We start from the raw sequence: 144,179 nt of genomic DNA, 5'->3' as shown, positions 1-144,179 counted from the left end.
CCGGTAATTGCCACTTGGGCTATCTAAGCCTGTGTATTGTGTATATCCTTTAGAATACCCCCCAGACTTGCTTAGTAAATACCTATGAACCAACTCCTGTCTTCAGTGTCTTTATCTACACACGGACACTACAGGGTATGTGTGTGTGGGGTGTGTGTCATAGAGTCATAGAGTCATAGAGTTATACAGCACAGAAGAGGCCCTTCGGCCCATCGTGTCCGCGCCGGCCATCAAGCCCTGTCTAATCTAATCCAATTTTCCAGCATTTGGTCCGTAGCCTTGTATGCAATGGCATTTCAAGTGCTCATCCAAATGCTTCTTGAATTTTGTGAGGGTTCCTTCCTCTACCACCCTTTCAAGCAGTGAGTTCCAGATTCCAACCACCTTCTGGGTGAAAAAGTTATTCCTCAAACCCCCTCTAAACCTCCTGCCTCTTACCTTGAAACTATGCCCCCTTGTTATTGACCCCTCTAGTAAGGGGAAAAGTTCCTTTCTATCCACACTATCTATGCCCCTCATAATTTTGTATACCTCAATCTGGTCCCCCCTCAGCCTTCTCTGCTCCAAGGAAAACAACCCCAGCCTGTCCAGTCTTTCTTCATAGCTGAAGCACTCCAGCCCAGGTAACATCCTGCTAAATCTCCTCTGCACCCGTGCCAAAGCAATCACATCCTTCCTATAGTGCGGAGACCAGAACTGCACACAGTACTCCAGCTGTGGCCTTACCAGCATTTTGTACAGCTCCATCATAACCTCCCTGCTCTTATATTCAATGCCTCGGCTAATGAAGGCAAGTATCCCATATGCCTTTTTAACCACCTGTTCTGCTGCCTTCAGGGATCTATGTACATGCACACCAAGGTCCCTCTGATCCTCTGTCTTTCCTAGGGTCTTACCATTCATTGTGTATTCCCTTGCGTTGATAGTCCGTCCAAAATGCATTACCTCACACTTTTCAGGGTTAAATTCCATTTGCCACTGTTCCGCTCATCTGACCAACCCATCTATATCGTCCTGTAGCCTGAGGCTTCCCGCCTCGCTATTTACCACCCCACCAATTTTCGTGTCATCTACGGACTTACTGATCATACCTTTTACATTCACATCCAAATCATTAATGTGGACCACAAACAGCAAGGGACCCAGCACCGATCCCTGCGGTACCCCACTGGACACAGGCTTCCAGTCACAAAAAAAACCTTCCACCATCACCCTCTGCCTTCTGCCACTAAGCCAGTTTTGGATCCAATGTGCCAAGGCACCAGGGATTCCATGGGCTCTTACCTTCCTGACCAGTCTCCTATGCGGGACTTTATCAAAAGCCTTACTGAAATCCATGTAAACCACATCAACTGCACTACCCTCATCCACACACCTAGTCACCCCCTCAAAAAATTCAATCAAATTGGTCAGACATGATCTTCCCTTGACAAAGCCATGCTGGCTATCCCTAATTAATCCCTGCCTCTCCAAGTGGAGACTAATTTTGTCCCTCAGAATTTTTTCCAATAATTTCCCTACCACTGATGTTAGGCTCACTGGCCTGTAATTCCTTGGTTTATCCCTACTACCCTTCCTGAATAATGGTACTACGTTAGCTGTTCTCCAGTCCTCTGGCACATCCCCTGTGGCCAGAGAGGATCTAAAAATTAGTGTCAGAGCCCCTGCAATCTCCTCCTTTGCCTCACATAGTAGCCTGGGATATATCTCGTCCGGGCCTGGGGATTTATCCACTTTTAAGCCTGCGAAAACCGCCAATACCTCCTCCCTCTCGATGCTAATGTGTTCAAGTATATCACAGTCCCCCTGCCCGATTTCTATGTCCACATCGTCCTTCTCCATAGTGAACATAGATGCAAAAAATTCATTTAAAACCCCACCGACATCCTCTGGCTCTACACACAGATTGCCACTTTGGTCCCTAATGGGCCCCACTCTTTCCCTAGTTATCCTCTTGCCCTAAATATACTTATAAAACACCTTAGGATTTTCCTTTATTTTGCTCGCCAGTGTTATTTCATGGCCCCTCCTCGCTCTCCTAATTTCTTTTTTAAGTATCCCCCTGCACTTTTTATACTCCTCTAGGGCTTCCTCTGTCTTTAGTCCTTTGTATCTGCCAAAAGCCCCCCTTTTTTTCCTAATCCATTCTCGTATATCCCTTGACATCCAAGGTTCCCTGGGCTTGTTGGTCCCACCCTTGACCTTTACGGGAACATGTTGCCATTGTACTCTCTCAATTTCCTTTCTGAAAGACTCCCATTGCTCCGATGTGGATTTTCCTTCAAGTATCTGATCCCAGTCCACATTGGCCAGATCATATTAAAATCGGCCTTCCCCCAATTTAGAACCTTTATTTCCAGTCCATCCTTGTCCTTTTCCATGACTACCTTAATTCTCACTGAATTTTGGTCACTGTCACCAAAGTGCTCACCTATTAACACTTCTACCACTTACCCGGCCACATTCCCTAGAATTAGGTCCAGTACCGCCCCCTCTCTTGTAGGACTTTCTACATGCTGGCTCAAAAAGCTCTCCTGGATGCACTTTAAGAATTCTGCACCCTCTAAGCCTTTCACACTCTGACTATCCCAGTTAATATTGGGGAAGTTGAAATCCCCCACTATTATTACCCTATTATTTTTGCACTTCTCTGAGATTTGCCTACATATCTGTTCCTCTATCTCCCCCTGGCTGTTTGGGGGCCTATAGTACACTCCCAGCAAAGTGCTAGCCCCCTTTTTGTTTTTAAGTTCAACCCATATGGCCTCATTAGAGGAACCTGTTAATATATCATCCCTCCTTACAGCAGTAATTGTCTCCTTAATTAATATCAAATCAAATCAAATCAACTTTTATTGTCTTTGTTAGTGCACAAGTGCAGTACAACGAAATGTAGGCTTGCAGCTCCCGAGAGTGTACATTTAGATTAAGACATTTAAACATTCAACATACATTTGGCTTGTAGTAAATTAACATAAACATAACCATAATAAAGTGCATTGGCAGATGTGCAGGCTTTAGAGTTTATTTGTAGAGTTCAGTAGGATGACAGCCCTGGGAAAGAAGCTGTTCCTAAATCTGGTCGTACGGGTGCGAATGCATCTGTAGCATCTCCCAGATGGCAGGAGGGCGAACAGACTGTGGCTGGGGTGGGTAGGGTCTTTGATGATGGTCCGTGCCTTCCGTAAACAGCGTTTCTGGTATATGTGCTCTATGGTCGGTAGCCAGGTGCCGGTAATGCGTTGGGCAGTTTTGACTACCCGCTGCAGGGCTTTCCGGTCGTAGTAGCTACAGCTGCCATACCATACTGTGGTACAGTTTGTCAGGATGCTCTCTATTGTGCAGCGGTAAAAGTTAGAGAGGATCTGGGGTGACAGGTTACATCCCTTCAGCCTCCTTAGGAAATATAGGCGCTGCTGGGCCGCCTTCACCAGAGAGGAGGTATTGAGGGACCAGGAGAGGTCCTCCGTGATGTGGACTCCGAGGAACTTAAAGCTGTCCACCCTTTCCACCACAGCCCCATTGATGTGGATGGGGGTGTGACTTCCGCCTTTAGACTTCCTGAAGTACACAATGATTTCTTTGGTTTTCTTGATGTTAAGGGCCAGGTTGCTATCGGCGCACCACTTCATGAGATGCTGGACCTCCTCCCTGTAGGCTGACTCATCGTTGTTGGTGATCTGGCCTACTACCGTGGTATCATCCGCAAACTTGATGATGGTGTTGGAACCATGAACAGCCACACAGTCGTGGGTGAAGAGGGAGTAGAGGAGGGGGCTCAGCACACATCCTTGTGGGGCCCCCGTGTTCAGGGTCAGGGGGAGGGGAGGTGTGGTTACCTAATTTGACAGACTGGGGTCTGTTTGTTAGGAAGTCCAGGTTCCAGTTGCAGAGGGAAGTGTTCAGGCCAAGAGTTTGGAGTTTGGTGGCCAGCTTGTTGGGGATGATAGTGTTGAATGCTGAGCTGTAGTCTATGAACAGCACTCTGATGTAGGTCTCCTTACCATCTAAGTGATTCAGTGCCGAGTGTAGAGCAGTTGTGATTGCATCCTCCGTTGATCTGTTTGCAAAATAGGCAAACTGGTGTTGGTCAAGAGAGGCGGGAACACTGGCTTTGATGTGAGCCAGGACCAGTCTCTCGAAACACTTCATTATGATGGGTGTGAGTGCGACAGGTCGATAGTCGTTCAGGCACATCACAGCCGTTTGTTTTGGCACAGGAATAATGGTAGCGGTCTTGAAGCATGTAGGGACTACTGCCTGGGCCAATGACAGATTGAAGATGGTGGTGAAGACATCAGCCAGCTGATCAGCACATTCCTTGAGTACCCGTCCAGGGATGCTATCCGGTCCAGCAGCCTTTCGTGTGTTCACTCCGCGTAGAACACCCCTTACGTCGGAGGTCGACAGAGTGAGCACCTGGTCTTCTGAGGGTGGCAAGGCTTTGGTAGCCGGCTCCCCGTTGTCCCTGTCAAAGCGAGCGTAGAAGTTGTTAAGCACCTCCGGAAGGGAGGCATCGCTAACCGGGGGGCTGGCGTTTTTGCCCTTGTAGTCAGTGATGGACTGGATGCCTTGCCACATGCGCCGGGGGTCCGAGTTGTTGTGGAAATGATCCTCTATCCGCAGTGTCTGTTTCCTTTTGGCAGTCCTGATACCCTTTTTTAGGTTGGTCCTAGCTGCACTGTAAGCCGCCGCGTCGCCAGATTTAAATGCTGCGTCGCGTGCTTTCAACAGTGAGCGGACCTCTCCGTTCATCCAAGGTTTCTGGTTGGGGTATGTCCTGATATTTTTATGGGTCGTGACGACCTCGACGCAGCTGTTAATGTAGAATAGCACTGTGGATGCGTATTCCTCGATGTCATTATGGGCAAACATGCCCCAATCAGTGCTTTCGAAGCAATCCTGAAGCTCCGATACTGCCCCCTCTGGCCATACTTTCACTGCTCTCACTGATGTTCTCCCTCTTTTGATGAGCGGTTTGTATGCCGGAGCTAGAAACAGGGAGAGGTGGCCAGACTTCCCAAGGTGGGGGCAGGGAATGGCCTTATAAGTGTCTACAATGCTCGTGTAGACTTGATCCAGTGTGTTCTCCCCTCTTATTGCGACACCCCCTCCTCTTTTACCCCTGCTCTGTCTCACCTGAAGATTCTATACCCCGGAATATTGAGCTGCCAGTCTTGCCCCTCCCTCAACCATGTCTCCGTGATAGCAACAATATCATACTCCCATGTGTTCATCAACAACTTCAGTTCATCCACCTTATTCGTAAGACTCCTTGCATTAAAATAAATGCCATTTAGCCTTGCCCTACTCCCTTGTGCCGTTACATATTTGCTCTGCCTTCCAGTCTGACTTATTTTTTCCTCTATATTTGGCTGTACATCACCCCCTATTATAGCTCCACTCTGTATCCCATCCCCCTGCCAAGTTAGTTTAAACCCCCCCGTGTTTGGTGTGTGTGTGGTGTTTGAGTGTGGTGTGTGTGTGGGGTATTTGTGTGAGTTGTGTGTGGGGTGAGTGTGTGGAAGTGTGTGTGGAAGTGTGTGTGGGGTGTGTGAGGGGTGTGTATGTGGGGTGTGAGTGTGGTGTGTGTATGCGAGGTGCATGTGGGAGGTGTGTGGGAGGTGTTTCTGGGGTGTGTGTGTGGGATGTGTGGCTGTGTGTGTGGGGTGTGGGTTTGGGGTGTGTGTGGCATGTGTGTGTGGGGTGTGTCTGGTGTGTGTTTGTGGGGTGTGTGTGTGGGGTGTGTGTGTGGGGTGTGTGTGTGGGGGGTGTGGGGTGTGTGTGCTTGGGGTGTGCGTGTGTGGGGTGTGTGTGGTCTGTGTGTGTGGGGTGTGTGGGGGCTGTGTGTGGGGATGTGTATGGGGTGTGGGGGAAGTTTGTGAGGTGTGTGTGGTGTGTGTGTGTGGGGGGTGGGTGGATGTGTGTTGGATGTGTGTGGGGTGTGTGGTGTGTGTGTGTGGTATGTGTGTCGGAGGTGTGTGGGTTGTGTTTGTGGGATGTGTGTGGGGTGTGTGTGTAGGGTATGTGTGGGGTGTGTGTGTGGGGTGTGTGTGGTGTGTGTGTGCGGTGTGTGTATGTGTGTGGGGTGTGTGTGGGGTGTGTGTGTGGTGTGTGTGCTGTGTTTGTGGGGTGTGTGTGTATGGTGTGTGTGGGGTTTGTGTGTGTGTGTTGTTTGTGTGGGGTGTGTGTGGGCTGTGTATGTGGTGTGTGTGTGTGGGGTGTGTGTGGGAGGTGTGTGTGGGGTGTGTGGGTTGTGTGTGTGGGGTGCGTGTTTGTGGAGTGTGTGTGTGTGGGGTGTGTGTGGGGTGTGCGTGGGAGAGGTGTGTGTGAGGTGTGTGTGGGGTGTGTGGGTTGTGTGTGTGGGGTGCGTGTTTGTGGAGTGTGTGTGTGTGGGGTGTGTGTGGGGTGTGCGTGGGAGAGGTGTGTGTGAGGTGTGTGTTGGGGTGTGTGTGGGGTGTGTGCGTGGCGTGTGTGAGGGTGGTGTGTGTGTATGGTGTGTGTGGGCTTGCGTGGGATGTGTGTGCGGTGTGTGTGTGTTTGGGGTGTGTGTATGGGGTGTGTGTGGGGTGTGTGTGGGGGGTGTTTGTGGGGTGTGGTGTGTGCGTGTGTAGGTTGTGTGTGGTTGTGTGATTGGGTTGTGTGTGAGGGGTGTGTGTGGGAGGTGTGTGGTTGGGGTGTGTGAGTGTGGGGTGTGTGTGTGTGTGGTGTGTGTGTGTGTGGGATGTGTGTGTGTGGGGTGTGTGTGGGGTGGGCATGTGTGGGTTGTGTGTGGGTGTGTGTGTGGGTTGTGTGTGTGGGGTGTGTGTATGTGGGTTGTGCGTGTGGTGTGTATGTGTGAAGTGTGTGGGGTGTTTGTGTGGGGTGTGTGTGTGTGGGGTGTGTGTGTGGTGTGTGTGGTGTGTGTGGGGACATGTGTGTGGGGAGTGTGTATGTTGTGTGTGAGTTGTGTGTGGGGTGCGTGTGTGTGTGTGTTGTCTCTGTGGGGTATGTGTGGGATGTGAGTGGGGTGTGTGTGTGGGGTGTGTGTGGGGTGTGCGTGTGTGGGTTGTGTGTGGGTGTGTGTGGGTAGTGTGTGAGTGATGTGTGTGTATGTTGTGTGTGAGTTGTGTGTGGGTGTGTGTTGTCTCTGTGGGGTAGGTGTGGGATGTGTGTGGGGTGTGTGTGTGGGAGGTGTGTGTGTGGGGTGTGTGTGTGTGTGTGGTGTGTGTGTGGGAGGTGTGTGTGTGGGGTGTGTGTGTGTGTGTGGTGTGTGTGTGGGAGGTGTGTGTGTGGGGTGTGTGTGTGTGGTGTGTGTGTGTGGAGTGCATGTGTGTGGGGTGTGTGTGGGGGGTGCGTCGGGTGTGTGTGTGCGGCGTGTGTGGTGTGTGTTTGTGGGGTGTGTGTGGGGTGTGTGTGTGTGGGGTCTGTGTGTGGGCTTTGTGTGTGTGGTGCTTGTGTGTGGGGTGTGTGTGGGGTGTGTAGGGTGTGTGTTGGATTTGTGTGGGTGGTGTGTGTGGGGTATGTGTGGCGTGCTTGTGTGGGGTGTGTGTGTGTGGGGTGTGTGTGGGGTGTGTGTGTGGGGTGTGTGTGGGGTGTGTGTGGGGGGTGTGTGGGGTGTGTGTGACTGTGTGTGTGTGTGTGTGTGTGGGTGTGTGTGTGTGACTGTGTGTGTGTGTGTGTGTGGGGTGTGTGTTTGGGGTGTGTGTGTGGGGTGTGTGTGTGGGGTGTGTGTGGGGTGTGTGTGTGTGTGGGGTGTGTGTGTGGGGTGTGTGTGACGGTGTGTGTGTGTGGTGGGTCTGTGTGTGTGTGGGGTGTGGGGAGTGTGTTTTGGATTTGTGGGGGGGTGTGTGTGGGGTATGTGTGGCGTGTTTGTGTGGGGTGTATGTGAGGTGTGTGTGGTGTGTGTGTGTGTGGGGTGAGTGTGTGGTGTGTGTGTGTGGGTTGTGTGTGTGTGGGGTGTGTGTGGTGTGTGTGTGTGAGGTGTTTGTGGTGTGTGTGTGTGGGGGGAGTGTGTGTGGGGTGTGTATGGTGTGTCTGGGGTGTGTGTGGGAGGTGTGTGTGTGGGTTGTGTGTGGGGTGTGTGTGTGGTATGTGTCATAGAGTCATAGAGTCATAGAGTTATACAGCACAGAAAGAGGCCCTTCGGCCCATCGTGTCTGCGCCGTCCATCAATCCCTGTCCAGTCTAATCCCATTTTCAAGCATTTGGTCCATAGCCTTGTATGCAATGGCATTTCAAGTGCTCATCCAAATGCTTCTTGAATGTTATGAGGGTTCCTGCCTCTACCACCCTTTCAGGCAGTGAGTTCCAGATTCCAACCACCCTCTGGGTGTAAAAGTTCCTCCTCAAATCCCCTCTAAACCTCCTGCCCCTTACCTTGAATCTATGCCCCCTTGTTATTGACCCCCTGTGGTGATTATTTCCTATGTTTAATAAGAAGTATTGTGATTGGTGACTGGGGTGGTTGTTCTCTGTGTTAGTAAGAAGTATTGTAATTGGTTGTTTGTTTCTACCTTGAGATATATGTTGTAAACTCATTGGTAGTGGATGTCAGGTGATTTGTGGTGGCCATCTTAAATTCAGTTCTCTCCAGTCATGGTTGGAGACTCGTGTTGAAAGATGTGCTACTGGATTTTTAAAGTTAATAAAGCCTAGATTAGAAAGGCAAATCTATTCTTTATTTCAATTTATTAACTTTTTATCAGAATGGAGCGATATCTTCAACCAGAATGATTCAATGCTGACCCTAATTCTGCAGGAGTGGATGATAAATGGAAACATTGGTACTGTACATTTACAAACTTTTTGGGTGTGTTGGAACAAGAGTCTCTGAATAAGCTGAACATGCTGATCAACTACATTGCTCCGGATGTGTATAAGTATATTTTGGACTGTAAAACTTACGAATTGGCTATTTCTACATTGGAGAAGATTTTTGTTAAACCAAAGAATGAGGTATTTGCATGTTATCTTCTATCTGCCCGTAGGCAGCAGGTGGGAGAATCTTTGGATACTTATTTACAAGCACTTCGGCACCTTAGTGCTAACTGTAATTATAAAGCCGTGACGGCCGAAGAATATAAGGAAGAATCGGTACGGGATGCTTTTATCAATGGACTACTGTCTAGATCAATTCGTCAGCGGTTGTTAGAAAATAAGACTTTGGGGCCTAGAAATTCAGTGCCCTTAGCACCGATTTTGCGGCGCTAGAGGGCCTAGCGCTGCAATTGGCGCCGGTTCCTAAATTGCCTGGGGCCCTTCCGCGGCGGTAGACCGGTAGCGCTGCGCCGGCACCGATGACGTCATCGGTGTGCGCAGCGTCCCGGTTGCCGTGGTAACCCGGCCCCAAGCCGAAATTCAGTTACGGCCGCCTCGCCAGTGGCAGCCGCAACTAAGACTCCGGCAAACGAGTGTTGCCGGAGTCTGCGCCGGCGCTTTAAGGAGGCGCGGCGGCCGGCCGCTTTCCCGCCGGCCGCCTGCCCGCAGCTCCCTCCCCGGACTTCTCCCCCCCCCCCCGGAACAGATGCAAGCCCGGCACTTGTCCGAGGTGCCGGGCTCATTTTTGCAGAGATTTGCGCGGGCCGCGGCCGGGTGCAGGCAGCTCCTCCTTAACGGAAGGAGGAGGCCTGCACTTCCCGAGCCTGCCGCACCGCAGCGGGCGCTGCAGCACCGGAATAGCGCTGCAATGCGGCACGTTGCGCCAGTTTTCAGGCGCTAAAACACTTCAGTAGCGCCGGCAGCCGTTTGGGCGCGGCGCTACTGAATTTTTGGCGCGCGCAAAGGGACTTAGTGCCGGCGCTAACTTCCGGCGCTAAAGCCCTGGTGCAGCGCAAACTCAATTTCTAGGCCCGGATCTCAAGGGTGCTTTTGAGCAAGCTTCTACATTGGATATGGCTCAGAGAAGTTTGGATTCTTATGCTCTTTCTAATCGACCTGCGACTGTGGTTTCGGCAGTTCCGGACGAAAAAGAATTAGGTGGACTTAATGGGAGTGGTTTACTAGATTCTGAAACAGTTTCTACTTCGGCGGCTGTTGCCTCTAGGATTCAGAAGTGTTATTTTTGTGAGAACGTCCGGCATCCTCGTTTGAAGTGTCCTGCCTGGGAGGCTGTGTGTAGTAAATGTGGAAAGAGAGGTCATTATGCACGTGTTTGTAAATCATTAGGTTCAATTACCTCCTCTTCTGCGACTATTCAACCTGTAGAGAGGGCGTTTATTGCATCAATTTCTGCTGCATTTGCTCATGGCCTAAACAAAGCTATAGTTATGGCCCAAGTTAATGGGTTAGAAGTGAAGGCTCTCATAGATACGGGCAGTACCGAGAGTTTTATAAGTCTTCAGTTTGCGAAGGAAAAGTGTTTGAAAATCTTGCCTGTTACTTATCAGGTGTGTATGGCTCAGACGACCCTTACTTCACAAGTAGCTGGTTGTTGCCTTGTGAAAATGATTCTTCTAGGTAATACGTATACTGATATACGCCTATCTGTTTTGCCTAATCTTTGTGCGGATATTTTGATTGGTCATGATGTGCTTAAATTACACGAGTCTCTCAGTCTTTCGTTTGGAGGGACTAAGCCACCCTTATCCATTTGTGGATTAACTTCTTTATCCATTTCTCCATTATCACTTTTTTCCAATTTGATGCCGGATTGTAAGCCAATTGCTACCAAGTCAAGAAGGTATAGCAGTCAGGATAGGGAATTTATTAATTCTGAAGTCCAACGTCTTTTATTCGAAGGAATCATTGAACCTAGTTGTTCGCCTTGGCGGGCTCAGGTAGTTGTCACCACTAACGAGAGACATAAGAAACGAATGGTGATAGACTACTCTCAAACTATTAATAGGTATACTCAATTAGATGCGTACCCTTTGCCAAGATTGATGAGCTTATCAACAAAGTATCTCAGTATAAGTTTTTTAGCACTATTGATTTAAAGAGTGCTTATCATCAGATTCCTATTGTTAAGAGGGATCAACCATATACAGCCTTTGAGGCTGGTGGAAAGCTGTATCATTTTTGCCGAACACCATTTGGTGTTACTAATGGTGTTGCTTGTTTTCAGCGGGCAATGGATGCTTTTATAAGTGATAACTCTCTCTCTGACACCTTTTCATATTTAGATGATATCACGGTGTGTGGTAAATCAAGGGTGGAGCATGATTCTAATTTAGAAAGATTCCTTCAAGCTGCGGAAAAAGTTGGTTTAACTTTTAATAAAGAGAAGTGTATCTTTTCGACTACTGAGGTAAATCTACTGGGGTATATTATCTCGGGAAATAAGATTAAACCAGATCCAGAACGTTTGTGACCATTGATCGGTTTACCTTATCCTACTAATTCTAAGGCTTTGCAACGAGTTGTTGGACTGTTTTCTTACTATTCTAATTGGATTGCAAACTTTTCGCAGAAGATCCGGCCCCTTATTTGGGTTACGACATATCCTCTATCATGGGAGGCCAGGACATATTTTGATAATTTTAAAAAGGATATCTTAGGAGCAGTTGTGCATTCTATTGATGAGCAGGTTCCCTTTGTGATTGAGACGGATGCTTCTGATTTTGCAATTGGGGCTACTCTGAACCAGAATGGAAGACCTGTGGCCTTTTTCTCACGTACCTTGAACAATAGTAAAAAAAGACATTCTTCAATAGAAAAAGAGGCATATGCAATAGTAGAAGCACTGCGTAAATGGAGACATTATTTATCGGGGCGACATTTCACGTTGGTAACCGATCAAAAATCTGTGTCCTTTATGTTTGATGTTAAACATTTTGGAAAGATCAAAAGTGATAAAATAATGAGGTGGAGGATTGAGTTGGCATGTTACCATTTTGATATAGTTTATCGTCCGGGGAAGGATAATGTTGCTGCTGATGCACTGTCGAGGGCTTATTGTTCTGTGATTCACGGAGATACGCTTATTAATCTTCACAATGCCTTATGTCATCCTGGGGTTACGAGGATGATACACTTCGTACGCAGTAAGAATTTGCCCTTTTCAGTTGAAGACGTCAAGCGGATGACTTCATGACGTTCTATCTGTGCTCGGTGTAAACCAAATTTCTTTAAGCCTCAACGAGCTCATCTTATAAAGGCTACTTCTCCTTTTGAACGTTTGAGCATTGATTTTAAGGGGCCTCTTCCTTCAACGACTTAAAATCGATACATATTTACTGTTGTGGATGAGTTTTCAAGGTTTCCTTTTGCTTTTCCTTGCGCAGATGTATCAGCTGCTACAGTTATCAAATGTCTGACTCAACTTTTTGTCATCTTTGGGATGCCTGCGTGTATCCATTCGGATCAGGGAAGTTCTTTTATGTCTTCCCAGTTGAAGGAATACCTCCAGAGTCGGGGAATTTCTACTAGTAGAACTACCCCGTATAACCCCCAGGGTAATGGACAGTGCGAATGATACAATGGGGTGATCTGGAAGGCAGTTATGTTGGCTTTGACATCCCGGAACCTTAAGAATACACAGTGGGAAATGGTACTGCCTGATGCCCTGCATTCCATTAGATCATTGCTTTCAACGGCTACTAATGTGACCCCCCATGAAAGGTGTAAAGTCTGTGGGTTGTGCAGTTAATAAATACACAGACTTCAGAAGTAACAAACAAAACAGGTCTTTACTATTCGAAGGTCCGGGCGAATCTGCCCCAGCAATCCTGCCACAACACTTATATACTGGTGTGGTCACTATCGGTATTACAGTATACAGAAGCCAAATAAATAGTGCCACACCTAAAGTAGTTCTCTTAAAGGTGAACGGTTACATTCAATAGTTCCCTTAAAGGTAGACGGGTACATACACTACAATCCTCCCTTTTTAGCTTATTACTTACAGAGTCTCCGTTAAACATACATATCTTCAACTTCCTATAAACAAATTACAGATATAATCTCGGTGGAGTCAATGTCATATAAAACAATTTACAGATATAATCTCGGTGGGAACAGTTCACAGGTTCAGTCTCTGCGGAAACAGTTCATAGATTCAGTCTCTGATCTTGACTCGTTCCGAACAACATTTCTTTGGTGTAGCCGGTTCACCTGGCTAGCGTGACTCCTCCATAGCCTTTTTCTTGACGTAACAGCTTGAACTTTCGTCCTGTTGAACCAGCAGTGCGGACTTTTACAACCAACTGGCTGTCTTGACATTTTCCAGTTTTTCAACTAATTTAGCTCCTTTCATAGTGTTCCGCCTGAGATGGTAGAAGTGCTAATATTTTAGACAGTTATTATCTTCTGCTTCTTCTTTTTCTTTTCTGCCTTTTTGAAACTCTCGGAGCTCCTTTCTCGGCTGCCAGCTGTAGCGCCACCAACTCTCTATGTTCCTTAGACCTTAAGTGCTTCCTCCGGATTTCAGCACTTTGGGAGTTTTCATCACAAGCTGGGCAGACCACATCCTCGTAATATTCAGTGTCACTCAACAGGTCATGGTAATATTCGGGTTCGTCCTGAGTTAGGCCAGCGAGAGAGCCTTCTTCTTCCTCCTCACCCGTCTGGACGTTAGCTGACGGTGGTTCCTTCCCTAGACATCTTTCTTGAAAAGACTTCTTCATGCATTCATATTCATCCCGCTCTTCCTGGGTTGTCTGCCATTCCTTCACTACTGACCTCATTTGTGAGTTCAATACCTTCTCTTCCACCGGGGATTGCGGTATCAGGCTATTTAATCCTTCTACTGAAGCAGCTGTTTCAACATTCTTCTGTTCACATTGACGTGATTCAACGAACTCTTCATAGAGTAAACTGTAACACAAAATCTGTGTTGCCACCTCAGTTATTTCTGTAACTTTTGGGAGCTCCGAATTACTTCCCTTTGCAGATTGAAGCTCGTGTTCCCATTGTGGAGTCTTGTCTCTCAGCATGTGAAGGAGTTGGCTGACCGTTAACTCTTCCGCGGGGACTCTGTGGATCAGAGTCTTCACCATTTCATCCACCTTTCCCTCCAATGCTTTCACCTTCCTTTCCTCTTGTACTTTGGTTTCAAGCGCTCGAAGAAGTTGCGCCTTGATGCTCCCAAGCTCATGTTCAGAGCCCATTCTTACAGTCTCTGTGTTTCTTACAGTTTCCTTCCCTTCCACTGAAAGGATTCCCAGTTGACTCTGCTCTTCAAGTCGTTGAACCTCGATCATTGCCGCCTCATATTTGTCTTGGGTTTCCTCCAGTATTTTTATGAGTTCTTGGACATCTTGTCTTTCATGTTCTGCCATGTCTTTCACCGCTAAATTCTCATCTATGGATGGAACTTCTACCGATGAGTCTGTCTTGGCCTTGAGCTCATCAAGAATTTCCTGCAGCCTTTGGACTTCTTGCTCATGTTCAACCTTTAGTTGTTCATACGCTTCTACTGAAACTAGCTTTTCGGAGGTTGCCGAGTTAATCCCCTCCAGAATTGTAGCCTGGGCCTGTTCATACTGTTCTTTCCACTTCTCACACTCTGCTTGTAAGGAGTCGTAGAGAAGAACTGGAATAAAATCCTGGCTTCCTGAAGATTCCTCTTCATTTGCTTCTTTCGCAATTTCCTGTTGGAGTTCAGCCAAGGCTGCTATGCTATCTGCCTCTTGAAGTCTCACTGCCATCAAATCTTCTTTATTCTTGCAGTCTATCTCAGTCATTTTCCCTTTATTTTCATTTAACTGAGTGATAAGCTCCTCTTGCAACATGGCCACATTATTCACATCAGGTAAAGAAGCGTTTCTCTTTTCCATGTCCAAGATTTTTTTCTGCATCTCTTTAAGTGCACACTGCGATTCAGCTTCTCTTAACCTTGCCTGCACTAGCTCCATCTCCAATTGCAGAACAAAATCCTCAGTGTAGCGTGGTTTGCCTTTATGCTGTATCTCTAGATCATGCAAATATTCTAACTCCTGAACATCATAAGGGAGGTGTGATCGGTAATTGGTCACGATGGCTCTATGGTCGCTCTCTGCTTGAGCCAACAGGTTCTGTTGTCTTTCCAGACTCTCCCATTCAGTGTCATAGAACTTTTTCATTGTTTTCATCTCCTGTATGAGACGGTAACTTAATTGTTCGAATTGTTGTCGTACTTTGAAATAACGTTGAGTTCGAGCTCGGTGTTCCTCCGTAATGCCTATGTCTGTGACTTGAACAGACTCAGAATTCTCTGTCTTTATGCACGCCATCGTTTTTCCAACCTTAGTCAGTGAGTTCATGTTAACCTTGTTTTTCATACGTGGGCTGGACTTATCGTCTTCCGGCTCAGAGTCTGAGCTGCTTGTCTGCACCGAGTCCTCACTCGTCATTGCTTGTAGGTAGTGCCATTCCATGTCTATTTTCTTGATCCACTCCCATCCTAGAAGTGGTGGTCCTCCCTCATGTAGTACATACAAGTTCATTCTTGGGTGTTCTTTACCCCTATCTCTCACCTTGACTCTTATTTTTCCCATGGGGTATACTTTATGCCCCGTGTATGTCTGCAATACGAACTTGGTATCTCTTAAGGGTATGTGTGAGAATAGCCGGTGGTAATCCCCTCGATTTATGACTGATACAGCTGATCCAGTGTCCAACTCCATTTTCACTTGGACTCCAGCTATTTTTAGCATGACCCAGATAGTTTGTAGGTCAGCTTCCTTACTCACATGGTGGATACTCAGACTACCCAGCTCCTGGCCGTTTGGATCTGAGTCTGGATTCTGTTCATCTGAACACTTCTCAGCCCCCTTGTATACCTTGTTGTACTTTTCTTGTGATGGCTTCCTTTGGTTGTTGGTCTTCTTCCCTGACCGGCATACCTTAGTGATGTGACCCAGTTTGCCACATTTCCTACATTCTTGGTTCTTAAACCAGCATTGATTCTGGTCGTGTGTTGTCTTCCCACAACGATAGCATTTTGTTGTACTCGAGGTAATTTGGTCCACCCCGAGCGCCGCCGCCTTTATTTGCATTTCCGCCGTTCCTTTCGCTGCGGCTTCGTGTGATGCGGCTATAAGGACAGCCCTGTCAAGTGTAAGGTCGTTCTCTTCTAGTAGGCGCTTTTGCGTCCCTTCCTTGGACAATCCGCCTACGAACTTCTCTCGCAGTGCCTCTGTCAGATTCCCTCCGAACTGGCAGTATTTCGCGAGCCCACGCAGTTCGACCAAGTATTCTGCGTTGTTTTTGTCTTTCCGTTGCGTTCTTGCATAGAATTTGAATCGTTCAGCCAACATCAACGGTGTGGGGTTCAAGTGGTCCTTCAGAACAACCACAATCTCTTCGAAAGACTGATCCGCCGGTTTAGCTGGTGCTAGTAAATCCTTCAAGAGCCCGTATGTCTTTGCGCCCATCGAGTTTAACAATGTTATCGCCTTGTCGTCTTCCTCTATTTTGTTGGCTTCACAATAGATCTCGATGCGTTCCACGTACGTGGCCCAGTCTTCTATTTCAGAATTAAAGTCGTTAATATTCCCTCGCTTAGGCATTTTTCTTCCCTTGGGAGCAGCACCAGTATTTCTTTAAGTATTCTTATTTATTTGTTTGTTTCTAAGATGGCGGTTTTCCCGCGAAAATGGCGGTTTCCCGCTCTTCCTTTCTCGCCCCGCCCACTTCAATGGCGGTTTCCCGCTTCTGGCGCCTTCTCCGCCTAATGGCGGCTTCCCGCGTTTCTTCCCGGTGGAAGGGGTACGCTTCCCCCACAGCGGACAGGTTCAGCCGCTGGCTGGCTTCCGCACAGCTCCCCTTACTCGGCTATGTCTTTTCCTCCCGCCCGCACGGCTCTACCGGCGCTGGGTACACCCCGTTAACGGAGGACAGTTCAGCCGCTGGACTGGCTCTCGCGCAGTCTCTCTCTCCGTCCCCGGCTCTGTTGCTCTCTCACCCGCACGTTCGGTGCTACCGGCCCTGGGTACCCCGTTGGTGGAGAACAGTTCAGCCGCTGGACTGGCTCTCGCGCAGTCTCTCACCCCGTTTTCGGCTGTGTCTCTCACCCACTCCCGCACGTTCAGTTTTGCCGGCTCTGAGTACCCCGTTGGTGGAGAACAGCTCAGCCGCTGGACTGGCTCCTCGCAGTCTCTCTCTCCGTACCCGGCTCTCACCCGCACGGTTCCCGTTCGCCTCCCCAGCCCTCTCGCAGACCGGTGTTTCCCTCCCCGGCTGCGGCTGGGTTTCTCTTCCCGCGCCTACTCGCAGGCTCAGCGCTTCGTGGCTGCGGTCGCTGCCCGGATTTTTCCCGCCGATCACGGTCCGGCTGTCACCCGACGCCGTTGGGCCCAACTTTTGGCCGGCACAGCTCCCCCTCGACCGAGGTTGAGTGCTCTGCCCTTATCCTCCGGATACTTCTACACCTTCCCCTACTCACAGTCTCTTCGGCCGCCTTGTTCCCTGCTGATCGGCTCACTCCGCACCGTGGTAGAAGGGTAGTCAGTGCCTGTTGCTAATGGAAGCTTTTGTTGCTAAAGTCTTCCACCTTTCTCCTGCTGCAGCCTCGTGTTTTCTTCCAGCAGCACGACGAGGGCGGTTGCCTCTCTTCGACGCTCTTCTTGCTTTGGTAATCTTGCCACAGGGTACGATCGGACTCGTCGCCACTGTAAAGTCTGTGGGTTGTGCAGTTAATAAATACGCAGACTTCAGAAGTAACAAACAAAACAGGTCTTTACTATTCGAAGGTCCGGGCGAATCTGCCCCAGCAATCCTGCCACAACACTTATACTGGTGTGGTCACTATCGGTATTACAGTATACAGAAGCCAAACAAATAGTGCCACACCTAAAGTAGCTCTCTTAAAGGTGAACGGTTACATTCAATAGTTCCCTTAAAGGTAGACGGGTACATAGACTACAAAAGGCTCTTTAATTACCCGCGGAGATCTACTACGGGATATTCGGTACCTTCATGGCTTACTATGCAGGGACCTGTGCTGCTTCGACGCCATGTTAGATTGTCAAAATATGATCCTTCAGTGGAGGAGGTGGAGCTGTTGGAGGCAAATTCCCAATATGCTCATATTCGATTCCAAGATGGGAAAGAAAGTACTGTTTCAATTAAAGATTTGGCTCCTTGTGGTGGCCAGCCCTCTTCTGAGGATACTAATAATAGTCATGATTCAGATAATGTGGATGTTGTTATAGATACAACAAATATTTCCAATCCTACTGCAGATAATTATACTTCTATTAGTCAGCCTTTGATGGATGTTCATGACCGTCCTAGTTTACTTCCTGATGGGATTTCCAATCCGGAAACCATTGATAATCGGGATATGGATAGCCTTCCTGCAGAAGATACTTCGGTGTCTCCGGGTGTGGGAGGGCAAGGAATTTCACCAAGGTTAAGAAGGTCGACACGAACAAGATATCCGGTCGACCGATTGAAAATGGACTTTTAAATTGATAGTAATGTTTTGAAATTGTTGAAATATTATATTTGTATTTTAGTTGTAAATAAATTAATTATAATTGTAAAGGTTGTTTTAGGTTGGAGCATGTTTTAAAAGGAGGAGTGAATGTGGTGATTATTTCCTATGTTTAATAAGAAGTATTGTGATTGGTGAATGGGGGTGGTTGTTCTCTGTGTTAGTAAGAAGTATTGTAATTGGTTGTTTGTTTCTACCTTGCGATATATGTTGTAAACTCATTGGTAGTGGATGTCAGGTGATTTGTGGTGGCCATCTTAAATTCAGTTCTCTCCAGTCATGGTTGGAGACTGGTGTTGAAAGATGTGCTACTGGATTTTTAAAGTTAATAAAGCCTAGATTAGAAAGGCAAATCTATTCTTTATATCACCCCCCTACTAAGGGGAAAAGTTCCTCTTTATCTACCCTATCTATGCCCCTCATCATTTTGTACACCTCAATCAGGTCCCCCCTCAGCCTTCTTTGCTCCAAGGAAAATAACCCCAGCCTGTTTAGTCTTTCTTCATAGCTGAGGCGCTCCATCCCAGGTAACATCCTGGTGAATCTTCTCTGCACCCTCTCCAAAGCAATCACATCCTTCCTATAGTGAGGCGACCAGAACTGCACACAGTACTCCAGTTGTGGCCTCGCCAGCGTTTTGTACAGCTCCATCATAACCTCCCTGCTCTTATATTCAATGCCTCGGCTAATGAAGGCAAGTATCCCATATGCCTTTTTAACCACCTTATCTACCTGTTCCGCTGCCTTCAGGGATCTATGTACATGTACACCAAGGTCCCTCTGACCCTCTGTACTTCCTAGGGTCCTACCTCTCATTGTGTAATCCCTTGCCTTATTTGTCCGTCCAAACTGCATCACCTCGCACTTTTCAGGGTTAAATTCCATTTGCCACTTTTCCGCCCATCTGACCAACCCGTTTATATCGTCCTGTAGTCTGAGGCTTTCCTCCTCGCAATTTACCACCCCACCAATTTTTGTGTCATCTGCGAACTTACTGATCATACCTTTTACATTCTCATCCAAATCATTTATGTAGATCACAAACAGCAAGGGACCCAGCACCGATCCCTGAGGTACCCCACTGGACACAGGCTTCCAGTCACAAAAGCAACCTTCGACCATCACCCTCTGCCTCCTGCCACTCAGCCAGTTTAGGATCCAATGCGCCAAGGCACACTGGGTCCCATGGGCTCTTACCTTCTTGACCAGTCTCCTATGCGGGACTTTGTCAAAAGCTTTACTGAAATCCATGTAAACCACATCCACACCATTTCCCTCATCCACACACCTAGTCACCCCCTTGAAAAATTCAATCAGATTGGTCAGACATGATTTACCCTTGACAAAGCCATGCTGACTATCCCCGATTAATCCTTGACTCTCCAAGTGGAGACTAATTTTGTCCCTCAGAATTTTTTCCAATAATTTCCCTACCACAGATGTTAGGCTCACTGGCATGTAATTCCCTGGTTTATCCCAGCTACCCTTCTTGAATAATGGTACTGCGTTAGCTGTTCTCCAGTCCTCTGGTACATCCCCTGCGGCCAGAGAGGTTCTGAAAATTTGTGTCAGAGCCCCTGCAATCTCCTCCTTTGCCTCACACAACAGCCTGGGATACATCTCGTCCGGGCCTGGGGATTTATCCACTTTTTGGCCTGCTAAAACCGTTAGTACCTCCTCCCTCTCGATGCTAATATGTTCAAGTATGTCACAGTCCCCTTGCCCGATTTCTATGTCTACATCGTCTTTCTCCATAGTGAACACAGATACAAAAAATTCATTTAAAACCCCGCCTACATCATCTGGCTCTACACACAGATTGCCACTTTGGTCCCTAATGGGCCCTACCCTTTCCCTGGTTATCCTCTTGCCCTTAATATACTTATAAAACATCTTAGGATTTTCCTTTATTTTGCTCGCCAGTGTTATTTCATGGCCCCTCCTCGCCCTGCTAATTTCTTTTTTAAGTATGCCCCTGCACTTTTTATACTCCTCTAGGGCTTCCTCCGTCTTTAGTCTTTTGTAACTGCCAAAAGCCCCCCTTTTTTTCCTAATGCATTTTTGTATATCCCTTGTCATCCAAGGTTCCCTTTGCTTGTTGGTCCCACCCTTGACCTTTACAGGAACATGTTGGCGTTGTACTCTCTCTATTTCCCTTCTCAAAGTCTCCCAATGCTTTGATGTGGATTTTTCTATAAGTAGCTGCTCCCAGTCCACTTTGGCCAGATCCTGCCTTATCATATTAAAATCGGCCTTCCCCCAATTTAGAACCCTTATTTCCGGGCCGTCTTTTTCTTTTTCCATGACCGCCTTAAATCTCACCGAATTATGGTCACTGTCGCCAAAATGCTCTCCTACTGACACCTCCACCACTTGCCCGGCTACATTCCCTAGAATTAGGTCCAGTACCGCCCCCTCTCTTGTAGGACTTTCTACATGTTGGCTCAAAAAGCTCTCCTGGATGCACTTTAAGAATTCTGCACCCTCTAAGCCTTTCACACTCTGACTATCCCAACTAATATTGGGGAAGTTGATATCCCCCACTATTATTACCCTATTATTTTCGCACTTCTCTGAGATTTGCCTACATATCTGTTCCTCTATCTCCCCCTGACTGTTTGGGGGCCTATAGTACACTCCCAGCAAAGTGCTTGCCCCCTTTTTGTTTTTAAGTTCTACCCATATGGCCTCATTAGAGGAACCCGCTAATATATCATCCCTCCTTACAGCAGTAATTGATTCCTTAATTAATATTGCAACACCCCCTCCCCTTTTACACCCCCCTCTGTCTCGCCTGAAGATTCTATACCCCGGAATTTTGAGCTGCCAGTCCTGACCCTCCCTCAACCATGTCTCCGTGTTAGCAACAATATCGTACTCCCATGTGTTCAACAACAACTTCAGTTCATCCACCTTATTTGCAAGACTCCTTGCATTAAAATAAATGCCTTCCAGCCTTGCCATATTCCCTTTTGTCTTCACATATTTGCTCTGCCTTCCCAGCTGACTTGTTTTTTCCTCCGTATTTGGCTGTAAATCACCCCCTATAGTTCCACTCTGTATCCCATCCCCCTGCCAAGTTAGTTTAAGCCCCCCCCCAGCAGTGCTAGCAAACCTTCCCGCAAGGATATTGGTCCCCCTCTGGTTCAGGTGTAAACCGTCCGACTTGTACAAGTCCCACCTTTCCCAGAAGCAGACCCAGTGATCCAGGAAACTAAAGCCCTCCCTCCTGCACCATCCCTTTAGCCACGCATTCATCTGTTCTATCTTCCTATTCCTATACTCACTAGCACGTGGCACCGGGAGTATCACAGAATCACAGAAACCCCACAGTGCAGATAGAGGCCATTTCGGCCCATCGCGCCTGCACCGACACATATCCCACCCGATCCCCGTAACCCCTACACCAACACATATCCCACCCTATCCCTGTAACCCCACGTATTTAATCCCCCTAACACTAAGGGTCAATTTATCATAGCCAATCAACCTAACCCGCACATCTTTGGACTGTGGGAGGAAACCGGAGCACCCGGAGAAAACCCACGCAAACACGGGGAGAATGTGCAAACTCCACACAGACAGTCGCCCGAGGCTGGATTCGAACCCGGGTCTCTGGTGCTGTGAGGCAACAGTGCTAACCACTATGCCACTGTGCCGCCTCATAGTCCAGAGATTACAGCCTTTGAGGTCCTGCTCTTTAATCTTCCACCTAGCTCCCTAAATTCTTGCTGCAGAACCTCATCCCTCTTTTTACCTATGTCGTTGGTACCAATGTGGACCACGACCTCTGGCTGCTCACCCTCCCCCTCCAGAATGCCCTGCAGCTGCTCAGTGACATCCTTGACCCTGGCACCAGGGAGGCAACAAACCATCCTGGATTCACGTCTACGGCCACAGAAACGCCTATCTGTTCCCCTTACTATAGAATCCCCTACCACTATTGCTCTCCCACTCTTTTTCCTCCCTTCCTGGGCAGCAGGAGCACCCCCAGTGCAAGGAAGTTGGCTGCTGCTGCCTTCCCCTGGTGAGTCATCCCCCTCAACAGTATCCAAATCGGTATACCTGTTTGAGAGGGGAATGGTCACAGGGGTCTCCTGCACTACCTGCCTGCTTCTATTGCTCCACCTGGTGGTCACCCATTTCCTTTCTTCCTGTGCAGCCCTTACCTGTGGTGTGACCAACTCACTAAACGTGTTATCCACGACCCTCTCAGCATCGTGAATGCTCCACAACCCATCCACCCGCAGCTCCAGCACCTCAATGCGGTCTGCTAGTAGCCGCAGCTGGATGCATTTCCGGCACACGTGGTCATCAGGGGCACCGGCAGTGTCCCTGAATTCCCACATAGAGCAAGAGGAGCATAACACGGGGTTGGGCTCTCCTGGCATGACTTACATTTTAATTAATTTAAATTAATTCACTGTCACCAATTAAAGATATCTCTAAGGCGCTTGTATAGTCTACCAACAGTCCCTGCTACACCAGAAAAGACCCTAGTAACTATAAACTACAGAGTTAAAGTTTAAAAAAGAGAAATACTCACCAACCAATCACTTACCTGCTCCCTGGTGACGTCACACTCTGATTACTTTTTACCTCTCTCCCCGCTGCTGAGTTGGTCGGGCCTCGCCTCTCTCCTGCTTTTGTACTGCCGCCTCGGTGCTCTCCTGGTCCGATCTGGTCAGGCCTCGCCTCGCTCCTGCTTTTGTACTGCCGCCTCGGTGCTCTCCTGGTCCGATCTGGTCGGGCCTCGCCTCGCTCCTGCTTTTGTACTGCCGCCTCGGTGCTCTCCTGGTCCGATCTGGTCGGGCCTCGCCTCTCTCCTGCTTTTGTACTGCCGCCTTGGTGCTCTCCTGGTCCGATCTGGTCGGGCCTCGCCTCGCTCCTGCTTTTGTACTGCCACCTCGGTGCTCTCCTGGTCCGATCTGGTCGGGCCTCGGTGCTCTCCTGCTTTTGTACTGCCACCTCGGTGCTCTCCTGGTCCGATCTGGTCGGGTCTCGGTGCTCTCCTGCTTGGGACTGCCGCCTCGGTGCTCTTCTGGTCGGGCCTCGTCTCTCTCCTGCTTTTGTAGTGCCGCCTCGGTGCTCTCCTGGTCCGATCTGGTCGGGCCTTGCCTCTCTCCTGCTTTTGTACTGCCACCTCGGTGCTTTCCTGGTCCGATCTGGTCGGGCCTCGGTGCTCTCCTGCTTTTGTACTGCCACCTCGGTGCTCTCCTGGTCCGATCTGGTCGGGCCTCGGTGCTCTCCTGCTTTTGTACTGCCACCTCGGTGCTCTCCTGGTCCGATCTGGTCGGGCCTCGGTGCTCTCCTGCTTTGGACTGCCGCCTCGGTGCTCTCCTGGTCCGATCTGGTCGGGCCTCGCCTCGCTCCTGCTTTTGTACTGCCGCCTCGGTGCTCTCCTGGTCCGATCTGGTCGGGCCTCGCCTCTCTCCTGCTTTTGTACTGCCGCCTCGGTGCTCTCCGGGTTTGTGTGGGGTGTGTGTGTGAGGTGTGTGTGTGTGTGGGGTGTGTGTGTGGGGTGTGTGTGTGGGGTGTGTGTGTGGAGTGTGTGTGTGGGGAGTGTCTGTGTGGGGAGTGTGTGTGGGGTGAGTGTGTGGGGTGTGTGTGTGGGGTGTGTGTGTGGGGTGTGTGTGGGGTGTGTGTGTGTGGGGTGTGTGTGTGTGTGTGTGGGGGGGGTGTGTGGGGTGTGTGTGTGGGGTGTGTGTGTGTGGGGTGTGTGTGTGTGTGTGTGTGGGGGGGGTGTGTGGGGTGTGTGTGTGTGGGGTGTGTGTGTGTGTGTGTGTGTGTGGGGGGTGTGTGGGGTGTGTGTGTGGGGTGTGTGTGGAGTGTGTGTGTGTGTGCGGGGTGTGTGTGCGGGGTGTGTGTGTGGGGTGTGTGTGTGTGTGGTATGTGTGTGTGGGGTGTGTGTCGGTTGTGTGTGGGGTGTGTGTGGGGGGTGTGTGTGGGGTGTGTGTGGGGTGTGTGTGGGATGTGTGTGTGATGTGTGTGTGTGGGGTATATGTACGGGGTGTGTGTGGGGTATATGTACGGGGTGTGTGTGGGGTGTGTGTGTGGTATGTGTGTGTGTTGTAGGGGTTCGCAAAATCCCCTCAGCCCCCGAAGATCGGGAAATATTAATCCACATCGTGGACGAAGACTCGTGTGATTTAAATTGTCTCTGTGTTGGACAATGCTTTAAAACATACCCAGAACCGCAGAAAAAGGCTGCGTTAAAAGCTCATGGACTGGGCAGCGCTTGGACACTGGAATCAAAGAACTTTGTGAAAATTGCACACTTTAAGATTGTACATTTTATTAAAGGATGTGCTCTTGAGTTTTGAACGGTTTAAATTGCCCAGTGATAAAAATGGCCATCAGAAAGCATGGCCAAGGACAAAGGACTTGGAAGCAGCTCGTGTATGTCTGTGAAAAGGGGAGGATCAAAGATGGCAGTCAAATCTGTCAATCAAAGGGAAGTTCCCTCCCTGCAGAGACAATCGATTTTGTTTACAGAAACCGCTACAAGGATGTTTGCACAAGGGATTAAACCACTTGACTGCGGTTTCAGTGACCACAAGATAATGGGTTTCTGTTTACATAGTAATACAACTCCATTCAAAACCCATCAGGGTGAATGAAGATGGTTCGAGGGCTCAGCACAGACATTTGAAAAGAGACACTCAAACTGAGAAAAGGAACAGTTTAAAATTGAATGAGTTTGAATCACCCATTACTGGACAATGGGGACAGTTGGATCCCTTTTGTTTTAGCCCAGAATCTTCCGGATTTGGGCGGGAACATTTCAGCCCCAAAATTGGGGTATAAGAGATAGCTTCTCAGAGGCATCTCTCTCTCTCTGGCTTGCCTCCATGTGCCCTCTACAGCGTGGCGTCTGTCTGAAGAAGTAAAACACCAGCAGTTTACTTTTAAAACACTGGGGTGTTTCTTTACTTCAGGGCAGTGAAGATCTCGTGGGGCACGGAGCTGGCATTGCAGTGGTGAGCATATATTTTTCTGGCCTTCCACAAGGTGACTTAGGATAGGCTTAGGGGTGGGAGTAAAGTGGGGATTTCGTTAGAATTGTATTTTAGTCGATTTCCCTCATTGTGTCCATTTTTCCTCCCCTATTTAAGCAATTTTATCGTGATTACTTTGATCGTGTGGTGTAGTTTCTTAGTTGTAATAAAATTTGACTTTCTTGCATCCAGACCATTTGTCCGGTTTAATATATCATTAATTATAAGTTCCTCCAGTCAGAACTGGAAGGAGGGGTATAGCGATTCGCAACCGCTGATTGGAACTGGTCACAGTGCAGTGGAAAAGGACTGCCTGACCAGGTAAATGACCATAAACCAGGTAAAGGATGCCCCCCTACAGTGTGTGGGGAGTGTGTGTGTGTGTGGGGCGGGGGTGTGGGGCGGGGGTGTGGGGAGTGTGTGTGGGGTGTGTGTGGGGTGTGTGTGTGGGGTGTGTGTGTGGGGTGTGTGTGTGGGGTGTGTGTGTGGGGTGTGTGTGTGGGGGGTGTGTGTGGGGGGTGTGTGTGGGGGGTGTGTGTGGGGGGTGTGTGTGGGGTGTGTGTGGTGTCTGTGTGGTGTCTGTGTGGGATGTGTGTGTGGGGTGTGTGGGATGTGTGTGTGGGGTGTGTGGGATGTGTGTCTGTGGGGTGTGTGTGGGGTGTGTGTGTGGGGTATGTGTGGTGTCTGTGTGGGATGTGTGTGTGGGGTGTGTGGGATGTGTGTGTGGGATGTGTGTGTGGTGTGTGTGTGGGGTGTGTGTGTGGGGTGTGCGGGGGGTGTGTGTGGGGTGTGTGTGTGGGGTGTGCGGGTTGTGTGGGGTGTGTGTGGGGTGTGTATGGGGTGTGTGTGGGAGGTGTTTGTGGGGTGTATGTGGGAGGTGTGTGTGGGGTGTGTGGGTTCTGTGTGTGGGGTGCGTGTTTGTGGAGTGTGTGTGTGTGGAGTGTGCAGGGTGTGTGTGTGGTGTGTGTGGGGTGTGTGTGTGAGGTGTGTGTGTGGTGTGTATGGGCTTTGCGGGGTTTGTGCGTGGGGTGTGTGGGGTGTGTGCATGGGGTGTGTGGGGTGTGTGTGGGGTGTGTGTGGTGTGTGTGGGGTGTGTGTGGGGTGTGTGCGGGGTGTGTGCGGGGTGTGTGCGGGGTGTGTGCGGGGTGTGTGCGGGGTGTGTGCGGGGTGTGTGCGGGGTGTGTGTATGGTGTGTGTGGGGTGTGCGGGGTTTGTGCGTGGGGTGTGCGTGGGGTGTGTGCGTGGGGTGTGTGTGTGGTGTGTGTGGTGTGTGTGGTGTGCGGGGTGTGTGCGGGGTGTGTGGATGAGTGTGTTTTGTGTGTGTGTGGGGTGTGAGTGTGGGTTGTGTGTGGAGCGTGTCTGTGGGTTGTGTGTGTGGTGTGTGTGTGGTGTGTGTGTGGTGTGTGTGGGGTGTGTGTGGGGTGTGTGTGGGGTGTGTGCGGGGTGTGTGCGGGGTGTGTGCGGGGTGTGTGCGTGGGGTGTGTGGGGTGTGTGCATGGGGTGTGTGTGTGGGGTGTGTGTGTGGGGTGTGTGGGGTGTGCGGGGTGTGTGCGGGGTGTGTGTGTGGTGTGTGTGGGGTGTGTGTGGGGTGTGTGCGGGGTGTGTGCGGGGTGTGTGCGGGGTGTGTGCGGGGTGTGTGCGGGGTGTGTGCGGGGTGTGTGTATGGTGTGTGTGGGGTGTGTGTATGGTGTGTGGGGTGTGTGCGGGGTTTGTGCGTGGGGTGTGTGGGGTGTGTGCGTGGGGTGTGTGTGTGGTGTGTGTGGTGTGTGTGGTGTGCGGGGTGTGTGCGGGGTGTGTGCGGGGTGTGTGGATGAGTGTGTTTTGTGTGTGTGTGGGGTGTGAGTGTGGGTTGTGTGTGGAGCGTGTCTGTGGGTTGTGTGTGGGGCGTGTCTGTGGTGTGTGTGTGGGGGATGGTGGATGTGTGTGTTGGGTGTGTGTGGGCTGTGTGTGGGGGATGTGTGTGGGGTGTGTGTTTGTGGGATGTGTGGGTGGGGTGTATGTGGGGTGTGTGTGGGGTGTGTGTGAGGTCATAGAGTCATAGAGTTATACAGCACAGAAAGAGGCTCTTCGGCCCATCGTGTCCACGCCGGCCATCAAGCCCTGTCTAATCTAATCCCATTTTCCAGCATTTGGTCCGTAGCCTTGTATGCTATGGCATTTCAAGTGCTCATCCAAATGCTTCTTGAATGTTGTGAGGGTTCCTGCCTCTACCACCCTTTCAGGCAGTGAGTTCCAGATTCCAAACACCCTCTGGGTGAAAAAGTTCTTCCTCAAATCGCCTCTAAACCTCCTGCCCCTTACCTTGAATTATTTACCCCTCTACTAAGGGAAAAAGTTCCTTTCTCTCTACCCTATCTTTCCCCCTCATAATTTTGTACACCTTAATCAGGTCCCCCCTCAGCCTTCTCTGCTCCAAGGAAATCAACCCCAGCCTGTCCAGTCTTTCTTCATAGCTGAAGCGCTCCAGCCCAGGTAACATCCTGGTGAATCTCCTCTGCATCCTCTCCAAAGCAATGACATCCTTCCTATAGTGTGACGACCAGAACTGCACACCGTATTCCAGCTGTGGCCTAACCAGCTTTTTGTACAGCCCCATCATAACCTCCCTGCTCTTATATTCTATGCCTCGGCTAATGAAGGCAATTATCCCATATGCCTTTTTAACCACCTTATCTGCCTGTTCTGCTGCCTTCAGGGATCTATGTACATGCACACCAAGGTGCCTCTGACCCTCTGTCTGTCCTAGGGTCTTACCATTCATTGTGTATTCCCTTGCCTTGTTAGTCCCTCCAAAATGCATCACCTCACACTTTTCAGGGTTAAATTCCATTTGCCGCTGTTCCGCCCATCTGACCAACCCATCTATATCATCCTGCAGACTGCGGCTACCCTCCTCGCTATTTACCACCCCACCAATTTTCGTGTCATCTGCGAACTTACTGATCTTCCCTTGGCAAAGCCATGCAGATTATCCCTGATTAATCGTTGCCTCTCCAAGTGGAGACTAATTCTGTCCCTCAGAATTTTTTCCAATAATTTCCCTACCACTGATGTTAGGCTCACTGGCCTGTAATTCCCTGGTTTATCCCTACTACCCTTCTTGAATAATGGTACTACATTAGCTGTTCTCCTGTCCTCTGGCACATCCCCTGTGGCCAGAGAGGTTCTGAAAATTTGTGTCAGAGCCCCTGCAATCTCCTCCTTTGCCTCACACAGCAGCCTGGGATACATCTCGTCCGGGCCTGGGGATTTATCCACTTTTAAGCCTGCTAAAACTGCTACTACCTCCTCCCTCTCGATGCTAATATGTTCAAGTATATCACAGTCCCCCTGCCCAATTTCTATGTCTACATTGTCCTTCTCCACAGTGAACACAGATGCAAAAAATTCATTTAAAACCCCACCTACATCTTCTGGCTCCACACACAGATTGCCACTTTGGTCCCTAATGGGCCCCACTCTTTCCCTAGTTATCCTTTTGCCCTTAATATACTTATAAAACACCTTAGGATTTTCCTTTATTTTGCTCACCAGTGTTGTTTCATGGGCCCTCCTTGCTCTCCTAATTTCTTTTTTAAGTATCCCCCTGCACTTTTTATACTCCTCTAGGGCTTCCTCTGTCTTTAGTCCTTTGTATCTGCCAAAAGCCCCCCTTTTTTTCCTGATCCATTCTCGTATATCCCTTGACATCCAAGGTTCCCTGGGCTTGTTGGTCCCACCCTTGACCTTTACGGGAACATATTGCCATTGTACTCTCTCAATTTCCTTTCTGAATGACTCCCATTGCTTCGATGTGGATTTTCCTACAAGTAGCTGATCCCAGTCCACTTTGGCCAGATCCTGCCTTTTCATATTAAAATCGGCCTTCCCCCAATTTAGAACCTTTATTTCCGGTCCATCTCTGTCCTTTTCCATGACTACCTTAAATCTCACCAAATTATGGTCACTGTCACCAAAGTGCTCACCTACTAACACTTCTACCACTTGCCCGGCCACATTCCCTAGAATTAGGTACAGTACCGCCCCCTCTCCTGAAGGACGTTCTACACGCTGGCTCAAAAAGCTCTCCTGGATGCACTTTAAGAATTCTGCACCCTCTAAGCCTTTCACACTCTGACCATCCCAGTTAATACTGGGGAAGTTGAAATCCCCCACTATTATTACCCTATTATTTTCGCACTTCTCTGAGATTTGCCAACATATCTGTTCCTCTATCTCCCCCTGACTGTTTGGGGGCCTATAGTACACTCCCAGCAAAGTGTTTGCCCCCTTTTCGTTTTTAAGTTCTACCAATATGGCCTCATTAGAGGAACCTGTAAATATATCATCCCTCCTTACAGCAGTAATTGACTCCTTAATTATTATTGCGACACCCCCTCCTCTTTTACGCCCCCCCCCCCCCCACTGTCTCGCCTGAAGATTCTATACTCCGGAATATTGAGCTGCCACTCTTGCCCCTCCCTCAACCATGTCTCCGTGATAGCATCAATATCATACTCCCATGTGTTCATCAACACCTTCAGTTCATCCACCTTATTCGCAAGACTCCTTGCATTAAAATAAATGCCATCCAGTGTGTTGTGGGTGCGTGTGTGGGGTGTGTGTGGTGTGTGTGTGTGTGGGGGGTGGGGGGTGTGTGCGTTGGGTGTGTGTTTGGGGTGTGCGTGTGTGGGGGCTGTGTGTGGGGGCTGTGTGTGGGGGCTGTGTGTGGGGGCTGTGTGTGGGGTGTGGGGGGAGTGTGTGAGGTGTATGTAGTGTGTGTGTGTGTGTGGGGTGGGTGGATGTGTGTTGGATATGTGTGGGGTGTATGGGGTGTGTGTGTGGGGTGTGTGTGGGTTGTGCGGGGTGTGTGTGCGGGGTGTGTAGCCTAGCGATCGAAAAAGGCAGACACAGGCAGACCAGGCTGCCAAGAGAAGACAGGATATGCTCTCACTGCAGTCAGGGAGTAGTTGAGACAGAGATGCACTTCCTCACAGCCTGTGGAAAATATCAGGGCATCAGAGAGAATTTCTATCAAAAATTCTCACAAATATGCCCTGAATTCAGAAATCTGACTGACAACCAAAAACTCCCATTCCTACTGGGGGAGGAGAGAAGCTGTGTAACACTGGCGGCACACTATGTTACAGCTTGCCATGAACAGAGGGACAACCAGTAAACTAAGACAAGAGTATATATAAACAAGGCGAAAATATATTTATAAACTCAGGGATATACCTGTTTATACACTGTATGAATGGAACCGCGTTTATGTGTTCAACCATAAATGTATTTTGATGCTTTGGCAACATAAGATGTACCTTATCATGCCAATAAAGCGATTTGCATTGTATTGTATTGTATTGTGTGTGGGATGTGTGTGTGGGGTGTGTGTGGGGGGTGTGTGTACGGGGTGTGTTTGGGGTGTGTGTGGGGTGTGTGTATGGGGTATGTGTGGGGTGTGTGTGTGGTATGTGTGTGTGTGGGTTGTGTGTGGGGTGCGTGTGTAGTATGTGTGTGTGTGTGGGGTGTGTGTGGGGTGTATGTGTGGTGGGTGTGTGGTGTATGTGTGGGATGTGTGTATGGGGTGTGTGTGGGATGTGTGTTGGGGGTGTGTGTGTGGGGTGTGTGTCTGGCGTGTGTGTGTGGGAAGTGTATGTGGTGTGTGTGTGGGGTGTGTGTGTGGGTGTATTACCAAGTGTAACCCAAGGCAGAGACTCCGGAGGCATACTGATCTGGTTTAAAACAGAACTTAAGAATTACATCAAATTTATAAAAAAGGGCGAAAACCATATGTGGCTCAAACTTGAGAGGGAGATTATCTCAAACACCCAAGATGTTTACATTTGCGCACTTTATATCCCTCCAATCGATTCCCCGTACTTTAAAGAGGACACCTTCTCCAACATGGAGGGGGAAATTATCCAATACCAGGCCCAGGGGAACGTGTTGATCTGTGGGGACCTCAATTCAAGAACGGGCGAAGAACCAGACTTCACCAATAATCAGGGAAACAATTACGTTTTCGGGAATAACCACTTTGACATCCCTTCCCTTCCATACAGGCATAACTGCGACAAGCAGTCAAATACCAACGGAAAACAGCTACTACAGCTCTGTCGAAACCTGGGTCTGTACATTGTCAATGGTAGGTTCATAGGAGACCTCCTAGGAAGATCGACCTATTGCTCACCTCTTGGCTGCAGCGCAGTAGACTATATGATTACAGACTTAGACCCATCCTCTTTCAGAGCATTCACAGTCAAACCACAAACAACACTGTCAGATCACAATCAAATTACTATGTTCCTCAAAAAGACAGAAACAAACAACATAGAAACACAACCCAGTAAACTGTACAACACCAAAAAATCGTACAGATGGGCCAAAAACGACACGGAAAAATACCAGAAAACAATTAGCAATGCATCAACTCAAGCTCTCTTAGACACCTTTCTGGATAACATATACACTCACAATAAAGAAGGCGTAAACCGGGCAGTTAGTAAACTAAACAATATTTTTGATAATTTGGCAACAAATGCAAACTTGAAAGCTCGCAAGAACAAACCCAAAACAAAAAACTATGAAAAATGGTTTGACCGAGATTGCCATAACATGAGGAAAAAACTTAGAAAAATATCAAACCAAAAACACAGACATCCAGAAAACGAGGAACTACGCCTTACTTATTGTCAGACACTAACACAATACAGAAACACACTCAGAACCAAAAAAGAGCAATATATTAAGAATACACTCAGCTCCATGGAGGAATCCATTGATTCCAATTGTTTCTGGGAAAACTTGAAAACACTACACAAAAAACAACACGACGATTTGGCCATTCAAAATGGGGACACATGGGTAAACCACTTCGAAAAATTATACCAGAAAAACACACTAAGACCAGAGCAACACCAAATATGCAAAAAACTGGAAAAGCTAGAAATGGCCATAAAAGATAACCAAAACCCGCTGGACGCCATAATAACAGAAAAAGAACTTCTTGAAAAACTCAAGGACCTGCGACCAGGAAAAGCCTGCGGGACAGACGGCATACTAAACGAGATGATTAAACACACAGACAACAAAATGAAACTGGCTATCCTAAAACTCTTCAACTTGGTTCTGAGTGTCGGTTATTTCCCTGATATCTGGAACAAAGGACTCATAACGCCCATATACAAAAGTGGGGACAAAATTGACCCAAACAACTATCGAGGCATCTGTGTAAACAGTAACCTGGGGAAGGTATTCTGTAGCATCATAAACAAAAGACTTATAAACTTCCTTGAGGAGCACAATGTCTTGAGTAAAAGCCAAATTGGATTCCTGCCAAACTATAGAACATCCGATCATATCTTCACCCTACAGACCCTAATTGACAAACACGTTCACCATAACAAAAGCAAAATCTACGCATGCTTTGTAGATTTCCAGAAGGCTTTCGACTCCATCTGGCATGACGGTTTATTCCTGAAACTTATCGAAAGTGGGGTAGGAGGGAAAACATATGATGTAATTAAATCAATGTATACAAACAACAAATGTGCAGTTAAAATTGGAGACAAACAAACAAAATACTTCCCACAGGGGCGGGGGGTGACGCAGGGCTCGCCAATCTCACCGACACTCTTTAATATTTACATAAATGGATTGGCAAAACTACTTGAACAATCTACAGCACCCGGCCTCACCCTATATGAATCCAAGGTTAAATTCCTCCTCTATGCAGACGACCTGGTTCTGCTGTCACCTACTAAAGAGGGGCTACAGCAAAACCTGGACCTGCTGGAGTCGTACTGCCAGACTTGGGCCCTGACAATAAATCCCCAAAAAACCAAAGTCCTTGTGTTCCAGCAAAGATCCAAACATCAGGGACCCAAAATAAATTTCACAGTAGGAACAACCAAAATTGAACAAACCACTAACTACACATACTTGGGCTTAAAAATCAGTTCTACGGGAAACTTCAAACTGGCTGTGAATGAACTGAAAGAGAAAGCAAGAAGGGCTTTCTATGCCATCAAAAAATCAATCCAAATAGAAATCCCAATTAGCATTTGGCTCAAAATTTTCAAATCAGTAATTGAACCAATTGCACTCTATGGCAGTGAAGTATGGGGACCGCTAACTCAACAAGAATTTGCAAAATGGGACAAACACCCAATTGAGATCCTACATGCAGAATTCTGTAAAAGTATCCTCCGGACTCAAAGGAAAACAGTAAACAATGCATGCAGGGCGGAACTAGGCCAATATCCATTAATAATCACTATCCAAAAAAGAGCCACCAAATTTTGGAATCACCTACAAATGAGCAATCCCCAATGCTATCACTACGACGCCCTGAAATGCCAAGAGCTGACCATAAAGAAGAATACCCTCAGTCAACTAGTCCTGGGACTCAGTGAAGTAACTACTAACAATACTAACAATAACCAGCCCCAGGACAGTGACAGGGTAACACAAAGAATTCGACCCAACACAATCGTCGCTAAGCAAAAGGAAAAATATCTGACATATTGGGCAGAAACAACAAAAACCCAAAGCAAACTCAATTGCTACTTGGCCCTAAACAGACAATACAACATAGCTGATTACCTGACCATGGTAAAGGATAACAAACTGAGAAGAACCTTGACAAGGTACAGACTTAGCGAACATAGCCTAGCGATCGAAAAAGGCAGACACAGGCAGACCAGGCTGCCAAGAGAGGACAGGATATGCTCTCACTGCAGTCAGGGAGTGGTGGAGACAGAGATGCACTTCCTCACAGCTTGTGGAAAATATCAGGGCATCAGGGAGAATTTCTACCAAAAATTCTCACAAATATGCCCTGATTTCAGAAATCTGAGTGACAACCAAAAACTCCCATTCCTACTGGGAGAGGAGAGAAACTGTATAACACTGGCGGCACACTATGTTACAGCTTGCCATGAACAGAGGGACAACCAGTAAACTAAGAAAAGAATATATATAAACAATGCGAATGTATATTTATACACTCAGGGATATACCTGTTTATACACTGTATGAATAGAACTGCGTTTATGTGCTAAACCATAAATGTATTTTGATGCTTTGGCAACATAAGATGTAACTTATCATGCCAATAAAGCGATTTGAATTGAATTGTGAATTGTGGGTGTGTGTGGTGTGTGTGTGTGTGGGGTGTGTGTGGTGTGTGTGTGTGGGGAGTGTTTTGGGGTGTGTGTGGGGTGTGTTTGTGTGGGGTGTGTGGGGTGTGTGTGAGGTGTGGGGGTGTGTGTGTGAGAGGTGTGTGTGTGGGGTGTGTATGTGGGTGTGTGTTTGGGGTGTGTGTGGGGTGTGTGTGGGAAGTGTGTGTGTGGGTTGTGTGTGTGGGGTGTGTGTGGGGTGTGTGTGGGATGTGTGTAGGATGTGTGTGTAGGATGTGTGTGTGGGGTGTGTGTACGGGGTGTGTTTGGTGTGTGTGGGGTGTGTGTGTGGGGGTGTGTGTGTGGTATGTGTGTGTGTGGGATGTGTGTGGAGTGCGTGTGTGGTATGTGTGTGTGTGGGGTGTGTGTGGGGTGTATGTGTGGTGTGTGTGTGAGATGTGTGTGTGGGGTGTGTGTGGGGTGTGCATGTGTGTGGGGGGTGTGTGTGTGGGGTGTGTGTGTAGGGAGTGCGTGTGGTGTGTGTGTGGTGCGTTTGTGAGGGGTGTGTGTGGGTTGTGTGTGGGGTGTGTGTGTGGTGTGTGTGTGTGTGGTGTGTGTGTGTGGGGTGTGTGTGTGTGGGGTGTGTGTGTGTTGGGTGTGTGTGTGGGGGTCTGTGTGTGGGATGTGTGTGGGAGGTGTGTGTTTGGTGTGTGGGGTGTGTGTGTGGGGTGTGTGTGAGGTGTGTGCTGGGTGTGTGTGTAGTGTGTATTATATAGAAAATAGGAGTAGGCCATTCGGCCCCTCGAGCCTGCTCTGCCATTCAATGCGATCATGGCTGATCATCCAAATTCAGTACCCAGTCCCTGCTTTCTCCCCATACCCCTGGATCCCTTTAGCCTTAAGAAATATATCCAACTCCTTCTTGAATATATTTAATGTATTGGCCTCTACTGCCTTCTGTGGTAGAGAATTCCACAGGTTCACCACTCTCTGGGTGAAGAAATTCCTCCTCATTTCTGTCCTAAATGGCCTACCCCTTATCCTTAGATTGTGACCCCTGGTTCTGGACTCCTCGACCATCGGGAACATCCTTCCTGCATCTAGTCTGTCCAGTCCTGTCAGAATTTTATAAGTTTCAATGAGATCACCTCTCATTCTTCTAAACTCCAGTAAGTACAAGCCCAATCGACCCAATCTCTCCTCATATGTCATTCCTGCCATCCCAGGTATCAGCCTGGTGAATCTTCACTGCACTCTTTCCATGGCAAGAACATCCTTCCTCAGGTAAGGCAACCAAAACTGCACACAATACTCAAGATGTGGTCTCACCAAGGCCCTGTACAACTGCAGCAAGACATCCTTGTTCCTGTATTCAAACCCTCTCGCTACAAAGGCCAACATGCCATTTGCCTTCTTAATCGTCTGCTGCACCTGCATGCTTACCTTCAGCGACTGGTGCACAAGGACACCCAGGTCTCGTTGCACTTCCCCTTCTCCCAATCTATTGCCATTCAGATAATAGACTGCCTTCCTGTTTTTGCCACCAAAGTGGATAACCTCGCATTTATCCACGTTATATTGCATCTGCCATGCTTTTGCCCAATCACCCAACCTGTCCAAATCATCCTGGAGTTTCTCGGCATCCTCCTCACCGCACACACGCCCACCCAGCTTTGTGTCGTCTGCAAATTTGGAGATATTACATCTAGTTCCCTTGTCTAGATCATTAATATATATTGTGAATAGCTGTGGCCCAAGGACCGATCCCTGTGGTACCCCACTAGTCACTCCTTGCCACTCGGAAAAAGACCCGTTTATTCCACCTCTTTGCTTTCTGTCTGACAACCAGTACTCTATCCAAGTCAATAACTTGCCCCCAATCCCATGTGCCTTAACTTTACACGCTAATCTCTTATGCGGGAACTTATCAAAAGCCTTCTGAAAGTCCAAATGCACCACATCCACTGGTTCTCCCGTATCTATTTTACCAGTTACATCCTCAAAAAATTCCAGTAGATTAGTCAAGCATGATTTACCTTTTGTAAATCCATGTTGACTTTATCCGATCTTGTCACTGTTTTCCAAGTGCTCTGCTATTACGTCTTTTATAATGGACTCTAGCATTTTCCCCACTACCAATGTCAGGCTTACCGGTCTGTAATTCCCCGTTTTCTCTCATAGAGTCATAGAGTCATAGAGTTATACAGCACAGAAAGAGGCCCTTCGGCCCATCGTGTCTGCGCCGTCCATCAAGCCCTGTCCAATCTAATCCCATTTTCCAGCATTTGGTCCATAGCCTTGTATGCAATGGCATTTCAAGTGCTCATCCAAATGTTTCTTGAATGTTGTGAGGGTTCCTGCCTCTACCACCCTTTCAGGCAGTGAGTTCCAGACTCCAACCACCCTCTGGGTGAAAAAGTTCCTCCTCAAATCCCCTCTAAACCTCCTGCCCCTTACCTTGAATCTATGCCCCCTTGTTATTGACCCCCCTACTAAGGGGAAATGTTCCTCTTTATCTACCCTATCTATGCCCCTCATCATTTTGCACACCTCAATCAGGTCCCCCCTCAGCCTTCTCTGCTCCAAGGAAAACAACCCCAGCCTGTCCAGTCTTTCTTCATAGCTGAAGCGCTCCAGCCCAGGTAACATCCTGGTAAATCTCCTCTGCACCCTCTCCAAAGCAATCACATCCTTCCTATAGTGTGGCGACCAGAACTGCACACAGTACTCCAGCTGTGGCTTTACCAGCATTTTGTACAGCTCCATCATAACCTCCCTGCTCTTATATTCTTTGCCTCGGCTAATGAAGGCAAGCATCCCATATGCCTTTTTAAACACCTTATCCACCTGTTCTGCTGCCTTCAGGGATCTATGTACATGCACACCAAGGTGCCTCTGATCGTCTGTCTTTCCTAGGGTCTTACCATTCATTGTGTATTCCCTTGCCTTGTTAGTCCGTCCAAAATGCATCACCTCACACTTGTCAGGGTTAAATTCCATTTGCCACTGTTCCGCCCATCTGACCAACCCATCTATATCGTCCTGTAGCCTGAGGCTTCCCTCCTCGCTATTTACCACCCCACCAATTTTCATGTCATCTGCGAAATTACTGATCATACCTTTTACATTCACATCCAAATCATTAATGTAGACCACAAACTGCAAGGGACCCAGCACCGATTCCTGAGGTACCCCACTGGACACAGGCTTCCAGTCACAAAAACAACCTTCCACCATCACCCTCTGCCTTCTGCCACTAAGCCAGTTTGAGATCCAATGTGCCAAGGCACCCTGGATCCCATGGGCTCTTACCCTCCTGACCAGTCTCCTATGCGGGACTTTATCAAAAGCCTTACTGAAATCCATGTAAACCACATCCACTGCACTACCCTCAGCCACACACCCAGTCAACCCCTCGAAAAATTCAATCAAATTGGTCAGACATGATCTTCCCTTGACAAAGCCGTGCTGACTATCCCAGATTAATCCTTGCCTCTCCAAGTGGAGACTAATTCTGTCCCTCAGAATTTTTTCCAATAATTTCCATACCACTGATGTTATGCTCCCTGGCCTGTAATTCCCTGGTTTATCCCTACTACCCTTCTTGAATAATGGTACTATGTTAGCTGTTCTCCAGTCCTCTGGCACATCCCCTGTGGCCAGAGAGGTTCTGAAAATTAGTGTCAGAGCCCCTGCAATCTCCTCCTTTGCCTCACATAGTAGCCTGGGATACATCTCGTCCGGGCCTGGGGATTTATCCACTTTTAAGCCCGCTAAAACCGCTAGTACCTCCTCCCTCTCGATGCTAATATGTTCAAGTATATCACAGTTCCCCTGCCCGATTTCTATGTCTACATCGTCCTTCTCCATAGTGAACACAGATGCAAAAAATTCATTTAAAACCCCACCTACATCATCTGGCTCTACACACAGATTGCCACTTTGGTCCCTAATGGGCCCTACTCTTTCCCTAGTTATCCTCTTGCCCTTAATATACTTATAAAACACCTTAGGATTTTCCTTTAATTTGCTCACCAGTGTTATTTCATGGCCCTTCCTCGCTCTCCTAATTTCTTTTTTAAGTATCCCCCTGCACTTTTTATACTCCTCTAGGGCTTCCTCTGTCTTTAGTCCTTTGTATCTGCCAAAAGCCCCCCTTTTTTTCCTAATCCATTCTCATATATCCCTTGACATCCAAGGTTCCCTGGGCTTGTTGGTCCCACCCTTGACCTTTACGGGAACATGTTGCCATTGTACACTCTCTGTTTGTGAGTGGGGTGTAGGGTGTGTGTGGGGTGTGTGTGTGGGATGTGTGTGTGGGATGTGTGTGTGGGGTGTGTGTGTGGGGTGTGCGTGGGGGTGTCTGTGGGTATGTAGGGGGTGCGTGGGGTGTAAGTGTGTGGGATGAGTTTGTGGGATGAGTGTGTGGGGGGTGGGTGTGTGGGCTGTGTGTGGGGTGTGTGTGGGCAGTGTGTGTGTGGGTTGTGTGTGTGGAGGTTTGTGTGGGGTGCGTGTGTGGGGTGTGTGTGTGGGGATTGTGTTCAGTTTGTGTGGGGTGTGTGTGTGTGGGGAGTGTGTGTATGGGGAGTGTGTGTGTCGGGTGTGTGTGCGGGGTGTGTGTGGAGTGTGTGTGTGTGGGTTGTGTTTGTGGGGGTTGTGCGTGGGGTGTGTGTGTGGGGTGTGTGTGTTGTGGATTGTTGGGGGCTGTGTGTGGGGTGTGTGTGGGGTGTATGTCTGTGGGGTGAGTGTGTGGGGTGTGTGTGTTGGGGATTGTTGGGGGCTGTGTGTGGGGTGTGTGTGTTGGGGATTGTTGGGGGCTGTGTGTGGGGTGTGTGTGGGGTGTATGCCTGTGGGGTGAGTGTGTGGGGTGTGTGTGTTTGGGAGGTGTGTGTGTGGGGGGTGTTTGTGTGGGGTGTGTAATGTATGCACCTTTAAGGGAGAGAACTACTTTTTACAGCTCCTGTATACTGTAGTACCGGCAGTGACCACACCTGTATATAAACCCTGAGTAGTGATCTGTACAGTTAGTTCTAGAGTAACCCTCATTCAGTAAACACCTGTTATACCGTTTCTCCTGCAGTCTGTGTCTTATTATACACAGACACAACATTGGCGACGAGTAGATTCGAACCTACCTTCAACTCTGCATCACCTCCCAGGGATTCGCTCCTGGAGAACAGTGGAAGGTGGTCGAGTCCAGAAGCACGGGCGTCGACCACGGGCAACCGCCCAGTCATCCAGCGGAGATTGGAGCATCGCAGGGGAGGCTGTCGAGAGCCAGGCTTGGCTTTCCAGTCACGGTGGTCCAGCGAAACGGGCTGGCAACAGGAACTGCGCAGACCCTTCCCGGACAGCGGCAGCTAGAGCCGACCGAGCGGCACAGAAAAAGGCTGAGCAGCGTCGACGGGGGAGAGAGAGAGGGCACAGCGCTCAGGGCGCAGCCGGTGCTCAAGGGCTGAGCAGCGTCATCGGGGGAGTGAGGCGCACAGGAAAACGTGAGGCGCTGCCATTGCCACGAGGACCGCAGAGAGCGGCATTGGCAGCAGCGCAGGAGCAGCGCACGAAACCCACAGGGCATTGCCATTTGACACAAGGACCGCCGAGAGAGGAGTTGGCAGCAGCGCGGGAGACGCCATTTTAAGTCGCAGCAGGGAAGAAAGGAAAGCGCAGGAGACGCCATTTTAAGCCAGTCTAACCACACCCAAAAATGCCGAAGAGTGGCAGTATCACAGCGTTCGACAATGAAGTCGAAGATTGGACAACATAAGTCGAACGCATAGAAGTATACTGCAAGGCGAATGAAGTGACAGATGACAAGAAAGCGCTGGTATTGTTGAATTCAATGGGTGCAAAAACGTATGGCTTACTACGAAACCTAGTAACCCCAGAGAAGCCAGTAGAAAAGGATTTTGAAAACAAAGTGTCAATCCTACAGGACCACTTAAACCCCACACCGCTGCTGATAGCAGAAAGATTTAAGTTTCACAAAAGGAACCAGCATAAAGATGAAAGTAATGCTGAGTATTTAATGGAACTGCACAAGCTATCGAAACACTGCCAGTTTGGAACGGGACTAGCAGATACTTTAAGGGACAAGTTTGTGTGTGGGCTTCAAAGTGAAGTAACCCAGAAATGGCTTCTATCAGAAAAGGATCTTACGCTGGACAAGGCTTTCAGCATTGCAGTATCACACGAAGCAGCAGCACGGGGCGCTGCAGAGATACAACGGAGACCGCAAGAATATGGCACAAATGAAATGTCATACGGAACAGTGAAGTGCTATCGCTGCGGCAGAACAACACACGACCATAATGATTGTTGGTTCAAGGACAAAGTGTGCAGACAGTGTGGAAAAGTAGGACACATAGCAAGAGTCTGCAGGTCGGGAAAGAAAACCAGCAGCAAGAAATCTCCACAGGAGAAGTACAAGAAGGTACATAAGGTGATGGAGAGTTCAGACGAACAGAAAAGTGATACAGACTCCGGAAGCAAGGAGCTGGGTTGTCTGAAACTACATAATGTGATCAAAACGGAGGATCACCAAACTATCTGGGTCACGCTCAAGATAGCAGGAGTCCAAGTGAAAATGGATTTGGACACAGGACCAGCCTTAACAATAATAAACCGAAGGGACTACAAGCGGCTATTCTCACATATACCCTTGAGATATACAAAGATTGTCTTGAAGACGTACACGGGGTAAAAAGTCTACCCCAAAGGAAAAATAAGGGTGAACGTTATGTATAACAGCAAGGAAACACCAAAAATGGACCTATATGTATTGCCAGATGGAGGACCACCACTACTAGGATGTGAATGGATCCAGAAGATACAGCTAGATTGGCATTCCATACAAGCACTGACTGTAGATGCCAAAAAGGATGACGACGTCACACCTGGACGACTGTCAAAAATGCTAACTGATGCACAAGAAGTGTTCCAGCAGGGACTCGGAACACTAAAAGGCATAACAGCGACGATCAAAATAGAGGAAAATGCAAGCCCAAAGTTTTTTAAGGCCAGACCGGTACCTTATGCGATCCGCCCAGCCGTCGAAGCAGAGCTGGAAGGTTTGGAACGTTCAGGAGTACTGTCCAAAGTGGACTGGAGCGAGTGGGCTACACCCATCATTCCTGTAATGAAGAGGTCATTGAGCAATACGCCTGGGGAACAAAAGAAGGTTCGCATCTGTGGGGACATTAAGGTGACAGTGAACCCAGTCCTTCACACTGTACAATATCCACTTCCGCGGATTGAAGATATTTTCGCCTCGCTATCTGGAGGGAAACGCTTCACTAAGATTGAGCTGGCCCAGGCGTACCTGCAAATGGAGGTAGAAGAAGCCTCGAAACAGTACCTCACGATCAACACTCATAAAGGTCTCTACCAATACAACCGGCTGGTGTTTAGGGTAGCATCAGCTCCGGCTATTTGGCAAAGGGCAATGGAACAAGTCCTGCAAGGGATTCCAGGGACCCAGTGTTATTTGGACGACATCCTGGTCACGGGCAAAAATGACAGTGATCACCTCGCCAACCTGGAGCAGGTGCTCACTAGATTGAAGGAATATGGGCTCCGAGCTAATCACTACAAATGCGAGTTTTTCCAGAAGCAGATCTCGTATTGTGGCCACGTTATTGATAAAGAGGGGTTACATAAGTCCCCTGAAAAGATTGAGGCAATAGTCAAGGCTCCAGCACCGGAAAATGTGTCACAACTGAGGTCGTTCCTCGGGCTGGTGAACTATTACCATAAGTTCTTGCCGAATTTTTCTACCGTACTACACCCACTGAACACCCTACTGCAAACGGGGGTACCATGGAAGTGGAGTGACGAATGTAAACAAGCTTTCCAGAAGAGCAAAGCATTGATCACATCAAAAGAGGTGTTGGCTCATTTCAACCCAGCACTACTAATTCGGTTGGCGTGTGATGCATCACCCTCTGGCATTGGAGCGGTGCTGTCGCACAAATTCCCGGACGGCTCAGAGAGGCCAGTAGCCTTTGCGTCTCGGTCACTAACCTCAGCCGAGCGTAACAATGCCCAGGTTGACAGGGAGGCCCTCAGCCTAGTGTCCGGAGTGAAAAAGTTCAATCACTATCTGCACGGGCAGAAGTTCACCTTGCTGACTGACCACTTGTCTCCATCTTTAATCCAAGGAAGGGCGTTTCGGTGATGACTGCGCAACGGCTACAAAGATGGTCCCTTTTTCTGGGGGCGCACCAATATGAAATCGAGTATAAGGGCACGAAACAGCATGGAAACGCTGATGGGCTATCATGCCTGCCACTGCCTACTGTGGAGGAAGCACCAGCAGTGGATCCTGTCGAAATATTTCATTCGACTATAATTGAATGCTTGCCAGTAACTAACGCTGGTATAGAGAAGGAGAACCAAAATGACCCGACACTGTCTCGGGTATATGATTTGACAGTGAAGGGATGGCCAGCACATGGCGACTCACTGTTGCCAGCACTCTCATCCAGAAGAGAACAGCTGTCAGTATGCCAGGGGACTTTGATGTGTGGATCCCGAGTGGTAATTCCACCCATGTTAAGGGAGAGAGTGCTCAATGTGCTTCACGAAGGTTGAGATCTCGTCTGGATTTTCTCAGACCAAATGTACAAAGAGATGTTGAGAGTAAGCAATTCCAGCACATCAATGAGAAGCCGACAAGGAGCTTCAATGTAGGGCAACCAGTCTTGGCCCGCGGCTACCGAACAGAGAAATGGCAACCAGGAACGATATGCACACGGTAGGGGCCAATAATGTACACAGTGGATGTTGGGGAGAACATTGTGAGACGCCATGCTGACCAGACCCTAGAGTCACAGGAACGAGTCAACTCCATGTCTCGCCCATACGTACCTGGTGAGGAACCCGACGTACAGGTCGCATCGACCACAGAAACAATAGCATTGGAAGCTGATGAATCAACTGACGACTGGGTGCTAGAATTGCCTCCGCACCAAGAGCAAGACACTTGGGAAAGGCGTTATCCAGAAAGAATCAGGAAGCCTCCCCAAAGACTGAATTTATAAATAGACTATTTTCAGCTAATGTTGCATGTTAAAAGTGTTAATTGTAATTAGTTTGATATTTAATTGTTAAATGAGTGTTATGGTACTGTTAATTTAAAAGGGGAGGAATTGTAATGTATGTACCTTTAAGGGAGAGGACTGCTTTTTACAGCTCCTGTATACTGTAGTACCGGCAGTGACCACACCTCTATATAAACCCTGAGTAGTGATCTGCACAGTTGGTTCTAGAGTAACCCTCATTCATTAAACACCTGTTGTACCATTTCTCCTGCAGTCTGTGTCTTATTATACACAGACACAACAGGGTGTGTGTTCAGTGTGCGTGCGCGGTGTGTGTGTGGGGGGTGTTTGTGCGGGGTGTGTGCGTGGTGTGTGTGTGGTGTGTGTGGGGGGTGTGTGTGTGTGTGTGGGAGGTGTGTGTCTGGGGTGTGTGTGGGCTGTGTGTGTTTGGTGTGTGTGTGTGGTTGGTTTGTGCGTGGGGTGTGTTGGGTGTGTGTGAGGTGTGTGTGTGTGGAGGTGTGTGTGTGTGTGCGCGGAGGGGGTGGGGTGTGTATGTGCGGAGGGGGTGGGGTGTGTATGTGCGGAGGGGGTGGGGTGTGTATGTGCGGAGGGGGTGGGGTGTGTATGTGCGGAGGGGGTGGGGTGTGTATGTGCGGAGGGGGTGGGGTGTGTATGTGCGGAGGGGGTGGGGTGTGTATGTGCGGAGGGGGTGGGGTGTGTATGTGCGGAGGGGGTGGGGTGTGTATGTGGGTTGTGTGGGGTAGGTGTGTGTGTGGTGTATGTGTGGAGTGTGTGTGGGATGTGTGTGTGTGTGTGTGCGCGCGGGGTGGGGTGGGGTGTGTATGTGGGTTGTGTGGGGTAGGTGTGTGTGTGGTGCTGTGTGTGTGGGGTGTTTGTGTGGGATGTGTGTGGGGTGTGTGTGTGGGGTGTATGTCGTGGGGTGTGTGTTGGGTGTTTGCGGGGTGTGTGTGTGTGGGGTGTGTGTGTGGGTTGTGTGTGTGGGGTGTCTTTGTGTTGGGAGTGCTTGTGGTATGTGTGTGGGGTGTGTGTGTGTCGGTGCTTTGAGTAGGGTGTGTGTGTGGGGTGTGTTTGGGGTGTGTGTGTGTGTGGTGTGTGGGGATGTGTGTGGGGGTGTGTGTGTGTGGGCGGTGCGGGGTGTATGTTGGGGTGTGTGTGGGGGGTGTTTGTGTGGGATGTGAGTTCGGTGTGTGTGGGCCGTGTGTGTGTGGGGGGTGTTTGTGTGGGGGTGCGTGTGTGGGTGTGTGTTCGGTGTGTGTGGGGTGTGTGTGGTGGTGTGTGTGTGGATGTGTGTGGGTGTGTGTGGTTGCGTGTTTGGTGTGTGTGTGGTGTGTGTGGTGGTGCGTGCGTGGATGTGCGTGGATGTGTGTGGGTGTGTGTGGGGTGGGTGTGGGGTGTGTGTGTGGGGTGTGTGTGGGGGTGTGTGTGGCGTGTGTGTGTGGGGTGTGTGTGTGCGTGCGTGTGTGTGATGTGTGTGGAGGGTGGTGTGTGGGTCAGCTTCATCTCTGACTTATGAGCTTTTCGAATCGCTCCCACTCCCTTGGGTCTAGACCTGGGACTTATTTGGGGGTTGTGATGAAACATGCAGCAGACAACTGAATTTTGGTGAAAGGAACTAGATCTTTATCTGAGAAAGAAAATACACAACACAATAATCTTAACACTCTAAATTGGGGGAACACTTCAGAATATACGAGGGAAAATAACAATGGACAGAATACTTCACCCCTCCCAATCCCACTTCAATATCTAAGTTGGGCTCCAGAGGACCAGGGATAATGCTCACCAAAACGACTTCTTTTGACAGTTGTAGAGGTTCGCGATTTTGGTGTTCGCGAATCCGCGGATGCGGTAGGGTGCGTATTGGATCTATCAGGTGAGTACCCAATTTCTTTTCATTAGAAGTAGGGCTTAGAGTCTTTTCAGTAAAATCTTACCCAGGGGTAAGTCAGGATAGATTGTAGAGTGGAAAAACTTGCGGATCTTCGGTTTTCTTCCGAGTTGGGTTTTGTTGGTCGTGGTGGCCCAATATTACCCAGTTGCTGGTAATATTTGGTTGTTTGTTTATTGGGGCCCTGGTCTGCCGCGAGGTCTCCGATGGTGTGTTACTTCTTCGAGAGGGAGCTTCTTCTTGGACTGAACTTGGTGATTTGATTTGACATGAATGATGAAGCGAATTTCCTCCAGCACTGCTTTCTTGAACTCTTTTCTTCAACTCGACTCAACTCCTTGAACTCTCCTCTCACTCAACTGCTTGAACCGCTTGACCCGAAATGACCCCTGTTGTAAAAGCAGGCCCTCAATTATACCGTTTGAGGCCTGCTAATCTGCGCGCCAAATCAGTTCTGTCTCTTTGTTAGTTTTGGCAGGCTTGTTAACATTGATGGGTTAAAAATTGTTTAATAGGTTTTGGGATGGTCCCATCGATCTTAATTGGTTTAAGATTGTGTGAAGTGGTTTCGGGGTGGTCCCATCGATTCTTAATTGGTTTTAAGCGATTGTTTAACCTTTTGTTTAATTGCAGTAACATTTGTCTTTTCCTGTGGGGGCCAAGGTTCTTTTGTTGGTTGGTGGCATGTTCTGCATTATGTATACTTTGCATGGTTCTGTAATTTTGGGCAGGAACTGCTCTTCCATTGGTCTATTGTCATTATGTAAAATGACCGAGACAGTCCAGGTAGTCCCCAGACAGCTTGGCTAATGCCAATACCAAAATCTGTCCATTTACAGAGGCCAATCCCAATTCCTTTTGTTGCAGCCCCCTTTTCTTCCACAGGCTCGAACATGCTTTTAAAATAAAAACCAAAATCCTGGGGTCATTGATTTTTAAATCTCCCTTTAGGCCCAATATTCTTATACCATTCTGACATGGTTTATTAACAGTCCAAAAATCCATTCTTTAGGGTAATCTTCTTGGTTTTGGGGAATCTGTTGAATTTTGCAAATCTTACAGTCCCTCCTGTGATACTCTATCCGCTAGAGTATCATACTGGGTGAGCAAAATTTCCAATCTCCGAGAGCCAACCTTCCCCTTTTTATCTATCTAAAACCCAAAAACACATACATTCCCCTTTTTGGTGTAGTGTTCAAAATGTATACAAGGTACGAAAATCCGGTTACATTCTCATCCAAACACGGAGGGGGCCCAACACCCCTGCACCACTTGGAGAAACATAGTACACACATATAAAGAAAATAATCACACATAGTCACAAAACTTTATTTTAATAACCGTTACGGTTTGTTTTATACTTGGTCATAGACTTTATTTTTATGTTTGTCCCATGCTCTCTCATTTTGAGATCGGAGCATTCTGTCTCTCCCCCTGCACTTTGTGCACAGTAAGTAGAAAACCATACCAAGCTGGCTGACCACTAAAATGTGTGAAGCCAGTCTGATCCAAGAAGGGGCGTATATTTTCAAAAATATCCCACCAGGGTGGAACTATGATATCCAAGATCTTGGCCCCTATCTCGACTGTCTTCTGTTCTAATGTGTAGAAATGCTTTTGTGATGTGACCACTGCTTTTAATAGGGCGGTAAGATGTTCGGGTAGAGGGGGAATTTCACAGCTGAAATGTGCGACGTAATTTTGCAGGTTGGTGATGTTTTCTCTGACAGTGAGGTGAACAGTGGAGGGTTCAGGAATGGAGACAATCTGTCCCTCGGCCATTTGAATGGGTTTAAAGCAGAAACTGCTGTCACTCACCGGTCACCAGATGTGCTGTCCATGCTGGTAGTGGGGCGCACTTCTGGTGACACAATATGTCCCACCCCCTATAAATGCTACCTGTGGTGAAACATGGCCTTGAGCCATTACCTTCATGGTACAGTTCACAGGTTGTGCGCCAGCAGCTTTAAACCCGCACTGTGGTCTGGAATAGGCGTTCAAGTGCTGGGGACACATTATTATGTGTGCACCCCGGCTCCGGCACCCGGAGAGGTCTGTACCTGTCATAGCGTGCTCCCACTTTATGACATAAGGTGGGACCGCTGCGAAACGGACGTGTGCACCCCCTTGAATGATTCCAATGCTCTCCATCCTGTATATCGGTGCGGGTCGGGCTGTCCCACCCATGACCGGCCATTGGCCCAGAAATTCGGGTCTCCACGGGTGAGTACACATGGGGTATTCACCCGTAAGCCCAATGGAAGTGCCGGTTTTGTGCATGCACTGCGCATGCGTGGGAAATTGGCACTTCTGTTCCCCTGAAAGAAGGGGTTAAGAGGTGGAACGCGTGCGCGGGAGAGGCAGCGCGTGCACATTGAACTCACATTTTTTTTCCAGGTTTCTTCTGGAAGGTAAGCCTTCAGAAGTTAGACATGTAAAAAGCAGGCGTAAGGCCTGCTTTTAACAAGGTAAGTGGTGAATTAATTAAAATTAAAACATTTTTTCCACAGGTTTATTATTTTTAAATACTTTAAAGAAAGGTAAGTTTATTTTTAGCCCCGTTAGAAAATGTAATTAATTTTTTCAAAAATTTAAATTATTGTTTAAAATAGTTATTTCATGTAATTTATAGTTTATTTTAAAAATGTGTTTAAAAAAATTTTTTATTTGAAGATTTATTGATGTTTAGGGGCTTATAGTATTTATAGGTTTGACAGCCCTTCCTGTCAAACTTATGAATGACGCATTCCCTGCTACCATTGGCTCTCCATGGCCCACGTGATCCCAGGGGACACATCGAACTAACTGCGCCCCTGGGATATGCAAGCACTGTGCTCCAGCAGTTGGAGGAGGCCCAGGATCGCAATTCCACGGAGGCTCACAGCTCAACGGCCGGCACGCAAGGTAATTGCAGGTCAGAGGCTTGCACCCGCGGGAAGCCTCCAACCCGAATTTCTGGGCCAATATGTCCCACCCACTATGAATGCTACCTGTGGGAGAACATGGCCTTGTGCCATTACTTCCATGGTACAGTTCACAGGTTGTGCACCAGCAGCTTTAAACACGCACTGTGGTCTAGAATAGGCGTTCAAGTGCTTGGGAGACAGTATTGCGTGTGCACCCCGGCTCCGGCACCTGGAGAGGTCAGTACCTGTCATAGCGTGCTCCCACTTTATGACATGAGGTGGGACCGCTGCGAAACGGACGTGTGCACCGCCTTGAATGATTCCAATGTTCTCCACCCTGTATACCAGTGCGGGTTGGGCTGTCCCACCCATGACCTGCAACCTCACCACTATCCCCATGGTAGTATGGTTGGAACATCCACAACCCACTGGGACAGGGTAGACTTCAGAGGCTAGACGGAGCTGACACGGGCTCAGCGAATTACTAAATGGGTGGAGGGCTGCGAGGCGCTTGTTGCTAATCCAGGAGGGGACTAAACCTTGTCTTAAATCCTCCAGGTTGCTGCGGCCCTCGCCCAGCAACCATGCCTCGTATAGCACACATACCTCATTCTGTGCAGCCGGATCCGAAGCATTCCTGTCCTCCCGTATGAGTGCATTTACTGTTTTAGCGTGTCTTTCATAAGAACATAAGAACATAAGAAATAGGAACAGGAGTAGGCCAATCGGCCCCTCGAGCCTGCTCCGCCATTCAATAAGATCATGGCTGATCTGATCCTGACTGCCAATCCACTATCACAGAACCATCTCCTGAATCTAACAGAATTAGACACACGAAATAGGAGCAGGATCAGGCTACACGGCTCCTGGCCCTGCTCCGCTACCCACAGGGCCATGTCCGATCCGAACCTAGACTCATGTCCAAATTTCTGCCCGCTCCCCGTAACCCTTAATTCCCTTTACTTCTAGGAAACTGTAGGAACGGAGGTTCCTAGCTGAATAAAGTATTCGACTCGATGAATCAAATCAACAGGTTTTAATGAACAACGAAGTTAGCAGGGAAACTACAGGAGAAACGGTATACAGGTCTATACAGCTTGCTGGGCACTCGACGACTACTGGAAGATTCTGGAAGCTGACGTCATGACGTCATCACGTTCTTCGCGCCACTGGTGGTCACGTGAGCAGCGTCATGACGTCATCACGTGGACTGCAGGAAAACACCATACAGTACAGTTAACAGGCAGTTTAAAGGTGCAATCCGCGGTTGCACTATACTGTAGTTAAAGGGATTATTACTAACTGTTCTGAGATCCTTGGTGGCTCCGCCACAGGCGCCCCCCCAGAATCCACTTTAACAGACATTGTCAACCGAGTAGGAGGCTTAATGATCCTGGTCGAACGGCGGTGAAACTCAGGCAGCGGAAACAGGGCGTTACTCGAAGAACCAGTGCCGGGTTGCGACAGAAGTGGCGTCTTGGGCGAGGCAGAAACGGTGGTCAGAGGTGCAGGCGCATCGGAGGCCGAATCGGGCTGTTCGACGGTGGGTTGTGTAAAGTCTGTGGGTTGTTTAGTTAATTAATACACAGACTACCAGAGTAACTTAAAACAGGACTTTACTATTCGAAGGTCAGGGCGAATCTGCCCAATAAATCCTGACACAACACTTATATACTGGTGTGGTCACCGTCGGTATTACAGTATACAGAAGCCAAACAAAGTAGTGCCACACCTAAAATAGTTCTCTTAAAGGTGAACGGTTACATACAATAGTTCTCTTAAAGGTAGACGGGTACATACACTACAATCCTCCCTTTTTAGCTTACAACATACTTATTCCCCATTAAACATAACATATAATCAACTTCATGTAAAACAATTCACAGATATAGGCCTAGAAATTCAGTGCCCTTAGCGCCGATTTTGCGGCGCTAGAGGGCCTAGCGCTGCAATTGGCGCCGGCGCCAAAATTGCCTGGGGCCCTTCCGCCGCGGTAGACCGGTAGCGCTGCGCCGGCACCGATGACGTCATCGGTGTGCGCAGCGTCCCGGTTGCCATGCCGATGGGCCCCAGCGCCGAAATTCAGTTGCGGCCGCCTCGCCCGTGGCAGCCGCAACTAAGACTCTGGCAACAGAGTCTTACATGACTTTGCGCCGGCGCATTAAAGGCACCGCGGCGGCCGGCCGCTTTCCCGCCGGCCGCCTGGCCGCAGCTCCCTCCCCGGACTTCCCCCCCCCCCCCCGGAACAGAAGCAAGCCCGGCACTTGTCCGAGGTGCCGGGCTCATTTTTAAAAAGATTTTCGCGGGCCGCGGCCGGGTGCAGGCAGCTCCTCCTTAAGGGAAGGAGGAGGCCTGCACTTCCCGAACCTGCCGCACCGCAGCGGGCGCCGCAGCGCCGGAATAGCGCCGATATTCAGCGCGTAGCGCCAGTTTTCAGGCGCAAACAGCTCTCAGCAGTGCCGGCAGCCGTTTGGGCGCAGAATTGGTGAATTTTGGGCCCGACCAGCGCGACTTAGCTCCGGCACTAACTTCCGGCGCTAAAGCCCTGGCTGCGCCAAAACTCAATTTCTAGGCCATAGTCTCTGCGGGAAACAGTTCACAGATTCAGTCTCTGCGGGAACAGTTCACAGATCCAGTCTCTGGTCTTGACTCGGTCCGAACAACATCTCTGTGGTGTAGCCGGTTCACATTTCTAGCGTGACTCATCCAATAGTCTTTCCCTTGGCTTAACAGCTTGAACTTCCGTCCTGCTGAACCAGCAGTGCTGACTTTTACAAACAGCTGGACTGCCTTGGTAATTTTTCTTACTTTCCAACTGATTTGGCCCCCTTCGTAGGGCCCACGTGCATGATCTGATAGAAGTGATAATGATTTAGATGGTTATCGTCTTCTGCTTCGTCTTTTTCTTTTCTGCTTCTTGGAGACTCTCGGGGCTCCCTTATTCGCTGCCAGCTGTAGCGCCACCATCTTCCTATGTTCCTTAGACTTTAAGTGCTTCATCCTGATTTCTGCACTTTGGGAGTTTTCATCACAAGCTGGGCAGACCAAGTCATCGTAATATTCCGTGTCACTCAACAGGTCATGGTAATATTCGGTGTCGTCCTGAGCTAGTCTAGCGAGAGGGCCTGCTACTTCTTCCTTACCCAACTGGACGTTCATATTCATCCCGCTCTTCCTGGGTTTCCTGCCAATCCTTCACTAATGACCTAATTTGTGATTCCAATACTTCCCCTTCCATCGGGGATTGATTGATCGGGCTATTCAATCCTTCTACTGGAGCAGCTGTTTCAACATTCTGTAGTTCACATTGACGTGATTCAGCGTACTTTCGGCAGCCCCGTAAAATCTGTGTTGCAACCTCAACTATTCCCCAAACTTTTGAGAGCTCCGAACCCCTTCCCTTTGAAGATTGAAGCTCGTGTTCAAATGGTTCCCATTGCAGAGTCTTGTCTCTCAGCATATGAAGGAGTTGGCTGACCGTTAACTCTTCCACGGGGACCCTGTGGATCAGAGTCTTCTCCATTTCATCCACCTTTTCCTCCTCTTGTACTTTGGCTTTAAGCGCTCGGAGAAGTTGCGCCTTGATGCTCTCTAGCTCATGTTCAGGGGCCATTCTTACAGTCTCTGTGTTTCTTACAGTTGCCTTTTCTTTCACTGAAAGAATTCTCAGTTGAATCCGTTCTTCAAGTTGTTGAACCTCGGTCATTGCCGCCTCATATTTGTCTTGGGTTTCCTTCAATATTTTTATGAGTTCTTGGACATCTTGACTTTCATGTTCTGCCATGTCTTTCACCTCTAATTTCTCATCTATGGATGGAACTTCTACCGATGAGTCTGTCTTGGCCTTGAGCTCATCAAGAATTTCCTGCAGCCTTTGGACTTCTTGCTCATGTTCAACCTTTAGTTGCTCATAAGCTTCCACTGAAACTAGCTTTTCGGAGGTTGCCGAGTTAACCCCCTCCAGGATTGTAGCCTGGGCCTGTTCATACTGTTCCTTCAACTTCTCAAACTCTGCTTGTAAGGAGTCGTAGAGAAGAACTGGAATAAAATCCTGGCTTCCTGAAGATTCCTCTTCATTTGCTTCTTTCTGCAAATATTCTAACTCCTGAACATCATAAGGGAGATGTGATCGGTGATTGGTCACGATGGCTCTATGGTCGCTCTCTGCTTGAGCTAGCTGCTTCTGTTGTCTTTCCAGATTCTCCCATTCGGTGTCATAGAACTTTTTCATTGTTTTCATCTCTTGTACGAGACGGTAACTCAATTGTTCTAATTGTTGTCGTAATTTGAAATAAAGTTGAGTCCGAGCTCGGTGTTCTTCCGTCATGGATATGTCCTTAAACTGAACAGACTCAGAATTCTCTGTCAAACTATGTTGTCGTTGTTCGGTGGAGATCTGTTCTGAAACTTTGTTCTTCTCTGGAGCATAAGCCTTTCTGCATGCCTTCGTTTTTCCAACCTTAGTCGGCAAGTCCATTTTAGCCTTGTCTTTCACATTTGGGTTGGTCTTATCGTCATCCGATTCAGAATCTGAGCTGATTGTCTGCACCGAGTCCTCACTCGTTATGGCTTTTAGATAGTGCCATTCCATGTTTTTTTTCTTGATCCACTCCCGTCCTAGAAGTGGTGGTCCTCCCTCAGGTAGTACGTATAAGTTCATTCTTGGGTGTTCTTTACCCCTATCTCTCACCTTGACTCTTATCTTCCCCATGGGGTATACTTTATGCCCCGTGTATGTCTGCAATACGAACTTGGTATCTCTTAAGGGTATATGTGAGAATAGCTGGTGGTAATCCCTTCGATTTATGACTGATAGAGCTGATCCAGTGTCCAACTCCATTTTCACTTGGACTCCAGCTATTTTTAGCATGACCCAGATAGTTTGTAGGTCAGCTTCCTTACTCACATTGTGAATTCTCAGACTACCCAGCTCCTGGCCGTTTGGGTCTGAGTCCGAATTCTGTTCGTCTGAACTCTTCTCAGCCACCTTGTGTACCTTGTTGTACTTTTCCTGTGATGGCTTCCTTTGGTTGTTGGTCCTTTGGTTGTTGGTCTTCTTCCCTGACCGGCATACCTTAGCTATGTGACCCAGTTTGCCACATTTCCTACATTCCTGGTTCTTAAACCAGCATTGGTTCTGGTCGTGTGTTGTCTTCCCACAACGATAACATTTTGTTGTTGTCGAGGTAATTTGATCCACACTGAGTGCCGCTGTCTTTAGCTGCATTTCCGCAGTTCCCTTCGCTGCGGCTTCGTGCGATGCTGCAATAAGGACAGCCCTGTCAAGTGTAAGGTCGTTCTCTTCGAGTAGTCGCTTTTGCGTTCCTTCCTTTGCCAATCCGCACACGAACTTGTCTCGCAATGCCTCTGTCAGATTCCCTCCAAACTGGCAGTATTTCGCTAGTCTACGCAGTTCGACCAAGTATTCTGCATTGCTTTCGTCTTCCCGTTGCGTTCTCGCATAGAATTTGAATCGTTCCGCCAACATCAACAGTGTGGGGTTCAAGTGATCCTTCAGAACAGCCACAATATCATCGAAAGTCTGATCCGTCGGTTTAGCTGGTGATAGTAGATGCTTCAAGAGCCCGTATGTCTTCGCGCCCATCGAGTTTAGCAAGGTTATAGCTTTGTCATCTTCTTCTATTTTATTGGCCTCACAATAGATCTCAATGCGTTTCACAAACATGGCCCAGTCTTCTACCTCGGAATTAAAATTGTTGATGTTACCATGCTTAGGCATCTTCCTCTCTTCCTGATAAACACCACGAATTATTTCTTAAAAATTTTTTTTTTTTTTCAAGATGGCGGTTCCCGCGAAAAAGGCGGTTTCCCGCGCTTATCTTCTCTCCCCGCCCACTTCAATGGCGGTTTCCCGCTTCTGTCTTCTTCCCCGCCTAATGGCAGCTTCCCGCGTTTCTTCCCTGGCGGGAGGGGTACACTTTCCCCACGGGCGACGGCCGCTGGCTTTCAGGTTCACAGCCTGCGCGTCGGCTTCAGTGCTTTCCCTTTTCTCGGCAGGGCAACCGGCGCTGGGTACACCCCGTTGACGGCGAACAGTTTCAGCCGCTGGGCTGGCTCTCGCTCAGTTCCCCTTGCTCGGGCTCTGTCTCTCTCCCGCTCGCTCGGCTCTACCGGCGCTGGGTACACCCCGTTGACGGAGAACAGTTTCAGCCGCTGGACTGGCTCTCGCTCAGTCTCCCTTGCTCGGGCTCTGTCTCTCTCCCGCTCGCTCGGCTCTACCGGCGCTGGGTACACCCCGTTGACGGAGAACAGTTTCAGCCGCTGGACTGGCTCTCGCTCAGTCTCCCTTGGTCGGCTCTGCCTCTCCCGCTCGCTCGGCTCCCAATCGCACCTCCCAGCCCTCTCGCAGTCCGGTGCTTCCCTCCCCGGCTGCGGCTGAGTTTATCTCTTCCCGCGCCTACGTTCCCGGTCGCAGCGCTTCGTGGCTTCGGTCGCTGCCCGGCCTTTTTCGCCGGTCGCGGTCTAGCTGTCTCACGACGCCGTTGCGTCCCCCAGCCTGTCTGTACCGCGGCTTCCTTGCTCCACGCTGCCCCAGTCTCAGCGCCTCTGGGCCCGACTTCTGTCCGGCTCCTTTCCCCCTCGACCGTGGTCGAGTGCACCGCCCTTATCCTCCGGTTATTCTTTTTACTTTCCCTTACTCACAGTCACCGTGGCCGCCTTGCTTCTCGTGCTGATCGGCTCACTCCTCACCGTGGCAGAAGGGACAGTCAGTGCCTGTTGCTGATGGAAGTCTTTGTCTCTAAATTCTTCCTCCTTTCTAGTTCTGCAGCCTCGAGTTTTCTCCCAGCAGAACGACGAGGGCGGTTGCCTCTTCTCGACGCTCGTTAACTGCTTCGGAAGTATTGTTGCTGCAGGGTACGATCGGACTCGTCGCCACTGTAAAGTCTGTGGGTTGTTTAGTTAATTAATACACAGACTACCAGAGTAACTTAAAACAGGACTTTACTATTCGAAGGTCAGGGCGAATCTGCCCAATAAATCCTGACACAACACTTATATACTGGTATGGTCACCGTCGGTATTACAGTATACAGAAGCCAAACAAAGTAGTGCCACACCTAAAATAGTTCTCTTAAAGGTGAACGGTTACATACAATAGTTCTCTTAAAGGTAGACGGGTACATACACTACAGGTTGATGCACAGCTGGTCTGGTGGCTAACGGCAGTCGGCCACGGCGAGGCGGTTGGGCAGCCACGACAGGCTCAGTCCGATCCAGGTGGGCTGGTTTGAGCCGGTCGACAGAAACAGTATCAGACTTTCCACCGACTTCGACTGTGAAGAACTTTTCTCCTGATGAGATGACACGAAAAGGTCCGGTATACAGCGGCTTGAGTGGGTCTCTGTGACCGTCGTGCCGAATAAAGACATAGTCCAAACTCATGAGCTCTGTCGGAACGTGAGGCCTCTGCAGGTCGTGCTGCGAGGTTGGGATGACCGGAAATTCCTAGCCGCCTCCTGATGCAGCAGGAGCTGTTGAGCTGCAGACCATGGTTCGGTGTGTGGAGGGAGGAAGTCACTTGGCACTCTAAGTGTCTGGCCATAAACCAGCTCAGCCGATGAAGACTGAAGATCCTCCTTTGGTGCTGTCCGGAGGCCGAGCATCACCCATGGGAGCCTATCCACCCAGTTGGGTCCTCGCAGGCTGGCACGGAGGGACGCTTTGAGGGACCGATGAAACCTTTCGCAAAGGCCATTCGCCTGCGGATGGTACGCGGTGGTACGGTGCAGTTTGGTACCCAGGCCTTGTGCCACTGCGTTCCACAGCTCTGAGGTGAATTGCGGACCGCGGTCTGAGGAGATGTCCGATGGCACCCCGAAACGAGCTACCCACGACGAAAGAAATGCCCTGGCTACGTCAGCTGCGGTGGTGGCGACCAAGGGAATCGCCTCTGGCCACCTGGTGGTCCGGTCTACGACTATCAGGAGGTGTGTGAATCCACGTGAGTCGGGAAGGGAGCCTACTAAATCCACGTGAACATGGTCGAAACGGCGCTCAGGCACCGGGAAGTTTGCCAGCGGGGCCTTGACGTGACGGTGAACTTTGGACTTTTGGCAATCGACGCAATTGTTTGTCCAGTCCCAGACGTCCAAATGCATGCCTTTCCAAATGAATTTGCGGGACAGTAGCCATTGAGAAGCCCGCATCCCCGGGTGAGATAACCCGTGGATTGCCTGGAATACTTTCTTGCGCCATTCGACCGGCACGATGGGCCGGGGCACTCCCATGGATGTGTCGCACAGGAGCGTGGTTCCTGCCACTTGAAATGGCACGTCTGCAACCTGCCAACTGGAAGGCGTGGTCCTAAACGCTTGTACCTCTGGGTCTGCCAGTTGCTCCCCTGCCAGTCCGACGAAATCGATGCCCAGGTGGACTGCCTGGACTGGAACTCGGGAAAGGCAATCTGCCACGAGATTATCCTTGCCTGACACGTGCCACAAATCCGTCATGAATTCGGATATAAACGTGAGGTGGCGCTGCTGCCGAGCTGATCAAGGCTCCGCCGCTTTGGCCATGGCGAAGGTGAGCGGCTTGTGGTCCACGAAGGCAGTGAATGGGCGGCCTTCTAGGAGGAAACGGAAATGCCTGATGGCCAAAAACAGGGCTAGCAGCTCTCTGTCAAAAGTGCTATACTTTCGCTCGTTCTTGCGCAGTTGGCGGCTGAAAAAGGCTAACGGCTGCCAACCCCCGTCGACCCATTGCTCTTGAACTGCTCCGATGGCGTAGTCAGAGGCATCCGTAGTGAGGGCCACAGTTGCGCCCGGAAGTGGGTGTGCCAGCATAGTTGCATCTGCCAACGCCGCCTTGGTATCGCGGAACGCCTGGTCCATTTGCAGTGTCCAAGTGAGAACATCCTTGCCCGACTTTCCCTTTAGTGCTTCGTACAGCGGTTGCATCAACCGGGCCGCTTTGGGGACGAAACGATGATAAAAATTTACCATCCCCAAGAACTCTTGCAGGGATTTGACCGTGCGAGGCTGTGGGAATGCGGTAACTGCCTCTACCTTGGTGGCTAGTGGGACGGCGCCTTCTGGGGTAATCCTGTGTCCCAGGAAATCAATGCGGGATACTCCGAACGTGCATTTGGCCGGATTGACAATAAGGCCGTGTTGGCTGAGTCGGGCGAAAAGTGTACGTAAATGGGCCATGTGAGCTGCCGAATCCTTACTGGCTATTAGGATGTCGTCCAAATAGACACAAATGAAGGGAAGGTCCCGTAATACAGAGTCCATCAAACGCTGGAATGCTTGAGCTGCATTTTTCAGACCGAATGGCATACGGAGGAACTCAAAAAGGCCGAACGGAGTGATGACTGCCATTTTGGGGACGTCTGGAGGGTGCACCGGAACTTGGTGATATCCACGAACGAGATCCACTTTAGAAAATATAGCGTTTCCAGCCAGATGAGCCGAAAAATCTTGGATGTGGGGAATAGGGTACCTGTCCGGTGTCGTGGCATCGTTTAAGCGTCTGTAATCCCCGCAAGGATGCCATCCGCCGCCTGGTTTGGGTACTATGTGCAGTGGGGAAGACCAAGTGCTGTCCGAACGCCGGATGATCCCGAGGCGCTCCATTGTCTGGAACTCAGCCTTTGCGGCTGCCAGCTTGCCGGCTTCTAATCGCCGCGCCCGAGCGTAAACTGGTGCTCCGGTCGTGGAGATATGGTGCTCCACCCCGTGCCGTGTGCTTGTAGCCGAAAAAGTGGGCCTGGTGAGCTCTGGGAATTCGCCGAGCAGGCGCGTAAAGCTGTCTTGCAATGGAACCGCGCAGGCCACCGACCAGGACACGGCGGTGCTGCGGTGGCAGGGCACTGCGTGGAAAGTGGACGCATTAATGAGTCGGCAGTGTTGGACGTCGACCAGCAGACCGTTGGCGCAGAAAAAATCGGCCCCCAGGATGGCCTGTGAGACCTTGGCTGTAATAAAGTCGCAGACAAAACGTTGACCGGCGAAGGTTAAGTTTACCGTCCGTACGCATGGCAGCGCCATTTACTGCCACGAGGGAAGGCCCTTGGCTGCCGGATAGTAGGTCCAGCTTTGAAGCCGGGAGGATGCTGCACTGTGAGCCAGTGTCGCACAGGAACCGGCGGCCCGTAACGGAATCCGTAACATAAATGAGTTTGCCCGCTGAGCCCGCCGCCATAGCTAACTTGCTGTGCTTGTTAGACCTTGCCATCCGTCCAGGAGGACGCGGGCTTGTTGGAGTTTTTTTTTTGAGGGAAACTGCAAGGAGGCCGACAGCATTGAGCTTTGGCGCCAAAACGGGCGTGGTACGTGCACCATCCTGCTGGGGGCGGGCTGGTTTTCTCTCGCGTGGGGGAAAAGCGCCTCGCGGCTGCACAACATTGCTGAGTAACAGTAAATATCTTGTCTGCCTCTGCAGCGAGTTCAGCACCGTCTGTGATGGCTGTGTTGGCCAATGCCGCCTGAACCGGTTCGGGTAGCTGTCAGAGGAAAGGCACACGGAATAAAAAGCATTGGGGTTCCACACCCAACAGCGTGAGCATTTGACTCATCAGCTCTGACGGTTTTGAGTCCCCGAGGCCGGGCATGGAAATAAGCTTGCGTGCCCGCTTCGACTTATTAAGATCAAATACCTGTAGCAAACGGGCTTTAAGCGCATCGTACTTGCCCTCCTCCGGTGGGCTGCCAAGGATGCTGACGACCCACGAGGCCGTGGCACTGTCGAGAGCGGCAACCACGTAATAATAACGGGTCGCATCCGCTGTGACCTCCCGGAGAACGAACTGTGCATCTGCCTGGAAAAACCATGCTGCTGGCTGCTGTTCCCAGAACTGCAGCAGTTTAAGGGTGACGGCGTTCGTGTTGATCCTCGACGAAAGTTGTCCGACGAGATCGGGGTCACCAATGTAGGAACGGAGGTTCCTAGCTGAATAAAGTATTCGACTCGATGAATCAAATCAACAGGTTTCAATGAACAACGAAGTTAGCAGGGAAACTACAGGAGAAACGGTATACAGGTCTACACAGCTTGCTGGGCACTCGACGACTACTGGAAGATTCTGGAAGCTGACGTCATGATGTCATCACGTTCTTCGCGCCACTGGTGGTCACGTGAGCAGCGTCATGACGTCATCACGTGGAGTGCAGGAAAACACCATACAGTACAGTTAACAGGCAGTTTAAAGGTGCAGTCCGCGGTTGCACTATACTGTAGTTAAAGGGATTATTACTAACTGTTCTGAGATCCTTGGTGGCTCCACCACAAAACTGTCTATTTCTGTTTTAAATTTATGTAATGATGTAGCTTCTACAGCTTTTTGAGGCAGCATATTCCATGGACCTACCACCCTCTGAGTGAAGTAGTTCCTCCTCATCTCAGTTTTGAAAGAGCAGCCCCTTATTCTAAGACTATGCCCCCTAGTTCTAGTTTCACCCATCATCGGGAACATCCTCCCCGCATCCACCTGATCCAACCCCTTCACAATCTTATATGTTTCAATAAGATCGCCTCTCATTCTTCTGAACTCCAATGAGTAGAGTCCCAATCTACTCAACCTCTCCTCATATGTCCATCCCCTCATCCCCGGGATTAACCGAGTGAACCTTCTTTGTACTGACTCGAGAGCAAGTATCTCTTTTCTTAAGTATGGACACCAAAACTGTATGCAGTATTCCAGGTGCGGTCTCACCAATACCTTGTACAACTGAAGCAATACCTCCCTATTTTTATATTCTATCCCCCTAGCAATGAAAGCCAAAATTCCATTGGCTTCTTAATCACTTGCTGCACCTGCATACTAACCTTTTGAGTTTCGTGCACCAGGACCCCCAGATCCCTTTGTACTTCAGTACTTTCCAGTTTCTTGCCATTAAGATAATAACTTGCTCTACGATTTTTCCTGCCAAAGTGCATAACCTCACACTTTCCAGTATTGTATTCCATCTGCCAAATCTCTGCCCACTTACTTAGCCTGTCTATGTCCCCTTGCAGGTTTTTTATGTCCTCCTCACTCACTACTTTCCCTCCCATCTTAGTATCATCTGCAAACTTTGATAAGTTACACTCGGTCCCCTCCTCCAAATCATTAAGATAGATTGTAAAGAGTTGGGGACCCAGCACTGACCCCTGCGGAACACCACTAGTTACTGATTGCCAGTCTGAGAATGAACCATTTATCCCAACTCTCTGCCTTCTGTTAGATAGCCAATCCTCTATCCATGCCAGAATATTACCCCCAATCCTGTGATTTTTTATCTTAAGCAATAATCTTTTGTGTGGCACCTTGTCAAATGCCTTTTGGAAGTCTAAATACACTATGTCCACTGGTTCCCCTTTATCCACCCTTTATGTTACTTCCTCAAAGAACTCCAGCAAATTTGTCAAACATGACTTCCCCTTCATAAAACCATGCTGACTTTGTCCTATTAAATTATGATTGTCCAAATGTCCTGTTACTGTCTCCTTAACAATGGACTCCAAAATTTTACCTACCACAGATTTTAGGCTAACCGGTCTATAGTTTCCAGCCTTCTGTCTACTGCCCTTTTTAAATAAGGGTGTTACATTGGCAGTTTTCCAGTCTGCCGGGACCTTTGCTGAGTCCAGGGAGTTTTGGAAAATTATTACTAATGCATCCACAATCCCTACCGCCACTTCCCTCAAGACCCTAGGATGTAAGCCATCATGTCCAGGTGATTTATCCGCCTTGAGTCCCATTATTTTACCGAGTACCACTTCCTTAGTGATTTTGATCGTGTTTAGCTCCTCCCCCTCCTCCCCCTCTATAGCCCCCTGTTTGTCCAGTGTTGGGATATTCTTAGTGTCCTCTACTGTAAAGACTGATACAAAATATTCATTCAGTGTTTTTGCCATCTCCATATTTCCCACCATTAATTTCCCGGTCTCATCCTCTAAGGGACCAACATTCCAGCTCAGCAATTATCTCCTTTAAATGGACCGTCATAGCTTGATCCTCGTGTAGCTCTGAGCCTACTACTGTGTTCTCCTCTGTTAGGATTTTTCTTAATTGGGCCTTTAGACCATTTATCTGTGTTTGTAGCTATATCGTCCAGGCTATTTACTACTGAGGATCCTGTATTATAGGCAATGAAAATATCATTCCAGGTTCCCCTCCTTTGTCTCCCCGCGCCCATAGTATATTCAGGATGTAGTGTGTACAGTTTTGCTTTGTCTACGTTGGCAAAGTCGAATTCATAAAACTTCCTAAACATTTCTTTCAGCAGGGCCTGGTATAGCTGTTCTGTCTCCTTACGGCACCATTCAGGTAAGTGTACGTCGGTCAGGTTCAGGATCACTGAGGCCACTGCACAGTGTACCCCCTGGTACAGCAACTTGTCGGTTGGCACTAATACTAATCCATTCCCTGGTCCCTTGGTAGTGGTAGGACACCTCTCTACTATAGTCCGTGACGTTGTGGTCGTGGGCAAGCACTTTCGGGGGTGTGCAACGAGTTCGGTGGCGTTGACTGGGATCAGGGAATGTGGGACCACGCACGCATGCAGGCTAGAATCCCACCCCATCCCCTCCCGGCATCTTGCCATTGTCTGTGGAAGATAATGGATATGCCTATGGGGCAGACTCTCTCTGACCCCCACATACAAATGTAAACTCCCTGATCCGACTTCCACCACTTATCCCAACATATACTCACTCCCCCTCGGGTCCCTGTGATCGTACAGTGGGTGTCGTTCACCAATCGTTCCCAGTCGACTGTACGGTCTCTTATGTCCCTGCTCAGCTTCCTGAGCCATCACCACCTATCCAGGGCAATCTGTCCCTTGCATGTCAAACACACACGTTTCCCCTCAGTGACACTGACCCTTGTAGCAACGACCTGTACCCTGGGGCACAGGATGGAGGCCTCCCCGTATGTGAACCCGGTCTGGCTGGAGCATTGTGTCGAGTTAGACCCCAGCCACCCTGGCCACCTTCCCTCATGGAAATAAATAGTGAGCTCCTCCACACCCTGTTTGCCTCACCCAGCAGTAACGATAGGTGCTCTTTCTCCTGAGCACCCATAGATGTGGAAGTCCTCCACGTCTCCTCGGTCACCAATGCTCACCTCCACCAGGGCAAGCAGGAGCGGAAACTTTCCCATGCCGATTTCCTTTCTGTAGGGACACACAAAGCAAATGGTCATGTCCCGAGAAGGTTCTCTGGCTTGACACACTTACCGAGTCGCGAAAACTTAAACCTTTCATAAACTAAAATTAAATAATAATAATCCTAAAACTACCAACTGTAAAACGCACTTAAAAATTTACCAGAAAGCTATGTACATCCGCCGCCCGTCTCCGGACGGCCAGGCAAATCCCTGTTTAGTCTCTTGTCTTCTGTGGCCTCTGGGCAGCTTGTACGCCTGGGCGTAAGGTGGCCTGTGCCACCAGACCTGGAGAGTCCTCCTTAAAAGGCCGAGGTGTTTCCCTGAATCCCAGATGATCGGGGGAGTGTGCCGTCCTGTGCTGCAGCACACTACCCCCTTCGGTGTGACTGCTGGTTCCCTGTCCTGTCCTGTCCTGTGGGTTCCGCGCAGCCTGATGCCGCAGGCTGGGGACCCTTCTCTCTCTCTCTGCCCAACGCTACCACTCCTTTGAGTCCCTTACCATTGGAGGTGGCAGGTTGGGGATCCCTATTTTTAGGCTGATCCCTGACCTTGGGCATTCCCTTTTGGGTTGTGGCCCTCCCGGGGCTGGACCTTTTGAACTGATACACAGGTGACCACGGTAGATTTTGCTGTGGTATGCGAGGAGACCTCCTTAGGGCTCCGGTTACTGGGGGCGTGTTCCAAATAATTGGTGGGATGACCCCTCCAGTGACACAAGCCACTGCCCCCACCGGTGCGGTCTGTGAGTCTGCCACAGCTGCTGGCTGAGGATCCCTGTCCTTAGGACGGTTCACACTTTCTGGCCGTTCCCCTTTTTCGGGTTTAAACAGTTTACACTGGTTAATGTGGAACCACTTTGTGCGGCGGGGCATCTTTATGGCATAGACCGTGGGGCTTGCCTTGTCCACAATGTTGTACGGTCCCATGTACAATGGTTCAAAACTCCCTAACCGAGCAAAGTTCCTCACCATGACCTGATCCCCTATCTCCCACTCGTGGTGCCTGCGGGGTTCTAGCAGCAGTCGGTTACTCCAGTGCTGTTTTCCCATGTTGCTCGCAGCCTGCCAGTGAATCTGTTTAAGGTGTTCAAACAGATTTCTGACGAAGCTGTCCCAGTTCACCTCTCTGAGCTGACCTTCTGTGAGCACCGGGGCTAGCACATGGGTGGGGGTCCGCATAACCCTACCAGTCATGAGCTTGTGTGGGGAATACCCCATGCTTTTTGACCGGCTGGCTCGGATCCCCATTAGGACCAACGGTAAGACTTCTACCCACTTCTTGGGTGAGTCTCCCATCTCCTTGCGCAGCCTTTCTTTGATGGTGCGGTTTAAACGCTCCACAGGACCCGATGACTGCAGGTTGTAGGCAATGTGCCATTTCCCCTCGATGCCGAGTACCATGAGGGTCTCTTGCATGACCTGTCCGGTGAAGTGACTCCCTTGGTCAGACTCCACATACTGTGACAGTCCCCATCGTGAGAACACTTCCCTGACCAGGATCTTAGCTGTACCTGTTAGATCCGTGTATCTTGAGTTATGTCCTTCAATAATTAGACAAGAGACTGCAGGGAACGATCAACAGGTGTTTACTGAATGAGGGTTACTCTAGAACTAACTATACAGATCCCTACTCAGGGTTTATATACAGGTGTGGTCACTGCCAGTACTACAGTATACAGGAGCTGTAAAAAGTAGTTCTCTCCCTTAAAGGTACATACATTACAATTCCTCCCCTTTTAGATTAACAGTACCATAACACTCATTTAACAATTAAATATCAACTAATTACAATTAACACTTTTAACATGCAACATTAGCTGAAAATAGTCTATTTATAAATTCAGTCTTTGGGGAGGCTTCCTGATCTTTTCTGGATAGTGCCTTTCCCGAGTGTCTTGCTCTTGGTGCGGAGGCGCTTCTGGCCCCCTGTCGTCGATTGGTTCCTCAGCTTCCGATGCTACTGTTTCTGGGGTAGATGCTACCTGTACGTCGGGTTCATCACCAGGTACGTATGGGCGAGACATGGGGTTGACTCGTTCCTGTGACTCTAGGATCTGGTCAACATGGCGTCTCACAATGTTCTCCCCAACATCCACTGTGTACAGTAGTGGCCCCTGCCGTGTGCATATTGTTCCTGGTTGCCATTTCTCTGTTCGGTAGTAGCGGTCCAAGACTGGTTGCCCTACATTGAAGCTCCTTGTCGGCTTCTCATTGATGTGCTGGAATTGCTTATTCTCAACATCTCTTCATACATTTGGTCTGAGCAAATCCAGACGAGATCTCAATCTTCGGTTAAAGAACATCATGGCCGGGGTCTGCATGTGTCGCATTTCTGTAGGCTAACAGGAAATTGTCCACCTTATGCTGCAGTGGAATGTCGTCATCGCACATGGCCTTTACTGCTTTTTTAAAGGTTTGTACGAACCTCTCAGCCAATCCATTTGTGGCTGGATGATACGGGGCGGATGTGTAATGCCTTACCCCATTCATTTTCATAATTCTTCGAAACTCTTCGGACATAAACTGTGGTCCGTTATCAGAGCAAATCTGCTCTGGCAAGCCGTTCCTGGCAAAAATGGTCCGTAGGACTGCAATAGTTTTCTCCGTGGTGGTGGAGGGCATTTTGATCACCTCAGGCCATTTCGAGTGCGCATCCACGGCTATTAAAAACATTGAGTCCACGAATGGACCAGCAAACTCAATATGCACCCGTTGCTATGGAGATGAGGGCCACTCCCATGGGTGTAGAGGGGCATGTGGTGGTGCATTTTGGACCTTCTGGCATCCTGAGCAGTTTTTTGTCAGGTCCTCGATTTGCTGATCGATCCCCGGCCACCACACATAAGCCCTAGCAAGGAATTTCATTTTCACCCCTCCCAGATGATCTTCGTGAAGCTCTTTGAGCACTCTCTCCCTTAACTTGGGTGGAATTACTACTCGGGATCCACACATCGCTGTCCCCTGGCATACTGACAGCTGTTCTCTTCTGGATGAGAATGCTGGCAACAGTGAGTCGCCATGTGCTGGCCATCCCTTCACCTTTAAATCATTTACCCGAGACAGTGTCGTGTCGGGTCATTTCAGGTCTCCTTCTCTATACCAGCGTTAGTTACTGGCAAGCATTCAATTATAGTCGAATGAAATATTTCGACAGGATCCACTGCTGGTGCTTCCTCCGCAGTAGGCAGTGGCAGGCGTGATAGCCCATCAGCGTTTCCATGCTGTTTCGTGCCCTTATACTCGATTTAATATTGGTGCGCCCCTAGAAAAAAGGACCATCTTTGTAGCCGTTGCGCAGTCATCACCGGAACGCCCTTCTTTGGATTAAAGATGGAGACAAGTGGTTGGTGGTCAGTCAGCAAGGTGAACTTCTGCCCATGCAGATAGTGATTGAACTTTTTCATTCCCCACACTAGGCTGAGGGGCTCCCTGTCAATCTGGGCGTAGTTACGCTCGGCTGAGGTTAGTGACCGAGATGCAAAGGCTACTGACCTCTCTGAGCCATCCGGGAATTTGTGCGACAGCACCGCTCCAATGCCATAGGGTGATGCATCACACGTCAACCGAATTGGTAGTGCTGGGTTGAAATGAGCCAACACCTCTTTTGATGTGATCAATGCTTTGCTCTTCTGGAAAGCTCGTTTACATTCGTCACTCCACTTCCATGGTACCCCCGTTTGCAGTAGGGTGTTCAGTGGGTGTAGTACGGTGGACAAATTCAGCAAGAACTTATGGTAGTAGTTCACCAGCCCGAGGAACAACCTCAGTTGTGACACATTTACCGGTGATGGAGCCTGGACTACTGCCTCAATCTTTTCAGGGGACTTATGTAACCCCTCTTTATCAATAACAGGGCTACAATACGAGATCTGCTTCTGGAAAAACTCGCGTTTGTGGTGATTAGCTCGGAGCCCATATTCCTTCAATCTAGTGAGCACATGCTCCATTTTCGCCCGTGACCAGGATGGCGTCCAAATAACACTGGGTCCCTGGAATCCCTTGCAGGACTTGATCCATTGCCCTTTGCCAAATAGCCGGAGCTGATGCTACCCCGAACACCAGCCGGTTGTATTGGTAGAGACCTTTATGAGTGTTGATCGTGAGGTATTGTTTCGAGGCTTCTTCTACCTCCATTTGCAGGTACGCCTGGGCCAGATCAATCTTAGTGATGCGTTTCCCTCCAGCTAGCGAGGTGAATATATCTCCAATCCGCGGAAGTGGATATTGTACAGTGTGAAGGACTGGGTTCACTGTCACCTTAAAGTCCCCACAGATGCGAACCTTCTTTGGTTCCCCAGGCGTATTACTCAATGACCTCTTCATTACAGGAATGATGGGTGTAGCCCACTCGCTCCAGTCCACTTTGGACAGTACTCCTGAACGTTCCAAACCTTCCAGCTCTGCTTCGACGGCTGGGCGGATCGCATAAGGTACCGGTCTGGCCTTAAAAAACTTTGGGCTTGCATTTTCCTCTATTTTGATCATCGCTGTTATGCCTTTTAGTGTTCCGAGCCCCTGCTGGAACACTTCTTGTGCGTCAGTTAGCACTTTTGACAGTCGTCCAGGTGTGACATCGTCATCCTTTTTGGCATCTATAGTCAGTGCTTGTATGGAATGCCAATCTAGCTGTAACTTCCGGATCCATTCACATCCTAGTAGTGGTGGTCCTCCATCTGGCAATACGTATAGGTCCATTTTTGGTGTTTCCTTGCCGTTATATATAACGTTCACCCTTATTTTTCCTTTGGGGTAGACTTTTTGCCCTGTGTACGTCTTCAAGACAATCTTTGTATCTCTCAAGGGTATATGTGAGAATAGCCGCTTGTAGTCCCTTCGGTTTATGACTGTTAGAGCTGATCCTGTGTCCAATTCCATTTTCACTTGGACTCCTGCTATCTTGAGCGTGACCAAGATAGCTTGGTGATCCTCCATTTTGATCACATTATTTAGTTTCAGACAACCCAGCTCCTTGCTTCCGGAGTCTGTATCACTTTTCTGTTCGTCTGAACTACTCTCCGTCATCTTATGTACCTTCTTGTACTTCTCCTGTGGAGATTTCTTGCTGCTGGTTTTCTTTCCTGACCTGCAGACTCTTGCTATGTGTCCTACTTTTCCACACTGTCTACACACTTTGTCCTTGAACCAGCAATCCTTATGGTCGTGTGTGGATCTGCCGCAGCGATAGCACTTCTCTGTTCCGTATGACATTTCATTTGTGCCATATTCTTGCAGTCTCCGTTGTATCTCTGCAGCGCCCCGTGCTGCTGCTTCGTGTGGTACTGCAATGCTGAAGCCTTGTCCAGCGTAAGATCTTTTTCTGATAGAAGCCGTTTCTGGGTTCCTTCACTTTGAAGCCCACACAAAAACTTGTCCCTTAAAGTATCTGCTAGTCCCGTTCCAAACTGGCAGTGTTTCGATAGCTTGCGCAGTTCCGTTAAATACTCAGCATTACTTTCATCTTTATGCTGGTTCCTTTTGTGAAACTTAAATCTTTCCGCTATCAGCAGCGGTGTGGGGTCTAAGTGGTCCTGTAGGATTGACACTATGTTTTCAAAATCCTTTTCCACTGGCTTCTCTCGGGTTACTAGGTTTCGCAGTAAGCCATACATTTTTGCACCCATTGAATTCAACAATACCAGCGCTTTCCTGTCATCTGGCACTTCATTCGCCTTGCAGTACACTTCTATGCGTTCGACATATGTCGTCCAATCTTCGACTTCATTGTCGAACGCTGTGACACTGCCACTCTTCGGCATCCCTGGGTGTGGTTAGACTGGCTCAAAATGGCATCTCCCACGCTCTCCCTTCTTCCCCGCTGCGGCTCAAAATGGCGTCTCCCGCGCTTTCCTTTCTTCCCCGCTGATGTTGCTCGGCCCTTGATCACCGGCTGCGCTCTGCGCGTTTTCCTGCGCGCCTCTCTCCCCCGTTGACGCTGCTCGGCCCTTGAACACCGGCTGCGCTCTGCTCTCTCTCGTTGACGCTGCTCGGTCCTGAACACCGGCTGCGCCCTGTGCGCTCTACCCTCTCTCTCCCCCCCGTGGACGCTGCTCAGCCTTTTTCTGTGCCGTCGGTCAGCTCTAGCCTCCGCTGTCCGGGAAGGGTCTGCGCAGTACCTGTTGCCAGCCCGTTTCGCTGGACCACCGTGACTGGAAAGCCAAGCCTGGCTCTCAACAGCCTCCCCTGCGATGCTCAATCTCCGCTGGATGACTGGGGGGTATCCCGTGGTCGACGCCCATGCTTCTGGACTCGGCCTTCTTCCACTGTTCTCCAGGAGCGATTCCCTGGGCGGTGATGCAGAGTACAGGTAGGTTTCAATCTGCTCGTCGCCAATGTTAGATCCGTGTATCTTGGTGTTATGTCCTTCAATAATTAGACAAGAGACTGCAGGGAACGATCAACAGGTGTTTACTGAATGAGGGTTATTCTAGAACTAACCGTACAGATCCCTACTCAGGGTTTATATACAGGTGTGGTCACTGCCGGTACTACAGTGTACAGGAGCTGTAAAAAGTAGTTCTCTCCCTTAAAGATACATACATTACAGTACCCAGTGTGGTAGCTGTTCGGCAGGGAAAAGCTTCCACCCACTTTGAAAACACATCTACCAGGACAAGGCAGTATTTGTAGCCTCCCTGGGCAGTGGGCAGGGGCCCGATGTAATCGATCTGGATCGACTGACATGGTCCCTCCTGATGTGTCCCAAAGATACCTTCCTTTTCTGGGGGTCAGAGTTATTGGCAGCACACACCAGACAGCCGGCACAGAACTGGCGGACCTGTTCACTCAGTCCTGGCCGTCATCCTGCCTGTTCCACCCATTGCCAGGTGGTCTCAGGCCCGGGATGCCCCGCTCCTGGACCCTCATGGGCCAGTTGGAGGAATTATCTTTGGTGATGCTGCGGCACTACCCATTGCTCCCCCCTGAACAGCATGACTTCCTTGACGGTGATGGCTGCTGTACCGTACTTTCTCCCCCATTTGTGAGTGCGTTCAGGATGGCTCTGAGGACGGGATACCGTACCTGGGCCTGCTTTAGGTCCGGGACCAAAGCTACCCCCTGTGTGCCTCCCTTGTCCCGGATTGCGGCTACCGAAACTGTTCAGTAGGGGTCCCAAAACTCTCCTTCCCTAACCCCCTGCTTGGCCAATTCATCTGCCTTTTGGTTGCCCTCCCACATGGGTTCTGTCTTTGAATGGGCTTTAACTTTATGGATGTAGACCTTCCCTTCCTCCCCTGTGGCTGTCACGATTTTCTCCAGCAGAGGCTTGATTGCCAGGGGTCTCCCGTCAGCGGAGGTGTATCCGCGACGGGACCAGATGGCCAGGTTTTCCGTACATGAATTGCATGTGAACATGCTGTCCGAGCAAATCGTGTATGGGGTAGGGAATTTCTTGGGGTGTGTAACCACGTACACTACCGCGGACAGTTCAGCCTGCTGGGCAGTCATGGTGCTGGGGAGTTTAATTGCCAGGGCAATGTCCATTCCTGGGTCATAAACTCCACACCCTGTAAGTCGTTCCCTCGTTGATACTATGCTCGAACCGTCTACATAGATTTCGCGGCCTGTGGGGTGGATAAATCATGTTGGCTGAGAGCTTCGGCTCGCAGAGACCGTTCACCCTTAGGTCCATCTGGGAGAGGAGCAGGGTCCAGCGAGCAATGCTCACTGTCCCATCTTTAATTCTCCCATCTAGGAGCATTTGGGTGGGCATGTGATGGGTGAGGAGGGTGATGAGTGAGGTGCCTGTGAAGATCAATGATCTTTTCACAGCCCAGTGAGTGGTGAGGAGGTGCCTCTCACAGTTGGAGTAGCCCTTCTCCACATCTGTGAGTATCCTGGAGGAGTAAACCACCGGTCTCAGCTGACCGTGCCTCTCCTGGAGCAGCACTGCACTCAGACTGTTCCCGCTGGCTGCTATCTCCAGGAAAAACTCTTTTCCCCCATCAATAGCCCCTAGAGCCAGCGCGGTCTGCAGATCTTGTTTGAGTTTTACAAATGCTGCCTCGCAACCCTCATCCCAAACCCACTCCACTCCCTTATGTAGGAGTCGGAGCAGAGGGGCTGCTGTGGCTGTGTAATCCTCAATAAAATCTCTGCAGTACCCAGTTAGTCATAGAAAAGATCTTACTCCTGTTACTGTATTGGGGGCTGGTAACTCTTGCACTGCTTCCCTTCTGGCTTTGTCGATGGCCCTTTCCCCTGCGCGCACAGCCAGCCCTAGGAATTTTACTTCCTGTTGGCCGATCTGTACTTTCTTAGGGTTTACTTTAAAACCTTCTTGCCGAAGCAACTCCAGCAGTTCAGCCAGTAGTGGACCATGTTCCTCTCCTTCATCGGTGAATAGGAGCAGGTCATCCACATACTGAACTAACTGCCGAGGCCGGCTGAAGCCCTTTAAACAATTTGCCATGCATTGGTGAAAAGTGCTGGGGCTATTGTGGAAACCCTGAGGTACGCAGTTCCAGGTGTATTGTTGGCCTTTAAAAGTGAAGGCGAACTTGTACTGGTCCTCTCTCCGTAGAGGGATGGACCAAAACCCGTTGGAAATATCCAGCACCGTGAAGGTGGTTGCGGAGGCTGCGATACTTCCAATGAGGTCGGCGACAGCTGCGACCGTTGGTGCACAGGCGGGGATGTTTCGATTGAGTGCCCGATAGTCCACTGTGGCTCTCCAGGAGTTGTCCGGTTTTCTAACCGGCCACAGTGGAGAGTTTACGTGGGTGGCTATCGGTCTCAATACCCCCTGTTTGACCAGAGAGGTCATGGCCGTTTCCATATCTGCCTCCGCCTCCTTGGGGAAATTGCATTGCTTTTGTGGTCGGGTCATGGGGTCCCTGTTTACACTAACTTCGACCCCGTTCACCTTCCCACAATCATGTTTATTAGTGGCAAATGTGCCGAGGTGTGCTCGCACAAATGCCTGGTACTCCAGTGGGGTGTTACTGACCATTAGTTCGAGGTCGTAACCCTCCTTTGATTTTAAAGTGCACAAGGTCCCCTTCCCCTGTTTCGCTGGCATAACTGCCACTTCACTTTCTTTGCCGGTGCATGGTCCCCACAGACAGTGGTCCCTAAGATCCACTAGAATCCTGTGGCCTATGATAAAATCAGCCCCCAGGATCCCTTTCCCTTCCTGCTCCCATTTCATTAAAACACAGGTCCACTTGGTATGGAGTGCTCCCAAATGAATGGACAGCGGGATGGAGAACGAGCCAGCCTGCTCGTTACCTGTAAACCCCACTAAGCTGTACGGGATCCCGTTAGACAGAGGTGAGGTAGCAGGGTTATCTGAATAGACAATGGTGCTAGATGCTCCCGTGTCCAACAGATGGGTCCCTTTCACCTTTTCCAACTCCATCTTAACAAGCGGTCTTTTCCACGCATCATACTCAAGGGGACACAGGTAGACAGGCTGCGCTGGCTCTAGTCATAGGTCTGTGTTGGGTGGGGCAGATGGATTTAAAGTACCCGTGGCTGTGGCTACCTTCCCTGGGCCATTTAATAAATCCCGGAGCGCAGCCACTATCGAATCAAGAGTGGGGGGAGAGGTCGGTGCTTCTGTTTTTGGGGCAGGAGCTGGGGAGTTTTTCCCCACATTATCCATCCATGGATTTCTACAGTCCCTTCTCCAATGCCCACTTTTCCCACACCCGAAGCAGTTACGCCTTGTAACGGAAGGGTTACCCCCTTCCTGGTGCCATTCTTTCTTGCTAGTCAGTTTCATTTCGTGAACCTTTCCTTTTGGTGGGTGTTCTTCTACCCCTCTACCGTTGCGGTAAGCCAGGGTCAGTTGTCTGACCACTGTCTCCTCGGTGACCTGGGGGCCTTTCGGGTCAAACCAGAGCTCAGCCTTGGTTCTGATCCGTGGCAAACTGTTTGCCACCAGACTTCGGAGCCAGTGGGCCAGCTCATCCTGGTTCATGTGAGTCCGGTCGAGATCTCCATTACAGGCACTCCTGTACACAGACCACAGTCGGTCTGTGAAAGCCTGTGGGGTCTCCCCTGCTAACTGTGTAGTCTTCTCCACCCGGGAGAAAGGACTACCATCGTTCATACCCATGGCCTCCAGAACGTCCTCCCGGATGGCAACGTACCCCCCTTGCCCTTTCTTGTTCTCTGTAGAGAGGGACTGGTACAACTTGCCATCCAGGGAGAACAGGAGCATTTTGGCCATCTCAAAATCATCGCACTCGTTGATGCCTGCTGCCTGTTCCACTTCCATGAAATGGACCGAGGGGTCTCCTTTTTGGGTGAGTTTGTTCAGGTGGCTTACCATAGCCCTAAGCTGTTGGGTACCATGGGGAACCACGAATTGGCTTTCAAGGGGTCCCTGACCCCCACCACCGCCGGGCAGGCCAAACCTTTGCTGTCGAGCCGGGCACATCGGCCCCGGCTCTGACCTTTCCTGCATTGGATTGCCCCCTTCTCCCTGCTGCCAAGCCGAGTTAAAACCCGGCGCCACAGGTGGTGGTGGTGTGCTCTCTTCCCTGCCTTCCCGCTGCCCAACCGAGTCGTTCCCCGGCGCCACAGGTGATGTTTGAACAGTTTCCCCTTCTACTTCCAGGCCCACCCGGGCCGCACCCGGGCTCACTAGGCATACCATGCCCTTTGCCCAGGGCAGAACAAGGTTTAAACTGTCGATCTGCCTTTGGCAGGGGCCGTGATCTCCCACTTCAAAACCCCTAGTGCTTGCTACCTTATAAGCTACCTACACGTCTCTTAACCTCTCTTCCTGATCTTTTACTTGCCTGGTAAGGCGGGCGTTCTCTTCTCGTAACATCAACTCGTTACCCCTGCCTCAGTGACTTGACACCAAAAATATTCATGGCTGTTCCTGTGTTTTTCCGCTATCTGTAATTTCTCCTGACTTTGGGCCTTTAATTCCTGCAATAGTCCTTCCCCTGCTAGAGCCCTTGCTTGAGACAGCTGAGCTGATTCCCACAGCTGTTCTGTCAGTGCCTCAATTCTCTTATCTAAAAGCTGGATCTGTCGCTGGGAGCAGACCAACCAGATGGCTTTCTCCACAGCCTTTTTATGATCCTTGCTCACAGTCCATTTGGCTGCAGCATCCATGGGACACTCAGTGCGCAACAGACTGAGCACCCATTTCTTTGTTATTATTTATTTTCTTTAACACATAAGAGGAAATCCTCTCTTCCATCTTATTTCTTTCCTCAAAAACAGTGTCCACTGCATCACATCCCTTTTGCCAAGGTCCTGCTGCAGTCATCATTTCTGTAGGGGGCAGTGTGTGGGTTAGCTTCACCTCTGACTTATGAGCGGTTCGAATCGCTCCCACTCCCTTGGTTCTAGACCTCGGACTTATTTGGGGGTTGTGATAAAAGTGCAGCAGACAACTGAATTTTGGTGAAAGGGACAAGATCTTTATTTGAGAAAGAAAATACACAACACTATAATCTTAACACTCTAAATTGGGGGAACACTTCGGAATATATGAGGCAAAATAACAATGGACAGAATACTTCACCCCTCCCAATCCCACTTCACTAGCTAAGTTGGGCTCCAGAGGACCAGGGATAATGCTCACCAAAACGACTTCTTTAGACAGTTGTAGAGGTTCGCGATTTTGGGGTACTCTAGATGTGTCGGTTGGGGCCTGCCGTACCCTGGACACGGCAGAGGACTTCACCTGTGTGGCTGGCCAGTCTTCGCGCGTCCGCTGATGCGGTAGGGTGCGTATTGGATCTATCAGGTGAGTACCCAATTTCTTTTAGTTAGAAGTAGGGTTTAGAGTGGAAAAGCTTGCGGATCTTTGGTTTTCTTCCGAGTTGGGTTTTGTTGGTCGCAGTGGCCCAATATTACCCAGTTCACAGAATCACAGAATCACAGAAACCCCACAGTGCAGATAGAGGCCATTTCGGCCCATCGAGCCTGCACCGACACATATCCCGCCCGATCCCCGTAACCCCTACACCAACACATATCCCACCCTATCCCCGTAACCCCACGTATTTAATCCCCCTAACACTAAGGGTCAATTTTATCATAGCCAATCAACCTAACCTGCACATCTTTGGATGTAATATTTGTTTGTTTGTTTCGTGGGGCCCTGGTCTGCCGCGAGGTCTCTGATGGTGTGTTACTTCATCGAGAGGGAGCTTCTTCTTGGACTGAACTTGCTGATTTGATTTGACATGAATGATGAAGCGAACTTCCTCCAGCACTGCTTTCTTGAACTCTTTTCTTCAACTCGACTCAACTCCTTGAACTCTCCTCTCACTCAACTGCTTGAACCGCTTGACCCGAACTGACCCCTGTTGTAAAAGCAGGCCCTCAATTATACTGTTTGGGGCCTGCTAATCTGCGCGCCAAATCAGTTCTGTCTTTTTGTTAGTTTTGGTGGGCTCGTTAACATTGATGGGTTAAAAATTGTTTAATAGGTTTCGGGATGGTCCCATCGATCTTAACTGGTTTAAGATTGTGTGAAGTGGTTTCGGGGTGGTCCCATCGATTCTTAATTGGTTTGAAGCGATTGTTATCCTTTTGTATAATTGCAGTAACATTTGCCTTTTCCTGTGGGGGCCAAGGTTCTTTTGTTGGTTGGTGGCATGTTCTGCATTATGTATACTTTGGATGGTTCTGTAATTTTCGGCGGGAACTGCTCTTCCATTGGTCTATTGTCATTATGTAAAATGACTGAGACAGTCCAGATAGTCCCCAGACAGCTTGGCTAATGCCAATACCAAAATCTGTCCATTTACAGAGGCCAATCCCAATTCCTTTTGTTGCAGCCCCCTTTTCTTCCACAGGCTCGAACATGCTTTTAAAATAAAAACCAAAATCCTGGGGTCCTTGATTTTTAAAACTCCCTTTAGGCCCAATATTCTTATACAATTCTGACATGGTTTATTAACAGTCCAAAAATCCCTTCATTAGGGTAATCTTCTTGGTTTTGGGGAATCTGTTGAATTTTTTGAATCTTACAGCGTGGGGTGTTTGTGTGTGGGGAGTTTGTGTGTGGAGTGTGTGTGGGGGCTGTGTAGGTGGTGTGTGTGGGGTGTGTGTGTGTGGTGTGTGGGGTGTGTGTAGGGATCTGTGTGGGGTGTGTTTGTGGGGGTGTGTTTGTGGGGGGTGTTGGGTGTGTGTTGGGTGTGTGTGTGTGGTGTGTGGGTGGTGTGTGCCTGTGTGGTGAGTGTGTGGGGTGTGTGTGTGGGGTGCGTGTGCGGGGTGCGTGTGTGGGGTGTGTGTGTGTGGGGGCTGCGTGTGGTGGGTGTGTGGTGTTTGTGGGGTTTGTTTGTGGGGTGTGTGTGTGTGGGGTGTGTGTGTGTGGTGTGTGTGTGTGGTGTGTGCCTGTGTGGTGAGTGTGTGGGGTGTGTGTGTGGGGTGCGTGTGCGGGGTGCGTGTGTGGGGTGCGTGTGTGTGGGGGCTGCGTGTGGTGTTTGTGGGGTGTGTTTGTGGGGTGTGTGTGTATGTGGTTGTGTGTGTGGGGGCTGTGTGTGTGGGGTGTTTGTGGGGTTTGTATGTGGGGAGCGTGTTTGAGTAGTGTGTGTGGGGTGTGTGGGCTGTTTGTGTGTGGTGTGTGTGCGTGTGTGGTCTGTGTGGGGGGGTGTGTGGGGGCAGTGTTTGGGGGTGTGTGTGTGGGGTGAGTGTGTGTGGGGGGTGTGTCTTTGTGGTGTGTGGGTGTGTGTATGCGGGGGGGTGTGGGGGCTGGGGTGTGTGTGTGGGGTGTGTGTGGCGGGTGTGTGTGGCGGGTATTTGTGTGTGGGCTGTGTGTGTGGGCTGTGTGTGAGGGGTAGTGTGTGGGGTGTGTGTGGGGTGTGTGTGTGGGGTGTGTGTGTGGGGGGTGTTTGTGTGTGGTGTGTTTGTGTGTGCGTGGGGAGTATGGGGTGTTTGTGTGTGGGGGGTGTGTGGGGTGTCTGTGTGGGGTGTCTGTGTGGGGGGGTGTAATTGGGGTGTGCAGTGCATGTGTGTGTGTGTGTGGGGTGTGTGTGTGGGGTGTGTGTGTGGGGTGTGTGTGTGGGGTGTGTGTGTGTGGGGTGTGTGTGGGGTGTGAAGTGTATGTGTGGGGTGTGTGTGGGGTTGTGTATGTGGTGTGTAGTGCATGTGTGGGGTGTGTGTGGGGTGTGTGTGGGGTGTGAAGTGTATGTGTGGGGTGTGTGTGGGGTTGTGCATGTGGTGTGTAGTGCATGTGTGGGGTGTGTGTGGTGTGTGTGTGTGGGGTGTGTGTGTGTGGGGTGGGGTGTGTGTGTGTGTGTGTGGAGTGTGTGTGTGTGGGGCGTGTGTGGAGTTGTGTGCAGGGGTATGTGGAGGGTGGGGTGTGTGTGTGGGGGGCGTGTGTGGGGGGTGTGTCTGCGGGGTGTGTGTGAGGTGTGTGGGGTGTGTGTGGTGTTTGTGTGAGGGTGTGTGTGTGTGGGATGGGTGTGGGGTGTGTGAGGTGTGTGTTTGTGTGGGGTGTGTGTGTGTGGGGGGTGTGTGTGGGGTTGTGCGTGTGGTGTGTGAAGTGTATGTGTGGGGTGTGTGTGGGGTTGTGCATGTGGTGTGTAGTGCATGTGTGTGTGTGTGTGGGGTGTGTGGGGGGGGTGTGTGTGGTGTGGTGTGTGTGGGGTGTGAAGTGTATGTGTGGGGTGTGTGTGGGGCTGTGCATGTGGTGTGTAGTGCGTGTGTGGGGTGTGTATGGGGTGTGTGTGTGGGGTGTGTGTGTGTGGTGTGTGTGTGGCGTGTGTTTGTGTGGGGTGGGGTGTGTGTGGGGTGTGTGTGGTGTGTGTGTGTGTGGAGTGTGTGAGATAGAAACATACAAACATAGAAGATAGGAGCAGAAGTAGGCCATTCAGCCCCTCGAGCCTGCTCCGCCATTCAATGCGATCTTGGCTGATCATCCAAATTCAGTACCCAGTCCCTGCTTTCTCCCCATACCCCTTGATCCCTTTAGCCTTAAGAAATATATCCAACTCCTTCTTGAATATATTTAATGAATTGGCCTCTACTGCCTTCTGTGGTAGAGAATTCCACAGGTTCACCACTCTCTGGGTGAAGAAATTCCTCCTCATTTCTGTCCTAAATGGCATACCCCTTATCCTTAGACTGTGACCCCTGGTTCTGGACCCCCCGACCATCGGGAACATCCTTCCTGCATCTAGTCTGTCCAGTCCAAGTCGCATTGAGTTTAAGCAGACTTTGGTAAGTGCCAGAAAAAGTCTTTTAAGTGCATTTACTCAATTTTAGTGAGTAAAAAAGTGAATTATTTGAAGTAAGTTTAATTTTTTAGAGTAAATTAAGCTGTTGGGGAGTTTAAACCGGAAGTAGAATCTGGGTATAAAAAGGGGCGGGCTTAGTGCGGCAGGCTGAGTGCGGTCGCATTGAGTGTAAGTAGAGTTTGGTAAGTGGGAAAGTTTGGGCAAGTGGGAGGTGAGGGGGTGCTTTTTGCTCTGTTTTGCTTCCCACTCTCAGGCTAATCCAACACTGCGGAAGCGGAGCAGCGAGACAATTCAACCGGACAGGTCCCCCAGACAGCATTCACGAGGGAGGTTGGTGATCAGCTGGTTGGTAGGTCCTCTTCCTTCTCTTCTATACCTTTAAGTTGGTAAGTCCTATTAAATAGTGGTGTAATATTATCATCTATATCTGGGCAGAGGGTCTTCATAACTAATAATAAGAAATTTAATTAATTACACAGATATGGGTGAACAGGTGATGTGTCACTGTTGCGAAATGTGGGAGCTGGTGGACCCCATTGAGGCTCACGGTGATTATATTTGCAATAAGTGCTTGCTGCTAGAGGAACTCAAGCTCCATGTTAAAGAGCTTGAGACCGAGCTTCAGACACTGCGACACATCAGGGAGGGGGAGAAGTTCCTGGACTCTATGTTTCAGGAGGTGGTCACACCTATGAAATTAATTAATGCAGATGTAGTCCGTGGTCAGGGACAGGACGGTGTGACTATGAGTGAGGCAGGTACAGGGATCCAGGATGTAGTGTTGAAGGAGCCGCAGCCCTTGCTCTTGTCAAGCAGGAATGAGGTTCTTACTCCTTGTGAGGGCGGGAGCAGGGACTGCAGGGAGAATGAGCAACCTGGCCACAGCACCGTGGTACAGGGGGCCATTCAAGTGGAGGGAGCAAAAAGAAATGTTGTAGTGGTAGGGGATAGTATCATTAGGGGGATAGATAGGGTTCTCTGCAGTCAAGAGCGGGAGTCCCGAAGGCTGTGTTGCCTGCCCGGTGCCAGGGTTAAGGACATCTCTTCTGGGCTGGAAAGAAACTTGGAGTGGGAGGGGGAGGATCCAGTTGTCGTGGTCCATGTTGGTACAAACGACATAGATAGGACAAGGAAGAAGGTTCTGTTAAAGGAGTATGAGCAGCTAGGGGTCAAAAATTAAAAAACAGAACCTCAAGGGTAATAATCTCTGGGTTATTACCTGAGCCACGAGCGAATTTGGCTAGGATAAATAAAATTAAAGAGTTAAATGCGTGGCTCAAAGACTGGTGTGGGAGAAATGGGTTTTGCTTCTTGGGACACTGGGACCAGTACTGGGACAGGAGGGAGCTGTTCCATTGGGACGGGCTCCACTTGGCCAGTGCTGGGACTAGAGTCCTGGCGAATCATATAACTAGGGCTGTAGAGAGGGCTTTAAACTAATTAGTGGGGGGGAGGTTTCTAGAGGGCAAATAACAGAAATGACAATGGAGAAGGTCATAGACTTAGGTAGCAGTGGGGAAATTAAAAAACAGAACGTGTCAGGAAGGGACAGAAGGTATGGAGTAAAAGGTAAAGTAGTAAAAGGGGAAAAAACAGGAACTAAGTGTCACAAAACATATTTGAAAGTTCTTTATCTGAATGCACGTAGCATTCGTAACAAAATGAATGAGTTAACGGCACAAATAACTACATATGGGTATGATCTTGTGGCCATTACAGAAACATGGCTGCAGGGTGACCATGACTGGGAATTAAACATACCAGGTTATTTAACAATCAGGAAGGACAGGCAGGAAGGGAGGGGAGGTGGAGTGGCTATGTTAATAAAGGAAGGAATCACTATAATACAGAGAAATGATATTGGGTCAAAGGAGCAGGATAGTGAAACAGTTTGGGTGGAGATAAGGAATAATAAGGGGAAAAAAACACTAGTGGGCGTAGTCTATAGGCCTCCGAACAGTTGCAACTCTGTTGGACGGAGTATTAATCAGGAAATAGTTGAGGCTTGTAATAAGGGAACAGCAATAATTATGGGGGATTTTAACCATCATATTAACTGGACAAATCAAATTGGGCAGAGCAGCCTTGAGGATGAGTTCATTGAGTGTATTAGGGATGGGTTTCTTGAGCAGTATGTAAATGAACCGACCAGGGGGCAAGCAACCTTAGATTTGGTCCTGTGTAATGAGACAGGATTAATTAAAAATGTCCTAGTAAAGGATCCCCTTGGAATAAGTGACCATAACATGGTTGAATTCCATATTCAAGTAGAGGGTGAGAAGGTTGGATCTCAAACAAGAGTGCTGAGCTTGAATAAAGGAGACTATGAAGGTATGAGAGTGAAATTGATTAGAGTGGACTGGGAAAATAGATTAAAGGGTAAGGCGGTACATGATCAGTGGTGTACATTTAAGGAGTTATTTTACAACTTCCAAAAAAAATATATTCCACTGAGGAAAAAAGGGTGTAAAAGAAAAGATAGCCATCCGTGGCTAAGTAAAGTAATTAAGGATAGTATCCGACTAAAAACAAGGGCATATAAGGTATCCAAATCTAGTGGGAAGATAGAAGATTGGGAAGTCTTTAAAAGACAGCAAAAAAATAACAAAAAGATTGATTAAGAAAGGGAAGATAGATTATGAAGGTAAATTAGCAAAAAATATAAAAACAGATAGCAAAAGTTTCTATAGTTATATAAAAAGATAAAGCGTGGCTAAAGTAAATGTTGGGCCCTTGGAGGATGAGACTGGGAAATTAATGGTGGGAAACATGGAGATGGCAAAAACGCTGAACAAATATTTTGTATCAGTCTTTACGGTAGAGGACACTAAGAATATCCCAACACTGGACAAACAGGGGGCTCTAGGGGGAGAGGAGCTAAATACGATTAAAATCACTAAGGAAGTGGTACTTGGTAAAATAATGGGACTCAAGGCAAATAAATCACCTGGACCTGATGGCTTACATCCTAGGGCCTTGAGGGAAGTGGCGGTAGGGATTGTGGATGCATTGGTAATAATTTTCCAAAACTCCCTGGACTCAGCAAAGGTCCCGGCAGATTGGAAAACTGCTAATGTAACACCCTTATTTAAAAAGGGTAGTAGGCAGAAGGCTGGAAACTATAGACCTGTTTGCCTAACATCTGTGGTTGGTAAAATGTTAGAGTCCATTATTAAGGAGATAGTAACGGGACATTTGGATAAACATAATTTAATAGGACAAACTCAGCATGGTTTCATGAAGGGGAAGTCATGTTTGACAAATTTGCTTGAGTTCTTTGAGGAATTAACATACAGGGTGGATAAAGGAGAACCTGTGGACGTAGTGTATTTAGACTTCCAAAAGGCATTTGACAAGGTGCCACACAAAAGATTATTGCTCAAGATAAAAAATCACGGGATTGGGGGTAATATTCTGGCGTAGGTGGAGGATTGGCTCTCTAACAGAAAGCAGAGAGTTGGGATAAATGGTTCATTTTCAGACTGGCAATCAGTAACTAGTGGTGTTCCGCAGGGGTCATTGCTAGGTCCCCAACTCTTTACAATCTATATTAACGATTTGGAGGAGGGGACCGAGTGTAACATATCAAAGTTTGCAGATGATACAAAGATGGGAGGGAAAGTAGTGAGTGAGGAGGACATAAAAAACCTGCAAAGGGACATAGACAGGATAAGTAAGTGGGCAGAGAATTGGCAAATGGAATACAATACTGGAAAGTGTGAGGTTATGCACTTTGGCAGGAAAAATCATAGACCAAGTTATTATCTTAATGGCAAGAAACTGGAAAGTACTGTAGTACAAAGGGATCTGGGGGTCCTGGTGCACGAAACTCAAAAAGTTAGTATGCAGGTGCAGCAAGTGATCAAGAAGGCCAATGGAATGTTGGCTTTTATTGCTAGGGGGATAGAATATAAAAACAGGGAGGTATTGCTGCAGTTATACAAGGTATTGGTGAGACCGCACCTGGAATACTGCGTACAGTTTTGGTGTCCATACTTAAGAAAAGAGATACTTGCTCTCGAGTCAGTACAAAGAAGGTTCACTCAGTTAATCCCGGGGATGAGGGGGTGGTCATATGAGGAGAGGTTGAGTAGATTGGGACTCCACTCATTGGAGTTCAGAAGAATGAGAGGTGATCTTATTGAAACATATAAGATTGTGAAGAGGCTTGATCGGGTGGATGCGGTGAGGATGTTCCCAATGATGGGTGAAACTAGAACTAGGGGGCATAATCTTAGAATAAGGGGCTGCTCCTTCAAAACTGAGATGAGGAGAAACTTCTTCACTCAGAGGGTGGTAGGTTTGTGGAATTTGCTGCCCCAGAAAGCTGTGGAAGCTACATCATTAAATAAATTTATAACAGAAATAGATAGTTTAGTGGAAGTAAAGGGAATTAAGGTTTATGGGGAGTGGGCAGGAAATTGGACAGGAGTCTAGGTTCAGAATGGTCATGGCCCTGTGGGTAGTGGAGCGGGCCCACGGGCCGTGTAGCCTGGTTCTGCTCCTACTTCTTGTGTTCTAATTCTGTGTTAGATTTCAGGAGATGGTTTTATTCCTGTTCCTGGCTGGGGTGGAGATTGCCTTTACAGAAGGTAAGTACTGTAGAAAATATAGGGACAGAGTGATCTCCTGGGCGAGTTTCGATCGCCTAGATGGGTCGGAGAGGAATTTCCCAGATTTTTTCTCCCAAATTGGCCATTGGGTTTTTTATCTGGTTTTTCGCCTCTCCCGGGAGATCACATGGGTCGGGTGGGATGGAGAGTGATAGAAGATTTGAGGTTAGGATCAGATCAGCCATGATCTTATTGAATGGTGGAGCAGGCTCGAGGGGCCGATTGGCCTACTCCTGCTCCTATTTCTTATGTTTCTTATGTCCTGTCAGAATTTTATAAGTTTCAATGAGATCCCCTCTCATTCTTCCAACTCCAGCGAGTACAAGCCCAATCGACACAATCTCTCCTCATACATCATTCCTGCCTTCCCAGGTATCAGCCTGGTGAATCTTCACTGAACTCCTTCCATGGCAAGAACCTCCTTCCTCAGATAAGGCGACCAAAACTGCACACAATACTCAAGATATGGTCTCACCAAGGCCCTGTACAACTGCAGCAAGGCATCCTTGTTCCTGTACTCAAACCCTCTCGCTACAAAGGCCAACATACCATTTGCCTTCTTAACCGCCTGCTGCACCTGCATGCTTACCTTCAGCGACTGGTGCACAAGGACACCCAGGTCTCGTTGCACTTCCCCTTCTCCCAATCTATTGCCATTCATATAATAATCTGCCTTCCTGATTTTGCCACCAAAGTGGATAACCTCACATTTATCCACATTATATTGCACCTGCCATGCTTTTGCCCAATCACCCAACCTGTCGAAATCATCCTGGAGTTTCTTGGCATCCTCCTCACAGCACACATGCCCACCCAGCTTTGTGTCGTCTGCAAATTTGGAGATATTACCTCTTGTTCCCTTGTCTAGATCATTAATATATATTGTGAATAGCTGGGGGCCAAGGACCGATCCCTGCGGTAAACCACTAGCCACTGCCTGGCACTCAAAAAAAGACCCGTTTATTCCAACTCTTTGCTTTCTGTCTGCCAACTAGTTCTCTATCCAAGTCAATACCTTGCCCCCAATCCCATGTGCCTTAACCTTACATGCTAATCTCTTACGCGGGACCTTATCGATAGCCTTCTGAAAGTCCAAATACACCACACCCACTGGTTCTCCCTTATCTATTTTAACAGTTACATCCTCAAAACATTCCAGTAGATTAGTCAAGCACGATTTACCTTTTGTAAATCCATGTTGACTTTGTCCGATCCTGTCACTGTTTTCCAAGTGCTCTGCTATTACATCTTTTACGATAGATTCTAGCATTTTCCCCACTACCGATGTCAGGCTTACCGGTCTATAATTCCCCGCTTTTTCTCTACCACCTTTTTTGAATAGTGGGGTAACATTAGCTACCCTCCAATCCATGGGTACTGTTCCAGAGTCTATCGAGTTCTGGAAGATGACCAGCAATGCATCTACTATTTCTAGGGCCACTTCCTTAAGTACCCTGGGATGTAGATTATCAGGCCCTGGGGATTTATCGGCATTCAGTCCCATCAATTTTCCTAACACCATTTCCCTACAAATACTGATTTCTTTCAGTTCCACCCTTTCATCAGACCCTATGTTCCCCCGTCATCTCTGGGAGGTTATTTGTGTCCTCCTTTGTGAAGACAGAACCAAAGTATGAATTTAGTTGGTCTGCCATTTCTTTGTTTCCCATTATAAATTCCCCTGATTCTGACTGCAAGGGACCTACGCTTGACTTCACCAATCTTTTTCTCTTCACATATCTATAAAAGCTTGTACAGTCAGTTTTTATGTTCCCAGCTAGCTTACTCTCATATTCTATTTTCCCTTTCTTAATTAATCCCTTTGTCCTCCTTTGTTGAATCCTAAACTGCTCCCAATCCTCAGGATTATTGCTTTTTCTGGCCAATTTATATGTCCTCTCCTTGGATCTTATGCTAGCCCTAATTTCCCTTGTTAGCCACGGTTGAGTCACCTTTTTTGTTTTATTTTTATGCCAAACTGGGATGAACAAATTCTGTAGCTCATCCATTCGGCCTTTGAATGTTTGCCATTGCCTATCCACCGTCAACCCTTTGAGTGCCATTCCCCAATCAATCCTACCCAACTCGCTCCTCAGACCATCGTAGTTTCCTTTATTTAAATTGAGGACCCTAGTCTCTGAGTCAACTACTTCATTCTCCATCTTAATGAAGAATTCGATCATATTATGATCGCTCCGACTCAAGGGGCCTCGTACAACAAGATTGCTAATTAATCCTTTCTCGTTACCTAATACCCAATCTAAGATGACCTGATCTCTGGTTGGTTCCTCGACATATTGGCCCAGGAAACCATCCCGTAAACACTCCAGGAATTCCTCCTCCACAGTATTGTTACTAATTTGGTTGGCCCAATCTATATGTAGATTAAAGTCACCCATGATGACTGCTGTGCCCTTATTGCACGCTTCTTTAATTTCCCTTTTCATGCCATCCCCAACCTCTGCCTTACTGTTGGGAGGTCAATATACCACTCCCACTAATGTTTTTTTCCCCTTAGTATTTCTCAATTCTACCCATACAGATTCCACATCATCAGAGCTAATATCCTTCATTACAATTGTATTAATCCCTTCTTTAACCAGTAATGCTACCCCACCTCCCTTTCCTTTTTGCCTATCTTTCCTGAATATCAGGATGTTGAGTTCCCAGTCTTGGCCATCCTTGAGCCACGTTTCCGTAATCCCAACCAAATCATATTTGTTTACCTCTATTTGCGCAGCCAATTCATCCACCTTATTACAAATGCTCCTCGCATTAAGACACAAAGCCTTCAGGCTTGTTTTTTTAACGCTCTTAGACCTATTAGAATTATTATTTACTGTGGCCACGTTTGATTTAAACCGTTGATTTCTCTGACTGCCACTTTTGTTTTTCTCCTTCCTATCTTTTGCTTTTATCCCTGTTTCCCTTCCCTCTGTTCCCTGCTCAGGTTCCCAACCCCCTGCCATTTTAGTTTAAACCCCCCCGAACAGGGCTAGCAAACCTCCCCGCAAGGATATTTGTCCCGGTCTGGTTCAGGTGCAACCCGTCCGACTTGTACAAGTCCCACCTTCCCCAGAAGCAGGCCCAGTGATCCAGGAAACTAAAGCCCTCCCTCCTGCACCAACTCTTTAGCCACGCATTCATCTGCTTTATCCTCCTATTCCCATACTCACTAGCACGTGGCACCGGGAGTAATCCAGAGATTACAACCTTTGAGGTCCTGCCCTTTAATCTGCTACCTAGCTCCCTAAATTCTTGCTGCAGGACCTCATCCCTCTTCCTACCCATGTCATTGGTCCCAATGTGAAACATGACCTCTGACTGTTCACCCTCCCCCTTCAGAATGCCCTGCAGCCGTTCAGTGACATCCTTGACCCTGGCACCAGGGAGGCAACAAACCATCCTGGAGTCACGTCTATGGCCGCAGAAATGTCTATCTGTTCCCCTTATGATGGAATCCCCTACCACTATTGCTCTCCCACTCTTTTTCCTCCCTTCCTGAGCAGCAGAAGCGCCCCTGGTGCCGGGAAGTTGGCTGCTGCTGCCTTCCTCTGGTAAGTCATCCCCCTCAACAGTATCTAAATCAGTATACCTGTTTGAGAGGGGGATGGCCACAGGGGTCCCCTGCACTACCTGCCTGCCTCTACTGCTCAGCCTGATGGTCACCCATTTGCCTTCTGCCTGTGCAGCCCTTACCTGCGGTGTGACCACCTCATCAAACGTGTTATCCACGACCCTCTCAGCATCGTGAATGCTCCAAAGCCCATCCATCTGCAGCTCCAGCGCCACAATGCGGTCTGCTAGTAGCCACAGCTGGATGCATTTCTGGCACGCGTGGTCATCAGGGACACCGGCAGTGTCCCTGAATTCCCACGTAGAGCAAGAGGAGCATAACACGGGGCTGGGCTCTCCTGGCATGACTTACCCTTTAATTAATTTAAATTAATTCACTGTCACCAATTAAAGATAAACTCTAGGGCACTTGTATGGTTTACCAACAGTCCCCGCTACACCAGAAAAGACCTTAGCAACTATAAACCACAGAGTTAAAGTTTAAAAAAGAGAAATACTCACTGTTGTAGGAAAAATGATTCCTCGGAAACTAAACTTTGTGTAAGAGAGACAACTTTATTAAATGACAGAGCTCTGGGAGAAGCGTCTGCAACCACGCGGTCTGCGAGAGCACCTTCTCCTCGATTATAGTACGTGCCGAGCTTATATACAATTCCAAGAAGTTGGTTTTAGATCATTTACATTCATCCAATCAATTCGTTTATTAGCGCATATCGTTATTTTCCTCCAGTCAGGAGTTTACACACTCGTGTTGCCAATTCTGCCTCTTAAGTGATTGCGAAAGGTCTTTGTTCCGTCTTGTTCCGTCCGCGTCACCGGCGGAATGTGATTAGTTCGATAATAGGATACCAGTGAACCTTGTTAGTCCTCAGTGATTGCGAAGGGTCTTCGTTTCGTCTTGTTCCATCTGCGTCACCGGCGGAATGTGATTAGTTTGATAATAGGATACCAGTGAACCTTGTTAGTTCTTGGGACTGTGATAACAGGACACGAGATGAACTTTGTTCCAGCCATGTGTAGGCGTGGCATGTCTCATTGTGCAGTGATTCAATTAGTCCCAGTCAGCGAATTTGTTGTTTGTGTCTTTTCCAGCAAAATTTTATTCTAACACTCACCAACCAATCACTTACCTGCTCCCTGGTGACGTCACACTCTGATTACTTTTTACCTCTCTCCCCGCTGCTGAGTTGGTGTGCCTCGGTGCTCGCGTTGGTTTTTATACCGGGCTCCTCTCCTCGCCTCGCTGCTCCCTGGTCCGAACTGGTCACCCATGATGACTGCTGTGCCCTTATTGCACGCTTCTCTAATTTCCCTTTTAATGCCATCCCCAACCTCCGCATTACTGTTTGGAGGTCTATATACCACTCCGACTAACGTTTTCTGCCCCTTGGTATTTCTCAGTTCTACCCATACAGATTCCACATCATCAGAGCCAATATCCTTCCTTACAATTGTGTTAATCCCTTCGTTAACCAGCAATGCTACCCCACCTCCCTTTCCTTTTTTCCTATCTTTCCTGAATATTGAATAGCCCTGGATGTTGAGTTCCCAGCCTTGGCCACCCTGGAGCCATGTTTCTGTAATCCCAATCATATCATATTCGTTTACCTCTATTTGCACAGCTAATTCATCCATCTTATTATGAATGCTCCTCGCATTAAGACACAAAGCCTTCAGGCTTGTTTTTTTAATGCTCTTAGACCTATTAGAATTATTATTTACTGTGGCCATGTTGGATTTAAACCGTTGATTCCTCTGACTGCCACTTTTGTTTTTCTCCTTCCTATCTTTTGCTTTTATCCTTGTTTCCCTTTCCTCTGTCCCCTTGCTAAGGTTCCCAACCCCCTGCCATTTTAGTTTAAACCCTCCCCCAGAGCACTAGCAAACACTCCCGCTAGGACATTGGTCCCGGCCCTGCCTAGGTGCAAACTGTCCGGTTTGTACTGGTCCCATCTCCCACAGAACCGGTTCCAATGTGCCAGGAATTTGAATCCCTCCCCATTGCACCATTCCTCTAGCCACGTATTCATCTGAAACATCATTCTATTTCTACTCTGACTAGCACGTGGCACTGGTAGCAATCCTGAGATTACTACCTTTGAGGTGTGTGTGGGGTGTGTGTGTGTGGGGTATGTGTGTGTGGGCTGTGTGTGTGGTTTGGGTGTGGGGGGTGTGTGAGGTGTGTGTGTGGGGTGTATGACATGAATCAGTCATTCACGAAAGAAAAACTTATGAAATAATACAGAGCGGCCTGCGGGTGGCGCTGTCCAGGGAGAGTATAAATACTCGGGCATGGGCCCAGCTTGCGCAGGACATTCTTAACAGGAACTAGTGAAGGACACAACTAGACCTCCATGTTGTAAAACAATTGATTAAAGCTTTGATTAATGCTTAGACCAAGTGCCTAGAAGTTTTCTTACATCAGTGTACATGTGGGGCATGTGTGGAGTGTGTGTGTAGGGTGTGGGTGGGGGCTATGTTTGGGGTGTGTGTGGAGTGTGTGTGTGTGTGTGTGTGTGGTGCGTGTGTGGGTGTGTGTGGCGGGTGTGGTGGGTGTGTGTGGGGTGTGTGTGTGGGGTGTGTGTGGTGTGTCTGTGGGGGGTCTGTGTGTGTGTTGTGTCGTGTGTGTCTGTGGTGTGTATGGGGTGTGAGTGTGTGGTGTGTGTGTGGTGTGTGTGTGTGTGGGGTGTGTGTGGGGTGCGTGTATGTGTGAGGTGTGTGTGGGGGGTGTGTGTAGGGTGTGTGTGTGTGTAGGGTGTGTGTGTGTGTGTGGGGTGTTTGTGGTACGTGTGTGTGTGTCGGGTGTGTGGTGTGTGTGTGGTGTGTGTGTGTGGGGGGGTGTGTGGGTGTGGGTGTGAGTGCGTGTGTGCGTGTGTATGGGTTCTGTGTAGTATGTGTGTGTGGGGTGTGTGAGCGGGGTGTGTGTGGGATGTGTGTGGGGGATGTGGGCGGTGTGGTGGGTTGTGTTTTTGGTGTGGGGTGTGTGTGGTGTGTGTTTGTGGTGGGTGTGTGTGGGATGTGTGTGGGGGGTATATTTGTGGGGTGTGGGTTGGGTGTGTGCGGTGTGTGTGGGGTGTGTGTGTGGGGTGTGGGGTGTGTGTGAGGGGTCTGTGTGTGGTGTGTGTGTGGTGTGGGGTGTGTGTGAGAGGGGTGTGTGTGGGGTGTGTGTGTGGGGTGTGTGGTGTGTGGGGTGTGTGTGTGAGGGGTTTGCGTACGGTGTGTGTGTGGGGTGTGTGGGGTGTGTGTGTGGGGTGTGTGGTGTGTGAGAGGGGTGTGTGTGGGGTGTGTGTGCGGGGTGTGTGGTGTGTGGGGTGTGTGTGAGGGGTGTGTGTGGGGTGTGTGTGTGGGATGTGTGGTGTGTGGAGTGTGTGTGTGAGGGGTCTGTGTACGGTGTGTGTGTGGGGTGTGTGTGTGGGGTGTGTGGGGTGTGTGTGTGGGGTGTGTGGTGTGTGTGAGGGGTCTGTGTGTGGTGTGTGTGTGGTGTGGGGTGTGTGTGAGAGGGGTGTGTGTGGGGTGTGTGTGCGGGGTGTGTGGGGTGTGTGTGTGAGGGGTCTGTGTACGGTGTGTGTGTGGGGTGTGTGGGGTGTGTGTGTGGGGTGTGTGTGGGGTGTGTGGTGTGTGTGTGAGGGGTCTGTGTACGGTGTGTGATGAAATATTCCATTCATCACTGCCTGTGACTGTGGTTGGTTTCAGTTTCATTTCCCTTACCTCTGTTCCATTTCCTCACCATTGTATTGTACTATGTGTAGGGCTCCGCCCATACCTGGCCCATTGTATTGTACTATGTGTAGGGCTCCGCCCATACCTGGCCACTATGTAAGCTGGCCCAGCCTGCAGCACATCCAGTACGGCAGAGCTCTGGATGGAAGATACCTCTCTCCTGTGTGTTACCTTCTAAGTCAATAAAAGCCTTGTTTTGTTTCGCTAACATCGAGTCTCGGATTTATTGAGGCACATCAATTTTATTGACTTAAGGTGTGTGTGTGGGGTCTGTGTATGGTGTGTGTGTGGGGTGTGTACGGTGTGTGGGGTGTGTGTGTGAGGGGTCTGTGTACGGTGTGTGTGTGGGGTGTGTGTGTGAGGGGTCTGTGTACGGTGTGTGTGTGGGGTGTGTGGGGTGTGTGGTGTATGTGAGGGGTCTGTGTGTGGTGTGTGTGTGGTGTGGGGTGTGTGTGAGAGGGGTGTGTGTGGGGTGTGTATGCGGGGTGTGTGGTGTGTGTGGTGTGTGTGTGAGGGGTCTGTGTACGGTGTGTGTGTGGGGTCTGTGTACGGTGTGTGTGAGGGGTCTGTGTACGGTGTGTGTGAGGGGTGTGTGAGGTGTGTGTGTGGGGTGTGTGGTGTGTGTGAGGGGTCTGTGTGTGGTGTGTGTGTGGTGTGGGGTGTGTGTGAGAGGGGTGTGTGTGGGGTGTGTGTGCGGGGTGTGTGGTGTGTGGGGTGTGTGTGTGAGGGGTCTGTGCACAGTGTGTGTGTGGGGTCTGTGTACGGTGTGTGTGTGGGGTCTGTGTACGGTGTGTGTGAGGGGTCTGTGTACGGTGTGTGTGTGGGGTCTGTGTACGGTGTGTGTGAGGGGTCTGTGTACAGTGTGTGTGTGGGGTGTGTGGGGTGTGTGTGTGGGGTGTGTGGTGTGTGTGGTGTGTGTGTGAGGGGTCTGTGTACGGTGTGTGTGAGGGGTCTGTGTACGGTGTGTGTGAGGGGTCTGTGTACGGTGTGTGTGTGGGGTGTGTGGGGTGTGTGTGTGGGGTGTGTGGTGTGTGTGGTGTGTGTGTGAGGGGTCTGTGTACGGTGTGTGTGAGGGGTCTGTGTACGGTGTGTGTGAGGGGTCTGTGTACGGTGTGTGTGTGGGGTGTGTGTGTGGGGTGTGTGGTGTGTGTGGTGTGTGTGTGAGGGGTCTGTGTACAGTGTGTGTGTGGGGTCTGTGTACAGTGTGTGTGAGAGGTCTGTGTACGGTGTGTGTGCGGGGTGTGTGGGGTGTGTGTGAGGGGTGTGTGGTGTGTGTGGTGTGTGTGTGAGGGGTCTGTGTACGGTGTGTGTGAGGGGTCTGTGTACGGTGTGTGTGTGGGGTGTGTGTGGTGTGTGTGAGGGGTCTGTGTGTGGTGTGTGTGTGGTGTGGGGTGTGTGTGAGAGGGGTGTGTGTGGGGTGTGTGTGCGGGGTGTGTGGTGTGTGGGGTGTGTGTGTGAGGGGTCTGTGTACAGTGTGTGTGTGGGGTCTGTGTACGGTGTGTGTGAGGGGTCTGTGTACGGTGTGTGTGTGGGGTGTGTGGGGTGTGTGGTGTGTGTGTGAGGGGTCTGTGTACGGTGTGTGTGAGGGGTCTGTGTACGGTGTGTGTGTGGGGTGTGTGGGGTGTGTGTTTGGGGTGTGTGGTGTGTGTGTGAGGGGTCTGTGTACGGTGTGTGTGAGGGGTCTGTGTACGGTGTGTGTGTGGGGTGTGTGGGGTGTGTGTTTGGGGTGTGTGGTGTGTGTGTGAGGGGTCTGTGTACGGTGTGTGTGTGGGGTGTGTGAGGTGTGTGTGTGGGGTGTGTGGTGTGTGTGAGGGGTCTGTGTGTGGTGTGTGTGTGGTGTGGGGTGTGTGTGAGAGGGGTGTGTGTGGGGTGTGTGTGAGAGGGGTCTGTGTGTGGTGTGTGTGTGGTGTGGGGTGTGTGTGAGAGGGGTGTGTGTGGGGTGTGTGTGCGGGGTGTGTGGTGTGTGGGGTGTGTGTGTGAGGGGTCTGTGTACAGTGTGTGTGTGGGGTCTGTGTACGGTGTGTGTGAGGGGTCTGTGTACGGTGTGTGTGAGGGGTCTGTGTACAGTGTGTGTGTGGGGTCTGTGTACGGTGTGTGTGAGGGGTCTGTGTATGGTGTGTGAGGGGTCTGTGTACAGTGTGTGTGTGGGGTCTGTGTACGGTGTGTGTGAGGGGTCTGTGTACGGTGTGTGTGTGGGGTGTGTGTGTGGGGTGTGTGAGTGTTCACACGTGAAGAACACTGACTTGGATGAGCTGCTGTTGCCTGTGCTAGAATCCAAGTCTGAATAACTACCTTCAGGGGAGTAACATAATATTGGAAGGTGAATTTTAAAAAGAAAGTTCTTGTATTTCTCGTGCCTTTCAGGATGTCCCAAAGCACTCCGCAGCCAATGAAGTATTTTTGAAGTATATTCACTGTTGCACACAGCAAAATGTGACAAACAGCAATGAAACAAATTGTTGTTATTTTTGGGAGATGTTAGTTGAGGGATAAATGCTGCCCAGGGCACCTGCATCACTGCAAAGTTCATTCTCGCCTCTCCTCATGTAATTTATTCTCTTATTAAATCTGTAATCATGTCATCAATTCTACCACCAGTTGATAAAAAGATATTAAGATTTGCTTTTTGACCGGCGAATGGCTTGGCTTATTTTTGACTCGATACAGAAATGTTGCATGCAGGAAGGTGCTGAGTGATGTATCCCACAGCTTGCATTGTGGATTGGAATATTATCACCAGGCTAGGCTGAAGCTCCAAATCGATTTAGTCAAATTACTAATGATTCCTGTAGGCTGCCTCCTGAGAACTGATCTGAGCTGAAATCAGATCGTAATTAATTTGCTTACAAGCATCAGCTTCTGTTAGATTGGAGCAGTGCGCAATGTGTAATGTGGCCCTGCATTACCACAAGGACCATTGGAGCCTCTCCCGCCACGTCATTTATTCTCTTATTAAATCTGTAATCATGTAATCAATTCTGCTACCAAAGCACCAATGACCCATTGATGAAATTTTGATCATGAGCTCACACAGACAAGACATGCTATAAGTGGAACAGTGTGGTATATTTTGCTCTGCTCACTGATGTTAATAAAAAATGTTAGTGTGAGCATAGAGTGGGAGATAAAGGTGCCCCTGTGTCTGCTGGGTACAGTAGTGCGATGGCCATCATGGAGAGTTAAAGGATTAGCAGGCCAACTTCTTCATATCATGAAGCAATGGACTTTACAATATAAACAGGGTGGCTTGAAGTGTTGTGAGAGGAATATTTTCTGACGTGTAAAGTGCTTGTGCAAAGAAATATATGACAGTAATGATGTCAGCCAGGAGTGATTAAAGTGTAACTTTAGGGGCTAGAGTAATAAACATAGCTAGAGGGATCCATTAGCCATAGTATGGAAAGATGGCAATTGATAAAGCCTGTTCTTCACAGATGTTGGGAACAATACTGTTAAGTCTGTGAATTATTTAGTTAATTAAGACACAGACTAATGAGTAACAATAGAAACAGGTCTTTACTGGTTGGAGGTAGGGACTATACTGAATACAAGATTACTGCACAGTGCTTATATACCGGTGTGTTCACCCCCGGTATTACGTCTACAGCAGCCTGAGAAAGTAGTACATCTCTTAAGGTGGAACAGGTTACATACACAACACTCCTCCCTTCTTAGCTTTATAGTCATCCCCCCCATTTAACATAACGTAATAACATATATACATATATAACTTCATGTTTAACGTAACATATCACAGATTCAGTCTCTGCGGAAAACAGTTCACAGATTCAATCTCTGTGGTGTAGTCGGTTCACGTTACTCATTCAATAGTCCTTTCATGGATTTAACAGCTTGAACTTCCGAACTGATTTGGCTCCGTTCGGAGGGACCACGTGTGTGATCTGGTAGAGGTGATAATGGTTCAGATGGGTCATCTTCTGTTTTTACTTTTCCTTTTCTGCTTCTTGGAGACTCTCTGGGCTCCATTGTCAGCTGCCACAGCTGCCAGCTGCATGCGCAGTTCCTCCTTCTCTTCCTCCTGTTTCCGTCGTAGAGCCAGCTTCTCCCGATGTTCCGTAGACTTTTGGTGCTCCTCCATGATTTCTGCACTTTGGGAGTCGAAGTTACAAGCTGGGCAGGACAGGACATCGTAATATTCGGTGTCGTCCACCAGGTCATGGTAATATTCGGTATCGTCCTGAGCTAGACCAGTGAGAGGGTCGTCTATTTCCTCCATACCCAGCTGGACGTTAGCCAGCTCTTGTTCCAAATCCAGACATCTTTCCTGAAGAGACTTCTTCATGTGTACCTCTGCATCCAGCTTTTTCTGGGCTTTCAGCAAGTCGTTTACTAGTGACCTCATTTGTGATTTTAATACTTCAACTTCCTTTGGAGATTGATTGATCGGACTATGCAATCCCTCTACCGGAGCAGCTGTTTCAGCGGTCTGTTGTTCTACATTGACGTGAGTCAGCGTACTTTTGGCATCCAATGGCTGCTCTGTTGCAGTCGTTTCAGTTTGTGTCATCACATCAGCCATCTCAATGACTTTTGAGAGCTCCGAACCCTTTTCCTTTGAAGATCGCAGCTCGTGTTCAAGTTTTTCCCATTTCAGAGTCTTGTCCCTCAGCATATGAAGGAGTTGGCTGACCGTTAACTCTTCTGACACCAGATTATGGCACGCACCTTCAGAACCTGAATCAGCTTTGATTCGTTCGGCCTCCTCGCGCAGATGGTTGGTGTGCTCCTGCTCCATTTTCTCCATCAGTTGCTTCTGTTGACTTTCCAGATTCTCCCACTCTGTAACAAAGAACTTTTTTATTTCATTCATCTCTTGCTCAAAACGGCGAATCATTTGTTCTAATTGCTGTTGTAGTTTGAAATGGAGTTGAGTTCGAGCCCAGTGTCCCTCAAAAATGTGCATATCAGTAGACTTGACAGACTCAGAATTCTCTGTTAAACTATGTTGTTGTTGCTCAGTGGAATTCTGTGCTGAAACTTTGTCTTTTGCACATGGGTTGGTCTTACCATCATCAGTTCTAGAGTCTGGGCTGATTATCTGCACCGAGTTCTCACTCTTTATGGCTTTTAGCGAATGCCAGTCCATATTTATGTTTCTAAACCACTCCCGGCCTAGTAGTGGTGGACCTCCCTCCGGTAGCACATATAAGTCCATTATTTGACTTCCTTCGCCCTTGTTGGCCACTGCAACCTTTATTGTCCCGATGGGGTACACTCTCTGCCCCGTGTAGGTTGTCAATATAATCTCCGTATCCTGTAGGGGAATATGTTGGAATAACCTTCTGTAATCTTTCTTATTCATGACCGACAATGCCGATCCAGTGTCCAATTCCATTTTTACTTGGACTCCTTCTATATGAAGAGTAACCCAAATTGTCTGGAGGTCTGCACCCTTAACAACGTTGAGTACCCTTAAGCTAGCCAGTTCAATACTGCTTGCGTCTGAATTGGACTCCTGTTCGGCCACCTTGTGTACCTTTGCGTATTTCCCTTGCGGTGACTTCTTGTTGCTGGTCTTCTTCCCTGACCTGCATACTCTAGCTATATGTCCAAGCCTACCACAAGTTCTACATTCTTGGTTTTTAAACCAACACTGGTTCTGATCATGCGTTGTCTTTCCACAACGATAACATTTGCCAGAACTCACACCCAATTTGTGTGCACTGAGCTCCGGTGACCGTAGCTGCATTACTGCCGTGCCTCTCGCTGCGGCTTCGTGTGCTGCTGCCATAGTGACCGCCTTCTCAAGCGTCAGCTCATTCTCCTCGAGCAGTCGCTTTTGTGTATCTTGTTTAAATAAACCACACACAAATTTGTCTCGTAGTGCATCTGTCAGTCCCGTTCCAAACTGACAATATTTCGCTAATTTACGCAATTCCAGCAAATATTCAGCATTGCTTTCATGCTGTAGCTGCCTTCTGTCATAAAATTTAAATCGTTCCGCTAGCATCAGCGGCGTGGGGTTTAGATGATCTTTCAGGACAGTAACAATCTCATCGAACGTCTTATCCGCCGGTTCATCTGGTGATAACAGGTGTTTCAATTGCCCGTATGTCTTCGCACCCATTAAATTTAATAATGTTAGAGCTTTATCTTGGTCACGAATTTTATTGGCCTTACAATACTTTTTTACTCTTTCAACATATATGGCCCAATCTTCGAGGTCACTATCAAAGGTGCTAATATTCCCGTGTTTAGGCATTGTAGATTTGCAATTTCTCAGATTTTATTTTCTTTACTTGTTATCAAAGATGGCGGCTTCCTGCTCTTGCCGTCGTCCTCCGCCCAGAAAATGGCGGTTTTCCCGCGCTTGGCGGTCTTCACCCGTCCCCCGACGCCGTCTCCCTTCAGCCCCCGAGTGCGGCCCTTATCTTCGCCGCGATCGCCCAAGTGCGGCCCTTATCAGCGGATGCGATTGATGGCCCGGCTGCGCCTCGCACTTGAAAGCGGCCCGGCCCTTATCAGTGCTTGCGATCGATGGCCCGGCTGCGCCTCGCACTCCAAAGCCCTTATCTCCCGATCGCGATCGATGGCCCGCGCTGTGCACCGCGGCTCTCGCGCCTTCAATTTCTGCAGCCGCTGCCCTTTCAGCCCGAGTGCGGCCCTTATCGGTGGTTGCGATCGATGGCCCGGCTGCGCCCCTCACTTCAAAGCGGCCCGGCCCTTATCTGCCGATCGCTATCGCCCTGTACCTCTGTCTTCCCCAGCCCTGTCTTCTTCTCCGGTTCACAAGCTGATGGAGGCTTCAGGGTCCTAATGCCTGTCGCTTCCAGTGGGGTGCTGTGGTTTGAAACCTCTCTTCAACCGCCGTGGAATAACTGCCGCAGGGTAAGAACCTGACTCGTCGCCAATGTTAAGTCTGTGAATTATTTAGTTAATTAAGACACAGACTAATGAGTAACAATAGAAACAGGTCTTTACTGGTTGGAGGTAGGGACTATACTGAATACAAGATTACTGCACAGTGCTTATATACCGGTGTGTTCACCCCCGGTATTACGTCTACAGCAGCCTGAGAAAGTAGTACATCTCTTAAGGTGGAACAGGCTTAAGCTCTCTTAAGGTGGAACAGGTTACATACACAACAAATACATCAGTAGCTTTGGAGTAAACAACAACAGCAATAACTTGCATTTATATAGCGCCTTTAACATAGCGCATCAGAAGCACCTTGGGGTGCTTTACTATCAATTACTCATAAAAGACTGAGAGTTAGAAGAGTAACTAAAGGCTTTTATTAACAACAGAATGGAGGTCTGCCTCGCGTGGTCGACCGGTCCATGATACTAAGGGCTGGGGAGCAGTCACCTTTATACTAGGACCTGTGGGAGGAGTCAGCCGAGGCATGTCCAGGCATGTACACAGTGGAATACAAACAGGACAAACAGGAATACAAACAGTGGTTTACCACATTCACCCCTTGTTTAAAATTGAGTCCGACGGGGTGAAGTGTATTAAAAGTTAGTGTATTGGAGTCTCTCCGGAGGTCTTGTCTGCCGCTGTGATCTGCGTGGCGACGGCAGGGGTAGTGAAGTTTCCGGCGTCGAGTCCAGCGTAGGCTGTGGCACAGGCGTGTCGTCCTCGTAGATGTCGAGCGGGTCGCGGGGCCCAGGCCTGCCGTCTGCTGGGGCTGGATATCGGATCGTGGGGGGGGGTGGTAGTGGGTAGTGGGTTACTGTGGCCCCCGAGGGTGCAAGGTCTCTTATGGAGACTGTGTCCTCCCGCCCGTCCGGGTATGCGATGTAAGCATACTGGGGGTTGGCGTGGAGGAGGTCGACCCTCTCGACCAGGGGGTCCGTTTTATGGGTCCTCACGTGTCTTCTCAGTAGGACCGGCCCTGGGGACGTCAGCCATGGCGGTAGCGATGTCCCCGATGTGGACTTCCTTGGGAAGACAAACATTTTCTCATGAGGGGTGGCGTTAGTGGCAGTGCAGAGCAGTGACCGAATAGAGTGGAGCGCATCGGGGAGCACATCCTGCCAGCGGGAGGTTGGAAGGCCCCTAGACTTTAAGGCTAGCAGGGCGGCCTTCCAAACTGTCGCATTTTCTCTTTCCACCTGTCCGTTCCCCCGGGGGTTGTAACTGGTGGTCCTGCTTGTGGCAATACCCCTAGTTAGCAGGTACTGACGGAGTTCGTCGCTCATAAACGATGAGCCCCGGTCGCTATGGATATAGCTGGGGAAGCCGAACAGGGTGAAGAGGTTGTTCAGACATTTAATGACCGTGGCACTGGTCATGTCCGGGCAGGGGAAGGCGAACGGGAAACGGGAGTACTCATCAATAATATTGAGGAAGTACACATTGCGGTCGGAGGAGGGGAGAGGCCCTTTAAAATCGACGCTCAGGCGCTCGAAGGGGCGAGTGGCTTTTATCAGGTGGGCCCTGTCTGGTCTATAAAAGTGCGGTTTGCACTCAGCGCAGACTTGGCAGTTCCTGGTCATGGTCCTGACCTCCTCAATAGAGTAAGGCAGGTTGCGGGCCTTGATGAAGTGGAAGAACCTGGTGACCCCCGGGTGGCAGAGGTCATTGTGAAGGGCCCGCAGTCTATCGATCTGCGCGCTGGCGCAGGTGCCACGCGATAGCGCATCCGGGGGTTCATTTAGCTTCCCGGGCCGGTACAAGATCTCGTAGTTGTAGGTGGAAAGTTCGATTCTCCACCTCAAGATCTTGTCATTTTTGATTTTGCCCCTCTGCTTGTTGTTAAACATAAAAGCAACTGAACGCTGGTCAGTGAGCAGGGTAAATCGTTTTCCGGCCAGGTAGTGCCTCCAATGACGCACAGCCTCCACAATCGCCTGGGCCTCCTTTTCAACAGCGGAGTGTCTGGTCTTCGGGCCTTGGAGGGTTCGTGAAAAGAAGGCCACGGGTCTCCCCGCCTGATTGAGGGTAGCGGCCAGGGCAAAGTCAGACGCGTCGCTTTCCACCTGGAAGGGGATGGATTCGTCCACTGCGTGCATGGTGGCTTTGGCAATGTCCTCCTTGATACGGTGGAAGGCTAAGCGGGCCTCTGCCGTCAAGGGAAAAGAGGTGGACTTGATCAGCGGACGGGCCTTGTCCGCATAGTAGGGGACCCACTGGGCGTAATAGGAGAAAAACCCTAGGCACCTCTTCAGGGCCTTGAGGCAGTGGGGCAGTGGAAGTTCCATAAGGGGACGCATCCGGTCGGGGTCGGGGCCGATGACTCCGTGTTCCACAACACAGCCAAGGATGGCGAGGCGGTTTGTGCGGAATATGCACTTCTCCTTGTTATATGTCAGGTTTAGGAGTTGGGCGGTGCGGAGGAATTTTTCAAGGTTTGCGTCATGGTCCTGCAAGTCACGGCCGCAGATGGTCACATTGTCCAGATATGGGAAAGTGGCCTGCAACGCATTTTGATCTACCATCCGGTCCATCTCCCTTTGGAAGACGGAGACCCCGTTGGTGACGCCAAAGGGAACCCTAAGGAAGTGATAGAGGCGGCCGTTTGCCTCAAAGGCAGTGTACTGGCGGTCCTCAGGGCGGATGGGGAGCTGGTGGTACGCTGATTTCAAGTCAATGGTCGAGAAGACGCGGTACTGCGCGATCTGGTTGACCATATCAGCTATACGGGGGAGTGGGTAGGCGTCCAGCAGGGTGTAGCGATTTATTGTCTGGCTGTAGTCGATGACCAGGCGCTGCTTCTCGCCGGTCTTAACGACCACAACCTGGGCTCGCCAGGGGCTGGTGCTGCCCTCAATAATCCATTCTTTCAGGAGCCGCTCCACTTCGGTTTTAATGAAAACCCTGTCCCCGGCACTGTATCGCCTGCTCTTTGTGGCGATGGGCTTACAGTTGGGGGTGAGGTTAGCAAACAGTTGGCGGGGGGTGACTCTGAGTGTGGAGAGGTTGCACCTGGTGCACGGCGGGCAGTTTGGAAGCTGCTGGCTGCGGACTGTGAGTGGGGGTAGGGGTCCACCGTACGCCATCGTAACACTTTTAAGGTGGCACTGAAAATCTAACCCCAGCAGGACGGCAGCGCAGAGGTCAGGCAGGACCAGAAGTTTAAAATGATCGTACACGGTCCCGTCTACTACGAGTGTCACCACGCAGTAGCCGCCGATGTCCGCCGACTGGGACTCGGAGGCCATAGAAATCCGCTGTTGCGCAGGCAGGACTGGGAGAGAGCAACGCCGCACCGTGTCGGGGTGGATGAAGCTCTCCGTGCTCCCAGAGTCAAAAAGGCAGATTGTATCGTGACCATTTACCTTAATGTCCATTGTGGAACTGGCCAGTTGGTGCGGTCTCGCTTGGTCCAGTGTAACGGATGCCAGCGTAGGGGTCGGTGTGTCGCTGCGGGTATCAGATGAGGCGGTGTCGGGGGCCTGCTGCGTCCCGGCTGTCGTCCAAGATGGCGGCGTCCATGATCCCCATGTGGCTGGAGGCGTCCAAAATGGCTGCTGTACCGGTGATTCGCACATGGCCGGGGAGGTCCAAGGTGGCGGCCCGCATGGCCCACACACGGCGCTGCTGGGGTTCGGGGTGGCTTTGGCCCTGCAGACGCTAGCGTAGTGTCCCTTCTTCCCGCAGCCCGAGCAGATCGCGTTTTTTGCCGGGCAGCGCGCTCTGGGGTGTTTTGCCTGGCCACAGAAGTAGCATTTCTGGCCTTGGGGCACTGCTGTCTGGCCTTGGGACACTGCTGCGGTAGTTGGGCCGTTGTTGGGGTGTGGCTGGGGTGGCACGGCGCTATGAGGCGGTCCTACCGTGTCCCAGGCTGTCATTCCCCGCGGCGTCCATGGTGCAGAGGAGTAGGCATCCATGCCCTGGTAGGCTGCATCCAATGATAGTGCGAGTTCAGAGGCCTTGTTAAGGTCGAGGTTACTCTGCTCCAACAGTCGCTGTCAGGTGTAATTGGATCTGTGGCCCGCTACAAAAGCGTCCCGGATAAGTTCCTCTGTGCACACGGCGGCCTTTACATCCTTACAACCACAGGCCCGGCCAAGCACAGACAGTGCCTGAAGGTATTCCACGGTCGATTCCCCAGGTTGTTGTTTACGACTCCCCAGGAGGTGCCTGGCGTACACTTCGTTCACTGGGCGCGTGTACTGGTCCTTGAGGAGCTTGATAGCGTCCGCGTACGAGGTCGCGTCTTGGATGACCGAGTACACTCGGTGGTTCACTTTGGAGGTCAGGACATCCAGTTTGTCCTCGTCCGATTTGATTGCTTCGGAGGCGGTCAGGAATTTTTCGAAACACTTAAGCCAGTGAGTAAACTTGGTGGATGAGTCCGCCTCCCGATGATCTAAGTCCAGGCATGCTGGTGTGAGGATCTTCTCCATTATAAAAATGTTGTTAATAAAATTGATGCGCTATCAATTACTCATAAAAGACTGAGAGTTAGAAGAGTAACTAAAGGCTTTTATTAACAACAGAATGGAGGTCTGCCTCGCGTGGTCGACCGGTCCATGATACTAAGGGCTGGGGAGCAGTCACCTTTATACTAGGACCTGTGGGAGGAGTCAGCCGAGGCATGTCCAGGCATGTACACAGTGGAATACAAACAGGACAAACAGGAATACAAACAGTGGTTTACCACAGCTTCACAATAGCATTATGAAAAAAAATCTGACACTGAGCCACCTAAGGAGATATTAGGGCAGATGACCAAAAGCTTGGTTGTAGGGTTCTCAAAATTCCCGCATTCCCCAAAGTTATGGATAAAGGGACCCTGTATGGACAAGTTATTAAAAAAACAGGGTACCCAAAATGGCTTCTGTAACCTCGTGACCAAAACTGACAGGATTTTTAAAAGCAAGGCCCTGCAAACAGGCAGGCCCTGAAATGAAACTTAAAATGCAGGAATCTGTGAAGAGACTTTGTGGAGCCAGACAGCTAAAGCAAACACAGAATATGCATTCATTTGCCTTGAAACAGATCAAGTTAGAATGGGCCTAAACCGAGGCCATTAGGTTTCTGCATATTTAATCGGTAACAGCTCACAGTAGCCATCAAGTCAGGATGGGACAATTAAGTTTCATAAATGACAAACAACCAGGACATCGAGGCCATTAGACCCGGAGACAACCACTCCAGAAGTCATTAAAGTAAATGGCTGTAATCATTTTAAACTAGCCCGCCAAAAGTTAGACAAAGGACTGACCTGATTTGGCGCACAGATAAGGAATGAAGAACGGGTATAATTGTAGGCCCATCTGTGGCGATTGTTCTCTTGGCTCTTGACTCTTATCTCTTGCTTGTGGCCTTAGCCTGCTGCCTCTCGTTCTCGTGCCCTGGCCTCGTGGCGGGCTCTCTTCTTGCTCCCCGCGCTGCTCAACACCAAGGACGCCCATTACACCAGGGCCAAACGCGGGAGGAGAACAGACCCGATTCAATAAGAGCACAGCTGTCATCATAGGTGACTTTAACTTACATATAGATTGGACTAGCCTAATCAGTAAAAATAATGAGGAGGAGGAATTCCTTGAGTGTTTAAGGGATGGTTATCTGGATCAATATGTCGAGGAACCAACTCGGGAACAGGCTATATTGGACTGGGTACTGTGCAATGAGAAGGGACTAATCAGTAATCTTGTTGTACGGGGACCCTTGGGTCAGAGCGATCATAACATGATCGATTTCTCACTCGAAATGGAGAGCGAAGAAATTGACTCAGAGACTAAGGTCCTGAATTTAAACAAGGGGAATTATGATGCCATGAGACGGGAACTGAGTAGGTCTGATTGGACAACGTTCCTGGGAGGACTGGAGGTAGATAAACAATGGCAAACATTTAAAGATAGAATGACAAAATTGCAAAAATTGTTTATACCAATCTGGCATAAAAGGAAATCTAAAAAGGTGACTCAACCGTGGATAACAGGGGAAATTAGAGACAGCATAAAATCCAAAGATAGGGCGTATAAAATAGCCAAAAAAAGCGCCAGAGCGGAAGATTGGGAACAGTTTAAGATAGAGCAAAGGAGGGCAAAGGGCATGATCAAGAGGGGCAAAATAGCTTACGAAAACAAGCTGGCGGAAAATATAAAAACTAACTCCAAAAGCTTTTATAAATATATCAAAAGGAAAAGACTGGTGAAAACCAAAGTTGGTCCATTGCAGTCAGATACGGGGGAATATATAATGGGAAATAAGGAAATGGCAGATCAACTAAATGCATACTTTGGGTCAGTCTTTACGAAGGAAGACACAAAAAACCTCCCTGGGATATTGGGAAAAATAGGGACATTGGCAAAGGAGGAACTGACGCAAATCAATATCTCTAAGGATATGGTGTTAAGGAAGCTAAAGGGATTGAAGGTGGACAAATCCCCAGGGCCTGATAACATGCATCCTAGGGTACTGAAGGAGGTGGCCCTAGAGATAGCGGATGCACTAAGGATGATTTTTCAGAATTCATTAGACTCGGGAACAGTGCCGATGGATTGGAGGGTAGCTAACGTTACCCCACTATTCAAAAAGGGGGGTAGGGAAAAAGCAGGTAATTACAGACCTGTAAGCCTTACATCAGTTGTGGGCAAAATGCTGGAGTCCATCATTAAGGATGAAATAGCGGAGCACTTAGCAAATGGGGACAGGATAGGACAGAGTCAACATGGATTTACAAAGGGTAAATCGTGCTTGACTAATCTATTGGAATTTTTTGAGGGAGTAACTGGTAGAATAGATGGGGGAGAGCCAGTAGATGTGGTGTACCTGGACTTCCAAAAGGCCTTCGATAAGGTCCCACATAAAAGATTAGCATGGAAAATTGAGGCTCATGGGATAAAGGGGAAAGTTTTGGCGTGGATAGGGAACTGGCTGTCAGATAGAAAACAGAGAGTTGGAATAAACGGCTCATTTTCTGAATGGCAGGCAGTAACAAGTGGGGTACCACAGGGATCTGTCCTGGGCCCCCAGCTGTTCACAATTTACATTAATGACCTGGATCAGGGAGTCGGATGCAGCATTTCCAAATTTGCAGACGACACTAAACTAGGAGGGGGGGTGGGCTCAGAGGAAGAGACCAGGAAGCTCCAGAGCGATTTGGACAGACTGGGCGATTGGGCGGATAAATGGCAGATGCACTATAATGTGGACAAGTGCGAAGTTATCCACCTTGGGTGCAGGAACGGGAGGGCAAATTATTATTTAAATGGCAATAGATTGGGAGAGGGGGAAGTACAGAGAGACCTGGGTGTTCTTGTACACCAGTCACTGAAGGCGAGCATGCAGGTGCAACAGGCGGTCAAGAAGGCAAACGGTATGCTGGCCTTCATAGCAAAAGGGTTAGAATACAGGAACAGGGATACCTTGCTGCAGCTGTACAGGGCACTGGTGAGACCACACCTCGAGTACTGTGTACAGTTTTGGTCGCCTCATCTGAGGAAGGATGTTCTTGCCATGGAGGGGGTGCAGCGGCGATTCACCAGGCTGATACCAGGAATGGCGGGAATGACCTATGAGGAGAGACTATGTAGTTTAGGGATGTACACACTGGAGTTTAGAAGATTGAGAGGGGACCTCATAGAAGTGTATAAAATTCTGACAGGTCTAGACAGACTGGATGCAGAAGGAATGTTTCCCTTGGCGGGTGAGAACAGAACTAGAGGACATAATTTAAGGATAAGGGCTAAACCATTTAGGACAGAGATGAGGGGGAATTTCTTCACTCAGAGAGTGGTGAACCTGTGGAACTCATTGCCACAGAGGGCAGTGTACGCCAGCTCATTAAATATATTTAAGAGGGAATTAGATATATTTCTACGGGCAAAAGGGGTTAAGGGTTACGGAGAGAAGGCGGGGACGGGATACTGAATTAAAGGATCAGCCATGATCTCATCGAATGGCGGAGCAGGCACGAAGGGCCGAATGGCCTACTCCTGCTCCTATCTTCTATGTATCTATGTATCTATGTATCTAAAAGCACACAGGACACACAGGCCACAAACGGGCAGACGAGACGAGACGAGACGAAGAATACGGTAAACCGATAAAAGTAGAGAAGGGCAGCGGAAAGACGCGTTGGGGGACAAACGCCTAGTTATAAGCTGGTGTTTGAAGAATAAGTTGGCGTTACATGTATGGACAGTGAAACCCCAGACTCATAGCCCAGTCTGAGAATAAACTGGCGTTCGAAGGATGGGTGGCAAAATCAATGGACAGTAATAGCCCAGTTTAAGAATAAACTGGCATTCGAAGCTTGGATAGCAAAATCATTTAGATGGTAAAGACCGCCAACCGACCCCCAACCGCAGCAATACTGTCGACGACTGCCCGAGGAAGAAGAAGAAGAAGACCCATCGCAACTTGACGATGACATTGGCTGAGAAAAAGGAGGGTGCCTCGCATAAACAACTTCAGCGCCGCGTCCTGAGACCACGTGGAGACAGGATATCCCAAAGGACAGCAAGAGCGGACCTCAAAACCCCACCAGTTAAAGCAACAGGTTTCGGATTGGTGAGCATGAATTCCTGGCCCCTCATAGCTTAATCTAGTTAGGTATAGGGGGTGGGATAAGGATAAGGGGATTTTTAATGTATTTGTTTCCCTCGATGTGCCGTGTGTTCTCCATTCCCATATAAGTGTAATTGTTTATGCCTGTATTCATATCAGTAATTCTCATAAGATTGTGTTTTATTCTGCTTTTAATAAAATTTTGGTTTTCTTGCAGCAAACCACTTGTTTACTCGATTTTCTGCATCGCCACCTGTACCTAAGTCCGGTGTCTAGAACCCAGGGGTGTGGGAGCGATTCAAACCACTCAAAGACAGACAGAGGTGAAGCTGACTGGGCGCACGCCACCCCCTACATGGTCAAAGAGGTATGTTTTAAGGAGCGTCTTAAAGGATGAGAGATGGAGAGGTTTAGGGAGGGAATTCCAGAGCTTAGGGCCTTGGCAGTTGAAGGCATGTCCACCAATGGTGGAGCAACTAAAATCAGGGATGCTCAAGAGGCCAGAGTTGAAGGAGCGCTGATATCTCGGAGAATTGTAGGGCTGGAGGAGGTTACAGAGATAGGGAAGGGACGAGGCCATGGAGGGATTTGAAAACAAGGATGAGAATTTTAAAAGCGAGACTACAACTACACCTGTTTACATGAATAAACTGTCTTCAACGGATTTGGGAATAGATACATCATGCAGTCTTATCTATGACCTGTGTCCTTGTTGTAGGCAAAATATGGTGTATAAGGGAACATGGTTTTCAACAGTTCTTCAGAGGGCTCGAAAGTTTGTCACTATCCTCCACCTGCTTCATGACGACATGCAAGCCGTGATCCTGACTAATGGTTCCACCACAGACCCAATTCACGTACGAACCGGGGTCAAGCAAGGCTGTTTCATCGCACCAACGTTCTTCTCGATCTTCCTTGTTGAAATGCTCCATCTCACCCTCAGTAAGCTCCCCACTGGAGTGGAGCTAATTTACAGAACAAACGGGAAACTGTTCAACCTCCATCGCCTCCAGCCCAGATCCAAGGTCGTCCCATCCTCTGTCGTCGAATTACAGTATGCAGACGACGCTTGCATCTGCGCTCGCTCGGAGGTCGAACTCCAAACCATCGTCAACACCTTCACCGAAGCGTACGAGAGCATGGGCCTTACACTAAACATCCGTAAGACAAAGGTCCTCTACCAACCTGCCCCCGCCACACAGTACTACCCCCCAATTATCAAAATCCATGACAAGGCCTTGGACAACGTGGACCACTTTCCATACCTTGGGAGCCTACTGTCAACAAGGGCAGACGTCGACGACGAAGTCCAACCCCGTCTTCAGTTTGCCAGTGCAGCCTTCGGTTGCCTGAGGAAGAGAGTGTTTGAAGACCAGGATCTCAAACCCGACACTAAGCTCATGGTCCACAGGGCAGCAGTGATACCCGCCCTGCTGTATGCCTCAGAGGCATGGACCATATACAGCAGGCACCTCAAAGCACTGGAGAGGTACCACAAACGCTGCCTCTGCAAGATCCTGGAAATCCATTGGCAGTGTTCTTGCGCAGACCAACACCCCCAGCATCGAAGCTTTGACCATGCTCGATCAGCTCCGATGGACGGATCACATTGTCCGCATGCCCGATACGAAACTCCTGAAACAGGCGCACTACTCGGAGCTCCAGCACGGCAAGAGAGCCCCAGGTGGGCAGAGGAAATGCTTCAAGGACACCCTCAAAGCCTCCTTGAAAAAGTGTAACATCCCCACCGACACCTGGGAATCCCTGGCCCAAGACCGCACAAAGTGGAGGAGCAGCATCCGGGAAGGCGCCAAACAGCTCGAGTCTCTTCGCCGGGAGCAAGCGGAAGCCAAGCGCAGGCAGCTCAAGGAGCGCACATCAACCCAAGCACCCCACCCACCCGCCCCTTCAACCACCGTCTGCCCCACCTGTGACAGAGACTGTAGGTCCCGCACTGGACTCATCAGTCACCTGCGAACTCATTTTTAATGTGGAAGCAAGTCATTCTCAGTTCCGAGGGACTATCTAAGAAGAAGAAGATAAGGGAGCATGGTTTTCAACAGTTCTTCAGAGGGCTCGAAAGATAGAACTTGAAGCCAGAAGCCATTCTCTTTTGTCTGGTTGAATTGATCACTCAAGCCAGTCATTAATACAGTCTGTTCCATATACTACACTACAAAGTGTCTCGTGCTTACTCGAAACGTGTTGTTGTGAATCATAGAAGGGCAGGGGTTGACTGTTAGCATACTGCAGTGGTTATGTTACTTGAGCAGTAATCCTAGACCATGACTGATAATCCACAAATTGTGGCCGGAATTTTCTTTACCTGGGCGGGTCGGGACCCCATTCTTTTCATCGCAGTCCTCAGAATGACTTTCCCTTAATGAGGCCTATTAAGGCAGGCCTGTGTGTTTCCCGGCCCTATTAAATGGTGCGGGTCTGATGACATCATTGATAACTCATTTCCAGCGGGATATTTAAAGGAGCCTTGGCCACACTGCATTTGAAGGTTTATCTAGGAGTGTGCAGGCAGAACATTTCAGCATCTGCTTACTGCTCAGCCTCGCACCCATGGCTTCACAGAGACAGAGGGCTGCACCCAAGTTCCCAGATGACTCCGCCCCCGCATATGCTTGTTAGGGGTATCGCCTCCAGCGTGGTGCAGCCCTGCACTGATGCCCTCTGTCCTATGGAGCATCAGATGATTGAGGAGAAGGTTGGAGTTGTTGTTGTTGGTGCTGTTGGTGTTGGGGCTCATCATAGTTCGATTCTGAGGACCAAGGTGACACAGTATAAACACACCCATGCTGATGTAATAGATGGCAGGTGAAGTAGCGATCAGAGAAGCAATCTGTCAATGGTGTGACAGGTAGTAGCAAGTAGGTGAGAGTGGTTTTCCAATTTGCACAAAAGACTTGCAAATTCTAGAGACCTAAATCTGTGCTGAAAATGCACTCAACAACAGCATTTCCATTAGGAAAGCAAGCAGGTGTCAGGTGTCAGTTTTTATTGTGCTCTCCGTGCTCTGCATTAGTGATCTCAATCAATGGGCACTGAACTTCCACCTCAGTTTGACAGACGTGGTTCCTGAGCTGTGTGATTCCCCTGGTCATGCAGTGAAATTCAAAAGGTCTGGTTAGAAACATGGTTAAGTGTCTGACAACAAGGTAATAATGATTTAAATTAGGTCACCCGACCCACCTCCAATCCAGCATGCACGGACGCATTAACATTCCAACCTGTGATTTCAAATCCTACCACGGCAGTTTGAGAATGTTTGAAAAATCTGGTAGAAGTGACCATGAAGCTGTCACATTGTCACAAACTGGTTCCCTATTGTCCTTCAGGGAAGGAAACCTGCCGTCATTACCCGGTCTGGCCTACAGGTGACTCCAGTCCCACACCAACGTGGCTGACTCTTAACTGCCTTCTGAAGTAGCCAAGCAACTCACTGAGCTGTATCAAACTGCCAAAAATTCAAGGAGAAGGCCCACCACCACCTTCAGTGTTGGTCAGCGAGCACAGGGTTGAACGGGACTTGGTGCGAGTTAGGATACCAGCAGCAGAGTTTTGGGTGAACTCGAGTTTACGGAGGCTGGAAGATGGGAGGCCGGCCAGGAGAGCGATGGAATAGTCGAATCTGTAGGTAACAAAGGCATGAATGAAACACAATCAAATGCTTACGTGACTATTTACAATAATCCAACAAGACGACTTAATTCTCTCCTCTTTCTACATAGACAGAGTAACTGTAGCCACCCTGTAAAACTGCCCAGAAATGGGACCGTGATCAAAGTGCTATTAGCTGACCTGAGTGCATGCAGCCATTAAAAGAACCCATGGCACTATTTCGAAGAAGAGCAGAGGAGTACACCCCGGTGTCCTGGTCAATAATCACCCCTCAACCAACAGATTATCTGGTCTTTATCACATTACTGTTTGTGGGATCTTGCTGTGCATAAATTGGCTACCGGGTTTCTTAATTTACAACAGTGACTACACTTCAAAAGTACTTCATTTGCTGTAAAGTGATTTGGGATGTCCTGGGATCGTTCAAGGCGCTATAAAACTGCAAGTCTTTCTTTGTTAGAAAGTTTGCTTTCATGTAACCTGCGGATTCCAACATATGGTTCTTGTAATATGACGTTGTTTCTATTTTAATGTCTCGTGCAGCAAATCGAGGGCTCAGTATTTTTCAGATACTTTCCGATATTGCAACTTAAAAACAAAGAAACAGAGGCTGCTACAGAAAACCTTACAATCCTCTCTCTCTCTCTCCTTCGTAAGTACAATCAGAGAGTATGCGCTACGTAAAATCAGAAGCTGGTAGAAAAAAGCTTTAGAAGAACATTCTTCAGCTGGGCTCTGTTTGCGTTCACTTTTCACATCTTGACTCCATTTGATGCAGCAGTTCCAAAACTGGCAACAGGTATGGAACAAAATCATTACGGTGGAATTTCACATTTGACAGAAGCTGAAAGATGATTGCACCACAGAGTTCAAACTGCAAATGCAACCCAGAATAACTCCATCCCAAGGACAGAGGTGATGGACAGAAGAATTTTCCCAATCGCCGCACGGTAGGTAGGGCCACAACGGAAAATCCCAGTCTCCGGATTCTGATCCAGACAGGAAAGGGAACATGTGGTCAACAACGGCAGCCATTTTACACATTGTAAAGCCCCACAAACAGCAATGAGGTGAATGAGCCATGAAACCTGTTTTGTTGTTGTTGATTATAGGAGAATATGGGCCAAGCAACAACAACAACAACTTGCATTTATATAGAGCCTTTAACATCATTAAGAACATAAGAATTAGGAGCAGGAGTAGGCTATATGGCCCTTCGAGCCTGGTCCGCCATTCAATAAGATCATGGCTGATTTTTGATCTCAACTCCACTTTCCCGCCCGACCCCTATATCCCTTGATTCCCCTGGAGTCCAAAAATCTATCTCAGCCTTGAATATGCTCAACGACTGAGCATCCACAGCCCTTTGGGGTAGAGAATTCCAAAGATTCACCACCCTCTGAGTGAAGAAATTCTTCCTCACCTCAGTCCTAAATGGCCGACCCCTTTATCCTGAGACTGTGACCCCTAGTTCTAGACTCTCTAGCCAGGGGAAACAACCTCTCAGCATCTACCCTGTCAATCCCCCTCAGAACCTTATATGTTTCAATGAGATCACCTCTCATTCTTCTAAACTCCAGAGAGTATAGGGCCCAATCTACTCAATCTCTCCTCACAGGACAACCCTCTCATCACAGGGATCGATCTAGTGAACCTTCGTTGCACCGCCTCTAAGGCATGTATGTCCTTTCTCAGATAAGGAGATCAGAACTGTGCACAGTACTCCAGGTGTGGTCTCCCCAAAGCCCTGTACAATTGTAGTAAGACTTCCTTATTCTTGTACTTCAACCCCCTTGCAATAAAGGCCAACATGCCATTTGCCTTCCTAATTACTTGCTGTACCTGCAGGCTAACTTTCTGTGTTTCCTGTACGAGGACACCTAAATCTCTCTGAACACCAACATTTAATAGTTTCTCACCATTTAAAAAATATTCTGTTTTTCTATTCTTTCTACCAAAAACGTCCAAAGGCACTTCACAGGAGAGATTATTTCCTACATTACAACAGTGACTACACTTAAAATGTACTTCATTGGCTGTAAAGCACTTTGGGATGTCCTGAGATTGTGAAAGGTGCTATAGAAATGCAAGTCTTTCTTTCTTTATTATCAAACAAAATTTGACACCGAGTCACATAAGGAGATGTTAGGAGAGATGTCCATAGGCTTGGTCAAGTAGGTTTTAAGGTGCATCTTAAAGGAGGAGAGAGAGGTGAAGAGGTGGTAAGGTTTAGGGAGGGAATTCCAGAGCTTAGGAATTCTGGAAGAATTCACCACCTTTTCTTCAAAGAGTGCCATGGGATTTTAAACATCCACCTGAACGGGCAGATGGGTCCTCGGAATGATGGCATCTCCAACTGGCTGCGGCGGTTGAAGAAGAAGGCAGCCCACCACTACCTTCAAGGGAAACTAGGGAAGGGCAATAAATGTCGGTCTGGCCAATGACACCTACATCCTGAGAATTAAAGCCTTCTCTAAGTGCTGGAGAGCCTCAATCTTCTTAAACACCGCTACTGTTCTAGGCCCATGTGGGATATCCTTTGAAAAGGAAAAGCTTGCAGGGCTATGGAGAAAGAGTGAGACTAATTGAGTAGCTCTTTGAAAGAGCTGGCACAGGCCTGATGGGCCTAATGACCTCCTTCTGTGCTGCACTAAATTACACGATGTACTCAGGAAGGATACATTGGCCTTGGAGGGGGTGCAGTGTAGATTCACCAGAATGATGCCAGAGGCTAAAAGGGTTAAATTATGAGGACAGCTTGCATAGACTAGACTTGTATTCCCTGGAGTATAGAAGATTAAGGGATGATCTAATCGAGGTGTTTAAGATGATTAAAGGAGTTGATAGGGTAGATAGAGAGAAACTATTTCCTCTGGTGGGGGAGTCCAGGACAAGGGGGTATAACCTTAAAATTAGAGCCAGGCCGTTCAGGGGTGATGTCAGGAAGCACTCCTTCACACAAAGGGTAGTGGAGATCTGGAACTCTCTCCCCCCAAAAGCTGTTGAGGCTGGGGGTCAGTTGAAAATGGTAAAATGAGATGGATAGATTTTTGTAGGCAAGAGTATTAAGGGTTATGGAACTAAGGCGGGCAGATGGAGTTAAGATACAGATCAGCAGTGATCTAATATAATGGCGGAATGGGTTTGAGGGGCTAAATGGCCTCCCCCTGTTCCTACATTCTTAATGTTGACAAGCAGAATGAACACTCATCTGTATGGATGCCTCATCCATCCAACCTAATTGGTGTTGCACACTCACTTTAACCAATGCATCCCTACAAGCCTCTGAGATCTCTGCGCTCCTCCAATTCTGGCCTCTTGAGCATCCCGATTTTGATCGCTCCACCACTGGCAGCCGTGCCTTCAGCTGCCTGGGCCCCGAGCTCTGGAATTCCCCCCCTCAACCTCTCCAACCTCTCTACTTCTCTCTCTTCCTTTAAGACTCTTCTTAAAACCTACCTCTTATCTGTCCTAATACCTCCTTCTTTGGCTCAGTGTCAAATTTTGATTTGAACGCTCCTGTGAAGCGCCTTGGTATGTTTTGCCACCTTAAAGGTGTTGTATAAATGCAAGTTGTTGTTGCCATTCCGACTCCATTGCATTGACTTCCCTCCACCAGCGAGGTGTTAAGTCGTGGTCGGAGTGTGGCATAGCTGCAGGTGAATAGACCACCTATCCATTCATTGCCGAGGTTAATTGAGATATGCATCAGCCTCTCCCGGCCACTTCCATCGCTCAACCTTTGATGCTTTTATTCTATCGGCTTTAAGCTTTAGCACCTTGTTAAACTGAGGTCAGAAATTGCAGGTGAGCCATCGGTGGACACTTTTACAGCCATCATCTATATGTCATTAAGTCAGTATAAAAAACCACAAACAGGGGAACTCCGTGTTAACCTTTGCTTTCAGAAAGTAAATAAACGCTATAAATAAAATTAAATAGACTCATTCCTTTGCGTTTTCATCGAACCAAAATAATTTGTATACGTTCTTTTGGGAAGCAATCGGCATTTCTTTAACGATTGATCAAATCCTCGCAAGTTAATATTATTTGTTAAACTGGCTGCTTCACGTTGAGGAGCAGACCACATGTCTTCAGTTCAAGCTCAATAAAAAAAGCTTTTAGCTGATTAAATGTCAGTACAGTCAGTCAATCACTTGTCTCCTTTGGCGTGGATTGGCAGCAGTCAGAGGAAACTAGGCTACTCCAGACCTTTCAATCCTCAACTTTACTGTGACTTTAACCTCATCTGTCAATCGTAATTGTCTGTTTGGTCTTTCTCTCGTTTGTATTCCAACACGGCTACCTCTCAATACAGACTTTCCGACTTCCCCAGTGCGTTCTCAAGCTACATATCCATGGTACTGGAGTCACTGGGCTTTTTTCCCCTCTATTAATCTCAGAACTTGTGTTCGATTCTCCTGGGGCCCACAATATTCGCTCCAACAGCCTGAAAATTCATTTTGCACCCAGAGTTCTTCCTTCCCTTTAATGTTCAGACTTCTTTGCCCTACAGAAAAAGATGTGGTGTATCAGAACACACAGAAGTCAGAGCTTGGCTGATTATATAGTTCATATAAAAAATTAGAGCTAGGGTCATTCAAGGGTGATGTCAGGAAGCATATCTTCACACAAAGGGTAGTGGAAATCTGGAACTCTATTACTCCAAAAAGCTGTTGAGGTTGGGAGTCAATTATAAATCTCAAAACTGAGATTGATAGGTTTTTGTTGGGTAAGGGTATTGAGGATTACGGAGCCAAGGCGGGTAGATGGAGTTAGGATACAGATGGGGGTGATCTAATTGAATGGGGGAAGAGGCTCAAGGGGCTGGATGGCCTCCTCCTGTTCCTATGTTATATTGAACTCCTGTTAGTGGTTAGTACTCAGGTTATTGCAGTGATGAATGTGCCCCTCTGTTGAGGACACTGGGTTCCCCTCCATGACTCCTCCTTGATCAAGCTCCTGGGCTCTCAGGAAAGTCGCTGAAAAAAAAAGGAAATAAAATAAATCCTGAAAAATGAAGCTGAGCACTTTTTTTGAATGCCTCTCTATATCTAATTTAGCTTCTCTGACCTCCGTGTGCATTTTGTTCTTCTACTTTTCCTTTATTTTCAAAGGGGGAGTTACCTTGTCTTTAGGCGCCAGTGTAAACGGGCGAGATCGGATCAGCCGCTCGTCATACATCTCTCCCCATTTTCATTTCCATTGACTTGGAGATGAGTCCAGGTCTATTTCTGCTTTTATTTAGAAACAGGAGCAGGCCATTCAGCCCCTCGAGCCTGTTCCGTCACTCCATTAGATAGCTCGTTGCCCACTGGCTTTGTCCTGTTTGGATTTTGTGGGCCTGTAGGTTTGTAAAGTCCTGTTATTAGCTCGGTTGCCTTATTAACGCCTCAAGCAGATCACTAAGAAACTTCCCCACCACTGGCTCCTGCCAGAAAGTGACGAGGGTCCATTACCTGCACCCATTGGGCTCAGGGAAGCAATTAGCCTGTTGGAGAGCCTTCTATTTCATACAAAGCGAAGTACATGTTCTGGAAGACCATGTTCAGCATTTCAGAGCATGGTGCCCGCCCTAATCCTCTCTGCCTCTCTACCTCTCTCCTCCTTTATGATGCTCCTTAAAACCTACCTCTTTGACCAAGCTTTTGCTCACCTGTCCCCAATATCTCCTTATGTGGTTCGGTGTCCAATTTTGTTTGATAAAGCTCCGTGGATCCACCTTGGGACAGTTTACTACATTAAAGCTGCAAGTTGTTGTCGATGATGGAATCTGGCATAATCTGTAATAACTAGAAAGGTCACATAATCCACTTCAGTTGTTTTTATATGAACTGGAAATGAAGATTTGATTTGAGCCCCCGTATTGCTTTAGAAACCGACCCATTTAGGTATTTCCTTCTCAACCTGTGCTTTCAGGATGATGGTCATAGCAGATCAGCTGATCACATTGACAGGACATAATGGGTGGAAATTGGTCTCTTTTGGTAGAGCAGAATGGGCACTAATGAATTGGCAGCCCGCTTCACAGCCCTCTCCATGGAAATGAAAATCAGGTGGGGTGTAAAACAGGCAACCGATTCACTAGCACCCTTTTTGCGCTACAGCCCAAACTAATTTCACCCGCTAAGGTCAAATTAAAGGTTGATCTGTTTTCAGACACGTTTTCCTGTGCTCTCCCAAGTAGTATCTGGTGGAGATAGTGAGAATGTGTTCGCTGGTCCCTCTCACCTTCACTTCAACAGTCAGGGCTTCCCAATCTTTCAGTGGCTATATTGCTTCCCTTCCCTTGGACATTTAGAATTAAGGGCCCGGATAAATATATTGGCAAGTGTTGAAGTTCACAGTGTTCAGCTTCTCTTGACATCTCCTTCTCCATTACAGTCTTGGCAAGTGCTGAGGTGAAAAGAAAAAAAACTGCAAACTGGACGAGCCCCGCTGTGTTGCAGCTGTGGAGCTCCTATTTCTTATGTTAGAAACCTGAGATAAGAGCAAGAAATCCTGGCTTACAAGCAGCACAGTCAACATCTGGAAAGAGAAAAAGAAAGAAAGACTTGCATTTCTATAGCGCCTTTCACGCCCTCGGGACATCCCAAAGTGTTTACAGCTAATGAAGTACTTTTTTGAAGTGTAGTCACTGTTGTAATGTGGGAAACGCGGCAGTGAATTTGTAGAATGTATGGCACAGAAACAGGCCATTCGGCCCAACTGGTGTTTACGCTCCACACAAGCCTCCTCCCTCCCCTCTTCATCTCACCCTATCAGCATGTCCTTCGATTCCTTTCTCCCTCGTGTGTTTATCCAGCCTCCCCTTAAATGCATCTATACTATTCGCCTCAACCACTCCCTGTGGTCGCGAGTTCAACATTCTCACCACTCTCTGGGTAAAGAAGTTTCTCCTGAATTCCCAATTGGATTTATTCGTAACTATCTTATATTTATGGCCCCTAATATAATATAATATAAATGCAAATTGCTGTTGTTGAATTGGTTATTCAATATGGCCGGCACATAGAGTCAGAGTCATAACTCTTTTAAAGAAATGAGGAAGAATCTAATACTCGTACTTATAGTTTTTCAATAGCCAACAAATTTAATAGAAAAAATTTGTAAGTACGTAATTAAAGTTTTCCATGGAGATGGGATATTTAGGTTGTTAAATATCTCTACAGATAATGGCTCTGCTGGTAGACTTCAGATCGATCAGTTGCTTGCTTTGACAGCTGTAATCCATTCTCTGTCTGATAACATGGCCTATTGATCAGACTTATTATGAATTTGTTGCACTCTGATCCTGTTATTGGGCCTGTATAAGATTTTTACGTGGATTATGATGATCGTTTATAGGTCATTTATCCTTCTGCACGCCTCTATTTGATGATTTACCTCAGACAATCTATACCAATAACAATGCGCTTTTTTTTCAGAACAGGTTCTACGGACGCGAGAGGCCTGTAGTAGAGTTGCCAACTCTGGTTGGACAGATTCCTGGAGATTTCATCACCTGACATGCTGCCTCCAACCGCCCCCCACCCCCGCGCTCCCGCCATTGGTCGCCTGACACGTCTGTCCTCATGGCACCCCGTCTTCGCACGGCCAATCGGAAAGTGAAAAGATTCTTCATTTCCCGATTGGATGATGCTCGACTGTCAGTCACACAGGCGTTTTGTCCCCCGTGACCAATATTTTTACAATTAATTAATGAAAGTGCTCAAAGGAAATGGAAACGACATACAATTGGTTTTTAATGCCCCTGTGATGTTTTTTCCCGGTTTGCTGGCAGCAGTGTCTGGGAGATTAGTCTTCAATTCCTGGAGACTCCTGGGCAATCCTGGAGGGTTGGCGACCCTAGCCTGGAGAGTGTGCAGAGTCCAAAGATGTGTGGGTTAGGTTGATTGGCTATGATAAATTGACCCTTAGTGTTAGGGGGATTAAATATGTGGGGTTACGGGGATAGGGTGGGCTATGTGTTGGTGTAGGGGTTACGGGGATCAGGTGGGATATGTGTCGGTGCAGGCTCGATGGGCCGAAATGGCCTCTATCTGCACTGTGGGGTTTCTGTGGTTCTGTGGTCAAGACACACCCTTGGACATCAGCGCTGATTGTAGTCGGGAAAATGTTATTTTCAGCACAGGCACAGAACAGGACACCTCCATGAACTTTGTTTTTATTTTTGATCACGGGCAATAAATGTTGAAGGCCCTCATACTATTCCAGGCATGTATCGTGGAGCCTTGTAGGCCCAATAAGTCCATGTTCCCATTAAACTGCCTTTTCAAGCTGCAGTCACCAACAGATCTTGGTGGTGTGATTTTATGATTAATCCACCAATGAGGCAAAAACCTCCAGACCCATAAGTTCAAACAGGACAAAGCAATGCGTAACAAAAATCAAAACAGAATTGGAGCTAAGATACCTGGGGCCTTGTGGGCCACATTGGGCCACAGTTTGGACTTTAGGGAGAATAAAAACAAAATGCAAATCCTAACGAGGACTGGTAAAGGCAACTCCAGGGAAACAGAGGAAAGCCAGGAGTAGGAACAGGAGTAGGCCATTCAGTCCCTCGAGCCTGTTCCGAGATATTAAAACCCCTCCTCCATACTACTGCCTGAGGTAAGAAACACAGCTGCAGGGGAGGACATGAGGTGAGGTATGGCAGCATATGAACTGGGGAATCACTACGACAATGAGGAATCTAAAGGATAGCGTAAATTGAGGTTTAAAAAAATGCAGCATTACCAACACTTCTCTAATCTACACGGTACAGATCAGCCATGACATAATTGAATGACGGAGCAGGCTCAAGGAGCTGAATGGCCTACACCCTGTTCTTAATGTTCTGAAATGAATCTGCTGACGTATATTAATGGTCCGTATTTTTCAACCCCCATGGGTGTGTACAAGCTGTGTACACACCCGTAGTGGCCTCGCATGTGCCGGTTTCAGGCAGGCGAAGCACATGCCCTGAAAACCGGCACTTCCAATCGGTCAAGAATGCTCTTGACAGATCATTGGCCTGCCCTGGAGAAGGGCCTCTGCGGGGGGAAGAGTTCCGCTTTCTGCACAACCTCCGCCCACTGAAATCACTTAAAAATCTTACGCCTGGTAAAAGCAGGAGTAAGGCTTGTTTTTACCAGCATAAGAGTTTAAAAAAGTTAAAAAAAAACATTTTCACTCAGTTATCATTTAAAAATGGTAAGTTTATTTTTAACCCCGTAAAAAACTTTAATTACTTTTTTCAAAAAATAAAAATGTTGTTTAAAATATTTAATTTAATGTAATTTTAACTAATTTTAAATACGTGATAAAAAAAAATAATTTAATGTCTTAGTGTGTTTCTTGAGTGATCCCCATTCATACTTTTGACAGATCTATACGTAGAGATCTGTCAAAAGTGTGAAGGGGGATTCCCTTCTTTGATTGGTTCCCCATGGCCCACGTGATCCCAGGGACGCTTGCGAACTGCCTACGCTCCTGGGATACTTGGGCCTCTGAGCACATGGACCAGGAGAGGCCCAGGATCGGAAGTCTCGGGACCTACGGAGCCAGCAGGTAAGTGTGTAGATTTTTCCCGATCGGAGGCATCCGCAGGCAGGAAGCCTCCGATCGGAAAATCCGGCCCATTAACTTTTATTTCAGATTCTCTGCAAATTTTCAGACATAAGGGGCAGAATTGTTCTCCGGGCCAGGTGACAGCTGTGATTCAGGCAGTAAATCCCCTTAGTTACTTTTGAGCTGACAATAATGGCTCAGGCCAGCTAATAGCACTTTGATCACGGTCCCATTTCGGGGCAGTTTTACAGGATGGCTACAGTTACTCTGTCTATGTAGAAAGAGGAGAGAATTAAGTCCTCTTGTTGGATTAGTGTAAATAGTCACGTAAGCATTTCATTGTGTTTCATTCGCGCCTTTCTTACCTACAGATTCGACTATTCCCTCGCTCTCCTGGCCGGCCTCCCATCTTCCAGCCTCTGTAACTTGAGCTCATCCAAAACTCTACTGCTCGTGTCCTAACTCACACCAAGTCCCATTCACCCATCTCCCCCTGTGCTCCCTGTCTGGCAACAACTCGAGTTTAAAATTCTCATCCTCCTGTTCAAATCCCTCCATGGCCTCGCCCCTCCCTATCTCTGTAACCTCCACTGCCAAGATCTCTCTGTTCCTACAACTCTTGCCTCTTATGCATCCTCTACTTCCTGCGCCTTACCATTGGTGGCCGTGTCATCAGCCTTCTAGGTCCTAAGCTCTGGAATTCCCTGCCTAAACCTCTCCACCTCTCTTTCCTCCTTTAAGACACTCCTGAAAACCTATGTCTTTGATCAAGCTTTTGGTCACCTGTCCTAATATCTCCTTACATGGCTCAGTGTCAATTTTTGTTTGATTACGCTCCTGTGAAGCACCTTGGGACATTTTACTACATTAAAGGTTCTCCATAAATGCAAGTTGTTAGGTTAGGCAAGATGGCCCTCTAAATTTCACTTTCTCCTTCTGCTACCTTCACCACACTGGATGCCAGGAATGCTAATTTGATTATGCTTGCCCAAATATGAGCGGATGTGTTCAACATCCACCATTGCATCGGTGGGAAATCCCGGAAGTGGTAATGGAAGCTCAGTAGCAGGCAAAATGGCTGAGCAAACCCATCTCCCTACCCTGACTGCCCAAAATGGGGGGATTGTGGCACAGAAGACCCAACCTGAAGAGACCAAGAAAGAGGATAAGAGAAAAACTTAAATCAATTAAATTCAGGAGCAATTAGACAGCCAATCATTTGGGCAGTAGTTTAGTGACTGCAGGTAGGTAAGATGCTTCTTCGGCAGCAGCTCCAAAATCCGCGATCTCTTCCACCTAGAAAGACAAGGGCAGCAGGTGCATGGGAACACCACCACCTCCAAGTTCCCCTTCCAAGTCTTACACCATCCTGACTTGGAAATATTTCGCCATTCCTTCATCATCGCTGGGTCAAAATCCTGGAACTCCCTCCCTAACAGCACTGTGGGATTACCTTCACCACACAGACTGCAGCAGTTCAAGAAGGTGGCTCACCACCACCTTCTCAAGGGCAATTAGGGATGGGCAATAAATGCCGGCCTTGCCAGCGACGCCCACATCCCATCAATTAATAAAGAAAAAGAAAAAAAAGGAAGATTTATATAACACTTATCACATCTTTTACGAAGATCTCAAAACATTTCACATATATACGGATATGCTACAGTATCTTACAAGGGTACAATAGTACAGGCTATTAAAAAGAAAAGAAAGAAAGACTTGCATCTCTGCAGCGCCTTTCACGACCACTGGACATCTCACAGCGCATTTACAGTCAATGAAGTACTTTTGAAGTGGAGTCACTGCTGTGATATAGGAAATGCGGCCGCCAATTTGTGCACAGCAAGCTCCCAGAAACAGCAATGTGATAATGACCAGGTAATCTGTTTTTATGATGTTGATTGAGGGATAAATATTGGCCAGGACACCGGGGAGAACTCCCCTACTCTTCTTTGAAATAGTGCCATGGGATCTTTTACGTGCACATGACAGAGCAGACGGGGCCTCGGTTTAATGTCACATCCGAAAGACAGCACCTCTGACAGTGCAGCACTCCCTCAACACTGCACTGAAGTGTCAGCCTAGATTTATGTGCTCAAGTCCTTGGAGTGGGACCTGAACCCACAACCTTCTGACTCAGAGGCGCGAGTGTGCTACCCACTTTTTTAAAGTATTTTTATTATTTATTAAACATTAAAAACATTTACAACATCGTGATCATTCCATTGTATCCTACAAATCCATTGTCTCCCTTAACATATACTAATCTACTGTACTTTAAAAATGGATCAGTAATCATGGCTCCGAATAAGGGAAGTGTGCCTGATAATCACCCCATCATACAATCTCCCGCCCTTCCCTCCTCTCATGCTCCTTCCCAACTTTTCAGGCAGCTATTGCTTTCACCTGTAGCCTCCGGCTCTTTTTCACCTCCTGTTTGAACCTTCCCTGCAGTTTCAGCCTCTTCCTTACATTAGGTTTGAGCTGAGGAGCTGCCCCTTCTCCCTCCTTCTGCCCTCACTAAACTTTCCCTTTCCACACGATGCCACCCCACCCCTAACTTCCATGTCTCTGTGCCCCTCTGACCCCTCAATCTCGAGCACTTCTGTAACCTCCCGTCAGATACATCTCCCTTAGAGAGTCTTCCTGCTATCACGGTTTCTCCAACAGTGCCACTCCCTTTGGCCTCATCGCCACCGCTGACCCTTGCTCTCCATTTCTTTTCTCTTTGGGACAATGTTGTGTCTTCACCTATCTTGCTCCCTCTGGTGTCTTTGTCACCCCGCTCCCGTCGTGTTGCCCCTTTAAGGCTCCTGCCTCTTGCACCCTCTCCTTGTCTTGCTCCCTCCTGCTCCCCGAGATGTCTGACTCGCCACCTTTCTTTGGAGTACTTACACTTACCCCACACCCCGGTCCCACCTCCTCCCCCCTGTTGTGTCCGTGTATAATAAGACACAGACTGCGGGAGAACGGTACAACAGGTGTTTACTCAACGTGGCTCATGCTGGAACTGATCTGTACAGATTACTACTCAGTGCTATATACAGGTGTGGTCACTGCCGGTACTGCAGTATACATGAGCTGTAAAAGATAGTTCCCCCCTTAAAGGTATATACATTACAATTCCTCCCCTTTTAGATTAACAGTACCATAACACTCATTTAACAATTAAGTATCAATCTAATTACAATTAACACTTTTAACATGCAACATTAGCTGAAAATAGTCTATTTATATATTCAGTCTTTGGGGAGGCTTCCTGATCCTTTCTGGATAGTGCCTTTCCCGAGTGTCTTGCTCTTGGTGCGGAGGCGATTCTGGCCCCCTGTCGTCGGTTGGTTCATCAGCTTCCGATGTTAATGTTTCTGGGGTAGATGCGACCTGTACGTCGGGTTCATCACCAGGTACGTATGGGCGAGGCATGGGGTTGACTTGTTCCTGTGACTCGAGGATCTGGTCAGCATGGCGTCTCACGATGCTCTCCCCAACGTCCATTGTGTACATTAGTTGACCCTGCCGTGTGCATATCGTTCCTGGCTGCCATTTTTCTGTTCGGTAGTCGCGGGCCAAGACTGGTTGCCCTACATTGAAGCTCCTTGTTGGCTTCTCATGGATGTGCTGGAATTGCTTACTCTCAACATCTCTGCGTACGTTTGGTCTGAGCAAATCCAGGCGAGATCTTAACCTTCGGTTAAAGAACATCATGGCTGGGGCCTGGTTGGTGACTGCATGTGTCGCATTCCGGTAGGCGAACAGGAAATTGCCCACCTTGTGCTGCAGCGGAATGTTGTCATTGTACATAGCCTTTATTGCCTTCTCAAAGGTTTGTACGAACCTCTCAGCCAATCCATTTGTGGCTGGATGATACGGGGCGGATGTGTAATGCCTTACCCCATTCTTTTTCAAGAACCTCCGGAACTCTTCGGACACAAACTGTGGTCCGTTGTCGGAGCAAATCTGCTCTGGCAAGCCATTCCTGGCAAAAATGGTCCGTAGGACTGCAATATTTTTCTCCGTGGTGGTGGAGGACATTTTGATGACCTCAGGCCATTTCGAGTGCGCATCCACGGCTATTAAAAACATTGAGTCCATGAATGGACCAGCAAAATCAATATGCACCCGTTGCCATGGAGATGAGGGCCACTCCCATGGGTGTAGAGGGGCCTGTGGTGGTGCATTTTGGACTTTCTGGCATCCTGAGCAACTCCTGGTCAGGTCCTCGATTTTTATATCGATTCCCGGCCAAAACACATAAGCCCTGGCTAGGCTTTTCATTTTTACCCCTCCCAGATGACCCTCATGAAGCTCATTGAGCACTCTATCCCTTAACTTGGGTGGAATTTGTAATGTATGTACCTTTAAGAGGAGAACTACTTTTTACAGCTCCTGTATACTGTAGTACTGGCAGTGACCACACCTGTATATAAACCCTGAGCAGTGATTTGTACAATTAGTTCTAGAGTAACCCTCATTCAGTAAACACCTGTTGATCGTTCCCTGCAGTCTCTTGTCCAATTATTGAAGGACACAACATCAAGATACACGGATCTAACATTGGCGACGAGCAGATTCAAACCTACCTGCAACTCTGCATCACCTCCCAGGGATTCGCTCCTGGAGAACAGTGGAAGAAGGCCGAGTCCAGAAGCACGGGCGTCGACCACGGGAAACCCCCCAGTCATCCAGCGGAGATTGAGCATCGCAGGGGAGGCTGTTGAGAGCCAGGTTTGGCTTTCCAGTCACGGTGGTCCAGTGAAACAGGCTGGCAACAGGTACTGTGCAGACCCTTCCTGGACAGCGGCGGCTAGAGCCGACCGACGGCACAGAAAAAGGCCGAGCAGCGTCGACGGGGGAGAGAGAGAGGGTAGAGCGCACAGGGCACAGCCAGTGTTCAGGACTGAGCGGTGTCAACGGGGGAGAGAGGCGAGAGAGAGCAGAGCGCAGCCAGTGTTCAAGGGCCGAGCAGCGTCAACGGGGGAGAGAGGCGCGCAGGAAAACGCGCAGAGCGCTGCCGGTGTTCAAGGGCTGAGCAGCATCAGCGGGGAAGAAAGGAAAGCGCGGGAGATGCCATTTTGAGCCGCAGCGGGGAAGAAGGGAGAGCGCGGGAGATGCCATTTTGAGCCAGTCGATCCACACCCAGGGATGCCGAAGAGTGGCAGTGTCACAGCGTTCAACAATGAAGTCGAAGATTGGACGACATATGTCGAACGCATAGAAGTGTACTGCAAGGCGAATGAAGTGCCAGATGACAGGAAAGCGCTGGTATTGTTGAATTCAATGGGTGCAGAAACGTATGGCTTACTGCGAAACCTAGTAACCCCAGGGAAGCCAGTGGAAAAGGATTTTGAAAACATAGTGTCAATCCTACAGGACCACTTAGACACCACACCGCTGCTGATAGCGGAAAGATTTAAGTTTCACAAAAGGAACCAGCATAAAGATGAAAGTAATGCTGAGTATTTAACGGAACTGCGCAAGCTATCGAAACACTGCCAGTTTGGAACGGGACTAGCAGATACTTTAAGGGACAAGTTTGTGTGTGGGTTTCAAAGTGAAGGAACCCAGAAACGGCTTCTATCAGAAAAGGATCTTACACTGGACAAGGCTTTCAGCATTGCAGTATCACACAAAGCAGCAGCATGGGGCGCAGCAGAGATACAATGGAGACCGCAAGAATATGGCACAAATGAAATGTCATACGGAACAGTGAAGTGCTATCGCTGTGGCAGAACAACACACGACCATACGGATTGCTGGTTCAAGGACAAAGTGTGCAGACAGTGTGGAAAAGTAGGACACATAGCAAGAGTCTGCAGGTTGGGAAAGAAAACCAGCAGCAAGAAATCTCCACAGGAGAAGTACAAGAAGGTACATAAGGTGACGGAGAGTAGTTCAGACGAACAGAAGAGTGATACAGACTCCGGAAGCAAGGAGCTGGGTTGTCTGAAACTACATAATGTGATCAAAATGGAGGATCACCAAACTATCTGGGACACGCTCAAGATAGCAGGAGTCCAAGTGAAAATGGAATTGGACACAGGATCAGCTCTAACAGTCATAAACTGAAGGGACTACAAGCGGCTATTCTCACATATACCCTTGAGAGATACAAAGATTGTCTTGAAGACGTACACGGGGCAAAAAGTCTACCCCAAAGGAAAAATAAGGGTGAACGTTATATATAACGGCAAGGAAACACCAAAAATGGACCTATATGTATTGCCAGATGGAGGACCACCACTACTAGGACGTGAATGGATCCGGAAGATACAGCTAGATTGGCATTCCATACAAGCACTGACTGTAGATGCCAAAAAGGATGACGACGTCACACCTGGACGACTGTGAAAAATGCTAACTGACGCACAAGAAGTGTTCCAGCAGGGACTCGTAACACTAAAAGGCATAAACGCGACGATTAAAATAGAGGAAAATGCAAGCCCAAAGTTTTTTAAGGCCAGACCGGTACCTTATGTGATCCGCCCAGCCGTCGAAGCAGAGCTGGAAGGTTTGGAACGTTCAGGAGTACTGTCCAAAGTGGACTGGAGCGAGTGGGCTGCACCCATCATTCCTGTAATGAAGAGGTCGTTGAGTAATACGCCTGGGGAACCAAAGAAGCTTCGCATCTGTGGGGACTTTAAGGTGACAGTGAACCCAATCCTTCACACTGTACAATATCCGCTTCCGTGGATTGAAGATATTTTCGCCTCGCTATCTGGAGGGAAATGCTTCACTAAGATTGATCTGGCCCAGGCGTACCTGCAAATGGAGGTAGAAGAAGCTTCAAAACAGTACCTCACGATCAACACTCATAAAGGTCTCTACCAATACAACCGGCTGGTGTTCGGGGTAGCATCAGCTCCGGCTATTTGGCAAAGGGCAATGGATCAAGTCCTGCAAGGGATTCCAGGGACCCAGTGTTATTTGGACGATATCCAGGTCACGGGCGAAAATGACAGTGATCACCTCGCCAACCTGGAGCAGGTGCTCACTAGATTGAAGGAATATGGGCTCCAAGCTAATCGCCACAAATGCGAGTTTTTCCAGAAGCAGATCTCGTATTGTGGCCACGTTATTGATAAAGAGGGGTTACATAAGTCCCCTGAAAAGATTGAGGCAGTAGTCAAGGCTCCAGCACCGGAAAATGTGTCACAACTGAGGTCGTTCCTCGGGCTGTTGAACTACTACCACAAGCTCTTGGCGAATTTGTCTACCGTACTACACCCACTGAACACCCTACTGCAAACGGGGGTACCATGGAAGTGGAGTGACGAATGTAAACGAGCTTTCCAGAAGAGCGAAGCATTGATCACATCAAAAGAGGTGTTGGCTCATTTCAACCCAGCACTACCAATTCGGTTGGCGTGTGATGCATCACCCTATGACATTGGAGTGGTGCTGTCGCACAAATTCCCGGATGGCTCAGAGAGGCCAGTAGCCTTTGCGTCTCGGTCACTAACCTCAGCCAAGCGTAACTACGCCCAGATTGAGAGGGAGGCCCTCAGCCTAGTGTGGGGAGTGAAAAAGTTCAATCACTATCTGCACAGGCAGAAGTTCACCTTGTTGACTGATCACCAGCCACTTGTCTCCATCTTTAATCCAAAGAAGGGCGTTCCGGTGATGACTGCCCAACGACTACAAAGATGGTCCCTTTTTCTAGGGGCGCACCAATATGAAATCGAGTATAAGGGCACGAAACAGCATGGAAACGCTGATGGGGTATCACGCCTGCCACTGCCTACTGCGGAGGATGCACCAGCTGTGGATTCTGTCGAAATATTTCATTCGACTATAATTGAATGCTTGCCAGTAACTAATGCTGGTATAGAGAAGGAGACCCGAAATGACCCGACACTGTCTCGGGTATATGATTTGACGGTGAAGGGATGGCCAGCACATGACGACTCACTGTTGCCAGCATTCTGATCCAGAAGAGAACAGCTGTCAGTATGCCAGGGGACCTTGATGTGTGGATCCCGAGTGGTAATTCCACCCAAGTTAAGGGAGAGAGTGCTCAATGAGCTTCACGAAGGTCATCTGGGAGGGGTGAAAATGAAAAGCCTTGCTAGGGCTTATGTGTGGTGGCCGGGGATCGATCAGCAAATCAAGGACCTGACAAAGAGCTGCTCAGGATGCCAGAAGGTCCAAAATGCACCACCACATGCCCCTCTACACCCATGGGAGTGGCCCTCATCTCCATGGCAACGGGTGCATATTGATTTTGCTGGTCCATTCATGGACTCAATGTTTTTAATAGCCGTGGATGCGCACTCGAAATGGCCTGAGGTCATCAAAATGTCCTCCACCACCACGGAGAAAACTATTGCAGTCCTACGGACCATTTTTGCCAGGAACGGCTTGCCAGAGCAGATTTGCTGTGATAACGGACCACAGTTTGTGTCCGAAGAGTTTCGAAGATTTATGAAAAGGAATGGGGTAAGGCATTACACATCCGTCCCGTATCATCCAGCCACAAATGGATTGGCTGAGAGGTTCGTACAAACCTTTAAAGAAGCAGTAAGGGCCATGTGCGATGACGACATTCCACTGCAGCATAAGGTGGACAATTTCCTGTTAGCCTACAGAAATGCGACACATGCAGTCACCAACCAGTCCCCGGCAATGATGTTCTTTAACCGAAGGTTGAGATCTCGTCTGGATTTGCTCAGACCAAATGTACGAAGAGATGTTGAGAATAAGCAATTCCAGCACATCAATGAGAAGCCGACAAGGAGCTTCAATATAGGGCAACCAGTCTTGGCCCGCAACTACCGAACAGAGAAATGGCAACCAGGAACGATATGCACACGGCAGGGGCCATTAATGTACACAGTGGATGTTGGGGAGAACATTGTGAGACGCCATGCTGACCAGATCCTAGAGTCACAGGAATGAGTCAACCCCATGTCTCGCCCATACGTACCTGGTGATGAACCCGACGTACAGGTAGCATCTACCCCAGAAACAGTAGCATCGGAAGCGGATGAACCAACCGACGACAGGGGCCAGAATCGCCTCCGCACCAAGAGCAAGGCACTCGGGAAAGGCGCTATCCAGAAAGGATCAGGAAGCCTCCCCAAAGACTGAATTTATAAATAGACTATTTTCAGCAAATGTTGCATGTTAAAAGTGTTAATTGTAATTAGTATGATATTTAATTGTTAAATGAGTGTTATGGACTGTTGATCTAAAAGGGGAGGAATTGTAATGTATGTACCTTTAAGGGGAGAACTACTTTTTACAGCTCCTAAATACTGTAGTACCAGCAGTGACCACACCTGTATATAAACCTTGAGTAGTGATCTGTACAGTTAGTTCTAGAGTAACCCTCATTCAGTAAACACCTGTTGAATCGTTCCCTGCAGTCTGGTTTTCTAATTATTGAAGGACACAACATCAAGATACACGGATCTAACAGAATTACCACTCGGGATCCACACATCAAGGTCCCCCGGCACACTGGCAGCTGTTCCCTCCTTGTCGAGAATGCTGGCAACAGTGAGTCGCCATGTGCTGGCCATCCCTTCACTGTCAAATCATATACCCGAGACAGTGTCGGGTCATTTCGGGTTTCCTTTTCGATACAAGCGTTAGTTACCGGTAGGTATTCAACTATAGTCGAATGGAATATTTTGACAGGATCCACTGCTGGTGCTTCCTCCGCAGGAGGCAGTGGCAGGCGTGATAGCCCATCAGCATTTCCATGCTGTTTCGTGCCCTTATATTCAATATCATAGTGGTGCGCCCCTAGAAAAAGTGACCATCTTGTAGTCGTTGCGCAGTCATCACCGGAACGCCCTTCTTCGGATTAAAAATGGAGACAGGGGGCTGGTGATCAGTCAGCAAGGTGAATTTCTGCCCGTGCAGATAGTGATTGAACTTTTTCTCTCCAGGTGTAGTTACGCTTGGCTGAGGTTAGTGATCGTGACGCAAAGGCGATTGGCCTCTCTGAGCCGTCCGAGAATTTGTGCGACAGCACCGCTCCAATGTCGTAGGGTGACGCATCACATGCCAACCGAATTGGTAATGCTGGGTTGTAATGGGCCAATACCTCTTTCGATGTGATTCGTGTTTTGCTCTTCTGGAAAGCTCATCTACATTCATCACTCAACTTCCATGGCACCCCAGTTTGCTGTAGGGTGTTCAGTGGGTGTAGTATTGTAGACAAATTTGGCAAGAACTTATGGTAGTAGTTTACCAACCCGAGGATCGACCTCAGTTGTGACACATTTTCCGGTGCTGGAGCCTTGACTACTGCCTCAATCTTCTCTGGGGACTTATGTAACCCCTCTTTATTGATAACGTGGCCACAATACAAGATCTGTTTTCTAAAAAACTCGCATTTGGGGCAGTTAGCTTGGAGCCCATATTCCTGCAATCTAGTGAGCACCTGCTCCAGGTTGGCAAGGTGATCACTGTCATTTTCGCCCGTGACCAGGATGTCGTCCATATAACACTGGGTCCCTGGGATCCCTTGCAGGACTTGTTCCATTGCCCTCTGCCAAATAGCCGGAGCTGATGCTACCCCGAATACCAGCCGGTTGTATTGGTAGAGACCTTTATGGGTGTTGATTGTGAGGTATTTTTTTGATGCTTCTTCTACCTCCATTTGCAGATACGCCTGGGCCAGATCAATCTTAGTGAAGCGTTTCCCCCCAGATAGCGAGGCGAAAATATCTTCAATCCGCGGAAGGGATATTGTGCGGTGTGAAGGACCGGGTTCACTGTTACCTTAAAGTCCCCACAGATGCGAACCTTCCTTGGTTCCCCAGGCATGCTGCTCAATGACTTTTTCATCACAGGGACGATGGGTGTAGCCCACTCGCTCCAGTCTACCTTGGACAGTACACCTGAACGTTCCAGACTCTGCAGCTCTGCTTCGACAGCTGGGCTGGCCTTAAAAAATTTTGGGCTTGCGTTTTCTTCAATTTTAATCATCGCTGTCATGCCTTTTAGTGTTCCGAGTCCTTGCTGGAACACTTCTTTCGCGTCAGTTAGGATCTTTGACAGTCGCCCAGGTGTGACGTCGTCATCCTTTTTGTCAGCCACAATCAGTGCCTGTATGGAATGCCAATCCGGTTGTATTTTCTGGATCCATTCACGTCCCAGTAATGGTGGTCCTCCATCTTGTAATACATACAGGTCTAGTTTTGGTGTTTCCTTACCGTTATATATAACGGTCACCCTTATTTTTCCTTTGGGGTAGACTTTTTGCCCCATGTACGTCTTCAAAATAATTTTCATGTCTCTCAAGGGTAAGTGTGAGAATAGCTGCTCATAGTCCCGTTGGTTTATGACTGTTAGGGCTCATCCTGTGTCCAATTCCATCTTTACCTGGACTCCTGCTATCTTGAGAGTGACCCAAATGGTTCGGTGATCCTCCGTTGTGATCACATTATGTAGTTTCAGACAACTCAGTTCCCTGCTTTCGGAGTCGTTATCACTCTTTTGTTCGTCTGAACTATTCTCCGTCATCTTATGTACCTTCTTGTACTTTTCTTTGGTAGGTTTCTTATTGCTGGTTTTCTTTCCCGACCTGCAGACTCGTGCTATGTGTCCTACTTTTCCACACTGTCTGCACAGTTTGTCTTTGAACCAGCAATCATTCTGGTCGTGTGTTGTTCTGCCGCAGCGATAGCACTTCTCTGTTCCATATGACATTTCATTTGTGCCATATTCTTGTGGTCTCTGTTGTATCTCTGCAGCACCCCGTGCTGCTGCTTCATATGATACCACAATGCTGAAAGCCTTTTCCAGCGTAAGGTCCTTTTCAGATGAAAGCCGTTTCTGGGTTCCTTCACTTTGAAGCCCACACACAAACTTGTCCCTTAAGGTATCTGCCAGTCCCGCTCCAAACTGGCAGTGTTTCGATAGTTTGCGCAGTTCTGTTAAATAATCAGCATTGCTTTCATCCTTATGCTGGTTCCGTTTGTGAAACTTGAATCTTTCTGCTATCAGCAGCGGTGTGGGGTTTAAATGTTCCTGTAGTATCGTTACTATGTCTTCAAAACTCTTTTCCATTGGCTTCGTTGGTGTTACTAGATTTCGTAATAAACCATACGTCTTTGCACCCATTAAATTTAACAATACCGACGCTTTCTTGTCATCTGACACTTCATTTGCCTTGCAGTATTCCTCTATTCGTTCGACATATGTAGTCCAATCTTCGACTTCATTGTCAAATGCGGTGATACTGCCACTCTTCGGCATTTTGGGTGTGGTTTAAAATGGCGTCTCCCAATGGCTTAAAATGGCATCTCCCGCGCTTTACTTCCTCCCCCGCTGCTCCCGGCTGTTGTCGTGGCAATAGCAGCATCCTGTAGGTTTCGTGCGCTTCTCCTGCGCTGCTGCCAACGCCACTCTCAGCGGTCCTCGTGGCAATGGCGGCGCCTCGTGTGTTTCTGCGCGTCTCTCTCTCTCTCTCTTCGACGCTGCTCGGCCCCTGAACACCAGCTGTGCCCTGTGCGCTCTGCCCTCTCTCTCTCTCCCCCATCGACGCTGCTCGGCCCTTTGCTGTGCCGCTCGGTCGGGCTCCAGCCCGCAGCTCTCCAGGAAGGGTCTGCGCACTACCTGTTGCCAGCCCGTTTCGCTGGACCACCTCAACTGGAAAGCCAAGCCTGGCTCTCGACAGCCTCCCCGCAATTCTCGAGTCTCTGCTGGATGACTGGGCGGTTGCCCGTGGTCGACGCCCGAGTCTCTGGCCTTGACCTCCAACCCACTGATCTCCAGGAACAAATCCCCGGGAGGTGATGCAGAGTTGCAGGTAGGTTCGAACTTGCCTTGTCGCCAATGTTGTGTCCGTGTATAATAATACACAGACTGCGGGAGAATGGTACAACAGGTGTTTACTCAATGTGGCTCACGCTGGAACTGATCTGTACAGATTACTACTCAGTGCTATATACAGGTGTGGTCACTGCCGGTACTGCAGTATACATGAGCTGTAAAAGATAGTTCCCCCCTTAAAGGTATATACATTACACCCCCGTGGACACCAGATTCTTTAGGGGGAACTGAGCCGTATTATGACTCTACTCCGCCCTCAACCTGTGCTGTCTTTATCCATTTCCACCGTACTTGTTGTGTTTTCCACCATCTCCATCCTGTTCTCCGCTCCGCAATTTTCTGCCTCTTCCTGCGCTCTTTTCTCCTTCCATTCACCAGCTGTGTCCTCCGCCTACTCCGCTCCTCCAGCCGCTCCACTCACACCTCCTGCTCCTTTTCCTTCTCCCATCTCCTCATCACTCAAGAGGTTTCCTTCTGCCTCACACTCACAGCGGGTGGGTCTTTATGACACACCCCACAGCTCTCCACCTTGCAGCTCCGAGCGATTTGTCCAGACTCACCGCAGTTATAACAGTACAAGTCTGGACAACTTCTTACAAGATGGTCGTGTCCAAGACAATAATAACAAACCTTCACCTGGTTTTCATGCAGTACCCGGAAGTACTGCAGTCCTTCCATTGACTCGAATTTCATGCTATACGGCAATGACTTCACCCCTTCTGGGAACCGCACATTTACATAACGGGTTCCATCTGCTACCCGCGTTCCTGGATAGTATCTCCTCTTTATTGCTGAGCAAATTTTAATGTCCCACTGTAGGAACGGAGGTTCCTATCAAAAAGACTGAGTTCGACTCAGGTAATTAAATTAATGAACTTTAATGAAATCAAACGAGTTTAAACTGGAAACTGCTAGGACACATCAATAACAGGTCTATTTTCCCTGAGGGCTCCACGAGGACTGATCCCCTGATCAGGAGAGTGACGTCATGACGTCATGACATTCTTCCCACCATTGGGGCATCACGTGACTAACGGCATGCCATCATCACGTGCTGTAAAGGTAACTGGCATTGTACAGTCAAACAGTGTAATTAAAGGTACAGGCACAGACAGTAACTACATTGCTGTTAAAGGAATTATGTACAACTGCTCTGAGTCCTTTGGTGGCTCTGCCACACCACGACTCCAACTTTTTTGTTAGCACATCGTCCTCAATATAAACCGACAGGTTTAAGAATGAGACCACCACCTCTTCCGAATATAGCAGAGATACCTCCTAGAACTTATCTCCAACCTTCAAACTCAGTAAAAGTCTTTACCCCTCCTCTCGGCTACTGACCGTCAGATCGAACCCAACATTCGGATTTGGTCGGCAGGCAAAGCAGCTTCCCTCGCCACAGTCCTCATGTAGCGCCGGGATAATATCCCAAGCTCGTATCTCCTTATCCTCGCACTGAACCACCACCGTGTTTTCTTTTACAAACCTCCTGGGGTCCCAGCCCAAATCTTTGGGCCTTTTTCTCCCCCTTCCCCCAACAGTTTCTCCCCTGATTAAATTCATCCTGGGAACACTGCCCTCTGAGGGGCCCACCAATCCGGATCCCTCAGCTGCCATCTGGCTGCTGTTTAAGGACCAAAAAGGCCCTAAAACCTGAAAAAAATCCAACCAGCAACGTTTTACAAAACTCACTCCAACTTGCTGTAGGTGGTTTTTTGCACAGGCGTGTTCGGGTCAGTAAGCTTTACCTCTGACTACCTTCCTTGAGCAGATCGAATCGCTCGCCCCCTGGGTTCTAGACACAGGACTTAGATACAGGCAGCAATACAAAGACTCGAGTAGACAGGTGGTTGGATGCAAACAAAACCAAGATTTTTATTGAAGAGGAAAACTTAATACAATCCTATGGAAAATCACTAGTGTACACTTCTACAGGCAAAAATTACAAGAGAGTCATAATAATACTATACACAGGGAATGGGGAACACACGGCACATCGAGGGAAAACAATTTTCTTAACAATCCCCTTTTCCTTATCCCACCCCCTATACCTAACTAGGCTAAGCTATGAGGGGTCAGAATTCATGCTCACCAATCAAAAGGGTTTGTTAGACTCAAAACAGCAGTGGGGTTCGCTCTTGGTGCTCTCTGGAGCCTGCCGTCATCACGTGGGCTCTGGGTGCTGCAAGGGCATTGTCCAGGTTCGAAAACCCCAAAGTTAAAGTCTCTGCTTGGGTACTTTGCCTTGCAGAGATGGTCCTTCGTCGACAGCTTGAGTTTGCATGAAGGTAGTCGCAGGTCAGCTGGGGCTGAAGGCCTGCTGATTCGAAGCCTACCCTCAGTTGGCCTTCCCTCCAGTGGTCTTCCCTCCTCCTCCCCTCGTCGCGTCCCGCTTCGCCTGGCCTGAATTGCCCATGTTCGCCTGACCCTGTGTCGGGGCGAGTCCAGGTAGAGTGTGAGAGGGCACGGGCAAAGGCCAGGGGGTAAGCGCGGGATGGGGGAAGAGCAGCAGCCACGAGGGCGAGGGGCCAAAGAGCCGGGGAGCAGCAGCACCTGCACAGCAGCGGAGCAGCAGGACAGCAGAGCAGGAGTTCACCGATTGCTACCTGGGGGCCTTCAATTATACCTTCGTCGAAAAACCCTTATCTGCGCGCCAAATCAGGTTAGTTCTTTGTTTTAATTTTGGTGGGCTAGTTAAAATAATGGTAGCAATCTATACTGACAGTTTTTAGATGGCCAGTAATTACATCTACCGGCCTGATAATTGACTCGTATTGTCCTGAAAGTCCTTGATGGGCTTGTCCAGCCTCGATGGATGTGCTTAATCTGTTTCCGATTATGTATGCAGACTGTTTGATCGCTTTATGTAGGCCTCATTGAATTTAGCTCTGTCTCCAATTTGGTCTAATACATAATTCACAGTTTTGTCTGAGTCCCAAAACACAAAGTTCTTTTCACAGAAAGTCTGCAGCCTTAGTTTCAATTTCCCCCAAGCTGTTTGCGCTGCAGAATCCATTTTGGAGACCCGTAAGCTTTCTGCCATGAGGCACAGACACCATCTTGGGTACCATTTTTAATTCAAAAATGTCCACGCAGGGTCCCTTTCGTCGATAATAACCTTCGGGGAGATGCACAAATTTTGCAAAACTTACACTCCCCCCTGTGATACTAAAACTTGCTTGAAGTATCATACCTTTTTAAGGTGAGCAAAATGTTTCTGACCCTCCATAGTCAGCCTTCCCCTGTAATTATCTATCCAATCTACCCACGACACATGCACTTCCCATTCCGCGAAAATGTAGTGTACATCAGCATACAAAGAGTAGGATTACAGGCTTTACACACATATCCAAGCATGGAGGGGGTCCTACACCCCTGCACCACTTGGTACACATTTCTTTATTAAACCGCGTCACAAAAGAAAACAACAAAAGAAAAAACCTTTAATTGAAAATAACAAACACAAAGAAACAACAATTCTTCAATCGAAAACAGAGAGAAACTTAAACCGGCGTATCTTCCTCCACCTTTACATAATGTTCTTTCCAAAAGCTCTAGTTTCGGAATTCTGACCACCGACCGCCCCCATTCGACTTCGGGGTTCCTCATGTCCTTGCTCAACTTTCTGAGCCACCACCATCTGTCCAGTGGAATGTGTCCTTTGCATGTTAAACATATACGCTTTCCAACAGTGACGCTGACCCTCATGGAAACGACTCGCACCGAGGGGCACAGGAGGGAGGCTTCCCCGTACATGAATCCGGTCTGGCTGGAGTACTGAGACGAATTGGACCCCAACCATCCTGGCCACCTTCCCTCGTGGAAGTAGACAGCGGTCTCCTCTGCATCCCGTTCACCGCTCCCATCGATCGCCAGGGGCGCCTTGTCTCCCAAACACCCATAGATGTGGGAGTCTTGGACGTCGCCCCTCCTCTCCTCACTCATCCCGATTAGGGCCAATAAGACCATGATCCATTCCATCTCGAACATCTCTCTGCAAAAAGATGTAAAAAAACATGCAGCCAGGTCCCCAAGAGATTCTCTGGCTTGGTGAGGCATGGTCGGGTCTCGCGACCTCGACCCAAAGATGCACTCTTAACAGACTGCTTAACTTAAAACTACCCATCACCCTATTTAACTTAAATTACAAACACCCAAACTTAAGCTAAACAACTAAACCTTACTTAAAACTTAAACCAACTATATTCATCCGCCGCCCATCTCCGGGCGGCCAGGCTAATTCCTGGTTGGATTGCGGCTTGCCGCTACCCCCGGCGTGACCGCACCATCCTTCACGGTTGGTCCATCGCAGCCCGAGGCTGCTGGCTGAGGACCTCTGTCCTTGGGCCTCTCACTGGCTCGAGGGGCGGCCCTTGGTAACTGGAGGGCTGGTGACCGTGGCTTTCTCGGCTGGGGCGTCCATGGGGACCTTCTAGGGACTTTGGCGGGTGGGGCTTTTCTGGCCACTGGGCCTTTTACCCGAACCGCTGCTCCCTCAGGCTTGACCTCTCCCGAACCTGGGCTAGGGGCAGGTAACTCCTCGCAGCCCGCTGCTGCGAGCTGAGAGTCTCTCCGCCCCAGGTCCCATGGCTGGGTCCGGGGCGGGGTTTTCGACCTCAGGTCCCTCCCTCTCTCCACCTGGGTTAGGGGCGGGGTTTTCGCCCTCAAGTCCCTCCCTCTCGTCTGGATCCCAGAAGAGTGGGGGCGTTTCCCAATCGATGGACTGGATGGCCCCTCCCTTCAAGCAAGCCACAGCGCCTGCTTGTGTGGTCTGTGAACTCGCTCGTGCTGCAGGCTGAGGATCTTTATCCTCAGACCTTACCCCAACTGGCTGTTTTCCCCTTTCAGGCTGAAACAGTTTGCACTGGTTGATGTAACCAGCGGCCTGTTTTAAAACCCGTGTTGAGGGCTCGCCCGCTGCCCCGAGCGGACCCTCCAGGGGCTGTCTTTTCTCTTTTCTCACCGGGATGGTCTTAAAGACGGGATCTTGGATCCGGACCCACTTTGGGTCTGGGGCCAACACTACCCCCCGTGTGCCTCCCTTGTCCCGGACTGCGGCTTCCAGACCTGCCCGATAGGGGTCCCGGGATTCTCCTTCCCCAGCCCTATCTATGGCCCTTTCTCCAACGCGCACAGCCAGACCGAGGAATTTCACCTCCTGCTGGCCGATCTGCGCCTTCTTGGGATTCATTTTGAAACCCTTCTGCTCTAACAGCTCCAGCAGTTCGGCCAATAGTGGGCCATGCTCCTCTTTCGAATCAGTGAACAGGAGCAGGTCATCCACATATTGCACCAACTGTCCGGGCTGACTAAAGTCCTTCAAACTGTCTGCCATGCACTGATGGAAGATGCTGGGTCTATTATGGAAGCCCTGAGGCAAGCAGTTCCACGTGTACTGTTGCCCTTTAAACGTAAAGGCAAACTTGTACTGATCCTCCCTCCTTACAGGGATGGACCAAAACCCATTGGAAATATCCAGCACCGTGAACGTGGCCGCGGATGCTGGGATGCTACCTATCAATCGGCAACTGCTGCCACTGTAGGTGCGCAGGCTGGGATGTTACTATTGAGCACCCGATAGTCCATCGTGGCCCACCAAGAATTGTCCGGTTTTCTAACCGGCCACATCGGAGAGTTCACATGGGTGGCTATCGGCCTCAGAACTCCCTGCTGTATTAACGAGGACATGGCTGCTTCCATGTCCGGCTCTGCTTCCCTGGGGAAGTTATACTATTTCTGTGGTCAGGTCATGGGGTCCCCATCCACTCTGACCTCGAACCCTGTGCCCCTCCCGCAGTCGTGTTTGTGCGTGGCAAATGCGGCCAGGTGGGCCTGCACAAATGCCTGGAACTCTGGTGGGGTGTTGCTGACCATGAGCCCGAGGTTATAATCCTCTTTGGGCTTCATGGTGCAGAGGGTCCCCTTCCCTTCTTTACCCGGGATAACTACGATCTCACCGTTCTTTACCTTTCCTCCCCCGCAGAGGCAGTGATTCCTTAAATCCACCAAGATCCCGTGATCTATGATAAAATTGGCCCCCAGGATCCCTCTTCCACCCTCCACTTCCCAATTCATCAGGACACACGTCCACTTGGAGCGGAGCGGTCCTACCCGAATGGCGAGCGGGATGGAGACCGATCCAGCCCGTTCCTTACCCGTGAACCCCGATAGACTGTATGAGACCCCGCTAGAGAGAGGTGAGGTGGTGAGGTTAGCTGAGTAGATCACGGTGCGTGATGCCCCCGTGTCCAACAGATAGGTCCCCGCTACCTTTTCCACCTCCATTTCCATCATGGGTCTCCTCCACTCATCATATCGGAGCGAGCACAGATACACAGGCTGCACCAGCTCTAGTCACTGTTGTGGGTGGGATGGGGCTGACGGGGTGAGAGCACCGGTGGTGGCTGCTACTCTCCCCTGGCCAGTCAGTAAGGACCTCATGGCGTCCAAAAGCGACTCAACCTCTGCGGAAGGGGTCCCTACCCCCGCCTTTTGGGCCGGGGCTGTGGGATGCTTTCCCTTGTTATCCTTCCAAGGGTCCTTACACTCCTTCCGCCAGTGACCATCCTTCCCACACCCGTAACAATTGGCCTTTGTGCTGGGGGGGTTACTCCCTTCCTGGTGCCACTCTTTCCTACCCGGTCCGGGTTTTACCTCATGCAGCTTACCCTTGGGTGGGTGTGTATCAGCTCCCCTACCGTTTTTATAGGCCAGAGTGAGCTGTCTACTTACCTTGATTTCTGTGGCCTGGGGATCTTTGGGGTCGAACCAGGCTTCTGCTTGGCCCAGATCTGTGGCAAGCTGTTCGCCACTAGACAACGGAGCCAGTGCGTCAGAGAATCCCCATTCAGGAATCCCCGGTCCCACGTCCCCGGGCAGGCTTTCCGGTATACCGGCCACAACTGGTCCGCAAAAGCCTGTGGGGTCTCCCCTGAGAGCTGTACCGTCTTCTCCACGCGGGAGAAGGGACTTCCCTCATCCATCCCCATGGTCTCCAGAACCGCGTCTCTAAGCTCCTCGTACCCGCTCTGTCCCCTCTTACACTCTTCAGAGAGGGATTGGAGGAGATTACTCTCCAGGGAGAATAGCAGCATCTTGGCCTTTTCAGCGTCATCACAGTCGTTGACGCTGGCGGCCTGCTCTATTTACCTGAAGTGGATCAAGGGGTCTCCCTTGGTGGAAAGCTTCAGGACATGGTTGGCCATAACCCTAAGCTGTTGGGTGTTAAAGGGTAATACGAACTGGTTTTGGAGGGGTCCCTCATCTTCGCCATTGGCGGGTGGGCCGAACCTCCGATGCCATGCTGGGCACATCGGCTCCGGTTCCGACTTTTCGGGCGGGGGTTGCTCTACCTCCACCTCCACCTCTGGCTCCTCTCTGAGCTCCACCCCCTCTTGCTGCCAAACCTCGCTGAAACTTGGCGCTATGGGTGGTGGTCGTGAGGTCTCCTCTCTCTCAACTGGGTCGTCCCTAGGCACTACCGGTGACACTGGAACTGTTCTCCCCTTGTTCCCCATAAAATCTGCCTGGCCTGCCTTTGGGCTTATGAGGCATACCATGCCTTTTGCCTTCTGGAGGGCCCGGCTCAGATTTTCTATCCTCTCTTTGCAGGGGCCGTGGTCTGCCTCCTCAAACCCCTGTTCATTAGCTAGCTTGTAAGCGGCTTTTACCTCCTGCACTTTCTCTTCCTGTTCCCTAACTTGCCTTGCCATGCGGGCATTCTTCTCCCGCAACCTTGACTCATTTACCTTGGCCTCGGTGACTTGACACCGTAGGTATTCCAACTGGGCCTTGTGCTCTCTTACTAGATGTACTCTTTCTTGGTTCAAAGCCTGCAGAGCTACTAACAACTTTCCCCCCGCGAGAGCCTTATCCTGGATCTCCAGGGCTGACTCCCTTAACTTGATTGCCTGTGCGGCAATGAGCCCGTCGAGAAGCTGGATCTGCTTTTTAAAGCACATCAGCCAAACTGCTTTCTCTAAGGACTTCTTGTGTTCCTTTCCCTCTGTCCACTTGGCTGCTGCGTCTACAAGATGCCCAGCCTTTAACAGAGTGGTGATCCACTTCTTAGTGATATTCACCTTGCTAAAAACATAATCAGAAATCCTTTCCTCCATCACGGTTCGCTCATCCGAACCACTGTCTACAGTATCGCAACCTTGTTGCCGGTGTCCTGCCGCGGTCGCCATTTCTGTCAGGGTTTTTTTGCACAGGCGTGTTCGGGTCAGTCAGCTTTACCTCTGACTACCGTCCTTGAGCGGTTCGAATCGCTCGCCCCCTGGGTGCTAGACACCAGACTTAGATACAGGCAGCGATACAGAGAAGATTCGAGTTGACAGGTGGTTGGATGTAAACAAAACCAAGATTTTTATTGAAGAGGAAAGCTTAATACAATCCTATGGAAAATCACTAGTGTACACTTCTACAGGCAAAAATTAGAAGAGAGTCATAATAATACTATACACAGGGAAATGGGGAACACACGGCACATCGAGGGAAAACAATTTTCTTAACAATCCCCTTTTCCTTATCCCACCCCCTATACCTAACTAGGCTAAGCTATGAGGGGTCAGAATTCATGCTCACCAATCAAAAGGGTTTGTTAGACTCAAAAGAGCGGTTGGGTTCGGGGTTCGCTCTTGGTGCTCTCTGGAGCCTGCCATCGTCACGTGGGCTCCGGGTGCTGCAAGGACATTGTCCAGGTTCGAGTACCCCAAAATTAAAGTCTCTGCTTGGGTACTTTGCCTTGCAGAGATGGTCCTTCGTCGGCAGCTTGAGTTTGCATGAAGGTCGTCGCAGGTCAGCTGGGGCTGAAGGCCCGCTGATTCGAAGCCTACCCTCAGTTAGCCTTCCCTCCGGTGGTCTTCCCTCCTCCTCCCCTCATTGCGTCCCGCTTCACCTGGCCTGAATTGCCCGTGTTCGCCCGACCCGGTGTTGGGGTGAGTCCAGGTAGAGTGGGAGAGGGCACGGGCAAAGGCCAGGGGGTAAGCGCGGGATGGGGGAAGAGCGGCAGCCACGAGGGTGAGGTGCCGAAGAGCCGGGGAGCAGCAGCACCAGAACATCAGCGGAGCAGCAGGAGAGCAGAGCAGGAGTTCACCGATTGCTACCTGGGGGCCTTCAATTATACCTTCGTCGAAAAACCCTTATCTGCGCGCCAAATCAGGTTAGTTCTTTTGTTTTAATTTTGGCGGGCTAGTTAAAATAATGGTAGCAATCTATACGGACGGTTTTTAGATGGTCGGTAATTACATCTACCGGCCCGATAATTGACTCGTATTGTCCTGAAATTCCTTGATGGGCTTTTCCAGCCTCGATAGATGTGCTTAATCTCTTTCCGATTATGTATGCAGACTGTTTGATCGCTTTAACTGTAGGCCTCATTGAGTTTAGATCTGTCTCCAATTTGGTCTAATATATAATTCACAATTTTGTCTGAGTCCCAAAACACAAAGTTCTTTTCACAGAAAGTCTGCAGCCTTAGTTTCAATTTCCCCCAAGCTGTTTGCGCTGCAGAATCCATTTTGGAGACCCGTAAGCTTTCTGCCATGAGGCACAGACGCCATCTTGGGAACCCTTTTTAATCCAAAAATGTCCACGCAGGGTCCCTTTTATCGATAATAACCTTCGGGGAGATGCACAAATTTTGCAAATCTTACATTGCTGCAGTAATCAAGCACCCAGCAGCGCCTGTTCACTCTTAGCCCCTCCCACCTGGAGAGTGCCACCCACTGAGCCACAGCTCAGGACATCATTGCCTGTTGCCCAGATTTATCTGTGAGTTGGGTTTAAGGTTTTACCGTGAGTGTCTCCCATAATGCAGCGCTACCTCGGTGGAGCACCGAAGCATTAGCCGAGATTACTTGTCGAAATGGCGCTTAAACCCACGACCTTCCGACTCAGAGGGCAGAGTGCTAGGTCAAGGTGGTACTTAAAACAAATTGCAGAAGGGGGTAAAATAAAATCAAAGCACCAGAGGAATGGCAAATACACAAATAAAACCATCCTGCGATACTAAATTCTACTGAAACATACTGGAAGATTTCATTACCAGAACATCAATATGGCCAAAGCAGCTCCCTCAATTCGAGGGAGATCCTATCTGGAGCTCCAAAAATGTGCCAAAGAACATTTATGTGGTTTCTTTGATGTACTTTGCTAGTACTTCAACATACACTGAAATCAAACACCCGTAAGCTATCGATGAGTGTATGGGAATGTCCTGTCAAGGTTGCAGGTTACAGTACTGTGTGTTTGCCAGTGAGTAAGCAAAGTGCTGCGCAGAAACAAAATGTCCTCATTGTTCATTATGCATGTGAACAGAACATTAGAGCCTTTCCCCATTTGATGATATTAAATTTTTAGCAGCACTTACCAATCCGCTGATTTGAGCAGTCTAAAACTCGCGTTCTATTTTAGGTTTCATTTGCAGAAAACAAAAATGTTTAAAGGCCGGATCACTTTACAGATTTTAATGCAATACATGTGTGCTGAGCTTTATAGACTTTTTCTGCTTACAAAGTGTTTGCGCAGAAATATTCGAGTATCATTCGGTGCTATGTGAGAAAATAACTTCAGAATCTGCTTTGTGCCCTTGAAGTTGGAACAGGAGGAGGCCATTCGGCCCCTCGAGCCTGTTCTGCCATTCAATTAGATCTTAGTTGATTTGTATCTTAACTCCATCTACCCACCTTGGTTCTGTAAGCCTTAAAACTTTTACCCAACAAAAATCTACCAATCTCAGCTTTGAAATTTTCAATTGACCCCCAGCCTCAACGGCTTTTTGGGGGAGAGAGTTCCAGATTTCCACCAGCCTTTGTGTGAAGAAATGCTTCCTGACGTCACCCCTGAATGGCCTGGCTCTAATTTTAAGGTTGTGCCCCCTTGTTCTGGACTCCCCCCACCAGAGGAAATAGTTTCTCTCTATCCACCCTATCAACAACCTTTAATCATCTTAAACATCTCCATTAGATCACTCCCTTAATCTTTTATACTCAAAGGGATACAAGCCTATACAATCTGTCCTCATAATTTAACCCTTTTAGCCTCAGTTTCATTCTGGTGAATCTGCGCTGCATCATTCAATGAACATGCAGGTGCGGAGTACAGAAACTTCTGTCTGCTCTCCCTGTGCTTGCTGCCCTACCTTTCCACCCGGTCCAGCAATGCCTCCATTTTAAAATTCTCAGCCTTGTGTTCAAATCCCTCCATGGCCTCACCCTTCTCTATCTCTGTACTCTCCTCCAGCCCTACAACCCCCTGAGATCTCTGCTTTCCTCCAATTCTGGCTTCTTGCACATCCCCAATTTCTAAGTCAGACACTCTCCTCAGACATCACACACATGCTCTATTCAGTGAGCCGTGCCCAGTCACCCAATCCAGAGATCCCTGGCCCAGCCCAGTCACCCTGTCCATGACCCTTTGCCCCCCCCAGTCACCCTATCCAATGCTCCCTGACCTTCCTCAGTCACCCTATCCAATGCTCCCTGACCTTCCTCAGTCACCCTATCCAATGCTCCCTGACCTTCCTCAGTCACCCTGTCCAATGCTCCCTGACCTTCCTCAGTCACCCTATCCAATGCTCCCTGACCTTCCTCAGTCACCCTATCCAATGCTCCCTGACCTTCCTCAGTCACCCTATCCATTGCTCCCTGACCTTCCTCAGTCACCCTGTCCAATGCTCCCTGACCTTCCTCAGTCACCCTGTCCAATGCTCCCTGACCTTCCTCAGTCACCCTATCCAATGCTCCCTGACCTTCCTCAGTCACCCTATCCAATGCTCCCTGACCTTCCTCAGTCACCCTATCCAATGCTCCCTGACCTTCCTCAGTCACCCTGTCCAATGCTCCCTGACCTTCCTCAGTCACCCTATCCAATGCTCCCTGACCTTCCTCAGTCACCCTATCCAATGCTCCCTGACCTTCCTCAGTCACCCTATCCATTGCTCCCTGACCTTCCTCAGTCACCCTGTCCAATGCTCCCTGACCTTCCTCAGTCACCCTGTCCAATGCTCCCTGACCTTACTCAGTCACCCTATCCATTGCTCCCTGACTCTTCCCAGTCAACCTATCACATGACTCTTGTCCTTGCTCTGTCACCCTGTACAGTGACCCCTGCTGGGAGGTCTATGTGTGGATGTCCGAGTACAGGATCAGGTACCTTGGGTGAGGTGCCAAGAGGTTGCTGGTACCCATGGAACAATGCACCAGGCAAGAATCAGTGCTTCAGGAAGGAAGTGGAAAAAGCTTGAGTCAAACCAAAAAAGTTGGAAGTTTAGAAAGTGCAGGAAAGTAGTTATAATTTTTATACAGACTCAAGCTGGCAGTTGTAAGGTTTCGCAAGAATTTTGGAAATTTCTACAGCCCTGAAGATTATTTTTGATTAAAGAAAACCTGGGTGGAATATACCTTAACAACCCAGGGTATCAAAATGGCTGTCAGACCTCGTGGCAGAAGACAAAAGACAGCTTGCTTGTATATCTACAAAGGATTTGAAAAAAACGCCAGCCTGTGTGAATGCATGAAGCACTTGAAACTGTCAATCAACTGCAGTTTAGGAAATTTCACCCACAGGACAATGGATGTTTGTTTACAGAACTCTCTACAATATTGACACAAAGGCTTATGTACTTAAAGCTGTCAATCAATTACGGTTGGACTGACCACAGGACAATGGGTTTGTTTACAAACCATTTGAGTGCTGTTGACTGAAATTCAGTAAGACATTTAAACTGAGCGAATACCAGTCAAATGAATGGGGTAATACATTCAAACCCATTGCAGTCAATGGGGACAGTTCCACCCATTTTATATAGCCCAGATACATCCGGATTTGGGCGCGAAGATTACGGCTCCAAATGGGGTATAAAAATAACCTCTCAGGAAGCCATCTCTCTCTCTCTCTGCCGCCTCACCTCCGTGCTCTGCCTGCAAGAAGAACAACTCAACAGCCCGCCCAAAGAAGTGGAGCATGTTAAGTCTGTGTGTTATATTGCGAATTACTACACAGACCACAAGAGTAAACTTTAACAGGACTTTACTGGTTGAAGGTCAGGGCGGAACTGCCCAATAAATCATTACACAGCACTTATATACCGGTGTGGTCACCCCCGGTATTACAGTATACAGCAGCCAAGATAAAGTAGTGCAACCCTTAAAATAGTTCTCTTAAAGGTGGAACAGTTACAAATAGTTCCCTTAAAGGTGGAACGGTTACATACACTACAATCCTCCCTTTTTAGCTTAACTGTATATTCCCCATTATCACCATTTCCCCATTATCACCATTTCCCCATTAAACATAACATCATAACATATATAC

The sequence above is a fragment of the Somniosus microcephalus genome, chromosome 11, assembly GCF_052327205.1.
Source record: "Somniosus microcephalus isolate GS21.2 chromosome 11, FLI_Smic_1.0, whole genome shotgun sequence".
Classification (NCBI taxonomy): domain Eukaryota; kingdom Metazoa; phylum Chordata; class Chondrichthyes; order Squaliformes; family Somniosidae; genus Somniosus; species Somniosus microcephalus.
This window is presented reverse-complemented; position numbering follows the sequence as displayed.